The sequence below is a fragment of the Crotalus tigris genome, unplaced genomic scaffold (assembly GCF_016545835.1).
Source record: "Crotalus tigris isolate CLP2741 ecotype Arizona unplaced genomic scaffold, ASM1654583v1 scf7180000024167.7108832, whole genome shotgun sequence".
Lineage (NCBI taxonomy): Eukaryota > Metazoa > Chordata > Lepidosauria > Squamata > Viperidae > Crotalus > Crotalus tigris.
The window spans coordinates 3,251,490-3,395,668 of record NW_024100417.1 but is presented as its reverse complement, the minus strand read 5'-3'; the positions used below and the strand labels follow the sequence as shown (position 1 = coordinate 3,395,668).

The window sequence follows — 144,179 nt, the reverse complement described above, 5'->3', positions numbered from 1 at the left end:
ACCAGAAGTTCACCAGCAGATCGGAATGCAAAGATCCATATTGGTGATTAAACACAGTAAACAAATGTGGAAAAGAACTGAAAAGAACAGGAAGAAATATTGTTTAATACAAGTCTTTAAAATGTTTTCTCTAGAGAACTGACAGAGATGATCATCCAAGAGCAATATGTTATTTGTTTATGATGGCAATAGATTGATTGGCAAATAAAGTTAAATTCACATGCCATGATGCTCATTGGATCATGACAGTGACATTTCTTCAGGTTTAGATTATGAGTCACTTAATGGCATCATTTTCATTCTACCCCACTTTTCATATATGTTCTAGTGTGGCAGCAGTGGTTTGGCTTTGGCTTTAAGAGGTGTAGAAGAAGGGAGGGAGGGAGGGAGGAATTGGAAATTATAAATTCTAATTATTTGATTACCAATATATTTGTCTTTGAGGGGATCCTTGAGGGAACTAGCACTGATGCTGTTACCTAGTTTGGGTAATGAAACACTTCAGGAAAACAACCAAGCCCAGAGAGCATGAAAGACCCCTCATTTCAACCCTGAGCTACACATATGCCCCTTTATTGGTACAGTCGCCTTTGTCTTTCAAAGGTATTGGGATTTCAATATCTCAAATTCATGGTTCATGTCACTTAGTCTCAGCCAAAAGGCAGAGATGGCAACACATCTGGAAGAGGCTAAGTTGGAGAAACATCTCCTAGCCAGGGTTTCCTTTTTGTTGCAATGTATTGGCTCTTATTTCTTGCCCTTGCAATTTATATTTTCAGTTCAACTTTTGACTGATTATATATCATCACTTGTGTCAACACAGAGAGAGAGACACTTTCTTGTCACAGTGTGACTGATGGTACTTTTTTGGCCGAGGGTGAGTGGGTGACTTTAGTAGAACAATTCCTTCAAAGAGACCAAGACTATGGAAGCTTTTTTATTTCTTTAATATGTGCAAGTATATTCACAGGTATCCATCAGTGTGTCCAAACTTTGTAGTAGAAAGTCTCTCCTTCACTCCTGTTACACTCAAGGCACTAACTTTCTCTATCTCTCTCCCAGAGCTACTTGCTAGCAACCACCCACTCTGTTTTTTAACTACAATTTCTGCCCCCCTCACACACCTTCTCCTTCTTCCTTCCTGCTCCCCAGATTTTCATTAAGAGATAAGAATGGAATTGGCTGAATTATTTTGAAGAAATTTTAAAGCCTTTCATTGTGCATCTTTTTTTGGACCTTGTCAGTCTTCTTTCTGAGTAGACATTTGAAGATGCACTTCAGTCTGGGGCTTCTGTTCAGCCTCTCCATGTCTGGGGCTTCCCCAAGGTTTGCAGGTGCCTCTCTGCAGGCAGTCAGTTCTCCATCTGCCTTGGGTTTGGGGTGAATCACATCACATCCCTCTGCTTGCTTCTCTTCATCCAGGAAGCCTCCAGGCAGTCTTTAGACCTCTTCTCCCTCTAGAGCCAGGAAACAGCGACTGCTCTCTCTAGTGGCCCAACAATTCACAGTAAGTCTCTTTCTTGCACAGTCATTTCAAAACACTTCCTGCCTCGATGCCTCAAAGCAGCACGGCTCAAAACTTGGCAACATGTCTCTCTGTCTTTCTTTTCTCTCCCTCAAATCCCCAGCATTTCCCACAGCAGCTGAGGAGGTGAGTTTCCCCCCAGGACTGTAAAATCCCAAGACTTGTCTATTACATTTGGCCAATGAGAATCTTGCCTCCATCTGCCCCACAACAGTCCTGGCAAAAAGCCAGGGCAGCTCATCTGTTCTAACAGCACAGCTGCCCTCCAAGGTCACACCTGAGCTGCCTCTCTTTGTTTTGCTTCATTTTTTCCCCCTCTCCTGGCTTCCGCCAGCAAAGCAACAGCCAATCTGGTCACAAAGCCGTATGCCACACTTCTCCAGGATGTCTGTCTCTTCTCTGGTCTGTCAGGTTTCCCAAATTGCACCCATCACCACTGTAATCAAATCCAGTCACCTTGTTGCTGATTATTTTCATCTTTTTCATCCTTCCCAGTCTTATGGACTTCTCTAAAGCAGTGTTTCCCAAACTTGACAATTTTAAGGCATGTGGACTTCAACTCCCAGAATTCCACAGCCAGCAATGCTGGCTGGGGAATTCTGGGAGTTGAAGTCCACATGCCTTAAAATTGTCAAGTTTGGGAAACACTGTTCTAAAGTTATCCAAAGGGCAGACTTTGCATAATATACCCAAAAGGAGTTTGGTTGTTGTTTGTGCCTTGAGTGAGGAATCTGGATTAATTTGTTCTATGATATGTCTTGGCAATCTATGATTTTCTCAAGAGTCTTCTCCAAGACCCTAACATTCAAAAGTGTCAATGCATTTTCTATTCCGCTTCTTCAAAGTTGTATTTTTTTGCTTCCATACAGCATCACAGGGAAAACCACTGCTTGCATAATTCTGATCTTATAGGTATCAACATATCATTGCATCTCAATATCTTTTTCAAGGCCTTCATGGTTTCTGGGCCAAGTGCTAGTATGCAGCATATTTCTTGACTGTTGGTTCCTTTATTGGTTGATGTTGATCTTGAAAGGCAAAAGGTCTTCGCTACTTCAATATCTTTATTGTCACTTTTAAGACTGGTTGTTTTACTTGTGGTCATCAATTTGGCCTTCTTTAGATTTAACTGTAGCCCCCTTTATTTGATTGTGCCCCTTGAGCAAGTTATTGATGTTTCTTCCTTCAATTTTAAAACTATATTCATTTTCTTTCAACCCAGCCTCTCTCAATATATACAGTATTTATCATACAGCTTAAAGAAATAATGAGAAAGTATGCAGCCTTATTTCTGCTCTTTATTAGACGATATACAATATCAGAGATTCACAACAGATGCAGATTTTTTTTTTTTTAACAACGATTGAAATTTTTTCTCTCTCTGTTTCTGCACAATATGGAAAAGGACAGAAAAGGACCAGCTCTTGTGTTAAGGAGAATGGGCATTTTGTCTTCTGTTCAACAGAACTGCCACTAGAGGTCACTACACATCCAGCTAATTGAAGTAATTTAATTTAAACTAGTGTTTCTCAATCTCGGGAATTTTAAGATGTATGGACTTCAAGTCCCAGAATTCCTCAACCAGCATGAAATCTACGCATCTTAAAGTTCCCGAGGTTGAGAAACACTGACTAAGTATTAGCATAAAATAATTTGAGAGGATTCAGAGCTCATAGTAACTTCCTATATTTCTGAAACTGATTGGCTTTTTAAATTAAAATATGCATCGTTAAAAAGCATCCTAATTAGGTCTTCAATCCCTAACTCCTGAGATAATGGCAACAGCATAAAATGTATAGTCCTACAGTGTGGATAAAGGCATACGCCGCCAGGCTTTAGTTCATTTGCTGTGATTGTTCTTGGCACTGTGTGGCCGTTACCCATATTTATGTGACTATCTGTTGTGTTCAGTGTGGATAGAGCTGCTTGGACTTTCCAGCCCATGGGATACTTCAAGAGATTATAGGTATACATTGGCTGGGAATTCTGGGAATTGCCTGTCCAGGATGAAAGGGTGGAGAAGACTGTCTTCTACGCCTATATGGTCATCCCCCAAAGATGCTGGAGAAGACAATGATATTTCACTTAGTGGCAGGGCTACTGTAGAAAGGGTTTGCTCCAACAACAACAACAACAACAACAATAATAAAGAAGTTGGAAGGGACCTTGGAAACCCTATACCATTGCAGACAAATGGCTGTCCAGTCTCGTCTTAAAAAATTCCAGTGTTGGAGCATTCACCGCTTCTGGAGGCAGGTTGTTCCACTGATTAATTGTTCCGTCAGGAAATTTCTCCTTCGTTCTAGGTCGCTTCTCTCCTTGACTAGTTTCCATCCGTTGCTTGTTGTCCTGCCTTCAGGCACTTTGGAGAATGGCTTGACTCCCTCTTCTTTGTGGCAACCCCTGAGATATTGGAATAATACTATGATGTCATGCCTAGTCCTTCTTTTCATTAAACTAGATATACCCAATTCCAACAACCGTTCCTTATATGTTTTAGCCTCAAGTCCCCTAATCATCTTTGTTGCTCTTCTCTGTACTCTTTCTAGAGTCTCAATATCTTTTTTATATCGTGGTGACCAAAACTGGATGCAGTATTCCAAGTGTGGCCTTACCAAGGCATTGTAAAATGGTATTAATACTTCACATGATCTTGATTCTATCCCTGTGTTGGCTTTTTTGGTAGCTGCAGCACACTGCTGGTTCATATTTAAATGATTGTCCACTAGGACTCCAAGATCCTCTCACAGTTACTACTATTGAGCAAGGTACCACCTATACTATACCTATACATTTGGTTTTTCTTGCCTAAATGTAGAACCTTGCTTTTTTCACCATTGAGTTTCATGTTAGATACGCCCATTGTTCAAGTCTGTCTAGATCAGTGGTTCTCAACCTTTCTAATGCCACGACCCCATAATACAGTTCCCCATGTTGTGGTGACTCCCAACCACTTATACATCACCGGGTGCCAGGGGGATGGCCAAAGAAAAGGGGGGGAAATGGTGGACAGCCTTGTTTGGTGACCCCCGTGAAATGGTCATTCGACCCCAAATGGGGTCCCGATCCACAGGTTGAGAACCACTGGTCTAGATCCTCCTGTATCTTAAGCCTGTCTTCTGGAGTGTTGGCTATTCCTGCCATCTTGGTGTCATCTGCAAATTTGATGAGTTCCCCATCTTTCCCCTCGTCCAAATCATTGATGAAGATGTTGAAGATCATTGGGCCCAGCTCAGAGCCCTGGGTCCCCCCACTACACACTTCCCTCCATGTAGATGCAGTTCCATTGAGGACCACACAGTGAGTATGGCCAGTCAGCCAGCTACGAATCCATCTGGTGGTGATGCTGTCTAACCCACATTTATATATCTCATCAAATAGTAAGTTGTGATCTACTTTATGGAATGCTTTACTGAAGTCCAAGAAAATTATATCCACAGCATTCCTCTGGTCCACTAATTTTGTCACTTGGTCAAAGAATGCAATAAGATTTGTCTGGCATGTCTGTTTTTGACAAACCCATGTTGGCTTTTAGTAATGACTTTGTTTGTCTCTAGGTGTTCGCTGATTCGTTGTTTGATTATCAGCAGAACTTCTTGGTGCAATGTGTCTGTTGTTACAGGCTTGTAAGATGAGTGGAAGTTTGTCTAATTTTTATTAACGCTTTTTATTAACGTTTTCAAGGCATTACATTTCTTTGACACCTGCAGGGAGAGCTAGACAAGTTGGCCACAAACCATAGGCTGACCACAAACGTCTCTTACAACTGACAGGATGCGGCTTTTAGCATTTGGCTAAGATAGATTGCAAGCCCTTTACTGGAATGAAGGAGGGTGATGTAATCTTTAGCTTAAGCAGTGGTTGAGGTGTCTGGACAAGGGTCTGGAGGTGAACAAAGTTTATCATTAGCACAGTAAAAACATGTCTGGGGTAGTCAATGTATATGACCATGAAGTGGTATTAAAGTATCAAAACAAACAAAGGGATGGCTTTGTTTTATGCACATGTGTGACTGTCACATAATTTTGTAACCAATCAGCAATTCCTTACTTTTGTTTCATGTAAGTAAATTGTACAAAAATAACTGTGTCTAGTTTTCAGGGCACCCCTTAGGTGTGAAACTCAGAGGACTCCTCTTCTGCCTCTGCACAGAAATAAAAGAGTTTTGTCTTTCCTTGACCCTGTGTGGAAATTGGCCTCTTCACAGGTTCCTGTACAGTACATAGCCATCCTTATGGCTTACAGCAGTGTTTCCCAAACTTGACAATTTTAAGGCATGTGGACTTCAACTCCCAGAATTCCACAGCCAGCATTGCTGGCTGTGGAATTCTGGGAGTTGAAGTCCTCATGCCTTAAAATTGTCAAGTTTGGGAAACACTGGCTTACAGGCTTGTCTATGGTTTAATGGTCCTTACTGCTCCTTAAAGTTCCTTCTTCTGTTGTTTCCCCTGGTAGATCCAAACTGTCTTCTTGCTATTTTGTCATATTAGTTAACTTTGACTGATCTCAGAGCCTAACAGGTCAGACCTGGTTAGTATTTGGATGGGAGACCACCAGGAAATGCCAGGACTGGACTATATTAAATCCCCCCCCATCATCCTGGAAGAAGGCAATGGCAAAGAAAACTAGATTGCACACTTATGAAGTCACTCAGAGTTGAGCTTAACTTATGGGAAACTTTCTCTCACCCATAAATCATTCTTCTTTATCAGGCCAGCCACTACTGTAGGGTCAAATCAGGAAAAAAAACCTGATATCCTAACAGCTACACCAAATTGGCTCTGTCTATTTTGCATGTATCAATAACTATCCTATGGTTATATTTAAATAGAAATATAATTCATCAGGCTCTAATGAAGAAGTATTCAATTTAAATGAGAAGGATTGAAATGTTGGTGTTATAAACTGCTTGGATAATTTTAGCCATACTTTAAATACTTATATTTGAAATGAGATAGGGTACAGCCAACCAATAACACATTTCCAACATTTTATTAATCTACTCATTTATCTCTAAAATACTAAAACAAATATGTAAATATATCAGAGAGGGCTAAATGCAGTTTCTAAAAATCAAACCAGTAGTACATGTTGAATGTCTTCATTTGATCTTTTTGTGAATTAGGTTATTTAGTGACAACATAAGATCCATTTTTTTCCTTTCCTTAATAAAGGTGTTTCCTCAGTACATTGCAGCTTTAAAATGTGATGTATTTTTTTTTCAATCATAGTTTTGTACTCTCTGTGAACTTTATGCAGAGCAGTGCTGGCCCAAATCAACCTTGATTATTTAATAAAATATTTAAACAGCTGACCTTAGACATCCCTTCAACTGAACTGATTGTATTAGAATGGCAATTACTTTTCTAAACTGCTGCATTGTAGCTTGGTTGACTTCATTTATGACACCAGTTAAACAAGCACCAAATGTTAACGTTATTTCTTCACTCTTTATGAATTAGAATGAAGCTCAGATAATATTCATTGTCAGAGAACTGCAAAAGTTAAGAAGGTGGGCACATCTGTTTTCCCAGAATCACTTCTGCAAATGTGTATAAAGTGAAACTGAATTGAATTTAGAATGCATTTTACAATATAGGGGGTTGCCTTTGAAGTTAGGGTAACTTTACTGCAGTGGCCAGGATGCTGACACTATGCCAACCATGTGACAAGTCTTCTCTGCCTGCTGACTGGCTCCCTTCTAAAATTTGGTCTTGGCATTTAAAGCCAATGTAATGTTGGCCAGGACAAGGGAGATCCAGATGCAAGTTTGTCATGGAGCAAATTAAGTAAGTTTGAGTCAGTTAATATCTCTCTGTCTATTGTGAAGATCAATTAAAAAGTGACAGCCTTATGTGCTGCATAGCACTTCTATCCAGATAATAAAAGGAAGGATGGCTGTTTGAGTCCATGCATATAACAAGCCAAATTGCCCAGGTTTTAAGATTTGCTACAGAGTGCTTACTGTTTTGATCCTTTCCAACAGAAATTGGAAGGCAAGAATGCCAGCAGGCCCCTTTTGGGCAATAGGCTCAGGTTGTCCAATATCTTTTCCTGAGGGACACATGTCTCCTTGTTATCATTTAAGCAGAGTCTCCTGAATGGTTGTGTTTTTAGGCTGACTATGGTCCAAGTAAGTTTTTTGTGCGTGTTCAAATCTTTTTTTCCTAAAATCTGTCTGGCATTGAATTTGCTTTGATTTCTTAATTATTCATGATGATGGCTGCTCTTAATATTTTATGCTACTTTGGATAGTGGTGTTTGTTTCTATATTTTATTCTATATTTTCTACTTTATCGTGTAAACCTTTTTAGGAAAAAATATTTTGAAACGCAGCCTGAATCTTAGATAGTTGAGAAAATAATATTACTCCTCCTCCATTTTGGCAAAGATTACGACTGACAGTAATATTTAAACATCTGGCTGACTGAAGAATCATAAAAATAAAAATCCTATAAATAAGGCTTTCTCATTATTAATACCAAAAATCTTAACAACAACCAGGCATCTCTGTACCACAATCTTACTGCATTGGAAACTGGAATGATGTAATAAGGTTATGATGGCCCTTCAGGAAGAGCAGTGAAATTATTAATGGCACCATGTCAATTTGAGGAGAGATGGTTTCCCTTCAGGGTCACAGCTGAGTTTGGTATTAATTACTATATTTTGAAATGAAGAGGACAAGGAGAAGAGGAGAGGAGGTTTTGTTTCCCTGGTGATATTAAGCTGGGAGGATAGCATGGCAGATCTTGTTGACTGAGAATTAAGACTGAAATGAAGCTTCTAAGAGAGGCCTAGTAAGTAGGTCCAGCTCTAGATATTTTGACACTCTAGGCCAGGGGTGTCAAACGGGCCAGATGCGTCATGCCAAAACAACGCCCACCCCATTGCCGGCAATGGAAAAAAGTCACGACACATCACGTGACATTGCGAGTTTGACACCCCTGATCTAGGCAAATTATAATCTGGTTCCCATTATACATATGGCAACAATTATATTTATTTATACTTATAAATAAATTATGTTTCACCCTCAAGCCAGTGAGTTGGTCCCCACAATGCACCATTATCACTTTTCAAGGGTTCTCTTGATCAGCTTGTTTAGTTTCTGTATTGGGTTGGTATTTACTGGGAAGTAGGTTTCTTTTTCTTCCATAATTCTTTGGCTTTTTGTATATATTGTAATCTGTCCATGATAACATGGTTTGGCCTTTGTCTGCTGGGATGATGATTTGGTCCTTATTTGTTTAAAATATAATTTATTTAATTATAAATATAATTGTTGTTACATGCTTAGGGAAAACTTGCCTTGGGTGCCAAAATGTCTAGAGTGATTTCTGTAAGCATTTTTTCCTATATCTGACCAATTCTTTCTTCCTTCTTCTGACAAGGCAGAGAGATTGAAGAGGAAGGGATTACAAGAGAATAAACAGGTACACAATGAAGAATACACATTGAAAGGGACATATTTGGGACTGCTGATGGCTATCATATTCTTTTTGACATGTATTCCCCATTGTCTGCCTTTTTGCTCTGTTATAATATCTTCTTCTCCAGTGACTATAAATACAAACATGAATTCCCTTCTTGCTTATTATCCCCGTGCTGGGGTGAACATTCCAAAGTGTGGGGGAGTGGGGTAAATGAAAGCAGCCACAGGCATGTGATTTCTCATTTAGCAACTGTTTCACTTAACAACAGAGGTACTGATCCTAATTGTGATTGATAAATGAGGATTACCTGTATACTCTGGGAAAAAAATATATTTAATTATTGGGTGCAAACCAGAGCCCTTAAAATCCATGTTTATCACAAATTAGAAGGCCCAGTTTTTTAAAAAATGCTCTCCTTTCTTTTGCATCAGGTACAGACACAAACTGGAAGACACATATTGATTTCATAATAAAACAGTCTTGAATGCCAGGGCATTCCAACTATAATCATGCTTTATTTTAGAAAATAAATTTATCCCTTGCTCGTTTTATTTTCAAAGCACTTGGACCAGTGAAATATAAAACAATAAAACCTGATCATAATATGTGTGCAGAGCATGTTCTGACCTTTCAGCCTTTCTTGATTTCTTTGCATTCTTCAGAGGTTCAAGGGTTTCAAAGCTGGTTCTGAGGCAAGCTCAGGCTCCAGTTAGCTCCTCTTCCCTGACAGAAGAAAACACTTAGTTAAATGAAGACTGAAAACCAATCTGCTCGCCAATGAAGGGGTTTGACCTCTCCTGACCACTCTTCAGCCATGATCAGTTTGCACTGTTAACCTCAACCTATGGTCAAACTGATACTTGTTTCCGGTGCTGATAAGATGATGGACAATGATACCAGTGAGAAGAAAATACAGTTTGATGGATGTGCCTTGCAGTTTTTGCATGCTAGATGGGCAAGCAAAAGGCAAAACCAAGTTTCTTTTTCAGGTAACATCTACCCTAGACCATCCTCTCCCCCCCCCTCTCTCTGTGTTTGTATGTACATGAATTTAGAATGAATGTAAGTAATTTGCCTTAAGATTAAATAATAGAATAGAATAGAATAGAATAGAATAGAATAGAATAGAATAGAATAGAATAGAATAGAATAGAGCTGGAAGGGACCTTGGAGATTTTCTAATCCAGAAGAACCCATACCATTTCAGACAGGTGAATGTCTAGTCTCTTCTTAAAAACCTCCAGTGACGGAGTGCCCATGATTTCTGAAGGCAAACTGTTACACTGGTTAATTGTCCTCACTGTCAGGAAATTTCCCCTTAGTTCCAGGTTGCTTTGCTCTTTGATCAGTTTCCAACCATTTTTTCTTGTCCTGACCTTTGGTGCTTTGGAGAATAATTTGACCTCCTTTTCTATTTTCTATGATGTTGTGTCTAATTCCAGCACCACAATTCCATGGCTGGGGATTGTACATAGCCTAGAGTTCTTGTGTTATGCACCGTTACCCCTGGAAATTAATTGTGAATGGCATTAATTCCATTTGGGTTTTACAGAACTGAAATGTGGTATCTCTCATATGTTTTGCCCATCGGCTGCCACTCTTATTTTGTGCTGCTTCTGAAGGATGCAAAACTGCCCTCCTACCCTAATGGGATAAGTTAAAGCAATGAAAGAAGTTCATTTTTTAAAATACAGTCTGGTGAAAAAAGCGTAGCCTCTGAGCCAAAATATGGCAACATAGCTGCCTCCTGTTCGTGACCGAGGCACAAAGTCCTAAATTCTTTTCTACTAGAGACTTGATTCCTGAAGTTACACTCTAGTTGAGAAGCACAATGCCAGGCTACTGGCATCCACTTCTTAGCAGAATCTACAGCTGTTCTTGTCACCAGATGGTAGGCAGGATATGTCACAGATAGTAAGTAGAGAGAACTTCATTATACAAAGCTTTTATGCCCATTTAAAGGCTCTGTTTTAACTTCTTGTTTGCATGGAGATTTCCTCCTCCCCTTTTCCGATGCTGAGTGTTATTATGACATTTTAGGAGGCAAACTCTGCTGCAGATAAACACAGGTCTTAGACAGCAGATGTCTTAAGCACCTGTGCAAAGGATACTGATTATTCTTATCAGTAGTTTATTTTCTGATAGTCAAAATTTGAGTTCTTTTTTTTTACTATTGCTGCAAACCAACTTTATATTCTGCTTATATTCCTAAAAAGACTTCTTTAATCCACAATAGGCAATAGTAAATTAAGAAGATAAAGAATCCATTTCTTGATGACCCCATAATGACTTTTCTCTTTTTACTAGTTATATGGTCATAAACAAATAATAAGGCATGATTACATTTGGCAAATTAAAACAGTATCCCATCAAGATTTCACTGTAGGAAGGGTACACCAAACTGAAGAGGCAGCAACATAGGTTTCTGAAACAGTATCATGATGGCAATCATGTAAGTCAGTGGTTCTCAACCTGTGGGTCGGGACCCCATTTGGGGTCGAACGACCATTTCACGGGGGTCGCCAAACAAGGCTGTCCGCCATTTCTTTTCCCCTTTTCTTTGGCCACGCCCCTGGCACCCAGTGATGTATAAGTGGTTGGGGGTCACCACAACATGGGGAACTGTATTATGGGGTCGCGGCATTAGAAAGGTTGAGAACCACTGATGTAAGTGATGCTTGTGATGTCATCTTGTCTCCCTTTGGCAGTGATCAAACTTTCTTAAAGCCAAGACAATTTGGAGTAATTTTCTGTTGGCTCTCTTTCAATCTGACATCCTTTGAAGAGAACAGAACTAGGTGATCTACCTCTGGGAAATATATTTCTCAATTTTACAAATATGCCTGACTGATATAACCTGGCTATTTTTAGGGAAAGAATGGAAAAAAAGCAAATGACATCATGTGTGCCAATACACCATCATGCAAATTATTCAAATTATATTATTTGTTTATATTATATTATTACTTGCATAATAACAAGACTTACATGACATGAGGTTTCTTATGAAGCCTGGGCTGGGATGCAAAGTGATAAGAGACCATTTAAGTACAAACATCCAACTATTTTTAAAAGGATAGGCAGGTCAGTCTGGATCACTAAAAACAGAATATATTCTTATGGCTCAGATGCATAAATAAAACTTAAACCATTACAGAGTTGATAGCATTTGAAGTGGGTATGGGATTGCAGCTTACCAGAAACATAGGTACCTTTAGAGGGAATGTTCTTAAGGATGTTTTTTTTTTTAAAGCAGCACTTGTATTGTAAGCTGCAGGAGGATCTCCAAATAACCAGATTACCTGTGTTTCAGGACATACATTATTTTGTCCCTAGTGTAACTCCCTGTACCATTCAGATTGTGAAAAAGATTGATGCCAGAAATATTGCTTTTTATGTTCTCTCCTATATTTCCCAGCTAATGTTGTCGGTCATATGCAAAAAGCATCACCATGCATGGAATGTCATCATGGCTTGTACTGGATGCCTCTGCTTCTCTCAGATTTCTGAAGCTGAAATTTACTAGCACTTACCTAGCACCCTGTTTCCCAAAGCTGTCTCCCACTAAAAATAAAAAGCACAATAATATCCTATTCTCAATGTGCTTCTGATGACGTTAACCAACAAAAGAGAGCCAGTTCAGTATAGTGGTTAAGGTGCTGGCCTAGAAACCAGGAAATTGTGAGTTCAGGTAAAATAGCACCAATAGTAATAGGCCCCTTGGGTACTGTTGAGTACATTTAGGTGTGCTCCACGCCTCACGCATGCGCGCGAAGCCAGCACCAGCCAGTCTGGTCCCGGGCAGCTTGCAACTGCCCGGGACCATTGCAATGTCCCAAGCCTGCCTTTGCAGGCTCAGGACACAACAGGTACAATCCCAAAACAACTGGAACATTACTTGATGGGTTGACCAATTCATCATCAGTCAACTGCAAAAGGCAGCTCTACTCAGAACACTTACATCCTGCAACAATACCTCTAACAGCATCAATATCTGCCTGTCCCAGGTTCTTGGAAAGGACTTGATCAATAGTTAAAAATGTCAAATCCAATCTGAATATCCATCTGACCATGGGATGAACCATAAAAAACCAAGTGTCTGTAGAGATAGTGACATATAGCATCATCCAGCTATTGTGCTAAAATAACAGAAAGGCTTTATATCATTTCAGCAGGTTTAGATATGCTCTAAAGGCAGGCCAATGGCCTAAGATTTAGAGAGAGGTTAGACTAGAATAGAATAGAGCTGGAAGGGACTTTGAAGGTCTTCTAGTCCAGCCCCTTGCTCGAGCAGGAAAACCTATACTATTTCAGACAAGTGATTGTCTAGTCTCTTCTTAAAAGCTTACAGTGATGGAGTGCCCATGATTTCTGAAGGCAAGCTATTCTACTGGTTAATTGTCCTCACTGTTAGGAAGTTTCTCCTTAATTCCAGGTTGCTTCTCTCTTTGATCAATTTCCAGCCATTGGAATTGGAAAGGGAACTTGACTTCCCTTACTAAGGATTGTGTACCAGAAATTTGGAGGGCTCTAAGAAGGCAACCAAAGATGTCTTTGGCATCTTTTTGCTGCCATTTGGATTTTTGCAGCTCAGATGTAGAAGTCCTAATCTTTCTTGTGTTTCTAACTGGGAATTAATTAGTATTGCTCAATCATTTATTTTATTTCAGAACAGACAAAAAAAAAAGATGTCTTTTAAAGGATAATTGCTCCACCTGCAAATATAAAAATTCTCAGCTACTGTGTGAATTTAAGGAATGGTAGATCTCATTTATGAAGTGACGACTAGTTTAGGAAAAGCTGCCCTATCTACCTTTCAGTTGTATTATTTGTTTTCCAATCTGGGTAGAATCCAGAAGTGATTGTTTTCCTATTGCATTTATATAGGTTTAGCTCATTTGACTTCTAGAGGATTAACTTCAGTACAATTATGCAGGGTTAAGTACTTTGGGGATCAAATTGCCTGTCACTTAAGCACCCAAGAAGACCCAGTCTCTGTTTGAGGGTGACTACGTTTTGAGAATGCTTTCTTTTAAAGCCAAGGACAACAAGAGGATAAGATTTCACCTCTGTATTGGATTTCCGAAACTGATTCTTAGCCAAAGCAAACTCTTTCTAATGCTTATCATTGTAACAGAGAAAACAAGTAGAAACCTGTCACATCTGGAACAATTGGAAATCTCCCAGCGTTTTCCCCCATGCATTTTACTGCCTTTCGGATGAGCTGTTGAACAATATTTGAGGTGAGTTGCAGAATATTTTTATTGCATTTTTTTTTAAAAAAGAGTTTATTTGGAAATTTGAAGTAGCAGAAATATAATAAAGATTGTAACAGACAAGAAACTATAGGATTAGTAAAATAATCCCTCATGAGATAATACAGTTACTTTAAACTGAATTTTAACTGTGGATGCTTTTAATCTCCGTCTAAGTTTGACTTTTCTAGATTGACAATGCCTACACTTGTAGACATCAAAATTCTATACCCCATTTAGAATAATCCATCTGGCATAGAAATTTAAATAACTTTTATTTTTTCTTCTTGATTACCTTGCAGAATTTTTAGTAATTTTCATTCTCTTGGCATTTATTAAATGATTGCAACCAATGCTTGATGAGGAAAATAAGGAAACAGATGGAATAGTTTTTATTATCCTGTGACACAAATTGATCTGGAATAAACAATATAATTAAAATATTCTACTAATATGAAGATTAATGCTTGCATCCCAGTGTTTCTATTAAGAATGCAAAAACCACCTTTGCAGTCTTCAATGCCATTTTCTTATCTTTGATGTGTTCTACTGGATGGTCAAATGTTATACTGTTCATCAGTTACAAATGAATTAGGATCACTTAAATTTAAGAGCTTAACTGGACTGTTACGCACAAAAGAGAAGCAGACAACATACCAACTCATCTAAATTTGGGAAATAATTTACTTATGGGTGTTACTGTGAATAATGCCTTCACCGTGAGTACCATTCAAAGGACACTTCCTGCATTTTCTTGCATCCTAGTCAGGAATATTTGAAACACTAGTGAGGAATATAGAGGATTTTTAGCGACAATAAAGGAGGGTATCATGGAAAAGAGAAATTAGGATAGAAATTAGCCTTTTCCTCTCCCTGCTTTCAGCTGGGAAAACTGTGGGCTGCATTTAACAGAGCTCCAGTGTTCCAGAGGGAGCAGGACTAAGATATTTTATTTTCATACCAAATTACTGAATAAAAGAAAAACAGTTTTAAGTATGTGACTTCAAAATTAGGAAGTATAATAAAAAGGGAGAAAAGGAGAGAGAAAAGCCTGGGCAATTGCTATATAAAAAATGTTCATAAAATATGACCATATTGTTCCAAAGTTGATTTTTAAGAGGGTTTTTTTTTGTAGAAAAAAATCTGATTCAAATGTGACGAAAAACAGACACTGTATCAACAATCCATTGCTGCAAATGGTGTGCTGGTTTGTCGTTTCAGTGATGTTCTTGTTCATATCCTCATGTTTGACAAATCAATAGATATTAATATCTGATGATTTCCCCTATTGGGAATAAATTCAAGAAAAAAAATGTTAACACATGGTAGTTGACCAAAAACCATATCAGCAATTTTAATTATGTTAGCTTAGATTAGATTTTTACAGGGGTTCTCAACCTTGGCAAATTTGCTGGCTGAGGAATTCTGGGAGTTGAAGTCCACAAGTCTTAAAGTTGCCAAGGTTGAGAACCCCTGGATTAGAACAAGACCCAACTATATGAGTTAATGTTCCAACACTCCTCAGTTGCATCTCCATCAGGAAGGGAATAGTGATTCATTAACATACAATAGAAACAAAAGGTGATCACATGATCCCAGATCACAGCAACTGTCATAAATACATGCCAGTTGCCAATCCACGGGGATGCTGAAATAGTTGTAAGTAGGAAAAAAAAGGTCATGTCACTTTTTTCAGTGCTGTTGTAACTTCAAGCAGTCACTAAACAAATGGCTGTAAGTCAAGGAGCACCTGTAAAAGGATGCTAGCATAAAGTTGTTTCTTCAGAATGGGAGAATCAATCCAATAGAAATGCAAGGCCTTGCTATGAATACCAAGGTTAAAGAAGGCCAAAGGGAGAAAGGCAAGGCAAGGGAGGCTGAACTCTGCAAGGTGCATCTCAATTGCTGCTCTCAGCCAGGAATATATATAGTACATGCAAAACAAGACACTACTTTCCAAGAGCTCAAATAATTCTATCTGGACCGCTACTATTTTCTTGGGGATTGAGGCTTTGTTTACCTGACTTTGTACCAGCTCTGAAAAGCTACTTTGCTTCTTCCATGAGAGAGCAGCTATAACAAAACAATTCAACTTTGGAAACCCAAAATTAATGATCTTTATATTGAGAAGAAACTAAAGATCACTTCCTGGGAAGAAATGATAAACTGAAGATGGATCCATTTGATCACTGTGGAACAAAGAGTCAAATACCAGCTAGACAAGGTGTAGATCTGAGATGATGAGATGATTCTACTTTATTGTAAGCCTACATTAACAGAATATTGCAAGTCTGAAAGTAAAAATCTTTCCCTGCTACTTTTATCTGCCTGATCAATTAGGGTGGGTCCTTCCTAAGTTTCTTCCTCTGGGGGTTCCCCTTTCTTTTGTCTGATTATTTCCTAGGCAGCATCTCTTCTCTTTATCCCTCAATGAAATTTTCACTTACTATTACAGAACATATGGATTGACATATTTTACAGTACCCGCTGAGCTTCCTTCAATCCATAGCAAAAGAAGTTTAAAATGCAAGTAGCAAAACTTTGGTTTTAAAAAGTTGCAAATGGACTAAGAATCCAGATAAATTTGAAAAAAGATTTTGGAATTAATTATAAGATTCCTTATCATGAAAACATACTTTCATTTTGAATTTTTTTAATGATAGGTTGGGACTTTGAAAATTGGACACTAGAGGGAACTAGAAGGAACTACTAGACAATTAAGAAACACTTAAATTTGACTTATTAATACAGAATGGAGCAAAATATTTTAACATCGTACTAACTGAAGGATATTTTTGAACAATATCCCCAGGAGTGAATTTTGACAGGAGTGTTTGCCTCTATAAACAGATTGTATTTAAAGGATGTTTTGGAAGAGGAACAAGATTTTCCAGACAAGATAGACTGATCTGAAAGTGGATTTAAAAAGGACAAGCTGCAAGAATAATATGAAAAAAGATGTTATACCATATGTACGAAAGAAACAGACTGATATCTTAATTGAAAGGGATACAAATAACAAATCACAAAAGTGACCTGGATAACTTTCTTATATTGGATTCACAAAAGAGGCTTCTTAAAGCTTTAAGAATTTTGTGATACGGGATGAAGAAAAATGAAAAGAAAGTTTTAGGACATTATTTGAAGGAACTAAAGAGCAAAATTATTAAACAACAGGAATATAAAGTTGGTTTATCTGAATATAAAGTTGACTTATCTTCCCAATTCTTCCCTTTCCCTTTCCTAGTTTAGCCTTCTGATCCAGCCTTTCCTGGCAAAAAATATTAATGGTAGGAATTTGCTTCTGTTGAAATACAGTTGGGAAATGGTCAGTCTCTTTCAGCTTCACAGGATTAGCTACAGCACAATCTATTTCCTTTTACTTGGGTAGTTCTCTTTCTTTCTCTCCCTAATCTAATTATATGTGTCTAAGTTACAATCTGTTTGGCCCTGCGCATTTAATCTTTTTAACTATAGACCTATTTAAACTGTTTATGTTAAAATCCTATACAGATAGTCCTTGACTTTCAACAGTTCATTTAGTGACCGTTTGAAATTACAACAACACTGAAAAAAGTGACCGCTTTTCACACTTACGATCTGCAGCATCCCCATAGTCACGTGACCAAAATTCAGACCCTCATCAACTGACTGGATACTTATGACGGTTGCAGTGTCCTGAAGTCATGTGATCCCCTTTTGCAGCCTTCTGACAAGCAAAGTCAATGAGAAAGCCAGACTCACTTAAGAACCATGTTACTAATTTAACAACTGCAGTAATTCACTTAATAGCGATGGCAAGAAAGGTCATAAAATGTGACAAAATTCACTGAACAACTGTCTCGCTTAGCTCGCTGGGCTCAGTTGTGATCGTAAGTCAAGGACATATTCGCATTAAGAACCAGTTCCTCCAAACTGCATCCATTTATAGCATCTGCTGTTTCTTTAGCCTGCGGTAATCAAAGCAGAACCTTCTCCATACATAAACTTCTCAAAAAACCTCTCCATGGACTTCTCAAAACAGAGAAGTGGAAAATAAGCACAACTGCTGTTTTTGCCCCTGGTCTGGATTCCAGACAGTGATGCTTCCCAAAGGCTTGTGTGTGGAGAGGTCTGAACTCATATGAATGAAGAACAAAGGGTTTTGGCTGCTGAGCCCAGCCTGAGTCTTGAATTTAGGTCCTAGCAATGTCTTCCAGAACATAGGAGAGTTTCTGTGTTATAGCATTGGCTACAGTTGCCATGGTGGTGCAGTGGTTAGAATGGAGTATTACAGGCTAATTCTGCCCACTGCCAAGGATTCGATCCTGATCAGCTCAAGATAGACTCAGCCTTTCATCCTTCCGAGATCAATAAAATGAGGGCCCAGATTGTTGGGGGGCAATATGCTGACTCTGTAAACTGCTTAGAAAGGACTGTAAAGCACTGTGAAACAGTATATAAGATCAGTGTTATGGCTATGGCTACAGTTCCCATTCAACATTAATCATGACACATTCTTCTCTATTTTTGCCCTGGTGTCTCCTTCTCTACATCTAATTATATCTGTTTGGCCCTGCTCATTTACTTTAAATACAATAAACACATATTTATGGCTCAAATTGATCTTCCCATATGTTTCTTCATCATCATGTCAAATTATTTTTAAGTTGCGAGACATATAAATGGGATGTAGGGAGGAGGGACAGGCAGCAGTCTCAGAGAAGCAGCAAATACAAAAGTTTCAAAAATGCTCTGATTTGTTTTGTCTGCTGGCTGGTGATGCACCAAGTGGGAGATGGCAGAAGCACAAAGCAAAAGAGTGTATTTGTCATAAATGCCACACCTAGACATTATTTGACTGGAAGTCACAACAGCATTAAGAAATGCAAAACAGTAGCTAATCTTATACTGGTATTTTTTCATGCCAACGCATCTGTTGGTAGGAATGCCTTTTTAAATCAGTAGTGAGAAAACAGCCAAAGATACTGAGATACCCAGTATATTGCTTGGGCTTTAGGTTTCTCTACCTAAATCCAATAAGGCAGTGAGCTAAAAACCTCCTGTTTGTTTTCTTTTCTCAAAGAAGAAAATGATCTGGATGCCCCTTTATGCCATCTCTTCTTCAGTATTTTAAGCTCACTTTAGATACAAAGTTAAGGTGTAAAGTATAAATTGCCTTGTTTATCACAAGGAAATAAGGCAAAATTCTTCATAAAGGAATAAGTGTCCCCTTGATTCACCTGTTTTTTCCTTCTCTATTCCCTTTCTCTCATTTCCCCCCCCCCCAGTCCTTAAGACAACTAAGGGAGAAAAATTCTGCCCCATTTGTCAGATCATGAAATTGTGTGCCCCCCCCCACTGCCAATCTGTAATAATGAAGCTGATGAACCTGTTGTCCTTAATTATCTATGGTAGGTAGCAAAAGAACTAGCAGATTCCCTTGGCACCATTTCCATTTCACCAAGCATCACCTGCCAGCAGGAAAACAACTATTAATTAAAACTAACTAATTTGAGGTGAAGCGGGGTTGAGTAAATTTAGCTGAACACTTAGTAAGGCAGCTTTCGCTGCTTGTCAGGTTGTTTGATTAACAGGTCATAGGCACGAAGGGGATCTTGCAAGGTGAAACGGGAGGGAAATATTTCAGTTCTCTCTTCCAATCCTTGCACTGATAGCCCTCGACTTACAATCACAATTGAGTCTAAAATTTCTGTTGCTATTGTAAGTGAAAAATTTGTTAAGTGAGTTTTGCCCCATTGTACGTCTTTTCTTGCCACATTTGTTAACTGAATCACTGCAGTTTTTAAATAAGTAACACGATTGTTAAGTGAATCTGGATTCCCCGTTGACTTTGCTTGGCAGAAAGTCTCAAAGGATGATCAATTGACCCTGGGATACTGCAACGGTCATATGAACCATTTTTGGAAAACAGCAAACACCAAAACTTTAATTTCTGTAGCATTAAAACAACTACAAAATACTTCTGATAGAGGTGGATCAAAGGCAGAGCTTAAAATGCTTATATGAACTTCACAATTTCTATACAAGTCAACATCTGAAAGAATAAATGAAAATTCCTGTGTAGAGTAATCCTTCCAGTTTCTAAAATCCACCATTCTTCTTTATTCCAGCACTAAATAGGCTACTTGAATTCTTTCCCAAATGTATTTAAATTAATTTAGTACTGCAAAGTTTCCATAACTGAGAAGTTTGTTAAATACTGGTATCACTGAATTATTAAACCTATTATTATACTGTAGGCCTATGAAAGTTACTTGGAAATTATTTGTGTTAAGAATGCAATACGTATTAATGTTAAGAACCAGTGTTCATAACTTCATCAGTTTGTAGCATCTGCAAACTGTAGCATTTCTTTAGCCTATGGTGACCAAAGGAGAACCTTCACAGACATACTTCTCAAAACTCATCATGTAAAAATTTTGACTTTTGCTTGTGGTTAAGATAAGTGTTTCCCATAAGCGAGCAATCCATTCATTCCCCGCTTACTTAAAATAAAAAAGATGCATGCATATGCAAATGTCTGAACTATAAACTGGTAATGGAGGGTAAGCTTCCATTGCTTACCCCAACCTATCCTGTGATATTCTTTGAATATAAGTAGTAAAAAATATCTGTGAGGCAGAATTTAAAATACAATATACAGTAAAAAGCCCTTTATTGCAGTAAACTCACTTTGAATTTGCCATTTAAAAGAAGTGTCCACAGTTCTCATAGATTAATAAAGATATTACAGTTCATGGATTTCTGGTATCCATTCAAGAACTGTCTTTGTAAAACTTTATAACCTTGGATATTGTAAATTATGCTGGAAGAACTATAGCTATAACAAAATATGGATTCCAAATATCTACAAGAATCCTCTTTTAGAAAAAAATATTCTGTTTGTTTAAAGAAGAATTATCCTCAACCCAGATTTATTTCATTTTTTGCAAGCAAAGCATGCATACACGCACACACATAAATCCTTTCTTCCTCTCCATTTGCAGATAGCATGGGAAAGACACTGCTTATTGGTATCTAACCTGGGCATTTAGGCTGCTCACCTGATTGCTCCCATGTGATGGATGTGTCCACTTGGAAAGAAATGGAGGTGGCATTAGTTAATTTTGACAACACTGATGAAATAATGGAAGAGCCTTGTTTTTCAAGTGACCTCAGTGCTGCTGAGCAACTGCACAAAGAGCATTCCAGCTGTGCCAGCCTTCTGTCCAACTGGAGAATACTCATCAACAATGAGAACACCAACAATGAGACCATATTCTCCAAATTGTCTGCTGAGTTCTGCGACCACCTGGGGGCAGAGAATGGGGCCATGGATGAGGGTCACCAGAGGGTAATAATCAACATCGCTGGATTAAAATTTGAGACACAACTCAAGACACTTCATCAGTTTCCAGAGACCCTACTTGGAGACCCTGAGAAAAGAATACATTATTTTGATTCCATGAGAAATGAGTACTTCTTTGACAGGAATAGGCCTAGTTTTGATGGGATACTGTACTATTATCAGTCTGGGGGTAAAATTCGAAGACCAGCTAATGTCCCTATAGATGTCTTTGCTGATGAAATCACTTTCTATGAACTGGGTGAAGAAGCGATGGATCAGTTCAGAGAAGATGAAGGCTACATTAAGGACCCTATCACTCTGTTGCCATCCAATGACTTTCATAGACAGTTCTGGTTGCTCTTTGAGTACCCTGAAAGCTCAAGTGCAGCCAGGGGTGTGGCTTTGGTGTCAGTTTTGGTCATTGTCATTTCTATTATTATTTTCTGTGTAGAGACCTTACCTGAATTCAGAGATGAGAAGGAGCTAAAGCATGAAAGTAATAATGTAACCAAAGCTGTTATGGTATCTAATACTTTCACAGATCCTTTCTTCATGATAGAAACTGCTTGCATCATTTGGTTCTCCTTTGAACTACTTGTCAGATTTATCGTTTGCCCCAGCAAAACTGAGTTCTTCAAAAATATTATGAATATCATTGACATTGTATCCATCATTCCATATTTTGTGACTCTTACTACTGAGCTGATTCAACATAGTGAACTGAATGGCCAGCAAAATATGTCTTTGGCCATCCTCAGGATTATCCGCCTGGTCAGGGTATTCCGCATCTTCAAGCTTTCTCGGCATTCCAAGGGGCTACAAATCTTGGGACAGACCCTCAAGGCCAGCATGAGGGAACTTGGCTTGCTCGTCTTCTTTCTTTTCATTGGAGTCATATTGTTTTCTAGTGCCATCTACTTTGCAGAGGTGGATGAACCACAGTCACATTTCTCCAGCATACCTGATGGTTTCTGGTGGGCTGTGGTCACCATGACGACTGTTGGCTATGGAGACATGTGCCCTACCACCCCGGGGGGAAAGATAGTGGGGACTCTGTGTGCTATAGCAGGGGTGCTCACCATCGCACTCCCTGTACCAGTCATTGTGTCCAATTTTAATTATTTCTACCACAGGGAGACAGAAAATGAAGAAAGACAAGTCCTGCCTAGAGAGATAGAAAAAATACTAACTAATGCAGTCATGGGGAATGGGAGTATAGATTCCCTGAATATTACAGATGAAAACTTTTCTCAAGAAAAGAAAAAAAAGTATTGAATATTCAACACCTTGAGAGAATTAAGGGGCACTGACTGATTGATTGACTGACTGACTGCTCTATCATGCCTACACTGTGTAACTCTGCTCCCCTCTCTTTAAATAACATAATTTTGGTCTTCAAGGTGTTTATTTTTACTTTCTGATTTCTTGTGACATTCTTAAATAAATAGATTTCCTGTTTCTGTCACCTAACATTCTGGTTCTTTTTTGTAATCTATCATTCTAAAGCTGTTCTCTTCCTTGTTTGCTTTGATATCAGTGGTTTCCTAATATAAGAATCTGTGAATTGTGTATAATTTCTTTTTAAAAAAACACACTACCTTGTAATGCTGCCTGAATCTCACACATTCAGGAGGACCATTCTTTTAATAACTCTTAGTCCAGATCTAGCAGAGGGAAAGGTCTGGAAGAGTTACTTCAGTGCCAAAGTTGTTTTAATAGAGGCAACTGCTTGAAACAGCAAGTACCTTTTCAATGAACTGTTTCCTGTTGTTTCTTGTTAGTCTTTGAGTGCTACTGATCCAATCCATACTGCAAGTGTTTTTACTATGAATAAAGAAATGTTTTTCATAGTCTTATATATTCTTTATATATATTCTTAAAAGTTCTCATTAAAATCAGTGAAACTGGTTAATTATCTTAATTATTTCAACGAGCCTTTTCAAAGCATTAATCCAGCCTAATATATAATGTTTTACAATGTAAAATGTAAAATTGGGGTGGGGCTTTGATCACATTGGTGAGGTCACCATCCTGGCTTTTTTGACCTCCTGCCTGTTGGAAAACCAGGTAGAAGAAAGATGAAGAAATTTAGCCTACAGTACATAGCTTGACTATGAACTTTCTGAGTGTTGCTTCTGAATAGACATGTAGAGAATGACCTTGTAACTCAGAGAAATAGAGGAAAACTTATAGTATCAAATCTGAGCATTGCCTATAAACATATAATCTCATATATTCTGCTCTCTTCAGTTAGCCATACCCTTTATGGGATTCGAACCTGGGCAGTTTACATACTAGGCCATCTTAGTCTCCCAATTTAATTCTTTAATTCTTTGTCAGAAAAAGAAATTTGGATTTATAATGTTTCGCAGTTGCGACTTGAGCCTGCTTAACGCCCCTAGTTGGGGCTGCAAGGCAAAAGAGATTGTAAAAAGTAAAACTGCAGTATAGCAGTTAAAAAATGTCAAGGTGTAATCAATTAGACATCTGTCTGAAAAACTTCCTGCATATACTCCCTTGACTCAGCTGGCAAAGAGGGAGGAGAGCCTGTGGCTTGGTAGTTAAATCACTGCCTAGTATGTAAACTGCCCAGGTTTGAATCCCATAAAGGGTGTGGCTAACTGAAGAGAGCAGAATGAGCTCGAAATGGCCATCTTAGTCTCCCAATTTAATTCTTTAATTCTTTGTCAGAAAAAGAAATTTGTGTATATATATATATACATACATACATACATACATACATACATACATACATACATATATATATATATATATATATATATATATATATATATATATATATCATATTATGGATTTATATCCATAACAATGCAGTTCTAAAAAAGAATGAATTGCTAAGCTGTGATTAGATCTAGTTTTCTTGTGCATTATGTTTTCAGAATGTGATGTATCTGTTTCTGTCCTTTTGTTTAACACTGCACTCATTCCAATCTGCTTTTGTCAGTCCTTCCACAGTATCTACTCCTGTCCTTGTTTCTGCTCAATTATTTGCGTCATCTGGCCATTCCTTCTCAGGTTACAATTTTATACATTTTTATCTATGGGGTTAATTGAGTAGACATGTATACAGTCATGCTGTCAATCAATTATAGACCTCTTCTTTCATGCAGTATACATACCAGTATGTATGTGTATTTCCCTTTCCTCTTTGGAGGAAAATATCATATTTTCCGGCGTATAAGACGACTTTCTAAAGCGTGGAAATCGGCACCGAAGTTGTCTTATATGCCGAGTCATCTTATACACCAGAAATAACGGTAGTTTCCGGCGTATAAGATGAGTTTCTAGCCATGGAAATCGGCGCCGAAGTCGGAGGTTGTCTTATATGCCTAGTCACCTTACATGCCAGAAAATACGGTACATGTAAGTCCCATAAACATGAAGTCTTCAAACAATTAAAAGCATTGAACATTTGCATGTGGCTAAACAGAATTAATATTAACAGAAAAATAAAAAAGTTGTTTGAGTCATGCACATTTATCATTGAAATAGAGAACCACATTTGTCATTTCATGACAGCACATATCATGCACATTTAAATCAGAGGAAGACATCAAAAAATTAGTATGGAACTAATCTGTGCTAGTCAGAAATCTGTGCTAATCAGAAATAAAATAAATTCGGAAGAGGCTGCATGAAAAGCCTTTGTAGAAAGAAAGAACATTTCCGAAATCCAAGAAGTTTCCACATTTCTTTTTAGTCCCCTAACCTATTTATTTTAGTTTACCATCATCATTTATTTGACTTCAGTGAATACTTACTGTGTTTTAATGCTGTTTATTCTTACTTGTATCCAATTTAAATAACCACACTGTTTGATAGATTCTTCAAAGTTCTGATTGTTCCTAGCCCACAGAGAACTGTGAAGATGGTAAAATAGAGCTATGTGCATACCACTGCAAGTACTTTTATAAGCCATACAAGGTCTCCTTCTGTAGAAGGCAAACATAAATAAATTTGATAATTATGGTGGCTGCAGTTGATCAGAAGTTGATAGGCAGCCAGTCTGTTGGTGATAGATTTTCAGATGATCATTACATGCCCAGTAACCATCTGAACTATCTTTAGGAAATGAATTAAGATGGAAGGAAGAGAATAATATATTTCTCTTTAAAGGAATATTTCTAATCCAGGTGTGCACTGAAAAAAAAGCAAAAATCTGAAATAAATACCTCTAGAAATAAATAGCCATGGGTACTAAAACTGTCTCCTAAGAAAGAATGCACTGGAATTTGTGGTTTGCTTCTGTAGTGTCTTCTTTCACTGCTGATTACAATTATAAAGGCTCTCCTTTTTATATCACCTCATTTTTATTTCAATTTTCTGGAAATCCTTCCCATATAAGATGGTAGAACTATGGGAGAATTAACTAGAGAATTAACAGATGTGTATTTAGAATTTAGATTTAACTGATTAGCAGTCTGGCATTATTCGTTGATAGATAGACAATAGATAGATAGACACAGATACATTTTTCTTAACATGTCCAGTTGCAATAATAATTATATACTTCAATTTTGTTTAGAAATATGCAATGCTATGTCATGCATTCAACTTATTTAACTCACGTCTAAATTACAAAAATGTGTAACTGACTTTAAAAATAATAACAACAATAAAATCAACGCCTGGCTGGATGTCAAGTATATACTGAAAGCAAATACACAAAGGTCAGTCTAACACCAAAACCTCAATGAATATTGTTAAAAGTAGGAAATGGCAAATATATTGTCCTCCTTACTACTGCATTATGTTTGAATTTAAGCTGTTTTGCTGATTATAGAATTGTAGAAGTAGACAAAGCGTGATCACATCCAGCTCAGCTGTGAAAAAAATATATACTTAGGATAGTGACATCCAAACTTCAACTTTGTTATACTGATCCAGAGAAGTGTCTTATCTATAGAGACTTCCTCTCAAAAGGTCAATAGAAATATTTATTATCCAGATAAATCCACCTACCCATCTGCCACAGGATGCTTCCTTTACCCAAAACATCATAAATAAATCTGCAAGGCAGATATATCTAGAAATGGTGGCAACATAGCCATCTGTTCTTCTGATTTTCTGGGATTTTCTAATCCATAGCCTACCAATAGAAAAGAAGAGAAAAATAACCTGACCTCTAAATTACAAAAATGCAAAACTTGAGTCTTTCTAAAAGTAACAATATAATTGTATAACTAAGAAATCACTTTGGACAATCACCATGAACAACCAAACAGTGCTGAATTTCATATATAGAGCAGCATTAAGAGGACCATTATTAAGTAACCTCTTGAAGCAAAGAAACATAGTAGGATGATGGAGAGGCAAATAAACGAATCACACACACACACACACACACACACACACACACACACACACACCAAAGAGGGATGGAATCAAACTGAGGTCTCACATAATCTTTCAGCTCTGGGCTTGTCAACATGCTTTCCAGACGGCAGTAGTGATGGTGGCTGCAGCCTTAGTTTAGAGAAAAGTTTTGAAAATCAAATCAGAGGGATCAATGCTCATGTGGATCAACTGACCATCATCCACCTACTTGCTATTTTTGTAATTTCTCCTTCAGGCAAGGAAAGATGTATGCTTTTGTTCAGTGACTGTCAGGGCCTCAAGACATATGTCAGAAATATGGTGGTTTCCTGGGCTACATACATCAATCAGAACTGGGGATTCCAATGGAGAAAGTAAGAGAGAACAACCAGGTATGGAATATTGGCAGGATGCTAAATGTTGGCCATGTTTCATTTTTTAATTTTGTTTTCACCAGTGCTATAGCTGCTGAGGCTAATTTCTCTACTACACTTGACCTTTCTTTACAACTTCAGCTATTGAGATAATGTGGATCCATAAAGCTATGGTTAACTACTGTTGCAGTGATACTAAGATACTATGGTTTTATGGATAGTTAAGTACCTTATTTGTGGTACAATGCCTTAATTGTGTAGCAGAAAAGCAACTCTAGACAACAATATAAGACATCTGCCTTCACAGTGAGCTGAGGTTGAGAGGAAGGCTGCATCTTGGGGACCAATCTTAAAAAATGGTTACTCCTACCATCATCGCTGGAATGTGTAGATAAGCCTTCTGATCAGTTAGCCATGAGCCTGATACAATCAGTTATCAGATGCTAAATATTGATAGGCAGTTTCAAAGCTTTATTCTTTGTGCTTTATTCTTATGAGGTTTTTTTTTTAAAACTTCAAACTAGTTTTTAACTGTAGACCTTCCAAGCAGCGGACTACCCTTTATAGATCTTCCATTATAAGAATAAACTTTGTAAGCACAAAAGCACAAGTCTCATCTGGAAAGTCCTTTTATTATTCTGAGGATTTGACAGAATTTTAGGATAAGTTTACATAAGTAGTAGGACAATATCAACTTATTTTTTAAAGCACCAGAAGGTGAGACAACCAGAAGGTAAGAAAAGAAACAATGGATGGAAACTAATAAAAGAGAGAAACAACCTGGAATTAAGGAGAAGCTTCCTAACAGTGAGAACAATTAACCAATGGAACAGCTTGCTTTCAGAAGTTATGGGAGGGGAATTCAGAAAACATATTGTAAAATGATATTGTTTAAATCTTAAGACCAGATGAAGGAAATGGTCCCAATGCCAGCATAAAATTAGGCCTGCATTGCCTTTTATTGCCAATACATTGAACAAATGAAAATCTCAAATTCATCCATCTTAACTCATTCCTGGGTGGAGAAGGGTGGGATTTAACATAAATTCAGCCAATTTATTCCAAGCAGCTGAATCCCAAATAACTTGGCTAAGTTATTATTGTATTTTTGCCATCAAATCAGTTTTCTTGGCAATATTTTTGGAAGTGATTTTTTTTATTTGCCTTTTTTTCATATAAAACTCAAGGCTGAAGACATACAATACTTCCTCCTCCTATTTCCCCACAATAACCCTATGAGGTAAATTGGACTGACTGGCTAAAGTCTCCATCTGGCTTTTCATGCCTAAAGTGGGACTAGAGGTCACAACCTCCTGGTTTATGGATCAAAATCTTAACCACTACATCAAGCTTTACCATTGCCTTCTTCCTAGTGCCAACAGTGGGAGACTGACCCAAAATCAGTCAGCAGGCTACCATACTAAAGGCAGGATTGAAACTCACAGTTTCCAGCAACTCTAACCATTACACCAAATGTTATAACCTTACAGAAAATAGCAATATACAGCAGATCCATGTGTTTACTCCCACACTGGTTCACATGTTATGCTAACCTACAATATAGTTTGTTGTATTGGAATACCATATTGTCTGAATGCAGCCATGTGATTAGTAAACTATGATTTATGATTAACATATAGAATAGAATAGAATAGAATAGAATAGAATAGAATAGAATGGAATGGAATGGAATGGAATGGAGTGGAGTGGAGTGGAGTGGAGTGGAGTGGAGTGGAGTGGAGTGGAATGGAATGGAATGGAATGGAATAGAATAACAGAGTTGGAAGGGACCTGTAGGTCATATAGTCCAGAGGTCCCCAACCTTTTGGGCACCAGGGACTGGTTCCATGGAGAGAGGTTTTTACGTGGACTGGAAGGAGCATGGTTTTGTGGCTGCCTGCATCCTGTGGATGGGGCTTTGCTTGTTTGCCCAGTTGCTGGCATGCTGTGACCTGGTACTGGTATCTATGGACCGGGGGTTGGGGACCCCTGATCTAGTCCAACTCCCCGCCCAAGCAGGAGACCCTACACCATTTCTGACAGATGACAGTCCAGTCTCTTTATGAAAGTTTCCAGTGGTGAAGCTCCCACAATTTCTGAAAGCAATCTGTTCCATTGTTCTCACTGTCAGAAAATTTATCTTATTTCTAGATCGACTCTCTCCTTGATCAATTTCCATTTGTTATTTCTTGTCTGATGTTCAGGTGCTTTGGAAAATAGGTTGGTCCCCCCTCTTTGTGACAGCTCTTCAGATATTGGAACAGTGCTATCATGTATCCCTGGTCCTTTTCTTCACTAGACTAGCCATGCCCAATAATATGAATTATGCTTTCTTCAGAAAACTATGGTTTAATACAGTGTGAGAATTCCAACTTATACAGGTTCAGTAAAGTAAAAGAGTTTTGCCAAAGGCCCATAGGTAGCTATTAATTTTTAGTTTTCTAGTTTCATAAAAAGCAGAATCAGATGATCCATTTAGTAAGTCGGTTTCTTAATATGGTGCTAATAAAAAGGGGAGTACATTGTTTATGTTATATAAATGGCTATGCTATTCACATTATAATGCTTAATTTCTATATTAATTGACAATCTGTTAAAGCCTTTTGGAAAGTTTCTCATTTGCAAGGCGTTCAATGTATAAATCAGTTATGAGATCCTTTTTCTAATCCCAACTATTTCTTCAATTAAATATGTCTTCAGATATGGTCTACTGTTTATTGATGGAAAATTAAATACTTCCTAGTAATCCTGCTGATCTGTTACTATAATTATAATCAAATTTTCCAGATTTCTTCAGGGAACAATGTTATGTCACTTAGACAGTGCCCTTCAGTTTGTTACAGACTTATTAATGAGCTACAGCTCATTAATTCATTGACTGTTTTGCAATGAAAGAAACAGCCATTCAACTGAGTCAGTGTTTATCCTGCTTTTGGATAGTTTCTGCAACATGGAGAGAGTATGCTGTAAAACCAAATATAGCTGGGGTTGAAACTCTTCTGCCTCAGGTAACTGAGAGAATGGTAAAATGATACTCCTATTGATTTTTTTTTTTAAAAAGCATTTGGAAAACAAGTTAGCCTAGGACAAAATATGATTAATAACAACTATTATGCAGGTTTTAATTGACAACTTTCTATATTAATCCAAAAGGACTAAAACCAAGGATTTTTTAATTTTTATTTTAAAGGTGATGTTTGTTCTTGCCTACATTTGTGTTTTCATGCGATATGCACATAACTGTGTTCATTAAATAGGTTTTTTTAATGAACCACAGGTGACATGTCATGTAAACCTTGTCCCCACCTCATCCAAAAATAAATAGCATAATAGCAGACAGTGCTAATTGCAGCTGAAGTAGTATTTATCATTGTTGGAATAATCTTCCCATAAACCTAAGCCAAGAAATATGCATAAACAATAAGGGATAACTTGGACATAGTCCATAGTCTTATAAACGTAACTCTTAAGAATCTTTTTTCCTTGCTTGCAAGGTTCTCTAAGTAGCAATTATGCTCTATAGATTATTCAGTACAGTTATAGTTCTGCATAGCTCTCTATATAACTGTATTTACTGAACTGTATTCTGCATACATTATAGTTGATTTTTTCTACAGAGGTTCTTGGAGAGTAGTATTTTAAAAGAAGACTATGCTAAAAATGATTTCACAGAAAACTCTATGGGATAGAGGTAACCTATATTTACAAAAATGAAAAATGCTGGATACTTTGGTTGCTATGAAGCTATATCTTACTGTGTTTCCCGAAAATAAGACCTACTCTTATATTAGGGTCATTCCATGTCAAGTGGTCTGGGGGTCCCTGCTTGACCATCACGGATTTTGAGGAAATTTTGTGTGAACATGCACACGTGTCCCCAATGAACATTGGTAAAGTGTTACATTTACTGATGCAATACATGTGGAGATATAGACATTTGTTTGACCCCATACCGCAGCCTTCTACAGTATGATTCTGAGATTCCAGCAACTTTGAGACATAATATCTCCAGCAATATTTTGTTGAGAGAAACAAAACTTGGCCATCTTGTACAACTTTTTGTGCTCTATTAAACAAAATAATAAACACATTCTCATGAGCAATCTCCATCTAGATAGTTTGGAGCAAAGTTGGCCAAAAATATTGCAGCTCAAAAAAAAGTTTAAAGTTTGGCTTTTTATATCTCTGGAAGGAAAGGTATGATAAACATGAAACTTTGCACGTAATAACTTAGCAACACAAGGTTTTCAAATATAAAATTTCATTCTCCTACTGCTTTCCAATAGTTTACAAATTGAGTGTAAAGTTGACATTTTTTGTAAAAACACCAAAATAGGGTATTTTCAGTCTGCTTTTACAAAAAAAAAACCCTTCTGGGAACTCTGTTAAATCATTCTCATTAGAAAGAGCATGTTTCAACCCCCTAAAAAAGTAGGGTTGGTTTTTCATCGCTGACATATAAAGCCCTAAAAATAGGGACAAAGTTGAGGACATTGCTATGGCACATGTATTCTATTATTTTTTTGTCTTATTTGTTTTATATAGACATCATTACTACTATTATATTGCATTGGTCCATGGTGACATTGTCACTACCAGTTCAGGCACTTGAACCAGCAACCCCATCGCCATAGGGGGCATGCCCAATAGCGGTGCAACACCAGCCATGGGTGGGTTTCTTGATTCAGGATCCCAAGCCTGTAGTTTGGTTTCTTCCTCGAGGTTCCAAAGCCTTGTGTGGGTATCTGTCCGGTTCCCAAGATGACTATTGGGCAGCTTATCCTCAGTTCCCAAGCCTAAAATGGGTATCTTATATGGCTCCCAAGCCAAAGTCCGTTCGTATGAATTGCCACTTTTCTGAAATCAGACCACTTGACATGGAATGACCCATTATTATTTTTTGCCTCCAAAAGAGGCAGTAGGTCTTATTTTGGGGGGATGTCTTATTTTTTTCCTGATATCTGCCTTACCTCACGGTGGTGGCACCAACAGCCCCATCCAGCAGGAGCCTGCGCTGCCACTGGCCCACTTCTGTAGACGCTTGTGGATGCTCGCAGTAGGAGGCTGAGTTGTGCCACCACTATGAAGTGAAGCAGGTGGGAGAGGGGATGGAGTTGCCCCAAGCACTCTATAGGCACCCAAACACTTTTCACCCAGAGGGAGAGTGGAAGCTTTGTCTGCTTGCAAATGGGGCGCTTGAAGATGGAGCGAATCGCTCAATTTTTAAGTGCCCCATTCGCAAGCAGATGAAGCTTCCAGTCTCCCTCTGGGTGAAAAGTGCATGGCGCATCCAGATCGCCTGCCTCCCCTGCCTCTACCTCCACGCTCAGACTTACTTGCCCTGCACCAAGGAGCCAGTGGCCCCTGCTCACTTGCTGCCACTTGGGCTAGCCTCGCCCACCCCTCAGGCTTATTTTTGGGGGTAGGGCTTATATTAGGCCCACCCCAAAAGATCAAGCTAGGGCTTATTTTCAGGGTGGGTCTTATTTTTGGAGAAACATAGTATAGGCTAAAGAAAGAAGGGAATTATAGTGTGAATCTTAGAGAAGATTGAATAGAATTGTATGTATAACTGCTAAGAGGAAAATAGGAAGCCATTTCTTCATTTTTTAATGTTTTCTGTTCTGTTTTTTATTCTTCTTCCTTTTGTAAGATATTCTGCTAGGCCACAAGGGAAATCATTCGAAACATACTGGTGTATTTTCTTTTTTTAAAAAAAATATTTGAGTGACACTCATACACAGCATAGACAATTCTGGATTAGTTAGAGCTATATAATTTCAAATGTCTGTGGACAGGACTCTTTCAATGTCTGTGGATAGGACTCTAACACATTCTGTTGAATAAGAAAGCTACTTCCTTTGGTCAATGGTACTCCTCCTCCTCTCATTTTAGGAAGTACACATTATCAAAATATTGTGTTCCTAGAATTTGTAGTTCCCTTACGCTTTAATTCTGGTGAATGACATAAAATAAGTCATTTGTTCACACATTCAAGCAGATGATGAGGAGCATTTTCAGTTTCCTTATTCTTGGTGAGTAGAAAATTCCCTGGTTAACAAACCTAAGGACAGTGAGAAACAATAGCTTGGTGTTAGAAAAGATATATCACAGGTAGAAAATCCCAGCCTCTATCTAGTTAAAAGGCACAAATGGCAGAATGATTTTCTGTCTCAGATCTTTGAAAATTGCTACCAAAGTAGGTAAGATGTCTTAGAAAGGCAGATAGACCATGATCATAAGGCTTCTGTTGGCTAACAGTCAAATGGCTCCTACGAAATGTATTCTCTTTGTTAGAGAACATAGAAGAAAGGATAAAGAGGGAAATGGAGCAACAAAAAGTATAGGGAGACAGAAAGGAGAAACATATTATCTTTAAAGTTCCCAAATAAAATTCTGATACTCTGTTGTGTTGGTCACATTTGATGTATAAAATATGATAGTCTAGCTTTATGTTTGAGAATCAGATGCAGAATAACGGGTGAGTCAGTTATTTTTACATTATGTAAGTTTAGAATATCTGCAGTTCTGCCTAGAATTGATTCTTAAACTCTTATATGAAAATTCAGGCTCTGTCAACATTCAGTTTTGGAATGTAGCCAAAGGGTGCATTCAGGTCTCAGCAATTAATGTGTTTTAGAAGTATTTTGCAAGAGCCCTAGAAATACAATGAATTGTATGGCAAGCAGGAGAATTCTGTCACATTCTCTCGTGTCTATTATTTGAAACCTTCTAATTCTTAAAGGAGAATTTACTATATATATAAGAAATCAGTATGTTTTATTACTGATATGATTTGGGGTGTACAATCAGAGTCTTTTTATTCTGACACAATGATTTACTCCATAAATCAGTTTGCCTAAGATTATAACAATCCTATTTCCAGTGGAAATAGTAGATATTTCTCTGGTGTAGCAATGACAATTAATGCTTGAATTAAGTCATGAAAAAGATGGAATTGCAAATCAAGTTTATGAAAAAGCCATCTGGTATAAATACAAGAAATCTAGAGATCCTACCTTATATTTTGAAGATATCCTATTTATTATAAATTTAATATTTCATTTCTTCTAGGTATCAGATTGGCAATAGTCTGTGTAGATGAAAAAGGTAGAACTTATATTATTTGAGGGGGGGGGGAAATAGAATAATGAGGTACTATTAAACACTGGCTGAGCTGTGTTTTGAAGGTCCACTAATCTTTGTCTTTTTTGCAATGAAGTTCAGTTCCATTGTGGTGTTTACCTATAAGACTTAACTGGATAGCGTAATTTCCTAATTCTTAAGGTCATCACAGAAATTCTGATGGAACTTCCATACATTTCTCAACTAGAATCAGGCAACACTGAAGTCCTTTGACAAAGAAAGTTCCTTTCCATTTCTTTCCTGCCTTTGTCCCCTATGGTTGTGTAAAGTGCAGATCACTAATGCTGGTATTACTCCTAAATGTGTAAGGAAAGGCCAATGATTTTGATTGAATGTACTCAAATTACTAGGAATTGTTTTCTATAGAAGCAGATTATGAGGATCAGACATGGAGACAAAAAAAAATCTATAGGAAATTTCAAGGTGTATTTTATATCATTTCAGCATCATTAGCATTTGTAATCCATAGCTACATAAAATGAACAGATGAATAACCACAGTGCATGTTGCACAAGTAATGCAGGCACGAATATTTAACTCAGTATTTGAGGATTTCATTGTCTACTGAGTCTTCACAAAAATCAGCATCTTCTTCAAAATGCGGACAAAGCCAGAGTAAAGTTGGCATAGTACCCTGTAAATCTATGTTCCCCCATCCCCAGTTCTCTATCTTGCATATCTAAAATACAGTCTGAATTTAAACATCTTGCTAAGTCACAAGTGGGCAGCTTGTAAGTCACATCTGTCTTCCATTTCTGAATCCAAGTCATTTGGCATAGATCAGGGGTGTCAAACTGCCGGCCCACGGGCCAGATGCATCATAGTGAAACCACGCCACCCCATTGCCGGCAATGGCAAAAAAGTTGCAATATGTCGCAACATGTCACTTGACGTTGCGAGTTTGACATCCCTGGCATAGATCATTCTTTGAGGATAGACCAAGCAGCATTTTGGACATATGGCTGCAGACTGGTTCCTATTTCCTAGTTCTGATTTTACTTCCTCTTCCACCCAATGCTACCCTTCGATCCAATGCTACCAATGCCTGATTATATACTGGTTGTCCTCTCATTTAATGGTCAGTAATGATGGTCACTTGCTTCCTTTGCTACACCTGACTGGCATAGATGTTCTTATCAAATGATGCAACATGAGATAACATGTGATGTCATCATGATGCAAGCTTCACCCTTTTGTACCTGATGCCAGTATGCAAGGGACAAAGCTGGCATTGCAATATTGCAATACACATTTTGTCACTTTTCTCTTTTCTTGCCCTGCAGACACTTTGAGGATAGTGTGTTTGGTACCACATGATGATGTTATCCATTAAATTGAGACCAACTCTCAGACTATGGGCCAGGTCTCTCTACATCAGGGGTGTCAAACTGCCGGCCCCCAGGCCAGACACGTCATGAGGAAACCATGCCCACCCCATTGCCGGCAATGGGGAAAAAGTTCTGAAACGTCATGCGATGTCATGTGACATCACGAGTTTGACGTGTGCTCTACATCTTCCAATCTTTGAATTTTTTTAATGCTCTGGCTGGTGTCAACTTTGATAGAGTCCAGCCACCATGTTCTTTGTACCACAATGATACAGCAAATCAATGAGTATAAGATGTTTTTCTTCTTTCTCCATGTATATTTCTAAAATCCTTGGCACGAGGTAAGTTTGATACTGAATGGTTCTGGTGGAAAGAGGGACAGAGACAATAATGTTTGAATTGAATTTTTCTCATTGAAAACATCCTGTTAATGTTTTTAGAATACAGTGGAGATGATTGCAGTTCTGGCAGCGGTGATGAAGATGCTTGTTTTACTCCTTCACCTGATTCTCCCATATCAAATGTCACTATTAATGAGAGTAAGTATTATTATTCTTCATCTCATTTCAACTGAATGTTAATTGAATGCAAAGAAAAGAACTGTGATTTTTCAACCATCTCCAATGTCTTGATCGTTGACAATATTCCTTTATGAGCTGTTCAGCATTTTGTTTCTTGCAAAGGCCAACTAGATACCTCTGATAGTGCTTGATAAACTTCTGATGGCTACTACTACCCAAAGTAGTATTAATTATTCTCATATGAGTGTCTCAACAACTACAAAATGCCTGTTCCTCCCTGAACCCTGAAATACATGTTTACAATTCCATTTTAAAACCGTAGTAAAACAGCTTTGATTAAATCAGATGTATAAGTTAATAGTGACAAACTGAATTCTCATTGTTTTCATGGGTAACATTTTAATGGCCAAGAACCACATGAAATATGGGGATGGGGTGGGATTTGCAATGTGTTGTGCATTGAAGACAAGCAACAAAACTGACTGATACCCAAGAACATAGAACACAGAATAACATAGAACATGAAAGGAACCTTGAGATCTTCTAGTCCAGCCCCCTGCTCAAGCAGGAGACCAAATACCATTTCAGATAAATGATACTTTTTGAAAGTATCCAGTGATGGAACACCCACAGCTTCTGAAGACAAGCAGACAAAGCGTGATCACATCCAGCTCAGCTGTGAAAAAAATATATACTTAGGATAGTGACATCCAAACTTCAACTTTGTTATACTGATCCAGAGAAGTGTCTTATCTATAGAAACTTCGTCTCAAAAGGTCAATAGAAATATTTATTATCCAGATAAATCCACCTACCCATCTGCCACAGGATGCTTCCTTTACCCAAAACATCATAAATAAATCTGCAAGGCAGATATATCTAGAAATGGTGGCAACATAGCCATCTGTTCTTCTGATTTTCTGGGATTTTCTAATCCATAGCCTACCAATAGAAAAGAAGAGAAAAATAACCTGACCTCTAAATTACAAAAATGCAAAACTTGAGTCTTTCTAAAAGTAACAATATAATTGTATAACTAAGAAATCACTTTGGACAATCACCATGAACAACCAAACAGTGCTGAATTTCATATATAGAGCAGCATTAAGAGGACCATTATTAAGTAACCTCTTGAAGCAAAGAAACATAGTAGGATGATGGAGAGGCAAATAAATAAATCACACACACACACACACACACACACACACACACACACCAAAGAGGGATGGAATCAAACTGAGGTCTCACATAATCTTTCAGCTCTGGGCTTGTCGACATGCTTTCCAGACAGCAGTAGTGATGGTGGCTGCAGCCTTAGTCTAGAGGAAAGTTTTGAAAATCAAATCAGAGGGATCAATGCTCATGTGGATCAACTGACCATCATCCACCTACTTGCTATTTTTGTAATTTCTCCTTCAGGCAAGGAAAGATGTATGCTTTTGTTCAGTGACTGTCAGGGCCTCAAGACATATGTCAGAAATATGGTGGTTTCCTGGGCTACATACATCAATCAGAACTGGGGATTCCAATGGAGAAAGTAAGAGAGAACAACCAGGTATGGAATATTGGCAGGATGCTAAATGTTGGCCATGTTTCATTTTTTAATTTTGTTTTCACCAGTGCTATAGCTGCTGAGGCTAATTTCTCTACTACACTTGACCTTTCTTTACAACTTCAGCTATTGAGATAATGTGGATCCATAAAGCTATGGTTAACACCCACAGCTTCTGAAGACAAGCTGTTCCATTGGATGATTGCTCTCACTGTTAGGAAATTTCTAGGTTGCTTCTTTCCTTGGTTAGTTTCCATCTATTGTTTCTCATCTTGTCTTTTGATGTTTTGGAAAATAATTTGAACCCCTTGTCTTTGTAGGAGCCCCTCAGATATCGGAACAGTGCCAACATGTCTCCCCTAGTCCTTCTTTTCATTAGACTAGACATATTCAATTCCTGTAACTGTTCTTCATATGTTTTAGCCTCAAGCCCCCTAATCATTCTTGTTGCTCTTCTCTGGACTCTTTCCAGAGTCTCAACATTTTTTTTTATATTGTGGTGATCAGAACTGGATGCAGCATTCCAAGTGTGGTCTTACTGTACTTTGTAAACTGGTACTACAACTTCCCGTGATCTTGATTCTATAACTCTATTAATGCAGCTTAGGATTGCATTGGCTTTTTTGACTGCTGCCACACACTGTTGGCTCATATTTAAGTGATTGTCCATTGGGACTCCAAGATCCCTTTCACAATTACTGGCATTAAGCTACATTTCACCTAGCCTGTACCTATACATTTGGTTTTTCTTGCCTAAGTGTAAAGTCTTACTTTTTATTTACATTGGATTTCATTTTGTTAGATAGGGCCCAGTGTTCAAGTCTATCAACATATTTTTGGATCTTGAGCTGCAAATTTGATGAGTTCTTCTATTCCCTCATGTAGATTGTTTATGAAGATATTGAAGAACCTAGGGACACCCCACTGCTTACTTCCCTCCAGGTGGATGTAGTTCTGTTGAGGACTACATGTTGAGTATGATTTGTCAGCCAATTTTTTAGCTTGGCAAGAAGTAGTCAACAATGTGTTGGAAGATTCAACACATTGAAAAGGTGTTTTTCTTTTTCCTAGATTTGATGTGGAGAATTAACAGTCTATTAATAAGTCTATTTTAGGGCTTGTGCTACAAATGCCAAAACCTAATCCATTACTTAGAAATAATGAATGCCAAATTCAACATCTTTCAGTTTTGATCCAATTACTATTATTATTCAACCCAATATCCCTGCATCCTTATCTGCCATCAAAATATTTTATAATTTTTAAGTGGACAATTTTACTTGCAATTTTCTGTTTTCTTTCACAGAAGTTCCCTTTTACTGCCAACAAGATTTAATGTGGGAAAATAACAGTTTAACAATGTGTGAAAATAAACGGAAACAAGTAAGGAAACTAGTATGGCTTAAATTGGTATAATTTGTAAATGAAATTTATAGTACAGGGAACACAGAACGAAGGACTGGAAGTAGCTGAAGTAATATGTGAAAGGGAGCATTGTATTATTTTATATTTTATCTGGTCTTTGTTATTAATTTGCTAATTGTTATTATTTGAAATCTTGAGAATACCTAGAAAGAAGCTTTTTTCTTAGGAAGCAATGAAACTGAGTTTTGATTTTTATGATATAAAGGCTTATTGGATGGTTTTCTTAATCTTCCAGGAGAGGGTAAAGACTAAGCCTTGGGAATTTTATTGACTGTCTGTCTGTCTGTTTGTCTAAGTTAGGTACCGCCCATCTCAGCCTCAGAGTGATTCTACATGAAATTTATATGGTATGGAATGTATCTGAGTTGTAATTTGTGATTCGGCTGGGAAGTTTATTTTCAAAAACAAGATAAAGTACTTTGTGAACTGAATTATGGAAACAAGAGAAACTGAAATTGAGGAAGAAAAAAAAAGAGCTAAATTATTTGTGGAGTTGTCAGGTTATGAGCTAAATATATGATTAAAAAGGCCAAAATCCCAGAGTTAAGCATATTCTGAGAAACAATTTATGAATTCTAATTGGGTTTGACAAGTGAATCAGGTTAATTTTTTTTTCCTTCACCATGATCTTCAGCTTTACAAAGACTGAATAGAAGGTGGAGATAGTAGCACTGATCTCTTTGAATTCATTCCAAGAATGAATGGGCATTCATTGGTATATAATCCTCATTGTGGCTATGAAGCTTCTCCAGATCATGTTTCCAGCTTATGACAGCATGACTGCCCATTTAAAAAAGAGCAGGGGTGGGGCTTTGTCCTCTTGCCAGCTGAGCTTTGAAAAGAACGCATACTTTTCTTTTCTTTTCTTTTAGGAAAATGATGCATATTGCTCGGTGATGGGGCTTGCCTTCAAACACCTGAGATCTCTCTGTGCAAATGACACACCTACTGAAACTTCATTGAAAGTGAGATTTATTAAGTACTGAAGAATTCACAGTTGAGCACAGTTTTTTTTTCCTGGGGGTTCCTATTGTATATATTAAGGAAAAGCGGGTGGGTAGACAAATAAGTATTTAAATAAGCTTCTCAAATGATGCTTCAGAATAATTTGTAGCAATGATATCTGAAAATCTTTATAAACATAAGAGAACGAAAGGGAAAATAATTCTAAAGGAGATATTTTTCAATATGTGGAGGAAATCAAATAAGAAAACTAGATTCTGCATCCTATTCTATGTTTTTTAAATTTTGTAAGCAAATATTATTTAATCTTGGTAAATAGAATGAAGTTTAATACAGAGTTTTATAACTAGAATTGGATAATTAATTATCCAACATCAGTGACTACATTTGTATTGGGGATCCATGTTAGTTTTTGCATCAACACCAAGAAAGACTTACATCGTCTTTAATATTAAGAGATGGTCTATAGCAGGCATGTCAAACTCGCGTCGTCATGTGACGTCATGTGACGTATCGCAACTTTTCTCCCATTGCTGGCAATGGGGTAGACGCGGTTTCAGTATGATGCATCCAGCCTGCAGGCTGGCAGTTTGACATGCCTGGTCTATAGCATAAGGTTTTGTAATAATTTCTGATAAAATGTTTATTAATTTTATTTGTCCTAAAGATGTCACAGGCTATTTTTTGTTTAGAATTAGAAGAAATAGTACAACAAAAATTCATAAAGAAAATTCATAAGAAATCAGCCATAATTTTTTTAAAAAATATATAGAGAAGAGATTGAGGCAGCATTCCAATATAGACAAGTGTTAAAAATACAGAGAAAGAGTATAAAATGAAGTTAAGAGTTTTCTTTTTAAAACCAACTATTAAGATGTGATGATTGTGTTATTTTTTTCATTTTAAAAAAATGAACAGGTGAGAAATTTGTATCACTAAACATAAAAACAGGCTCGGTTCCAAGGTTTGTTTTGACTTTGATTTTTGGAATAAGCCATAAATGTTGCAGTCATTCAAACCACCTTTTGACTATGAATAATGTATGAACTCAGCCTTATGGCCCTATAATAGCATAAGATACAACTTGACGTCTTTTGTATGTTTTCTACAATATGCTGAGAGGAGTTTGGGTAAAACTTTTAAAGCTCTAAATGGCATGGGACCAGGTTCTAAATGGCATGGGACCTGGCTCTTCCTCATATGCTGGAATAGGGTGAGATTGGCATGAGAAGAGTATGTTGTGGGTTGCATTGAAATATTTCGCTGTGATACCAGGTTTTTTTTTTATTTAAATATTTTTATTTGGTTGTATTATTTTACTTAGAGGTTGTGAGCCAGTCACAGTTTAATTAAGATGAGCAGTTATATAAATGTTTAGGTAAAATAATTAAGTGAGATTTGCATGGTTTAGAAATCTATTTGCTTCTTGTAATACCACAGAGCTTGGTCAATTCCTTTGAAGACATCACTAACAGCTCTTCCCTCTGGGGTATTGAAGGAAAGAAACAAATTTTAACAACTTTCTCCTTGTTAACGGAAGGAATAAGCTCAGCTGTCCTATCATTAACTCTTGCAAACGGAGAACCACAGAATGTGGATCAAGATTCCATGGGTAAGAACCCCACCGCTTGGATAATACTACAGTTTGAAGGGGAAAAAAAGAAAGGGTTAGGTTTATGTTTTACTGATATAAGTGAAATTCTTCGTTCTGAGTCTCCTTTCATTCATCAGCTGTTTAGCATGTCTTCCTATTGTGCTTTATATAGCAAACTATAACTGTGACTCCATTAGCCTAGATATTAGGCTAATGATAGATGTTAATGATAATGGTAGATATTAATCAGGGCTATTTTTAATTTATTCATTTTATTTATTAAATTTACCTCCATCTTTCTATGAAACATTGAAAGTTTTTACTTTCAGGAAAGGTATGTTAGAAAACATAAATCAGTCAATACAGTTAATAAGAATGCTTTTTCACAAACTAACCATTAAATGAGAAAAGGTCAGACTCCCATGACTTATGCATCAGCATGGGATCCAGAAAAATAACGTGTTGGAAGGCTGATGATGAATTATTTTGGTATTTATAGCTCTTTAGAGAAATTATTCCTTGCTATTAATACCTTATGGATCTTAGAAGAAAAAAAAATCTTGTTAAGTGGCCCCATACATGCTTTTTTCTGGGATACAACATCTTCTGTCCAGGGGCTAAGCAACTGAGTAGAAGAACAGAAGTAATAGAGGAATCAGTAATATAAAAATAAAATTCAAATAAAGATATGAAAAACTCATTCTGTCAACTACAAAGTTGTGTAACTATTTAAGACAGTGGTTCTTAACCTGTGGGTCAGGACCCCATTTGGGGTCGAACGACTATTTCACGGGGGTCGCCAAACAACGCAGTCCACCATTTTTTCCCCCCTTTTCCTTAGCTGTGCTACTCCCTTTTATTCTATTGGCTTTTGAAAGCCAATAGAATAGACTCTCTTGAATAGAGTCTAATTCTATTGGCTTTCAAATGCCAATAGGAATTGTCCAGGCTGTCTCTGCCCTGCTGAGCCCACCAAAAGTCCCATTCTGCAAATGGTACTGCACCAGTTGAGTAGTCCTCGACTTACGACTGGTTGAGTAGTCCTCGACTTACGACCGGTTAGGGGTTGAGGCATTAAAAAGGTTGAGAACCACTGATTTAAGAGGTAGTTTGCAAACTGAATTACGTATAACCAGTGCAAAGTCGCAACTGACTTCAAGTCCATCCTAGTTTTTATATATGGATCCATTTTAGGTATTCAAATCTTATAATAAATACAGATAGATGCAGTATTTTGTTAAATTCATAAGGAAAAGATTTTCCTGCTTCAGTGGAAAGCCTTAACTGAGAAAGCTTAAATCAGTTTCATTATTTCAATCTTAGTATTATTTCTTGATGACAGAAAAGCAAACTAAATGATTGCACAAGTAGTGCATATAATAACAACAACAACAACAACAACAATAATAATAATAATAATAATAATAATAATAATAATAATAATAATAATATAGAGAAAGTCATAGAAAATGATAAAATTAAACTGCTCTGGGACTTCAGAATTCAAACAGACAAGCACCTGCAACATAACACCCCAGACTTAACAATTGTCGATAAGAAAGACAAAAAAGTCTGGATAGTGGACGTGGCAGTGCCTGGAGATAGCAGAATAGAAGAGAAAGAACTGGAGAAGATAACAAAATACAAAGACCTACAAATAGAAATAGAAAGACTGTGCAAAAGCAAGCAAGGGTAGTACCAATAGTCATAGGCTCCTTGGGTGCAATCCCAAAACAACTGGAGCACCACTTGAACACCATTGGCATTGACAAATTCGCTATTAGTCAATTGCAAAAGGCGGCCTTATTAGGAACTGCTTCCATCCTGCGACGATATCTGTAATACCATCAAACATCCACATCTGCCTATCCCAGGTCCTGGGTAAGGACTCAATAGGTAGACAAAATGCCAAATCCAGTCTGAACATCTGGCTGACTGTGCGATGATCGATAATAATAATAATTTGGAAGGGACCTTGGAGGTCATCGAGCCCAGGCAGGAACCTTACACCATTTCAAACAAATGGCTGTTCAGTCTCTTCTTAAAAACTTCCAGTGTTGGAGCATTCACCGCTTCTGGAGGCAGGTTGTTCCATTGGTTAATTGTTCTAACTGTCAGGAAGTTTCTCCTTAGTTCTAAGTTGCTTCTCTCCTTGATCAGTTTCCATCCGTTGCTTCTCGTCCTGCCTTCAGGCGCCTTGGAGAATAGCTTGACTCCCTTTTCTTTCTGGCAGCCCCTGAGATATTGGAACACTGCTAAAATGTCTCCCCTTGTCCTTCTCTTCGTTAAACTAGACATATCCAATTCCAGCAACCATTCCTTATATGTTTTAGCCTCCAGTCCCCTAATCATCTTTGTTGCTCTTCTCTGTACTCTTTCTAAAGTCTCAACATCTTTTTTACATCATGGTGACCAAAACTGGATGCAGTATTCCAAGTGTGGCCTTACCAAGGCATTGTAAAGTGGTATTAATACTTCACGTGATCTTGATTCTATCCCTCTGTTAATGCAGCCTAGCACTGTGTTGGCTTTTTTGGCAGCTGCAGCACACTGCTGGCTCATATTTAAATGATTGTCCACTAGGACTCCGAGATCCCTCTCACAGTTATTACTATTGAGCAAGGTACCCCCTATACTATACCTGTACATTTGGTTTTTCTTGCCTAAATGTAGAACCTTACTTTTTTCACCATTGAATTTCATTTTGTTAGATAGCGCCCAGTGTTCAAGTCTGTCCAGATCCTCCTGTATCTTAAGCCTGTCTTCTGGAGTGTTGGCTATTCCTGCCAGCTTGGTGTCGTCTGCAAATTTGATGAGTTCCCCATCTATCCCCTCGTCCAAATCATTGATGAAGATGTTGAAGAGCACTAGGCCTAGAATAGAGCCCTGGGGCAGCCCACTACACACTTCCCTCCACGAAGAGAAAATAATGTTTTTTGTGAATAGAACATCTATTCAGAGAAAGCATTATTATTAAGAATTTTGTTCCACTCTATTAAGACATCTGGTTCTTATTTGATATCAGTTTTTGGTTAAAAAAAAATGACTTGCATTCATTAGATTCATTCAGGTACTTAGCATTTCTTTGTCATTCCAGAGATCCAAACAAAACTCATCAGTCCAGAATCTTTTAAAAAGAATGAAGCACTCAAGTTAAAAGCTAAAGGAGATCAAATGGCCATCCACCCAAGAGCAGTGACTGCCATGATCACAGGTATTTTTCATACTTTACTTGGTTTTTCTACAGAGTAGATCCAAAGCTACTTTTACAATCTGCTTTATTGTTCCCTCCCTGTAAGCTGCAACCCTAAGATTTTTGAACTTGCAGAGAGTTTTATCACTCTGGTTTGGATTAGGGAAGTTGCAATCCAACACATCTGTAAAACACTAAATTGAGAAAGATGGACCTAAAGAAAGAAAGTAGTTGGTAGCATCTATTTTACCAGGAAGTAAATATATGGTTATACATTGATCCTTTCATTATCAAGATTTTGCCAGTTTGGGAAAATGCATATACTTTATTTGATGTTATCTTTCTCTCTGATCTTCCTTCTGCCACTTGCAGATCTAATTGCTGTGGCTTTTATATCATATGGTGGGCTTGAATCACTCCTAGGAGAGACTTTACTGTGGAATGGAACATTCCTGAACTTTAGGTTGGTAAGCGTTTCTGCCATGAGCAAGATACGAAATATTTCTACTCCGGTCAATCTCACTTTTCAGCATCTCAAGGTATGTAACTGAAGTCTACCTCGGAAACCAAGCTTCTTTTTCTATCCATCTTATGAACATATACTAAGAAAGCAAGTAGATCTTATTTTCATTTGAGCTCTATAATCAGAAGTCTGATAGCACCTTTTATAAAAAGCATATGATTCTGTGGGCTGCAGCTCATGAAAGCTTATGTCTTTTAATAGTATTTGTTATTGGAAAAAGGGCTACCAGTATCTTTTTGATTTTTTGCCACCATAGACTAACATGAGTCACTATTACAATGTCTGCTTGCCTGTAAGGTCTATGATGTATGTATATGTTATTCCTTTTGCTTGTCTTACACTTGCTTCCTTATTAATATTCAGTAACTCTGAAGTAAAGTGTAAAGTAAATATGTAGACTTTCTCGTTACATCCCATCAACGTTACTTCTCTCTTGCAGAATAAAGTTGCCCAGGAAAAGGTTCTCTGTGTCCACTTGAACTCCGGTGCTTTGTCCGATCGTGGTTGCCAACAGCTCTTTTCTAACATCACCCATACAGAATGTAGCTGTCAACATTTCTCCAGTTTTGCTGTACTGATGGCCACAGTTCATAAACAAGTATGTAACTTTTGAAAACATCTCAGAATTTTATTGTGGAAAACAGCACATATTTTTTCCTACTTATTTAAATGTCTGTTGTATTAATGTGGAATAATGAACAATCACTAGAATAATGATGTGTCTGCATAATTACTGGAATAATGCTGTGTTAGTAGCATGTGACTAATCTAATGCGCATTGCACTTGGATACAATGTATGTAGCAAACTCTCTCCATTGTATACCCGTGAGAAACGAACTTAATGTACCGTATATTCTGGCGTATAAGACGACTTTTGAGAGCGTTGAAACAGGCGCCGAACTCGGGGGTCGTCTTATACACCGAGTCATCTTATACGCCGGAAATAAGATAGTTTCTGGCATATAAGACGACTTTCTAGGCATGCAACTCGGCGTCGATCGTCTTATACACTGGAAATAACATAGTTTCCTGCGTATAAGATGACTTTCTAGGCATGCGACTAGGTGTCGATCGTCTTACACGCCGGAAATACTGGTAGTTTCCAGCGTATAAGGCGACTTTCTAGGCATGCGACTCGGTGTTGATCATCTTGCGATTCGGGGGTCGTCTTATACGCTGGGTCGCCCTATACACCGGAATATACGGTATTACAATGTGTATTTCAATGTGTATTCCTTTGTTCCTGAGAAAAGGGAAGTATAAAACTGAAGTCTGAACCCGCCCTCGGGGTTCAGAATTGCTAGTTGCTATTGCTTCTGAACCTGTGCAATAAATATCTCTGCTAAAACCCTCTGGAATTCGTAAGAGTCCTTTCGTTTTCCACAAGAGTATCCTGCTCTTATCAAGGAAGATAATAATTTTTATCATCGATGCTGGGATAGAATAGCATTTCTCTACTCAACATGCTGCAGAGTTTTCCATAATTATTCATAGCCATTCATATAGAGAAAAATAAACTAAGAATTGCTCGTAATCCTCAAGATTTAAAGATCCTGACGCTTCATATCCAATCATAATACAACAAAAGCAGTCAGGTAATAGAATAGCTGTTATATGTAAGCCTGATCTATGGTCTAGATGAAGTGTAAAGAAAAGTTTCTTGTCAAAAGGTGGCTCGTATAATGTTGAGAACTTCTCTTTCCAGGGAGATCTGATCCTCACCCTTATTAGCTACCTTGGGTTGTCCATCTCAGTCATCTGCCTCTTCCTGTGTATTGTCACATTCCTCTTCTGCCGCTCCAGCCACAACAACAGCACCTTTATCCACCTACAATTGAGCTTCTGTCTGTTTTTTGCAGACCTCCTCTTCATAATTGGAATAGATAAAACAGGCAACAAGGTATTTTAGAAGAATATGTGATGTTTTGCTCAGTGGAGAGTGAACCCCATCTAAGCATGCTTCCTACTCAGTTTCAATTAAAATCTTTTTTCGTTAGATCAAGTGCTTTGAATCAGTTTTCTTTGCAAGCCCAATTATTTTAACTTTTTTATTAGTTTTTAAATATTTCCATATCAAAGGAAAAGAAAGGTTACTTTGCACAGATTTTTTCTATAGTTCTATTCTGCAAACACAAGTGTCAGAGAGATATAATTTGTTCCATTACTCTCTTTTTCATAGCCCTTCTTTATTTTTTTCCAAAACCAACAATTCAAGAATCAGATGCTGATAAAGGAATGGCATTTTGTTTTTGATTCAGATCCTGTGTTCGGTCATAGCTGGAATGCTGAAGTATCTTTTTTTGGCCTGCTTTGTCTGGATGTTCTTGGAAGGTGTCAATCTCTACCTCATTGTCAGAAACTTGAAAGTTGCAAATTACAGCGGGGCCAGCAAGTATATGAAGATATGCATGTCCCTCATTGGTTATGGGTTTCCTGTCCTGATCGTAGCTATTTCTGCAGCAATTAACCCTGGAGCCTTTGGGACACTTTATAGGTAGGTCTCGGCATATGGTTAAAAGCTGCTTCCTTCAGCCTGGTGCCACCAAGATGTAAGTTGCACAGTGGTGGGATTCAGCTGGTTCGCACCACTTTGGCAGAACCAGTAGCTAATTTTTTCTTGCCGAGGCCCAGAATGGACTTCCGGAAGTGGCATCCACACAGAGAACCGATTGTTCACTTATTTGAATCCCTCCACTGAAGTTTCAGAAACGCAATTGCTAATATTACTTAGAGAAAGCAATTTTGTGTAATATATTGAAGTGTTTGCATTTCTGTCTAAATTTCTCCTGACGATTTTTCTTTTTCTTTAGCTGCTGGCTTAACCCAGATTTTATCTGGAGCTTTACAGGACCGGTCTGTGTGATAATTGTGGTGAGTAAACATTGCCTCTCTTTTTTTAACAGTAGAGAAATGAGAGTCCTTTCAGTTCATTTCATAACATTTCTTCTAAGATGAGAAAAAAAAGAAGAACCTGATATCAATGTAACTAAAACAGATACATCATCTTTCTCTCTTTTTTGTAATATTTTTTTTTAATTTTCTAATTTTACATTTATATATTTAATAAGCAACATGGTGGCTGGGTTAATCAATAATTCAGTAACATACAATTTTTTTAGTTCAAATCTCAAACTACAACCTCAAATATTTCCTCTCTTTTACCCTTAATATCTACTATCTCATATTTAAGCTAATACAGTTCTTATTATATCAACTAAATAAAAACATCATTATTACATTTATCAATAATTTTTTAGCTTATACATATCTTAATTACTTTTGCATTCAATCAATGTCCTGTTATTAGTTTTTCCCAATTTTTAGTTTCTCATCAATATTCAAATTTAACATTTGATATTTATAATTTCCAGGTTTTAGGTAACCAAAGTTTCCTTTATCTCATTTCATAACAGAATCTAATATTCAAACTACATATCTTATCTATTTGAGTATAATCTTGTTCTATTTCCTAAAAGTTATCTATTTCCCCCATCTTACACCAACTAATTAATAATACAGTATCCCCTTTAATAAATCAAAGCCCATTATATATATTGTCTGAGTTAATCAATAAACATATTCATAATATTTTTTTCTTTTAGGTCTAATTGTTAAGTATTTAATATTAAACAAATAGCATCCTTATTTTTGAATAATTTCCAAATATTTTAAATTTAATGATCAAAATTTCCCTTACCTCCACTTCTCCCTTTGGTCCTCTAATTAATAGTATGAAATCCCCTCTAATAAATCAAAGCCCCAATTTTCTTCAGCCTTTTTCTGATTTTCTTTCTTTGCCAACTAGCCTTCTGTGTCAATGCTTTTAAATCATTAAATAGATCTCCCTCTATTATTATACATATTGTTTGGAATAAAAGAGACCATTTAGTTGCCATTTTTTGGAAGAGATAACCCATTTTTATTCCTTAAATCGTCTCCCTATTATTCCAAATCCCCACAATTGTCCTGGTATGTTTATCTTCCATTCAGCCAGATTGCTATGTCCAGTCTTTTCTCAGCCGGTTGGAGGGTTGCCCCAGATCAAGCGGAAGGGCTGCCACCCTCCTACTATCAAGCGGGGGTCTCCTCCTTGTTCATCGCCCCTATAGGGTGATTTTCGACTCTTTCCAAGGTCTCTCAGCGGAGAGAAACCAAACACGGAAGATGGAGTTTGCCTTCCAGCAGCTTCAGCAGCTGCAATGGCAAACCAGAAATCAGATACATCATCTTTCTTTGATTTTGTGTCTTAACAAGATGCTAGGAGATCAAAGTTTAAAATAATGTAGGAAAATCTGTTGCACAAAGGGAATTCATGAATTTCAATATTTTGCCAATGGCTGGAATTTTATATTTTAGGAAGAACTTTTGGGGGGAGGGAAAGAAAGAATGAACTGGGAGGAAAAACATTTGGAATCAAGATGCAAACTTTTGTTTCTTCTCACCTGGAATTAAAATAGAAGTGAACATCTACTTACTTAAAAGAATCAATTAGCAAAGTATAGGAACTCAAACTAACTTTAGTTTTCTTTTCTTCAGCTTATCTAGCCTTAGGGCATAATCTATATCTTCTTGTTATTGTTGTTACCATATTTATCTGAGAAGACTTATTCCCCCCCACCAAAAAAAGGTCAACCTGGTGTTTTTCTGTCTTATTCTGAAGACTTTGCATGAAAAACTGGTCTCTCCAAATTCACAGACATCTACAGTCAGAAATACCAGGTAAGATCAATCATAAAATATGAAAATAGGAGTTGATCCTGGCAATTTGACAAAAATATTTTTCAAAATCTTTTTACATAGTATTCTAGACCATATAAAGTTTGTCACAGTATAAGACTGTTAACCTCTTGATGTTGTTGTAGATCACTGATGTTTAAGGCTATAGCCCATGTGTTCATCCTGGGTGTGACTTGGTGTTTTGGCCTCTTTCAATATGGCTCTTTGAAAGATGTTATGGCATACATATTCACCATCTTCAACAGTGCACAGGGAATCTTCATCTTCCTGGTACACTGCTTACTCAACCAAAAGGTGATGTATAGAAGAACAGAGGTCTGCACTTTGAACAAACTGCACAATTTGGAAAGTTAGATTACAACAGAAAGTCTTATGGTCCATATTTTCAAGACTGGCTTCTGGATTTTGTGAGTTGCTGGTACAAAAGTGGTCCATGTCCTCATCTACCAGTTTCTCTGTCACTGAAGAAAAAAAAAGGGTGTGTGTGTGGGGGGGGAATGTAATGATTAGGAGGTGAATGTCATCTCCCTACAGATAGCCCTCGATTTATGACCATTTGTTTAAGGATGGTTTGAAGTTACAACAATGTAGGAAAAATTGAGTTAGGAACTATCCTGAATTTATACCTGTTGCACCATCCCTGCAGACACACGATTGCAAATTGGCAACCAGCTCACATTTTCAATCATTGCAGCATCTTGCAGTGATATGTTCACCTTCTCAGCCAGCTTCCCATATGCAAAGTCAATTGGGGAAGCCAGATTTGCTTAATGATCATGCTGATTTGCTTAACAACTGTGTGATTGCTTCATGACCATGGTAAAAATGTTCATAAAATTGGGTCCAGTCATGAGATGACTTGCATAATTGCCACATTGTTTAAGGACTAAAATTCAGGTCCCAGTTATGGTTGTAAGTTGGGCTAAAATAGATTAAATAGGAGAAAGATGAATTTTAAGAAAAAGCAATATCAATATAGTTATTGAAATATTCAGTAATAAATAAGAACACATTTACTTAAATGTGTTAAATGTTAAGCCACCTTTCATACTTACAATCAATCCCCAAAGCAGATGCAATTGCATTGAAGATTATTCTTCTGAGTGTCTTTGTATTTTGGATCTTCAGGTGAGAGAAGCTTACTGGCATTGGATTTATTGCAAGAAAGACATCAGACCCCCTGTTTCTGAGATAACTATGACCTCTGTTCCCATCAGCAACCCTTTGGTAAGACAGATGTGAGACTGGTAGATTTAACCAAACTTACCGTGCTAGGGTTAACCTGCCTCTGGTGGCCAATACAGGCAGGTTCTATATGTCCAGGACATCAGTAGAGTCATTTTTCCAACCCAGTTCATTCTCACAATGTAAACACCATCTATTCACAAACAGCAGGCAGTGGAAGAAAGCTGGATTGTCTTGGACTGACTACATGAATTCCTGAAATACTACTTCTAGGTCTTCTCTTCCTCTTTTGGTGCTGTGCCAGAGAAATTCGGAAATACAGGCAGTCATTGTTTAGCAACCACAATTTATACTGGCAACTCAGTTGTTAAGTGATGTGGTCACTAAGTGAAACTGCAACTGTGTTTACAATCTTATTTCAGCCTTTTGTTGCTTTACAGACCTGCAAAGGTTATCAATATAAGGATTTGTTGCAAAGTTACTTTTTCATCACCATCGTAACTGCAAGCAGTTGCTAAAGGAGACAGTCATTAAATGAGGGCAGAACTAATCCATTAGCTAAAATAATATTTTCCGCCTATCCTCAAATATTCTGTCATTTCACTTAAAAGACAAAAGCATCTGAGCAAATTTTTAAAAGTGGAGATTGTTGCTAGAAGATTATGATAAAAAACTGAAGGTTCCCCTCCTCTATGGCTGAATTCCCACAACCTTAATACTCCTTTTTTTTTTTAGTATACTATATCATGTAGGGATAGGATTTGTGTTTTCTTTAGTTTAGCTAAAGTAAATAAAGATTGTAGCCCAGTCTTTGCTTCCTAGTGTATATTGTTTTCACAATTTGCTCATTATAAAGCAAACCTTTACAGGTTTTTTTCTCCCCCAGGCAAATGTACCATTTGCAGCGCATAACCAGAAGATGGAATGGGAAGAACCATAGCACACTGTCTCTCCTTTGGACTCTGTTCAGTTTGAATGAAATTGAAGAAAATTGGGATATAATCGGCCTTTTTTAATTCTCTTTCCTTGCTGATCTCTGGAGCTACAATGTCTCCAAAATATAGTGGAGAACTTTTTTTTTCAAGCCGTTCCCTATTTTAACGCACTTAACCATAAATAGGGTGATTAGAAAGTATAGAAAATATAGAAGGGGCAGCTCATTTGCTTCCACTAACTATAATATGTCTACTTGAACATATCTATTGGATATGTTATTAACTAAATTAACACCAAAGAGCTTTCAATTACTCTATAATGAAGGATATATTTAAATAAATCTCTTTTTTCATATATCTATATTATCAGATTTTTTTCTAATGGATTGCCTTCTTTTATATTAATATCTTTGTAGATAGAGCATTGGATAAAATGTTTTTATTTCTCAGATAGAGATGATGTTCTACAAATTATTTAAAGAGGCAATTTCACTTGTGACAACACTGTAAGCCAAGTGTCATTCTTTGAATTACCTCTTTCTCAAGATATGACTCTTTCCTATGTTACTGGAATGCACATAACACTCTTCTGCAATAATTTTGCTGGTTTTTAAGGAACAATATATTGCTAAGACAATGAAGTTGAATGATTTATACTCCACATAAGTAAACTTTAATGTTTTGCTTTATAATAAGAATAATACAATAAGTAGTTGAATTTATAATTTCACTGGCTGACATTTAATATATTTATTATTTATTTCCCCTCCCCTTTAGGGCTTTTATAAATGTACGGTTATATACTTTACATTTGTGTGTTTGCTTTGTATTTTCTCAGTGGTTAAGTCAAGAAAGGTCCAAAGCTCATCAATATCATAATGCATCATACACATCAGTTTTGGTATTTTAAATATTAGTCATATTTAAATACATTACTGAGTATTTTTGGTTACCTTTATTAGCTGCAGCTATTTTTCCATTTTAATGTTAAGTCATTTGTAGAACTGCCTCAAATTATAATGCCAGCTGTAGGATAATTAGAATGATTGTGATGCCTAAAGTAATATGAATTAATAAGGTGACCAACTTTTTTACAACGAAAAGGAGGACACAAATAAATTGAAGAAAAAAATATTGTAAATAAAAGAAACATTTTATTCATTGCAAAATGACACAGACAACTTGCATGTGCAAAGTTTGTCGGCCGGATGTTTTGGCACGCTGAGCAGCAATTCCTATTGGCTTTTGAAAGCCAATAGCAGAAGTAGCACAGCTCATACAAAAATTGAAGAAAAAACCATCAAAAAAAAGGTGCCGGAACGCAGCCCTGCAGATTAGTCTTCAAATATCAAAAAGGAGGACATGTAGGAGGACACTTTTCGAGGGAGGACAGAACTTACAAAAGGAGGACTGTCCTCCCTAAAGGAGGACGGTTGGTCACCTTAGAATTAATTGATTGATCGATTCTAATATAAACCCCATTGGCTGCCAATTAGCTAGGGAGCCAGATTGAGGTTCTAGTTCGATATACCAAACAATTGGGGGGGGCACATAGAAGTCTGGGAACACCGGGGGAGACTTTGGGAGGGCCAGCGAAATCTACATGTGGGTCTGGGGAGACCTTGGGAGGCCTGGTAGAGGCTGTTCACAGGCAGGAGTACTACCAGCAGGAGAAAACCTTGCAGAAGCAATTGACCAAGGCAATTTGCAACCTTTGCTTGTGGGAAGCTGGCACAGAAGGTCACAAAAGGCAGTCATGTGACTGCAACTGACTACAACATCATAATCATGAGCTAGGCACTCAAGCACCTGGATCATAATTTTGTGACAATATGGGTGTTGTGACACCCGGATCTTTGAGGACTTGTAGTATGTCCATTTTTTCAGCACTGCCATAATTCTGAACAGTCACTGAAGGAATGGACATAAGCAAGAGAGCTACTTGTATATACCCCTAAAGACTTCTATAGGTCTTTATGTATAAAAATCATAATGTTTGATTCTTATACTAAAATATGCATTAAACCCATTGGCTAGATTTTGATTTGTAGTGTGCTTTCCTTCGGTTTATGAGTTTGCTATTAGATTTAATTTTTTTTCTCAAACATTTCTTCATTTAAATACATCTGCAGATATACAACCACTAAAGGCCAATATAATCTTAGTAAATACAGTATTGCTGATAAAAAAAATCAATTACTATACTTACAAAGGGAGCATTTAGAAAAAAAACTAGAATTCCTTAAAATAATGACCAAACTTTCAAATTCCCTAGATTGTTTCTTCAGAAGAGAAGTTACAATAGAAATTAGGAAGCAAAACAATAGGCAGATGGAATGTCCATTTTTCATGATCAAAAGTGCCAAAATCTGGACATCAACTAAAAGTATAATTGCATACAAAGTTAATCATATTAAACTTAACTAGGTGCAAATGAAGATTTACAGTTATGTCAGCAAAAATAGCAAGTTTTGCTTGCTGTTGGGACAAGCAAAAATGGAAATGAATAATAGTTCAGTCACCTCCTTTACTGATTCAAGACATATCTGTAAAAGAAATGGAGAAGTACAGATAGTAATTTTTTTAATTAGAAAATCTCAGAATTAATTTACTTGCTAAAGAAGCAAATAAATTAATTTACTTGCTAAAGAAGCAATAAAAAACAAATGTTAAACTTCACCCCCTTCCTCAAATAAATTATAGGTCATTTCCTCCAGTCATAGAAGCTCAGCGATGTTCAGCTATCCTTTCTTCTCAAATTTGCAAATTGATGATATTAAATTTTGTAAGAGAGGAAAGTTTAGAGTGTTCCTATAACATGGATGAAAGAAGACATGCCATGGTAGACATGACCAATCACAAACCCATTTTCCCAGAAAATAAACTGAAAGGGCAAAGGTAAAGCAACTTGTCCAAAAAGGTAATAAAATGGAAATGTGAGCTTCAGAGTTAAAAAACAAAAGCACATTTTTCTAAAGTAGCGATCACATGTGTCTGACCACATAAGCTACCATAAATGTATTGTCCCACCCATTGTTCAGAAGGCAAATGGTGATGCTCAGAGAACTTACACAAGATACAAGCCTTCAGGCAAAACATGCACTTATCTCATGTACAATCCCATGCAAAATGCAGAAATTACTCATTACAACCAAAAAACAAAACAAAGGTCACCCACATATAGACACAATGCAATGCACACAAACACACACAATACCAAATATCCATACCAATCACAATAAGATCATTCTAAAGCAAGATCTAACATATATACACATTAAAATAAAACCAGGAGAACACACCTCAGAGATAGCTTTATAGGGTTACATTGTTGACATTTTCCTTATTAAGTTTGCCTTAGTTATAAGGGGTTGAATCTCTATCAAGTCAATTTCATTCTGCCTTTGTTAAACCAAGTAGTTTTACTTTCTTTCTGGTAAGACTTTGTTCTGGAAAGGCAACAGTTTCCCTAGATATATTGTGACTGGTCTCTGTCATGCCCACAAGGATAGAAGGAGATATCCTAAAAATAAATCCTCTTTTTTTTTCTAACCATAACACCATAAATGGATAAATACTACAAAGCCAATTATGGGACTGCAGCAGTGTTTCCATTTTGGGAGCCATTATCCCCTAAACCCAAACCAAGAAATATGCCTAAACAATATTGGGTAACTTATCCCTCATCAGCAAACTCAACTATAAACAAACTTTTTTTAACTGCAAATTTCTATACTATTACATATATATAGTATGTAGCAAATTTTGCTTTATGGATTATTCAGTACAGCTCAATTTCTTGAATATACATATTGGTGAAGAATACCATTACTACAGAAAGATTGTTCTTTTACTTGGCATACAATCTGGCTACAATATATTCTGCTTCTGAGTTCCCTAAGGAGCTTCCAATCTCTATCATCATTATCATTATATCATTATCATCATCATGTCATCACCACCACCATCATCATCATCATTGTCATGTTCAAAATGCCTTTAGAGAAAGCACGACTGTAATACCTATTTGAGAGCCAGCTCATTGTAGGAGTTAAAGCATCAGGCTAGAAACTGGGAGACTGTGAGTTCTAGTTCCTCTTTGGATATAAAGCCATCTGGGTGACCTTGGGCCAGTCGCTTTCTCTCAGCCCTAGGAAGGAGGCAATTGCAAGCCATTTCTGAAAAACCCCGCCAAGCAAAATGTAGGAATCTGTCCAGGCAGTCTCTGAGAATTTAACATGATTGAAAGGAAGGGGAAAAAAAAAACCTAGGAAAACAAGACAGTGCTGGTTACTTCAGTTATCCAGTACCTGTATCTTAGCATTGGGATAAATTCCAGGGATAAATTCCTACTATTCTTAAGGCATAGGATATTCAGATTAATGAAGGTCTGACACTGCATGAATGCTACGTGAAGATAATTATCTAATATCAGGTAACATTAGAAAAGAATCTGCTGCCCTCAGTCCTTGCTTACTGGTTGGGAATATTTGCTTTATATACAACAAGATAGTTTTAAAAGTTTTCTTTTTCAACATGGAACCTGTTAGTTTCAGATGACCCACTAAGTTCCACTTTCTTAATCAGTTACAATGCAGTCTTCAACTTCTTCTTTATATTATTCCTGTCATATCTCAGGGTCTGCCATTTTGTCTTTCACCTGCCACTTTGTCCGGTCTGCAGCATCAATGGGGCATACACCTACAGTTTTCATGTCTTCATGCAGGCAGTCCATCCATCGCTTTTTGGGGCATCCTTGGAGCCACTGGCCATCTGGGCTGAGTGCAAGTGCCCATTTTGCAATGGATTACACATCAGCTCTGATCACATATCTGCACCTCCACAATCTCAATTGTCTCATTTTGTCTGGAATTGGTGCAACTTTGAAGGCCTTCCAGATGTCTGTTTGTAAAATGATCCAGCTTCGTGACCCCCAATGACCATCTGATCATTCACATTTCCATTGTGTGCAAAACTATTAACAGGCATTGGTTTCACTTCTGAAGATCTTCCTTCAGAAGATAAGACAGCCACATTATCTTTGTTCTAAAGTAGGAAGACCAATTTAATATAATACATTTGGATCATAAATTTCTTATGCTGAAGCAATATTTTCTGTGTGTAGAAAGACAGCAAACAATTTATACGCTGTTCCCTTGAATTCATTTGCTTGTTTTTGTTCCCAAATCTCAAACAACTTCTTAGTTCCTCCCATTTTTGGGAAATGTGGTGTAATAGGCTCATTAATATCATGTGAAATATGGAACAGCTTTTAAAGCCACCTGAAATATTAAGAATTTTCTCTTACGGATAGATGCTTAACCATCTGGAATGTAACATATTCCAGATATTTCTGATTAGAGTATTATATATATATATTCTTAAACAAATTCTTACGTTTTGGGTACTTTTTTTAGAATGATATCAGAGATCCAACATAAATTATAAGAATCAAAACAAAGTTGTTCTTATCTTTCACACAAAATGTACAACCAACATTATTTTTCCCACCATTAACTTCTTTTGTGGAAGCATCAGCATTTCATTATGCTTGCCAATATTTATGGAGAAATTATCTGAGGCAAAATTTCACAATTCTTTAGGTTGAATCCTGAATCACAAAACATTTTTTTCAGGGAATTTGCAATGTTGACAAGTTCTGCTTGGTTTCTGTAGGCCTAATCATAAACTGAGTCCTACTGAAATGTGAGAATCTCTAAAAGTGGTTGAAAATAATTGTCAAGTTTTTCAGGACTTCCATATATACTTGATGAAAATATATTTTGTTTTAACCATCAAAAATTTGTGAACATACTTCCCCCCTATACACACATACACATACACATACACACATACACATACACACACACACACACACACACAGAGAGAGAGAGAGAGAGAGAGAGAGAGAGAGAGAGAGAGAGAGAGAGAGAGAGAGAGAGAGAGAGAGAACTGGCTTCTCTGCCTTCACATACAATACATATAGCAATAGCACTTAGACTTAGATATCACTTCCTAGTGCTTTACAGCACTTTCTGAGCAGCTTACCAATGTCAGCATATTGCCTCCAACAATCTGGATCCTTATTTTACTGACCTCAAAACAATGGAAGGCTGAGTCAGACTTGAGCTGGTCAGGATCGAACTTCTGGCAGTGAGCAGTGAGTTAGCCTGCAATACTGCATTCTAATCTTGTACACCACCACTATTCTCAACTATTTCACTGGAAAGATTCTGACTACCTGTTTACTGAAAGTGTCACTGTAGAAAATAACAAACTGTGCTGAGAGAGAAATATAGTAATCTTGGAAGTTCCACATTTACTGTCTGTTGCTTGGTTTTAGGACCCAATCAAGACATCACTAGAGGATATTAAACACTTTTGATTGTCTGCACTGTCTGTATACTGACAATAAACCCTCTTATATTATAATACCCACCATGAGGCACTGAAGAACCATGAGCATCAATTTCACAAAAAGAAAAAGAAGAAAATATGAGGAACCAAATGCTGTTTCAACTGGAGCATATTTCCGTTGGTCATGGTTCAGTAAGATTTTCTTTTGAACAAAAACTTGAAAAATATAAAGAGAGCTTTATTTTCAAGCATGCATGTCTTTGCTTAAATAGGTAGTGAAGTTTTGAATAAGAAAAAAAAAACATCTCCTTAACAAGTGTTCAAATTATGATTATTCAGAAGGGCTCTTTTATCTATTATTTAAAATTAAAGAGTACTTCCATTGTCTTCAGTCACTCTCAGGCTTTCCCTAAAATTATTTTGCTAATAAAGAGCTATCTGAATCTCAGACTGCCCAGAATCTTTCAATATCTCATAATCAGCAGCTTCTCCTGTGTTCCCTAATTCTGAAAACTCTCTCTTCCTCTTTATTTACAGTGTGTCCAATCTTCCGTTGGCCAGGGAGTCTTCTCTTGCATACTTTCTCCATTTCCCAAATAGGCAGCCCCAAGTATGTTTAAGACAGAATTCAGTCCTGTGCACCAGCCTGGTTCAGGTAAACTGGAGTTTCACTGTGGCTGTGTAGAATTCCTCTCTACTTGTTTTCTCACACTGGGGGCTAAATAAACAGAATAATGGCATTGGAAGGGACCTGGAAGGCTTCCTAGACCAGCCCCCTGCTCAAGAAGGAAACCCTATATATTTTCAGACAAATGGTTGTTTGACAATTTGACATTTCCCAGTGTGAGTTTTGTTAGCAGGATAATCCCCCAAACCATGATTTTCCAATCAATCTAAGAAGATTGGCAGATACATTTCCAATTACTGTATCTCTCAACATTTATTCTGAGAATATTATTAATGCTCTTCTGGGTTAATAAGAATATGCTACAGGCATGTTTATTTCTCAAAATGCTGTTAATGCCCCTTAGGGGATCCAGTGTATTTCTTGAAAATCACAGTGACACTGTACTTGACTTTATAAAATATTATCCCCATTTTTTTCCTTTCTATGTATTGATTTCTTTTAAAGAAGGAGGTCCAGGGATCCTGTTAGGCTACAAAGAAAATATCTTGAAACACACTAGTATCCTTCTCATATAAAGCACAAGTTCAGTACACCTATTAAATTTCACAGAGTCCCTCTGTAGGGAGATAGGCGTTTCTTAATTTAATATGTAGACAAACAAACAGATATTCACATACCCAGTATACATAGGGCAGATACCCTGTCTAGTTTCTGTATTTAAAGAGCATTAAGCGGGACTATTAAAAACAACTCGGTGTTTTTTTGCTTTAGAAAATCACTGCTTCCATATGCAAAATAGAATATTCTGGGTAACAATGATCAGTTTGACTCATTTATTTTTGAGCAGGACATGAAGACTTATGTACTTCCAAGATTTAGGGATGAAGTTCAGTCATCAGAAATGTTGTTTCATGGGAAATTCTCAAGGAATTTTTTTTTAAAGCAGATATTGGATTTTGTTTTCTTGAGTTGTAAGACATTTGAGGGCACAATATTAAATTCACAAGATTTGGTCATGTTCCTTTGTGGTTTATTTTTTGTTTCAAATAATTATATATGTTAATGTAAATTTGGTGGACATTTTAATTATTAAAGAGATGAAGAGGATACTGAATGTGGAATTTGACTTTTCATGAAGAATTTTAGCTCTATTGAAGTGTGGGATTGACTAAGCAAATGATTTTTAGTGGGTTTTTTAAGTGAATGTTAATAAACTTTAGGAAATGTATATTAATACAATGCAATGTTTATAGCACTTTTTAGTTCCTTTATTCTTTAAATCTGTCAGAGCTGTAATCAGTTATTTATTCTCTCCCACAAACTGTAGACAGAGGGAGAAAAGGAGGAAGAAAGAAATGTTTTTTATTACCACTCTGACCAAATCAAACTGTCATATTGTATCTTTTTTGTTAGTTTAAGTATGTTTTAAGGACAATTACAATATACAGTATACTATTATAATTCCATTTCATTTATTCTAGGTATTAATTGTCAATAAAAAAGATAGAACTTATTTATCCTCTCATATAAATGCTGATTGAGCTAGATTTTGCATGCCAGTTAAGTTCATTTTTGATCCATGAAATTGTACATCTTCTCCACGTCTACTAAAGTTAGATGTATGACCCAGGGATCTGTACATAACAGGTGGTACTTGAAAAGTCAGAATGGAAAGAGAACTCAGGAAGACAGAATATGTACTTCTATGCACACATACTCAGGTGATGTATTACCTTTTCTATGAATAGGAGCCTTGTGTACATATTCATGTTTAGGAAATAATCTCTAATAAATGTAGATAATTGGGGATGCTAGATAGACAGACAGACAGACAGATAGAAATAGATGATAGATAAATATGATAGAGATATAGATGTAGACATAGACATAGCTATGGAGATGGAGATAGTGATAGAAATAGAATGAAAAATAGAGAGAGATACAGATATAGATACTGAATGGATATATAGTGCTGCAAATTTCTAATGCTCCATGGATGTACATCTCTTCCATAACTTTTCCTAATCCATGAATTTTATTAAATCTTCTCTTTCTAGTTGATATGACATACTGATATGCACAATATGTACAATAAACACTTTTTATTGTACTTTTTATTGTACATATGTACAATTTGTACAATAAACACTTTTTTGAAACATAGCTACTCATAGTGGATTCTGATGGTAGATGATAGAAATGGGGGAGGTGAATATACTTTAGTATATTCAGATCAAAGTCCATATGTTACTGATCTAACTAGTCAATCTGATGAAGCAGGAGGGAGCCTTTTTGCAAGCTGGGGATATGTTGGTAATTGGGACAAGGCTTCCCTATGGGAGTGGTAGCCTCTCTGTACCTATTGATATGGTGGCTACAATCTCCTCCCCCTCCTCAGAAAAACAGGCAACCGTAATACCTGAGAGAAACTTCCTTTTTGTCAGTTTCCCTTTTTTACTTACTGGCAATTCTGAAGAATAAATGCATGTAAGTTAACCACTGCACTGAAAATAATCATTACGTGTATCAGTGTTTCTTAATTTTAGCCACTTTAAGATGTTTGAACTTCAAATTTCAGAAATTCCCAGTCAGTCTGGATATAATGATAAAAATAACTCATAGGCTTATAAGCGTGACTTTAAGACTATAAGTCAGTAACATTTTTGGTGATGTTTAATATTCCTCTGCCCGCCCTTTCCTTATAGGAAATACGTATTAATGCACGGGGTTATTCATAGCACTTTTTAGTTCCTTTATGCTTTACCTCTGAAGAGACAAGGTTAAAATCATTCATTAATTCACTCTCTCACACAGGAAGGTAATGAAGAATCTTCTCACTTGCATCATTCTAGGTGAGTACACAATTCCTGGTTCAAGAAATTCAAGATAAATGACAGAAAATAGCTCACTGGTACAGCAGCTATATTCCTGGTGGAAGGTCCCATATAATGGCAAAGATTTGTACTGAGACAAGAGATACCAATTGGATGGCATTGCTGCTTTAAGGCACCTCAGCCTTAAAGCAATTGGTGAAAATGGAGGAGTGAGCATTCACACTTTGGCTCTCTACCAGATATCCTTGAGTACAATATATTACAGCTAAAGTATTTCTACCCAGTTGTGTTGTATCATGTTCTGCAAGCCAAAATGGTCATTATCAGAAACTTTAGGCCGGTATTTAGTAAATCCACTCCTAAAAGAAGTTGTAAGGTTATAGAAGACTTGGGAGCTTCCTTCAAAAAGTCTAATAAAGGCAGAATTTTTAGGAAATTTTAGGGGGGGGAAGTGTGGAGAGTGGAAATGGAAGGTGGGGGTGGAGGGTTAAACAGAGGCAGTTTCACTGATTTTGAAGATTCAAAACAGTTTGATTTCAGCAATTTCCAACTAATCCCTAAAATTGTATCCATAACTATTTAAAATATTTAAGAAGAATCAATATTGATATAATATTGGCAGTTTTACAATCTTCATTTTTCCACTCAATCATATTGTTATTTTCATTCAGGCAAGGACAGGCAAAGCCTGGGGGCAGAGTAAAGAGAGGAATCAGCCTGGAGTCATTACATTGCTACACTAAGTCCAACCCTTTTAAAATTCCATTAACTCTAGTGCCAATTTAGTGCTGACTGTTAGTTGATTAAATTCTTATGTATTGTTGTTAGTTGCAAAGTCATATCCGACCCATTGCAACCCCATGGATAATGTTCCTCCAGGTCTTCCTGTCCTCTACCATTTTCTGGACTCCATTTAAACTCATACCTACTGCTTCAGTGACTCCAGCCACCTCATTCTCTGTTGTCCCCTTCTTCTATTGCCCTCAATCTTTTCCAGCATTAGGCTCTTCTCCAGTGAGTCCTTCCTTCTCATTAAGTGGCCAAAGTATTTGAGTTTCAACTTCAGGATCTGGCCTTCTAAAGAGCCGTCAGGGTTGATCTCCTCTACAACTGACCGGTTTGATTGCCTTGCAGTCCAGGGGACTCACAGGAGTCTTCTCTAGCACCATAGTTCAAAGGCCTTAATTCTTTTGCACTCAGCCTTTCTTATGTCCAACTTTCACAGCCATACATTGCAACTGGGAAAACCATGACCTTGACTATACATACTTCTGTTGGCAGGCTGATGTCTCTGCTTTTTAGTATGCTGTCAGGATGACTTATGTATAGGCATGAACAATAAATCATCTTAATTGGAATTTAACATCCGGTCCTGATTCTTCTCACCTGACAATGTCTTAATGAACCCATGACTGAAATTATTACTAAAAGCTCCTTCCCAAAGATCTAGGTTAGCTAAAAGATACTGTCATAATTGTACACTCTTCTCCAAGGAATACAACATGTTATAATTGATGAGCTGAAATATTGTCCATTCCTATTGTGTTTCAGTATTTTCCAGATTGTCTGATACAACGTCAAGCCTACCAACCACTACTGGCAATATTACTACTTTATTTTATTACTTTATTTTGAATATCGTTATATTTTCTTACCTTTTCTAGTTCTTCCTCATTGATGTTTTTCTCTTCAGCTACTTCATGACAATTATACTTATTTCTTGGTAGCTACAATCATATCTCGCTTATTGTAGACTAAATGTTTGCCAGCTGGTAATTGGAAGACCAACAGAAGCTTAATATCTTTGTTCCTTATTGTGATTCGACCAATTCTTTGTTGCTGGAAAGTTGTAATTCCTATCATTCCTACCAAGATTCTGATGAATAAATGTGATATATTTATTACTGTTTTCTAGTACTCAATCTACAAAGTCTTTGGCCATCAACATATGAAGTATTCAAAATCTTGTCCTATTCTTTGCACAACCAACATTTATTATCATACTAAGTTTTCTCAATTTTGGTTTTTATTACATCATGAGTATTATTGAGCCACTAAAATGTTTCCTTCTTTATTGTGCCTTTTTAACCATTCACCATCATCATCATCATTCTTAGATGTTATTAAAGTGTTGGCCATATGATGGCTTTTTGCCCTCATATCACTTGCTGCTCGTTCTTATATATATGCTTGGTTTCATTCCTTTTCCTTTATTAGGTAATTTAATGTATCTGCTTGATACCCATTCAACCAGAGCTCTTTTTAGCTTTTCAGCTGTTTGCAGCAATTGCAGCTATTGTAGCGTTCCATGTCAGCCTTCTCTTTGGGCGAATATAGACTATCAATGCTACACTGTAGGTATAGTGGACAATTAAGGGTCATGATTTTCTAGACTTTTCAGTCTAATCCTTCTAGCTCAGTTTGTGTCTAATTCCTGCACACAACTGAAGATATGGACTAGCCCATTTGTGGATGGATTTAGTAATATTTCCATCATTTAACTTGGATTTCAGGACTTTTCTTACCCTTCTTATACATTTCTTGGTTACAATGGCTTTGACTTCCATGAATAATATTATTTGCTTGGAGGATTTATTAAATGCAAGATTTCGCAAGTTGTTTCTACCTGGCATTTCAATTCCATCACTTTTAATCAACTTTCCCTTGTTTACTGATAATGATACCTATGTAACCCCAAATCCATGAGAATGTTGTTGCTATAAATTTATAAACTACAAGAATTAGTGACTCAATTTGCAATTGTGACTTACTGTATAGTTTCAGATTATACATATAGAGGAAATGGAAAAGCTTAGCTGATCTGATGTCTGATAACCATGGCATATTTTATTCAAAATCATTAACAGTGGAATGAACAATGTTATGAATAGTAATGCTGAGAGGGGATCTTCCTGAAACGTTCATCTTTTAAGGTTAACTTGATCAGTTTGATCAACATTCGTTATCAGCTGTGTTTCCCCACATGCTTATCATATTTTGAGCATGTTTATGAAGTTATCACTTACGCTTGTCATTTCCAAGCAGAATAAAATTCAGTTGTGTGACAATGAGCTAAATGCCTTTTTATAACCAAGCCAATCGACATGCAGATTTATCTCTCCTTTTTTTCAAATTTTCCAAAATCATATATCGATTAGAAGTTGATTTATTTTTATTTTTATCTAATTCCTTTCTGTTTTGCTGGTGACAGATCGCTATTTTCTAAATGATCTGATATGGCATCTGTTATTACACTAGTTTTTTGGAAGGCAAGTTATCAGCCTGTAGTGGCTTGGTGCTGTATATTTTTCATACTCTTTTGTAAGGAGGTAAGTCTTAATGAGGGCTTTATCAGCAAAGATATTAGATTTGAGAGGGTCAGTTTTACTTCTAGATAGATAAGTAGATAGATACCTTCAATATCAACATGTTTTTAATTCTATATAGACTTCCTGCTACAGGAGCCTCTCATTGTTTTTCTCATAATTTTAGTTCATGTCTTGGTCATCATAATACACCACCTTCTGATATCAGCAAGCAACAGTCACGTTAAGAGTGCTTTACAAGATCTCTAGAAATTCATATGAATTTTCATCTATTATTTGAAACACTTCCCATAATTCTTAAGGAAAAAGTGTTCATACATTTCAGCATGATTTTTAATATAGTGCTCAAAATCAATCAGAATGTTCTTATTTTGACACAATGAATAATTTTAACAATTTTATAATCCTTTTTCCAATGGATGGTAAGTTTTTATATATTGTAATGATGCAATGATGATAACAATTTTAAATAAATCATGATACAATTGGAATTACAAATCCAAGTTTTATGCCAAAGCAACTGGAATTTAATAGGTCAAAGTTATTTCCATTAAAAAAGAAGGGGGACTATCTTGCATTTTAAAGACAATTATGTTATACTTACAATATTATAATTGCATTTTATTTATTTTAGGTCTTGGATTGGCAATTTCTTGTGCAGATGGAAAAGGTAAAACTTATTTACCTTCTCAGGAATAATATAAGAAAGTGATTCTAAACATATATTGTATTTGTCCTTCAAATGTCAGCATATATATATATATATATATATATATATATATATATATATATATATATATATATTCGCGTTTAAGAAAATTAAAAACGTGAACCCTGGGAGTGTTCATGATAGGAAATAAAATGATCACCAGGGTAATAAAACTATAAAATTTATTAAAAAGCGCCTAGCTTTCGCCGTCTATATCTTTCCTTAATGCATTAAGGAAGATATAGATACTCGAAATGTGGTGACCAATACTAAGGAAGACATCGCGGTTGGAGGAGGGGGGAGACCCTTAGATATGGCAATCCACCTGCATATGGGAGGAAATATGCCAGTCATTTCAGAAAGAAAAGAGAGAGCCCCCCGCTGGATCAAGGGGACCAAGTTAGGAGAGAGGAAACCGCAAGAAGGAGAAAGAACTCAAGAGATCAAGCCACCGTTCCCCCCGCTTGCGTATTCCGGAGAGCTTCGGAGGATTCGTATGACCACCGACGACGCAGGGAGGAGGAGACAAGTCGAGGAAAGATGCTACAAAGATCAAACAGATTGCGACTCTATCGCCACCCTCCCCTCCGGACCGATCACCCGCAGCAGGAGACGCGCCGGACAGCTGGGGGTAGCGACGAGCGGGGAGCCTCCGCCCCTCTCCACCCATGGCCGAATGGCCTGCCCTTCGGCTCCGGACTGCCGACGATCTATATCTACTTGTAGCGAGGAAGGACGCTGCAAAGACCAAACAGATCACGACTCTATTGCTAACCTTCCCCCCGGATCGATCACTCATAGCAGGAGACGCGCCGGACAGCTGGGGGTGGCGACGGGCGGGGAGCCTCCGCCCCCCTCCACCCACGACCGAGTGGCTTGCCCTTCGGCTTTGGACTGCCGACGAACTATATCTATTCGGGAGGGGCGTGTGAGATCACCTGGACGATACCTACCCCAAGAGGAAGAGCGAAGGCATGGCCCCACCGCTACCCTTTCCGGATCGCCCGAACAGGGCGTAGCGCGCACAAAGCGACTACACACAGGGACAATTGAAGAATCACTACCCCCTCCACATTTGAAAGGTCCCCCCCTCCAGCCCCAGACCGTTAATGAATTACAACTACCTCGAAAGGACCCATGTGATCACTTAAATGATACCTGTATAAGAAACAAAGATACCAAAATTCAACAACAAAAAACTTGCCATAGGAAGAACGATGGAACGAAGGAGGACTGTAAAAGAAACACGAAATGCACACTGCCACCTACCCCCGAGGGAAAAGAGCTCAAATATAGAGACTGTTGCAACCATAGAGACATTTGCCCGCCCACCTCAAGATTGAGGGAGAGAAGGATGGAGGAGGATGAACGGGCGGTTGAGATGAATAGAAAGGAACACACCAGCCGCACGCAGTTATCCTATTTAGGCCCAATGACGAGGTCGAGGAGTCGTGCGCAGACCTCACCACACCTATAAGAATGACCCTCCCACTCCCTGGCGCACTAGCCCTGAGGATGCCGGCAGGTGACGGCGAAAGCTAGGCGCTTTTTAATAAATTTTATAGTTTTATTACCCTGGTGATCATTTTATTTCCTATCATATATATATATATATATCTTTGTAATGAACTGCAGTTTCCATGTACAATAGAAGGTATATGTGTGCAAAACATGGCACAGAAAAAAGGAGAGAAAGATGGAAAATTCAGTGAAACTGAATGTGTACTTGTATGAACATAGATCCTCAAGTGAGGTTACTTTCCCTTTGCATAGTAACATCTTATGGGTACATCTTGAGAGTTATCTCCAATTAGTATAGGCAAGTATAGTCATACATCTTTTGAAATAAAAACAGTTTTAAAATGTAGATACTCATAATAAATGTTCTTTTTCTTCTGCAGAAATGAGTGCATTGTGTATGTGTGTGTGTGTGTGTGTGTGTGTGTGTGTGTGTTTCTCCAGTATCACCAGTTTTAGACAATACAGTACCTTTGCACCAAAACTGCCATGTATTATGCATGCTTATGTTTGTTTCATGATGGAATTTTTATTGACAGATTATTACTTTTCCTGCTCAAATGAATTTATAGCAGATATAAAATTTTGAACTCTATGTAGGGGATAAGGGATAGGGGTACCCTATCCAAACTATGGAATGTATTGCTATTTATCCCACTCCCACTCCTCAACAAAACAGGCAACTGTGATCACTGGGAAAAGGTTCCTTGTTGCTAGCTTTCCTTTTGATCATATAAAATGCATGCATGTAAATAAGTCACCGCACTGAAAAGATCACAGAAATATTATTATATGCTGATTGTATCTAGCTACATTTTATGGGAGGAGAATTATCAGCAAGGTTAACAAAATGAAATCTCTGACAGGTTTTGTGTTTGTTAACATTCTTTATCAGACTGAGAAATAAAACAGTACAAACTTGTTAAACTCCTAATCCAGAAATTAGATCATTTTCAGAAGATCATTTTCAGAATATCTGTACAGGTAATCCTCGACTTATGACCACAATTGAGCCCCAAAATTCTCTTGTGAAGTGAGACATTTTGTTAAGTGAATTTTGCCCCATTTTACAATCTTCCTTGCCATGGTTGTTAAGTGAATCACTGTGGATCACGTAACAACAATTGAGTAACCTGGTTGCTAAGTGAACCTGGCTTCCCTGTCAACTTGGCTTGTCAGAAGTTTGCAAAAGCTGATCACATGACCTTGGGGCACTGCAACAGTCATAAGTATGAACCAGTTGCCAAGCCTCTGAATTTTCATCACATGATCATGGGATGCTTCAAAGGTCGTAACTGTGAAAAATGGTCATAAGTTACTTTTTTCAGTGCCATTGTAACTTTCAGCGGTCACGAAATGAACTCTTGTAAGTTGAAGACTACCTGTACTAGTCCTCCCTTCTCTTCCTTTCCTTGGTACCTTTGAAACAGTCTTGGATCTGATGATTACATGAAGCATATAGTCTGTGAGAGAGAGTAAGAATGACTTTCCCAAAGGCATCCAAGTGGCTCTCTCACCCCTAGAAAGGAGCCATTGGCAAGCCTCTTCTAAAAATTATTGCCCAAAACCCATGGACCTATTTCATAACGTAGGCATTGCTTAAGTCCTTGGACAAACTTCCTTTCCCTTTCAGGTTTTCCTTTCCTTTATCCTTTCTGCTAAATATTCCACAGTGTCCATGTGACATCAGTTACATAAGCTTGATTATATCAATAAAGAAACTCTAGCACAGGGGTTCTCAACCTTGGCAACTTTAAGATGTGTGGACTTCAATTCCCAGAATTCCTCAGCCAGCAAAATTGAAGTCCACACATCTTAAAGTTGCCAAGGTTGAGAACCCCTGCTCTAGCAGTCTTACTCAGCTGGATTTGGTTTAAGATTGACAGGAATTGCTTTCTTCTGTAGGAACATTTGGTGAATCAATACGGAACTTTTTTATGTGTAAGGTCTTTACGGTGTTTGGTAAGTTTTAAACTGTGTCTGCATCTTCATCACATATGCATAAAAGTGAAGTGAAATATAATTTCTTTACACAGTTGGGGCTTCTTGTCTAGACTACTTCAAAAAGTTGACCCATATTAAACACAGGTTTGGCACAGGTTTGATGTCTTACCCTTGTGTGGACCTACGTAGTTGCTGTTTGACTCAACTGCTTCTTACAGTTAATTCCACCCTTGAATGCTTGCTGGTAAATTGGTTTAGGGCCTGCCCCCTCTTCTACTAATGGAAATTATGCATTTCCTTTGCTCCGCATCGTTGGCTGTTTCTTAATGAAAATTGTCATATGTTAAGGCAGAATCAAACCATGATAAAATGCAGAGAATTTAAGTTTGTTATATTCCTAGCATGTTATTCCTGCCTTTTTACAGTATAACAAGATGCATTAGATGCTATTATCATATACTAAATCAAGACCATATTTTTAATGCAATCCACACCTGCCAGTCATCTATATCTTCTTAAAATCTTCAGGTGAATAATGTGATTAATAATGTGATTAATTATTCAGGTGAATAATGTGATTAAAGGAAGAAACAATACCATGTCTAATCTTGCTTAAAATGAACAAGGTCACTGAAAATGCCCTTCTTATTTTTCTAGGCAGCAAATGTGAACGATATCCCCGGCCAGGATCAAATAATATTATTTCTGAGAGTAAGTTTATTCATTTCTTGACTCTTTTCAATAGCATCTTCTTGAACTTAACTGAATGGAACTAATAGAATTGTAATTTTCAACCACTACAAATGTCTTGATAAATGAAACATTCTATTTTGGGGAGATGTTGAGCAGTTTAAAATAGTTATAAACTAATAAACGTCTATGACATGATATGGATTTGAGAGCAAAGGGCTGCAAGGCCTTCACTAACTGCATTCTTTTTAAAAGATAAAAAGTTAAAACTTCTAGCAATTATTAATATTTATAATCAGCCAATGGGCTTACATTTCATCTTGAGTTTTGCATGGACAGTACATTCTCTCTAGCACAGAAATAAAATAAATAAAATTATATTAGTTGGCTTTTTGGCTTTTGCACATAATATTTCTCTTACAAATTAATACAAACAAAGAGTATTACAATGCCAAGTTCCATTTTGTCTAGCCAAACAGATGCCTGTGTAGTTTTCACAATCAGAAGATGTAATTCAAATCCAACATAATAACCTATCTTGTGAGAATTTAGGTAATCACCTCTCTAAACCATACAAGTTACTGAGTACTACCAGATTTTTGTGGTCAGTTATAAAATGTAAAAAATAAATGCATTTTCTGTTCTAACTCTCCTTTTAATCAATGTCACTGAATGACTTCAAGAACTTTTATATAATATCCATTTCCAAATTAAATAAAGAGCTGTTAACTATACAATGAGTCTTCATCATTCGCCCACGATCAAAGGACTTAACAGAACCCATAATACCCCACATTGTAGCAACCACTGTCTCAAGTTTTTTTTCACATGCAACAGCTGAAGTTGTCCAGTAAGCAAGGAGTGAAATAACTGCAGAGTTTTTCCAGTCCTCAATCAGAGGAATTTGAATTCAGGAGCCTTTCTTAAAGCATATATTTTGTTAGGATATACTTGTGACAGAACCGATGGGAAACCAAGGTAAAGGAGACTGTGCTACGAGATTTCCTCTTTGCTGACGACTGTGCCCTTAATGCAGGATCGGAGCAGGAAATGCAAGCCAGCATGGACAAATTCGCAGCCGCTTGTGACAACTTTGGTCTCTTCATCAACATGAAGAAAACTGAAGTGATGTACCAGCCAGCTCCAAAAGCCCAATATCAAGAGCTTACCATCACAGTAAAGGGACAAAAGCTGCAAGCAGTGGACCAATTTACGTATCTTGGTAGTACCCTCTCCCGTGCAGTGACAATTGACATCAAGGTCAACTGTAGAATTGCCAAGGCAAGTTCTGCATTTTGCAGATTGCGGACTAATGCCGTGGAATAAGTCTTGCTATGAAGCTTAAAGTTTACCAGGCAGCAGTGCTAACTACCCTATTGTATGCTAGTGAGACCTGGACAGTGTACAAGAGGCATGTTGGGCAACTGAACTACTTCCACATGACTTGCCTTCATAGAATTCTGAGGATCCGGTGGCAAGATAAGATACCAGACACAGATGTCCTCTCCAGAGCAGGCCTATCTTCAGTTTACATTCTGTTGATGAAAGCCCAGATGTGCTGGGCAGGCCATGTTGTAAGGATGCCAGATCATCGCATCCCTAAACAGCTCTTCTATGGTGAGCTGTCTCAAGGAAAGCGATCGCACGGGGGACAAAAGAAGCGATACAAAGACACGTTGAAAGCTTCTCTTAAGTCCCTGGATATTAACACCATCTCTTGGGAACTTCTGGCACATGATTGACCGACATGGCGCACCTTGGTGTACCAGGGTTGCCAGACATATGAACACAGAAGGACAATCTTGGCACAAGAAAAGCGAGCACTCCGCAAAGCCAGAGCTGCAAATGCTGAACTAACAGTGTCTACATTTCTTTGTTCAGTATGTGGCAGAACATTCTGTGCTAACATCGGTCTTATTAGCCACCTACAGACACATCGTTGATGGCCCATAATCCACAAGATGTCAAGGTCTTCATCGAAATCGATGGGCAAACAACAACTTGTGACCTTAACAAGCACAGAAGCATACGAGGATAGAAAAATCTCACATTTATAAATCGATCTTGAAAAGAGGGCTGCAGAAGAAAAAAAAAGAGGGAGAGGTTGTTCCTTGTTATCTTTTAAACAAAGAATCACTTAATAATCGTAGGCCTGGTGCCAAATGGACCAAGGATAACATATAAAACCTTGCCCTTATCTATCTCTCACAATTTGCTTTAATGATAAAAACATCTTACAAGTGTAAAAGAGATGATATAATCTCCAACAGTTACCCTCGCATGTGTCCAGAAGAATAACATGGTCAAGCATGTTGAATGCTGTTGAACGATCTAAGAGGACCATGAAGGGTGCACTCCATCCAGCTTCCCAAAATAAGTAATCTACCAGGACAATCAGTTCTGTCCCATTCCCAGTCCAAGCCCTGGTTGAAGATTCCAGAAAAGACGTTTCTTCTAGGATGCAAATGAAGTTCCATGGCCTTCTCCAGAATTTATTGTAAAATGGAAAGAATGGAAATGTATAATTGGTCATTATAAATTTTGTTACAATTGCTTAGATGAGATGACAACTCAAAAAGAGTTGTCTTTTTAGAAGTGGGAGTAAGATTAATTTCTGGGTAAAGCTGCATAATGTCAAATGATTGTAATACATTATTTTGTCTCTCAACAATAACAAAATGATTGTTTTGTTTCAATGAGTGTACACAAGGGATAGGGCCACGTTAAATTTGGATGAAAGGATGATATGTGCAATTATAAAAAGTAAACAAAGCTGTTTCACACACAAGGAAAGGATCAGAATGTCTCCCCCCTGAATATGAGAGATGACATCCATCAAAGTATTTTAACTTTTTAAGTGGACAGTTCACTTTGTACTTACAGTTTTATATTTTCCTTTACAGAAAGTCCCTTTGACTCCCAACTAGAAAAAGTGCAAAAAACTCTCAATTCAAATAATTGTTCAAATGAACAAAAAACAGTAAGTATAATACATTATATGTTAAATTTGTATAATTTCTTTTTAAATCAATCTGTTTATACTACCAATGCTGCAGAATTATATACTTGGAGTAGTTGATGTGAAACGTGTATTGGCTAAAGGCTTAATTTGAATAATGACAAGCTATTAACCCCAAGAAACATTTGTGTGTGGTGTTTGTGGCAGTTCACAATCAATTGTGGACCTGCTTGAGCTCATATTATCAGCTGGAAGTGGGAGGGGTAGGTGAGTCAATTTATTGCTGGGATAGTAATTGGGATAGTAACTGTGACGGTAACAAGGCCATCCTGCTTCATTGTCTAGATATGCCTCTATTCTTACTTATTTATGTCGAGAGAAATCAAAGAAAGAGCACCCTTTAGCATATATGCGCCCTCCTCATGTGTGGCTTTGAGACCTCTGCAGATCATGGTGGACAATTATTGAGTAAGATTGTTCACTTTTTAAAAAATGCTGGTTAATTAATTTTCTAAGAAACTCTGTCGTTAATTTTTTTTTAAAAAAATCACTTTAAAACAGAGTTTAAGACGGGCATTGAAAACGCTGCCACTAATTTCTACAATTTTTATTTTATCTATGGCTGCTGAGCAAAACGTTCAAAAGAAATGTATGGTAACCTCCAGCCTGACTGAAGATTTGCTAGTTCTGAAGAAACAAAGAGCCCTGGATCAGTATGTCCAGGAAAGAAATTTAAACTGATGTGGCTTTCAGGGTCTGGTGAACTGATCCTGCACAGATGGTTTCTGCAGGTCTCCAATCCTGTCCTAACCAGGGGTCTCCAATCTTGGCAGCTTTACAACTTCAAATCCCAGAATCAACCCCTGCCGAAACAACTATGCAGGGATTCTTTCTTCACTCGCCAATTGAACTGTGAGGACACATGATTCCTTTCTCTTTTTCTTTTAGGAAAAGAATTTATACTGCTCAGTGATGGGTCCTGCCTTGATCTTCTTGAATCCTGTTGGTGCTAGTGACATGCTTACTGAATCCACCCTGAAAGTGAGATTTATTGACAACTGCAGAGACAACATTTGACCACAGCTTGTCTTTCCTGAGAAGCAAGTCTGAATGGTTTCCCATTGTGTACATTGATGATGTATTATTCTAGGGTCATTATTCTTGGAACTGAATCAGTTTTTTGAATAAGACTCAACTTTAATATATGTGTTTTAATATGGGATTGATATAGGGAAGGGAAGGGAAGGGAAGGGGAGGGGAGGGGAGGGAGAGGAGGGGAGGGGAGGGAAGGGAAAGGAAAGGACTTTTTCAATGATTAGTGGAAATGAGATTGGAAAACTAAATTCTGGGGGGGGGGAGAAGGTAGAAGTAAATAAATTGGTTCCATACTTCTTAAGATCCCATTGTCTGACATTTTAATTCTGTAAATAAATTTTATTTAATTCTGGTATTCAAAATCAGGTTTTATATATACTTTTATTAATTAAAATTAATAAATAATTAAGAATCCAAGATCCATGCTTATATTTCCATTGGGGAACCATGCTAGTAGTTTCATCACCAACAAGAGACTTCAAGATGTATCCACTCTTCTAGCATAAACTTTTTTGAGTCAAAACCCATTTCTGATGAAGTGCATAATTAATCTGTTAAACATTAATATGCCACAAGACCTACTGTGGTTTTAAAATTAATAAGAAATATTTTGGAAATTTAGAAATGGGGGGAGTCTATACTGAGAACGCCACAAAAGCTAAATTGTGGAAGGTTTTTAAAATGCGGGGAAAAAAGTAAAAGGCAGTTCAGATTTATTTTTTAATGTCAGCTGTGGAACTGATGTCACAACTTTGGCTTTGGGTTTGTTGCTCAATTTGAAAAATGAGCAGGTGAGATTTTTATATCCACAGACTGGGTTCCAAGGTTTCTTTTGGCATCGATTTCTAAAATGACTTGCAATGGTTATGGTGATAAAACCATCTTTTGGCTATGCATGTTATCTGAACCCAGCCATATGACCATATAACACTGTAAGATTCAAGTTGAAGTATATTGAGGGTCTTCTACAATATCCTGGCAAGAACTTTCTTAATGAAATGCTTGAGAAACACTAAATGAGATGTGAAAAGTTTCCTTCTTGTAATGCTGCAGGACTCAGTGGATTCCTTTGAAAAGCTTTTTGATAATCAGTCTTATTGGGATAATAACGTAAAGAAGGATTTTGTCACAATTTTGCCCAAGATTATGGACTACATAAGCTTAAGTGCACTATTTACAGCTCTTGCAAATCCAGGAAATACCTCTCGAACAGTGGTTCGAAACTTCACTGGTAAGGAAAAGAAAAATGATCTTTGACTTTGAAGAAAAAAAGAAAAAGAAAGGAAAGGCATTTGTCTGTATGTGGCACAAGTCAAATTCCCTGTACTGGATCTTCTTTCATTCATCAACTAGGGGTGCATATGGCAATTCACATTTTTGACTTCGTTAGTGAAAACAGCCTATATAGGAGAGTTTACACATGTTTTCAATTTATTTATTTATCATCTAAATTTGAGTCCTACCTTTGCATGAAACATTCCAATAAGCTGTCACAGTTAATCAACCATTCATAAAAAAGGAAAACAAAAAGATTATTGATATCACCAGTAAGTAATAAGACTAGCATCATTCTAATCAATTCAGTTAATAAGGATCACTTTTTCATGATTAAACCATCAACTGAAAAGGCCCTAACTCAAAGCACCTGCATCTAATAGCACCTAAGTGCTATTAGGAATTTTGTTTCATTCTATTATGACATATGTTTCTTATTTGACATCATCTTCTGGTAAAAAAAAAATGACTAGCATTCATTAGATCCATTCAGGAACTCAACATTTCTCTGTCTTTTCAGTGATCCAAACAAATCTTATCAGTCCGGGATCCTTTGAAAAGAATGAAACACTGGAGTTAAAAGCTCAAGGAGATCAAATGGTCATCCATCCAAGAGCAGCGACTGCCACGACCACAGGTATTGTTCATAACTTGCTTGGTTTTTCTACAGAGTAGATCCAAAATTACTTTTACAATCTACTTTATTGCTCCCTCCCATTTTTGAGCTTGCAGGGTGTTTTATCACTCTGGTTTGGATTAGAGAAGTTGCAATCCAACACATCTGTAAAACACTAAATTGGGAAAGGTGAAACTGAGGGAATAGAAAGTAATTTGTAGTGCCAAGAAGTAAATATATGGATCTACGCCGATCCTTTCATTATCAAGATTTTCCCAGGTTTGGGGAAATCGTGTATACTTTATTTGGTTTTATTTTTATCTCCCTGATCTTCCTTCTGTCTCTTGCAGATACTGTTGCTGTGGCTTTTATATCGGCTGGTGGGCTGGAATCACTTTTAAAAGAGACTCTAGTGCAGAATGGAACATTCCCGGACAATGAAATGCTGACAAATGTTCATATGAACTCCAGGCTGGTAAGCGTTTCTGTCGGGAACAAGATACAGGATATTTCTACCCCGGTCAATCTCACTTTTCAGCATCTCAAGGTATGTAAATGAAGTTACTTTGGAAATCAAGCCATTTTTTTTCTTTCCATCTTATGAATATATATTAAGAAAGAAAGTAGAATATCAAGAAAAATATAAATCCATATAAATGTTCTTATGGTCATTCAAGCTTTATAAATCAGAAGTCTGATAGCACCTTTTCACACTAACAACTTTTACAAAGCTTATGCATTCTGTAGTATTTGTGTTTCCTGGTCTTTAAATTCTGTGATGTTTACATTGTTCCTTTTGCTTGTCTTACAGTTGTTTCCTTGTTAATGTTTAATAACTCTGCATCTGTGCAGTAGGGGATAAAGTAAATATGTAGATTTTCTCCCTACCTGCCATCAACATTACTTCCCTCTTGCAGAATAAAGTTGCCCAGGAAAAGGTTCTCTGTGTCCATTTGAACTTCGGTGCCTTGTCCGAACATGGCTGCCAGCAGCTCTTTTCTAACATCACCCACACAGAGTGCAGCTGTCAACATCTGTCCAGTTTTGCTGTACTGATGGCCACAACTCATAAACACGTATGTTACTTCTGAAAACATCTCAGAAATGTAATGTGGTAAACAACATGTTTTTTCTTACATGTTATACTGTATCTACTGTTGTGTCCTGCTGTTGTCTAGGAAGATAACAATTTTCATCATCGAAGCAGTATTTTTCTATTTGACATGCTGCAGAGTTCTCCATAACTATTTGTGGCCCCTTCCTTTCATATATAGAAAAGTAAACTAAGAAATATTTATAATACTCAAGATTTAAAAATCCTGATGCTTCATTTCCAATCACAATACAACAAAAACAGACAGATAATAGAATAGCTTTTACATGAAAGTCAGATCTCTGGTTTAGATCAGGGGGGTCAAACTGGCAGCCCATGGCCAGATGCATCATGCACAGGCCATACCCAACTGGCTTTGCAAAGGCAAAAAACTCGCGATACGTCACAATATGTCACATGACACGATCAAGTTTGATACCTGTAGTCTAGATTTTAGATGAAGTGTAAAGGTAACTTTCTTGTCAAAAGATGGCTCGTATAATGTTGAGAACTTCTCTTTCCAGGGAGATCTGATCCTCACCATTATTAGCTACCTTGGGTTGTCCATCTCAGTCATCTGCCTCTTCCTGTGTATTGTCACATTCCTCTTCTGCCGCTCCAGCCACAACAACAGCACCTTTATCCACCTACAATTGAGCTTCTGTCTGTTTTTTGCAGACCTCCTCTTCATAATTGGAATAGATAAAACAGGCAACAAGGTATTTCAGAAGAATATGTGATGTTCTGCTCAGTGGATAGAGAACCCCATCTGAGCATGCTTCCTACCTAAGAAATCTTCATTTTTCTTTAGATTGGCTGAATTGAGTCAGTTTTCTTTGCAAACATAATTCTTTTAGCTTTTTTATTAGCCTTATGATAGTGGCATATCTCAAATGAAAGAACGGTTACTTTGCACAATTTTTTTCCTACAGCACTGCTGGTGGAAACATGAATGTCAGATATGATTTGTCCCATTTCTCTGCTTTTTTATAGCCCATTGTTGATTTTCTTTCAAAGCCAACAATTTAATAATCAGATGCTGATAAAGGAATGGCATTTTACTTTTGATTCAGATCCTGTGTTCAATCATAGCTGGAATGCTGAAGTATCTTTTTTTGGCCTGCTTTGTCTGGATGTTCTTGGAAGGTGTCAATCTCTACCTCACTGTCAGAAACTTGAAAGTTGCAAATTACAGCGGGACCAGCAAGTATATGAAGATATGCATGTACCTCATTGGTTATGGGTTTCCTGTCCTGATCGTAGCTATTTCTGCAACAATTAACCCTGGAGCCTTTGGGACACTTTATCGGTAAGTCTTGGCATATGGTTAAAAGCTGCTTCCCTCAGCGTGGTGCCTCCAAGATATAAGCTACAAGTACATGACCATAATTGTTTGTATTACTCAGAGAAAGCAATTTTGTACAATACATTTGTTTGCATGTCTGTCTACTTTTTTCCTGATGATTTTTCTTTTTCTTTAGCTGCTGGCTTAACCCAGATTTTATCTGGAGCTTTATCGGACCTGTCTGTGCAATAATTGTGGTGAGCAAATATTGTCTCTTATTCTTTACAGTAGAGAAATTAAAGAATTTTATAACTTTTTTTCTGAGATGAGAAAGAAGAGAAAAAGAACTTGATCTCGTGTAGCTAAAATGGATACATCAACCTTGGTTGGTCTTTTTATATTTACAATTTATTGGACGATGCTCCTAAGTTTTTAAAAATGCAGGAAAATCAGTTCTTTCAGCGACACAAGGGAAATTAATTAATTCTAATATTTTGCAAAGAGCTGCAATTTTATACTATTTTATACTATTAGGGAAAGAAAGAAAAGATGAATTTGAGAATGAAAAGTTAACCCATTTTGTCCTGAAATGCAGAAATTTCTATTTTTTCTGTCAGCTATAATTAAAATAGAGGTAGATGTCCACTCATTAAAACCATCAGCTATCAAATGTATAATCTAAAACAGCGGTCCCCAACTTTTCTGGATTGGCAGCCCAGTGTATGTGCAGGAGAGGAGAAATTGGGATGGTTTTGTGTGAGGGACAGATGGCACATGTGCACATAGCTCATGCAAGAGGGGCTGCAAGCACAAGCATCCACTGCTCGCACAAGTGGGGCTGCAAGCAGATGCACTCTTCCCCACCACTTACAGGTCCCTGTTCTGAATGGGCCACAGCCCAGCAGTGGGCCATAGCCCGGGGGTTGAGAACCCCTGATCTAAAACCAACAGTTGTTCTCTTTTCTTCATCTTATTTAGACTTAGAACATTATCTATCTGCTGTTGTTATCATTATTTTATTTCTTTCTGAAGGCTTTTTTTCCTCCCAAAGGTCAATTTAGTGTTTTTTTGTCTTATTCTGAGGAATCTTCATAAAAAATTGGCTTCTCTCAATTCAGAGATATCTTCAATCAAAAATACCAGGTAAGAGCTATCACAAAGTGTGAAATGTGGAGTACAGTTCAGTATGATCTTCACAAATAAAAGCTAATGCTTCAAAATTCTTTTTCATGACAAATTGAGAGATACAAAACTTGTACAAGTTTTGGGGAGCAAATATAGAAACTCATATAGTGGAGAACGGTGTTGAGGTCTTTGTATGCATGAGGTTGGCAAAAATTGGGGGAGGGGTGAATTGATTAGAAACTATCAATAGCAAAAGAGTCCTTTTCATTTGGGGGTCACCATCTTTTGTCCCTTTGAGCTAAAAATTGTAGAATCTAGATTGTTCCTCCATTTTGCAGAAATATATGGATGCCTACTGGCTGGGAATCTGCAGAAGATAATGACTTTACTGAAGCATAGGTGCAATATGAAGTTGGATGTCTCAATGTTCATTGATTTTAAAACAAGGATTTTGTCACCAGAACATCAAACCCATGACCTTAATCTTGGGAATAAGCAGTGGATGTTATGTGAACTGTCTCAGCAAAGGGAAAACTCCAAATGATTGATAATGGCCTACTGTACTAGTTTCCCATTCTTTCTCTCCTTCTTTGACTATGGCCACAATCAACTTTAATCATTTTCCATTATTCCACATATCTCATTTATATTCTTCCTGGGAAGTGAAAGTCCTGGTTTCATTCTATCACAGATTCAGTTGAGGGGGAGATGATTACCTTAGATCAGGGCTAGGCAACTTTATGCCCTGTGTACTTCATCTCCCAGAACTCCTGAGCCAGGACTTTTAGGAGTTGAAGTCCATAGGTCGTAAAGTTACCATAGTTGCCTAACCTGCCTTAAATGGATTCAGATGCTCTCTTTTCAGAACTGTCATTTCTCTGTTGGTATCTTGCCTTTGTTGTAGGTCACTGTTATTTAAGGCCATAGCCCATGTGTTCATCCTTGGTGTGACCTGGTGTTTGGGCCTCTTTCAATATGGCCCTGTGGAAGACATTATGGCATATCTGTTCACCATCACCAACAGTGTGCAAGGAATCTTCATTTTCTTGGTGTACTGCTTACTCAACCAAAAGGTGTTGTATAGCAGTGTTTTTCAACTTTTTCTCCCTGTGGTCCCCTGTCTAGGTCACATTATTGATGAAAAATATGTTTTGATTTGTAATAAAGACAGTGTTTACAGCATAGTATCCTTTGCTTTTCTGTGGCCTCCTCAGCATATGCTGTGGCCTCCTGATATGTATTGTTCACCTTTGTGCCCCTTGAAATATCCATATGGCCCCTGGCTGAGAATCACTGGTGTAGAAAACAAGAGAGGGCTGCACAGAATGTAGGTTACCACACAAACTATGTAATATGCCAGATTATCCAGACTGGGTTCAGGATTTTGTGAGCTTCTGGTACAGGAATAGTCAGAGCCAGTGGTGGGATTCAGCCAGTTCGTACCACTTTGGCAGAACCAGTAGCTAATTTTTTTTGTTGACCAGGCCCAGAATGGACTTCTGGAAGCGGCATCCACACAGAGAACCAGTTGTTCATATATTTGAATCCCACAATTGGCTAGAGCCCTCTCTCACTCCCAGTTTCTTGTTCATGCTAGAGATAAAGAATGTGGTAGTAACAAATGTTACTTCAAATTCACTCTGCAAATGAACTGAACTTCCCTTGGCATAAATCCTTCCTGTTATAGTCAGCAGCAGCAGCACTGACTGATTGGTACAGAGTGGGATATTTGCTTCTCTTGTGGATCTGAAGCCATATTTGTAATGCCTATAGAAGAAATATGTTCATTTTTCACCGAACATTTCTGGAATGTTGCAAAGAAGGTTTTTTGGGGGGGGGAGGAGGCTCTTTGTTTTTAAATATAAAGAGTAGTTTTGCTCTCTATAACTCCATCCTTTTAGCTTGTCTTTATAGAAAGTAAAATAAACTTCTTTGTGAAGTTTACTTTACTTCACAGAGGAGTGGAGATTATAAATGGAATTTACTAAATGGCTGTCCAAAATATGTACATTCCCTTTATTTCAGTATCTTCTTAACTGAGTACCCATCATTATACAACCAGACATTACTGGAGGTTTCAGAAATGACAAAAATGTGTATAATCTTTAACATTCCTTTAGAGAAGATAAACAGACTAGGGAAGTAGAAAAGGAAATACTTCTCAACAGCCTATTTGCAGGGAGAATACTGTGGATTAATTACTTTGATTTCTAATATACACAAACAAACCCACAATCCAAAACATAGCTGATTTGAATTCTTTGCTTAGGAGTATTTCACATACAGGTAGTACTTATTTAATGACCGCCTCCTTTAACAACTGTTTGCTTTTACAAAAAGTGATGAAAATGTAACTTTGTGACCCATTCTGTCAACCTTTGCAAACCTGTAAAGCAAAGGAAAGCTGAAGTAAGGTCATAAGCACAACATAGTTTGACTTAGCCACTACTTCACTTAAAGGCCAAGTTGTCAATCCCGATTATGGTTGCTAAATGAGGATTTCCCACTTTAATAGGAGACTAGTAGATAATTTCACCTATTGACCTTGAATTTTTGGATTTTCAGGTGAGAGAAGCATACTGGCATTGGATCTGCTGCATCAATGACAGTGCACCTGATGTCTCTGAGATTATTGTGACCTCTTTTCCCATCATCAATCCTTCAGTAAGCATGATCAAAAATTTTATTACATTTTGCAATGGCACGGGTAAACAGTTTCTACAGCCCAATATTGAAAGGATAAACATGTGTAGCATATCATATTTCAGAAATCAGAATTATTTTTTCTAGGTAATTTTATTGTTATATTGTAAATACTATGTATCCATAGATGGTAGAAGGGGCAAATAGTTGATTTCGTTTGGTGTTGCTGAGATTTAGTGTTACATTATTTTCACCAAAAGGCTTAGGAAATGCTCAAAAGAGCTGAATTGGGTCACTGTCTGTCGGGGAAAAAAACCTCTTGAAGTTATTTGTGTTTGATTGAAGTGGTGTAGAGTCTAGTATTTCATAGAGGGTTCTGAGGCTATTCATTTATATGTTTGAAGATGAAAAGCCTGAGTGATTTACAATTTTTTGAAATGAACAGTAGACCTTACTGGAATATTAAAAGCATCTGATCAGTTGTTAAGAATGGAGAGGTTGCTGGAAAATATGTGTGTGGAAAACAGCAAAGCTCCCCTACCCTGGTTAGTTCCTATCCCTTGTGTCTAATGTTATGTGACTCAGGCTATCACAATAAGCCATAGTTTATTTGTTTGGACATATATTATGCAAAGATAAGCATTGCTTTTTATCAACTTTGGTTTGTTGCATAAGCCTAAGCCCAGCCTTGGTTTACTATGTTGTGTTGTTTTGTTAAGTTCATGGTCTAATAAAGGTTTTTTGTTTGTTTGTTTCAGGCAAATGTACGACGTACTCCTTCAGTGGTTAGCCAGAAAATAGAATGGGGAAACCCGACATAGCTCACTGTCTCTTTTTTGGACTCTTCCGTTCAGTTTGAACAAAACTGAAGAAAAATTGAATATATTAAACCCTTGTTGGTTCTCAGCCCTTTAATGTAACTTGAAATCCAGACCCATGTTGGAAAGATTACTTTCAACTCATATCCTATTTTCATTGCCATTTTTGCTCTGTTCTCTCTGTAGTATTTAGTGTATATAGTATATGCTATACATAGTATATATAGTATAGTATTCAGCTGTTTCACATTCAGAGTATTTCAATTTTGCAAAAGACATATTTAAAATGTTTATTCAACCCTAATACAGCACGTTTCCCTAATACAGCACATTTCTGTACGTTGCTCTTTTAGAGACTGTCATGTTTACTAAGGCTGAACATGGGTTGAAGGAACACAAAGGATGTGCCAACATAACAAGTATCTTGACAGCAACATTCCTCTGTATAATGAGTGTGTACTTTTAAACCAATCAATAGATTCTTTTTTGTGCTGCCAAAAAAGTATTTATTGCAGTCCTAAATCCTTATCTGTGGTAAAACAAACACATTGAGAACTACAGACATTGCTGCTTAGAGAAGGAAAACCCAACTGAAATAGTCCAGAGAGACAAAATGCCAGTTTGGAAATGATCCAGGACTGGTCAGTTTTCACATCAAAATTCAGCTAGGTTATCCAAGAAAGCCAAAGCACCATACAGTTAGGCTAGAAGGAGGTGGGCTATGTCTATGGATGGGCATGTGTAATGTTGATTGCTACAAAGAGCCAGTCAAGCCACACTTTCCTTTATACCAGTGGTTCTCAACCTTTCTAATGCCGTGACCCCATAATACAGTTCCCCATGTTGTGGTGACCCCCAAGTGGGTGTGGTCACCAATAAGGGAGTAGGACAGCTAGGGAAAAGGAAAAAAATGGCGGACAGCGTGGTTTGGCGACCCCATGAAATGGTCATTCAACCCCAAATGGGGTCCCGATCCACAGGTTGAGAACCACTGCTTTATACAGACCATATTTCTACAGGATAAACCAATTAGAATGGATTATTTTGAGACATACTTCTTACTTTCAAGTGGATGACTCAGCTTCCTTGTTCTTCTCTTCTCAACTTGTGGTGTCTTCCTGGGTTTGGGATTTACCTAACTTAGCTTCTGTATCAGCTGACTCAGCCTGCATTGAGCCTATACCTCCTCTCTTCAGCCAATTCCTGTGGTTGAGGCTGAGGTTCAGATTGGTCAGCCTCTTCTACTTCTGAACCAGAAGACTCAGAGTGATCCTTAACAGATTTACAGATTTAAAAATTAGAAGATTCTACAACCAAGCTGGTACAAAAATAGTACAATTAATTAGTAAGAAACAACTGGATCCTTTCAATCCTATCAATCCAGATGGATTTGAATATTTAGGAATAGTTTATAAAAGGTTGGTGTTAATTTTAAACTGCAGTCAACATCTTTCTCTGTATAATTAAAAATGGAATTTGTGTCATAGCAACTACTTTCATTATTATTGCTTGTAGGAATAAATCCTTGCTAAAATGTTATTTTTGTTTTAAGCAATTCTCATCAGTCCCATACCCCCAAAGCCCTAAATTTGTATTTTTCTTGGAACAACCATATTGCATTGCAACCTATACTGAGTTTGGAATCAACTACTGTCCCATGATCTTCTATTGTATCTTTGAGCATTCTAAAACATCATGGTTATTCTCTTTTTAAGTATGAGAATAAATTTGTTCAAGAAGTGATAAGACAGATCATTTTATTATCATTTTATCTCATTAAACATTAATTGTTGATCCAAATCCAGGTTCTGAAGGCAGCTTCCCTGACAATCTCCTTTTATTTTTATTCCAAAACAATAATGCTCTGAGATAAAATTGTCTGAGAAAAAGTCAGCTATTGAGTTTCATTGCTAAAGGTATTATTTGTCTAGAGCTGGGTGGATCTCCCTGATCTGGGTCCAATACCTTAAGCCAGAGGTCCCCAACCTTTTGGGAACCAGGGACCAGTTCCATGGAGAAAGGTTTTTCCACAGACCGGAGAGTGTGTGGTTTTGTGTGCTGCCTGCATCCTGCAGATGGAGTTTGCTTGTTTGTGCAGACCGGTTGCTGGTATGCCGTGGCCCGGTACTGGTCCACGGACCAGGAGTTGGGGACCCCTGCCTTAAGCAATACATTATTTTGGCTCTCATGCAGATCCAGCCAAATAATACCTTTAGCAATGAAACTCAATAGCTGACTTTTACTCAGACAATTTTATCTCACAGCATTATTGTCCAATACTTCAATCACTCTGGGAGGATGTTCTGAGACATGAACTCACCATTTTAATCTTTTTTCAAAATGGTTCTTAATTTATGCCCATGGTTCATTTTTCTTTTTAATCCTATTTTTTTTAAGTCTCTCTGTGTGTTTGCTTTGTTTATTTGTTCATTAATCTATTTAAAATACTTTTTTATTAAAATAAAGTATTTAAATGATTAATTAGATGAACTTAGCTAATAATTTTGCTCGCTGATGTTTTCTTTCTTTATTGTTTATTATTTCTTTATTATTGTTTACATGTTTTTGTAGAAAAATAAAGAACTATAAAGAAAAATAAAGAATTATACATGAAGTATAACCACAATCTCATACTTTGATGGTTCTTAAGTCTGAGTTTCCAGCCTATATTTTTGAAAAATAAATCAGCTGGTGGTATTGCTAAACCTGGGACCGTAGCTCTGGATCTATTTTTTTATATTTTTCTATTTTTTTTCTGAGCTCCAAATTTCCTCTGATGTCAATAAAAGTGTCTTCCTTCCTCTTCCCACCCCCCTCCCCCAGTTAATTTCTATGCAGATTAAGTTCGTGGGAGTTGAAGGTGAAAAAAGAATTTTCTCCTTTCACTTGGTGCAATCCCTCCTTTGAAAATCATCTTCTATTCTCTTTGTCCAGAAGTCAGACATTTCTGCAACTAATGTCAAAAGATGATCCCCACTAGCCTCCCCCCGCCCTCCAAAAGAAAATCAGAGCTAAACCTATTCCACAGCTTTTGGCAAGATATGTGGGAGAAAGTCTCCATCAATAGCATTAATTGACAGCCTTAAATTTTCTGAAGTTTAAGCAAACGGAAACAAGATTGCCTATATACTGTAAATGCTTTTTGGTGGCCTATCACTTCTTTCATGTGAGCTACATTTATCTCATTCAAAGAAGTTTGGGTAGGAAATGAATTGACTTTGTCTTCAATGAAATGCAATTTTTCAAGGGATTTATACACGTCCTGCTTTCTGAAATATGAAGATACCCCACATTATTTGCCAAAGGCTTTTCTCATAGTGGAGTGTTTCTCTTGTTATTAGCCTGCCGATGAGGTAGGCTAAGATAGATTTTAACAAAAAAAAAAGTGTTTTCAATCTTTTTATGGATTTTTCATGAGTCCTTCTGCATGGAGGAGAAAAAAACAAAGGTCTGCTATGATCCACTCTAGGACTATGTGCTCCATTACCATTTTTGTTTTTGCTGTCAGAAAGATGGAGACCTCACTTTATTACTATTATTTTTTTAAAAAAAATTGTCTCCATGAGACTAATCAGATACCAATTATCTTATTTTCAACTTCTGGCTCCAGATTGAAAGGCTGCAATGTAGGATGCTGAACATCCCAGATTACCCAAAATGCTACTTTCATTGACAAAAAAAAAAAAAAAAGGCTTCCCGAGGAGCTCCCTTAGAAATGCTGGAGCAGTGTTTTAACACAATATTCAGTGTCAGTGTCAGACTGCCCTCACTTAACCTCCCAAAAGAAATGATCCTTGGCTCCATTTGTTGAGAAAGGTACAGTTTAATTAGAGATCAAGTGGATTGCAGTAAGGCATAGCTAGAACTGTGATTTGTGCACCAAAATCTCAAACATTATACTTTCTACTTTCCCCTTCCTTGATTGGTTTTCATTTCCCACCCCAATTAAAGTATCCAATTAAAATCTTGCAAGCTGTTTTCCTAATGGTCAATTCAGGCATGCTCTGGTATGCCACTTCCTCCTTCTTCCAGCTGGATGAACTTGAAGCAGTTCCTTGAGAAGGCACAGCATTGTTTCAGTTTCCCAAGTATTTTCCCCTCCACTCTTCTCTTCCATATTTCATAGCAGATTGTCACCACGTATCAGTGAATCCCAAACAAGCAGCTGCCAGTCGAGTAGAGCCCTGGCTAGTTTCTAAGTTGCTGTAGGAATTGGTCCCAGAAGGCATTATACCCAGATGATTCAAGAAAGGCAAATGGATTGATGTCAGATTATAGATAGAAGACCAGCAAGTACTACTGGGTTCAAGGAATAATTGGGCAAGCAGCAGTGAAGACAGACAATGGGACTGCTGAGACAGGCAGCTGAACATGAAAATGAACACAGGAGGAAGCAGTGAAGGCTTGGAGCAGCTTAGCCTGTGCTTTCCAATACAGCGGCTTTGAAAAACACAGGCTATTTTGCCATATCAACCTTCAAATCATTCAGCAGATGGAGAGACAGCTATTCTCCTGACAAACAAAGAGACAATAAGTAAAAGTTGAGTATGAACTACCTCAAACAAACTGCAAAGAAAGGTCATATCGCCTTTCAGGTTCCCCAACCCTGGTTGGTCACACTCTCTGGAAAGTGATTGGTAATTCATTTTCCCACACATAAATATTCCTGATGGGACAGGTTGAAACATCAGAGATTTTGCCAATTGTTATCCTGAAGCTACCACAAGTTACAGTGTGTGTCAGCAACAGCTCTAACAACGTAACTTTGGAACAAGATATTTATCTATTTATTTTTTGCATTCAGTGGTGATTAGAAATACTTGAATAGTGCTATCATTTGCAAATTATCTTGTAATATATCAGTTATTGCATTTAAAAGCACAGGACTAGAGTTAATTCAATACATTGCTGGGAAGTTAAAATATAGTTGGATGTATTGATTAAACAGATACAGTATTCACTGTTGTAAAAAGCAGATTTTTTTTCTAGATTGCCTTTGCCAGCCCAACTCGATTGTTGCCTCTGTCAAAAATGCTGTAGTATTCTCTTATGAACACATCCCCTAGAATCCAGAGATCCCCAGGAGACGACTGGAAACCAGTGCTGCAATAGCCTGGTACAATCTAGAGGAAAGGAAGAAAACAAAACAAATTAAAAAACAGCCATAGGATTGAACCTGTGCATGGATTATTCAGTGAATTAATTTTAGTCAAATTGTACCAGGAAACAAACAAACACAAAAAGCTATGCAAGTGTTCCCTAGAAAAATTATAAAAGAATAAACGAAATAAAATAATGAAGTAAATGCTGGAGTATGGTATGCAAAGAGATTGTTAGTTACGATGATAACTAAATGAATAAAAATCAACTGTTCAAGTAAGAAAGCTCTTTAAAAGTTGCAGGGAGATTCCAGGCTTGCAAAATGCTTTATGTGCTGCTCCATTGAGAAAATAATTGAACTGCAATACAACTAAGGAGAAACTTCCTGACAGAACAATTAACCAGTAGAACAACCTGCCTCCAGAAGCGGTGAATGCTCCAACACTGGAGGTTTTTAAGAAGAAACTGGACAGCCATTTGTCCAAAATGGTATAGGGTTACCTGCCTGAGCAGGGGGTTGGACTTGATGACCTCCAAGGTCCTTTCCAACTGTATTATTATTATTATTATTATTATTATTATTATTATTATTATTATTATTACTGAGCTAGACAATGGGGAGGATAGTACTGAAATTCTTTCTGCTAGTACAGAAAAAAAGTCAGTGAATTTATGTGGACATTGTAATACTGCTGTTTTGTATTACTGTCCTTTTAATCCAGGAAGACGTTAATAAATAAGATATTTATGTTAAGAGTTATTAATATCAAGAGTATAAATTTTCAGGAGATAACATTGTTGAGAAATCAGTTAAAAACTTTTCAGATTGGTTAGTGTAAACTAGACAGTCACTTGTCTGAAATGGTATAAGTTCTCCTGCTTCAGCAAGGGGCTGGACTAGAAGACGTCCAAGGTCCCTTCCAGCTCCTATTCTATTCTGTTCTGTTCTGTTCTACTCTAAATATTGGCTTGATTCTTTGTAGCTTGTTGTACAAATCAGCTTATTCCATTTGTTTATTGTTTAAATAATATGTGAACTCAAAAATTGACTAATTCACTAAACACACATGTAGAAACTATAAGGAGATTCAGGATTGGAAGTGGACTCTGATTTCCACATATCCATCAAGCCCTGAAATAATATCATGGAGAAAATTCCTTGGCAGCTTATTTTTTTCACAATTGATTGATTCTGTGTTATTGTTTTGGCGTACTGATTGCATTAAAGGGACTCACTAATCAATAAACCCCAGGCATAGATAACATAGGCAGGGTTACTCACTTTGGGGGGACAATGCCTGGAATTCCCTGATAGCAGAGTTAAAATTAGGGCCCATACTATTCTAGAATTCTTAGAATTATAATCCAACATATTTGAAGAGTTGAATTTGATAAGATCTTTTAGTATATTATCAGCAGGCATCAATATTTGGTATAGAAGAAGGGGACGACAGAGAATGAGATGGCTGGATGGAGTCACTGAAGCAGTAGGTGTGAACTTAAATGGACTCCAGAAGATGGTAGAGGACAGGAAGACCTGGAGGAATATTGTCCATGGGGTCGCGATGGGTCGGACATGACTTCGCAATTAACAACAACAACGAACAACAAGGACTTCCAGTTTGACTTCCAGCGATACTGACACAGGAAGGCAGAGCTCTTCTTTCCACACCTGATTTCACCCTGCTGTTGGCCCTAAAGTCACTCCGAAGAGGCGATGAAGAAGGAGGGGTGCCTTGTTGATCATAGAGAGATGGTGTTCTTTCTGTTCGATCTGAGGAAAGCCTCCAAATCAGCAGGGGAAAGACTGGCTGCATCCCTGTGGCCAGCCTTCAGCTACTGACAACCAAAGAAACAAAGCACTAACTAGCAGATCAACGTGTTTGCAACTGGGTGACAATATTGATCCTTTATTTACTATTTTCAACTGAATTTCCTGGAAAAGGCTCCCAAGAAGCTAAAAACCTCCGAACGTGAGAAGGAAGGGGACGGAAGCAGCATTTTAATCTTTTTATGAGGGACAGAAATACATAATACTGAAGTGGAAATAATATAAAATTACAGCTTTGGTAAATTTGAGAACTGAGATAATTGTTAAGATTTTCTCTTTGAAAAAATAGTGGCGTGAAATATAAGAAATCAACCTTCTATTTTAAGAGTGGAAAATGGATATAGAGAAACTGAGAAACAGATAATAACCTAGCTTCTTGGCTGCTCAGTGACTCTTACATTAACAGAGCAGCTGAGTTAGACTGAAAAAATAGAAGATTTTATCTACTAGAGGGGACATTACATGATTAAATATTTGTTTGAATATGATTAAAAGGATAGATAACCCTTAGATGTAATTAGACTTTTATAATAAGAAAAATATGATTTATAGACTCTAGAAAGAGTACAGAGAAGAGCAACAAAGATGATTAGAGGTCTGGAGGCTAAAACATACAAGGAACGGTTGCTGGAATTGAGTATGTCTAGTTTAATGAAGAGAAAGACGAGGGGGGACATGATAGCAGTGTTCCAATATCTCGGGCTGGCGCATAGAAGAGGGAGTCAAGCTATTCTTCAAAGCGCCAGAAAGCAGGACAAGAAGCAACGGGTAGAAACTAAGCAAGGAGAGAAGCAACCTAGAACTAAGGAGAAACTTCCTGACAGAACAATTAAGCAGTGGAACAACCTGCCTCCAGAAGCAGTGAATGCTCCAACACTGGAAGTTTTTAAGAAGAAACTGGACAGCCATTTATCCGAGATGGTATAGGGTTTCCTGCCTGAGCAGGGGATTGTACTAGATGACCTCCGAAGTCCCTTCCAACGTTATTATTATTATTATTATTATTATTATTATTATTATTATTATTATTATTATTATTATTATAGCACTTTTTTGATAAGGGAAATATGAAAATACGAGGTTGGCATCTATAAATAAAACTCTTAACTACATAAATGTAACTAATCTTGAGAAAACCATAATTGACAAAGATATTTTGAATATTGATGGGGAATTAAACTTAAATAAGAACATGAAAAACAGGATATTGATTTAATAAGGAGATTTTAATTGCAAATACATTTGAAATATAAATTGGTTAGAAAAGAGGTTATAAACTGATATTATTGTTATTTGTATAACACTAGAAAATATGATGAGGATGCTTATATTCAATTTTGTATGTATTAATAGTAGCAAGAATGGCATTTGCATAGTGTTGGGGAAATGTAAACAATTTGGGAAGAAAGGAAAATCAGGGGAAAAATACTGGATTGTGCAGTATTGAATAGATTTATATTGAAGAAGTTAATGTTAAATATGTGAACCCAGACAACACATTATTTACTAAGCACTAAAGATTGCAATTGTTAAAAGTCAATAAAATATTTTTAATATATTTTTTAAAAAAAAATATTTGGTAAGTCTAGTGCAGAGATGCCAGGAATTATAGGAAATAACCAGGCTGAATCTGAGGGAGGGGTCAAATGTTTCATAAGTCATGAGTCCTTGCGAGTCTCTGCAAACCCAGAAGAGATCTAATTCTAACTCCAGCCCACCTTTAATGCCTCTTAATTCCTGCTCATTTCTTTTGACATTAGTAGCTCAGATTTTGTAGCGAGCTTAGGCTTGCAATAAATCTTTATACTCATTTGAACTGCCTGAATCTTCTAATTTCCCTAGCACTTGACAGGTATGCTGGGAAGGATCTTCCAAGCACATCAGATTTGGGCCTTTGTTTTACTGCTATTCTTGTGCTTTTCATTTTATTGTGGAAACATAACTGTGGTGTGCTAGGATAGTTGGACATAGCAGTATCTGGAATAAAAGAGAAGTAAAACTTGCCAGACTACAGCTTTATATCTCATGTATTTTCCACATAAAATAGATCATGTTCTATTTAGATCAGCGGCCCCCAATGTTTTGGGCACCAGGGACCAGTTCTGTGGAGAAAGGTTTTTCCATGAACCAGAGGGACTATGGTTTTGCGTGCTGCCTGCATCCCACGGATGGGGCTTCACTTGTTTGTACAGCCTGGTTGCTGGCATGTTGTGGACCAGTGCTGGTCCGTGGACCAGGAGTTGTGGACTCCTGATCTAGAGATTAAGAAGCACTCATCTAAATTATACACCGCTCTTTTTCCTTTAGTGTAATCCTCTGACTTCAAGTAGCTAAAATTTGAACAATGAGCAGCTTTTTTTTTCTCATTGCCATTGCAAAAACACATACTGTGGTCTTAAAAAGAAAATGCAGAAAGTGAGATTTTGCAATTTTCTATGCAAAAGGAACTGAGGGAAAAACAGCATTATTTTGTTCCACATTTTGTCTTTCCTGGAATAGCTAAACAAACACTTGCAACACCTGACATCATACTGCAACTTTTGGATCAAAAAATCTTGACAGTGATAAGCACGTAACTGGCAGGACAAAATTACCAAAAATCAAAAACCTTATTCAAGAATCAAATCTATGTTAATGTCATAGTATCTGCAGGTATGGTTGCTCTTCCAAAGAGCACTTTTATCCTTGAATTTGAGATGCACCTCAAAAGAGGATCTCCAGCCCTTGTGACCTAACTGCATTACTAATATTCTTACAAAAGATTGCTTCCAAATTTCTATTTTTATCTCTTGCCTGGGACTTCTAATCTGCATGAAATTAGGTGTAATCAGGCATTGAGTATAAATCCAAATCTACTATGTACCTGTTGAGTATAAGCTGAAGGCTTCAATGGATAGTAGATTCCATTGATCACAAAAACAACATCAGGCATGTTGGAGAGATTGCTGCAGTTGATTACAGACTATACAAAACAAGGAAGAGTATTATTGAATTATTATGAACACAACATATAATATTTTTTTTAAAAAAATCACAAAATGCAACATTTTTGCTCCACATATGAAATCTCAAGAAAGCAAAATTGCTGTCTTAAGTGGTAACTCATTATTATGTTTATTAAGTGTTATGTCTCAAAGGTTCTTTTTCAAAAGGCAATTGGACTTTCTTTGTTTTTCCTTAAAGATGTTTCACTTCTCATCCAAGAAGCTTCTTCAGTTCAGAACTGAAGAAGTTTCTTGGATGAGAAACTAAACATCTTCAAGGAAAAACAAAAAAATATCCAATTATCTTTTGAAAAAGCATCTTTGTGACAACCATGAGCTGGGTGACTGAGAATCTCCATAGACATTAAGTGTTATGGTTGAGGTAAACACCACCTTGCAAATTGAGATAATTTCCATTACTTTGATTACATGATAAACACAGGATGTGGTGTGTTTAGTTTTGTTTTTTAAAAAAACAATTTCTAGGGAGATTTAATATTTTTACTATTTATTTTTTTTTAGAGCCATAATCTATGGTCATCTCATATACTTTATGAGGAAAATACAACTTTATCCTAACAGGACTATCAAATTTATATTTGAATTTTAATGAAATATATAGGCAGAAATTTGCTGAAGTGGAAATCCACAATGCAAACTGAGCAGTAATACAAATCAGATATCTACCAATCTACATATTTCTACACCTAACCTCTCACACCCTGGTATTGTACAGACATCAGTGTGATGAGGATGAATAGAAGAGTCTTTCAAATGTAATGAATTGCAAATACAATGGCAGAGAATAAGGGGTTTAATCTTACCTGCCCCTGATTAGCTCCAATAGCATTTAGGATACTATTTATGGAGGATGGTGGACCAGCCAAGAGGGAGGTACCTGTGTCAACAATTGCTTGACAGCCACTGTTGCAGGCAATCGTCTCACCATTCACTAAAACACTAAGAAACAGAAATTGTGTGATGGTGATACTAGAAATAAAAAAGCTACCACTTATTAAAATATAAATACTGTGTTCCTTAAGAAATTAACATGAGGGTGACTAATACTTTCTATACTATATAATTAGACAAGGCTAAACCAGGATATCAGCTTGAAACTGCAGAAAGCAGTTATAATAAATGTAGCTGGGAAGCTCTTTAGAGCAGGAAACTCTGCTTTTCCAGTATGTAATATGCTATGTGTAATCAACATTTTTGTTCCAGCAGTTGTGAGCTTGACTTTTCTTTCTTTCTTTTCACTTCTTATCCCTTCTTATCCCTTATGAATCTTAAAAGTATTTGATAAAACTTTCTGGTGTCCAACAGTAATGTCCAATACAGTAGTAATAAAGAACTCAATCTATATATATAATAATATATATTTTATTCTATCTAAATAATAGTACTTATAGCAAATCCTGCTTACCTGTCCATTGAAATCTGCCAGTATGTTTGTTGACTCACTGGTATCCAGTTAATAGAACCAGTATAATGAGAATGATCTATTCCACCAAAAGTGATCACGCTCCCAGATGCTTTTCTGAAACATGAATATATGGTATGAAGTTGTCAAGCCATTTGATGCACATTAAGTGTCCCATGTCCCAAAATTAAAAAAAGATTCCTCATTCTCGCATGTAACAAAAACAACAACAAAAGGAATGGCTTGCAGTTTCCCACTCCACCCATCTGTTCAAGACTTTTCTTCACTTTGTGCATATTTGCCCATGAAAAAAAAAAGTCTGGGTGGTTAAACAGCAAAGTCATCAAACCACCATTTTCTGCAAAGAACCAGGTAGAACAGCTCAAGCCCAGGAGCCAGGATAGAAAATCTCCCTAATAAAAAATTTGTCTATTCATAAACTCTATGGAGTTCCAGGTTTTCAAAGAATTGCAAAAGGAAACATCAATTTCAGCAAAACCATAGTTGGCCAGAAACCCATTGGCTCAGCTCTCTACTACTGCTGTTAGTAGACAGCTGAGACATTGTGGAATCAGAGGGATCCCATGCTATTTTAAACTTAATGCAGAATCATCAAGAGAACTTGTCATGAGAAGTCCCAAAAGTGCTTTTCCAAAAGATAATTGGACTTTTTTGTTTTTTTTCCTTGAAAATGTTTAACTTCTCATTCAAGAAGCTTCTTCTGAACTGAAGAAATTTCTTGGATGAGAAGCAAAACATTTTCAAGGAAATAACCAAGAAAGTCCAGTTGCCTTTTGGAAAAGCACCTTTGGGGCAACTGTGACCAGGATGATTGATAATCCCCATAGACATTTTGCCGTGAGAAGATTGGCCTTTACACAAATACAAGCACAGTAGAATAACAGCTGTCTTATTCTTTGTTGTTAATTTTTTTTAGAACTACAACTCTTGGCCATCTCATACATTTTAAGACTACAGCACAGCTCTTTGTTATTCAGGTGACATAACTGAGCTGTCAAAGAAATATATTCCATTGTGCATTTTCCTTCAACCACTAACAACAACTGGTAGATAAAAATATTATTTACCGGCTGAGATAAACAGAAAACAAGTTTTGTTGCACTAAACCTTCTTTCATCAAATTATCAAAGACAGGAGTTGCTTGGTCAACTGCAATTGTGGGGTAGGCTAAGCCCAGGATTCCATCAAACTTTGCATAGGTAAAAATGGTTCCTGGCTCTACAGTGCTCAGACCAAAAGGTTGATTGGTATCAATGTAGCTGGACACCTAAAAGAGAAACAAAGTATTCCTTTATCTATTAACCTGGTGAACTGCAGAGCAGACTTTTAATACTGGTATCATGAGTGATGGCCACCCTCATGAGCCGAGGTGGTGCAGCAGTTAGAGTGCAGTACTGCAGGCCACTTTAGCTGACTGTGTTCAGCAGGTCAGCGGTTCAAATCTCACCGGCTCAAGGTTGACTCAGCCTTCCATCCTTCCGAGGTAGGTAAAATGAGGACCCAGATTGTTGGGGGCAATGTAAATATATACATACATTACTTACTGGTGTACACCGCTTAGAGAGTGCTTGCACTTAAAAGCGGTATATAAGTCTCATAAATAAATAAATAAATAAATAAATAAATTAAGCCCATGCTCATATTCTTCAGAACACAATTAAAGTAATAACTATCATGGCTTCAAGACAATAACTGAGCCAGCCAGGGCTTTTTACTAATTAATTAAAATTACTGAAGAGGCTGAATCGCCCCCAAACCAGTATAAATTCTATTTCATTATGCTCTCAGGCTCTAAGGCAAATGTGTAGCTGCTGGCATCATGCATAGAACTTAGTGTGAGCTACTCTTTGCATGTCATTTCTGTCATTTTTCTGTCCTTTGCAGAAATGAGCATAAGATTTGACCTTGTTACTGGGATATTGATGGGCTGGGTCAGTGAAGTCAAGTTGGTGCCCATAACCATGAATTTGAAACCCCACCTCTTTTTTTAAAAAGGTCAGGAGCTTTGATCACCTAGTTGTGACTGTCATCTGGATATTTTTTTTTTGAACCATTACCCACAACAACCTTGCTTTGCTATCTCTAATATGCTCAGGTACCATAATGTAACATGGGAGGTTGAACTCTAGATCAGGGGTCTTCAAACGTGGCCCTTTTATGACTTGTGGACTTCAACGCCCAGAATTCCTCAGCCAGCATGCCTGGCTGAAGAATTCTGGGAGTTGAAGTCCACAAGTCATAAAAGGGCCAAGTTTGAAGACCCCTGCTCTAGATAGTATACAACTTTTTAAAATGGTAACAAAGAGAACCAATAAGAAGCATAAACCATGCACATCCAGAGCAAACAATTCCCTGGACAAATGTAATGCTATAGGGTTAAACATCCATCCTATGCCCAGGGAACAGTCAGGGTTTCAGAGATTTCTTGAACATCATCGGGGTGAGGGTCATATAAATCTCTGGGGAAATGCTGGCCCAGAGGGCAGATGTGAGGAAAGAAAAGGTGCCCTTCCTAGACACTACCAGATATCTACCACTGGATGACCCTGTTTAATCAAAAGGACCCCATTAAATTCAATAAGCTCATTTCCATTTTTTCAAGGATTCCACGAATATTCATTGGATATGGATAAAGTTTTCCTTAATATCTCAACCCATATACACATAACATATAACATTACAAACTGTACCAAGTTTTAAATGCAATACCCACCGTGAGGATGAAAGCATCTGTTTAGGGTTTTTGGTTTTTTTTTTTAATTGCTTTCTTTATACACCCAAGATTCTATTTAATCAAGAATGAATTTTCTCAAACTGCAACATGTAGCGAGCAGAGAGAGACAGAGAGAGCAGAAAAAGTCTGTGCACAGAGTGAGTGGAGTAACTGGAGAGAAAAGTTGGAGAAAGTTCTCAGTCAGTTGAGAAAGAAGAAGAAAAAAAAAGATCCAAGAGTAGCTTTCCTGGAAGAATGGAAATGAAGACTCTGAGGGATGAGAACTCTACCCAAGACCCAAGTCAGAGAGGATGGAATAGTCAATCACTGGTAAAGCTCTGGTCTTTTTGGAAGACCTACTGCTTCCCAAGTGGAGAGGCAGTAGAGCTTCAATTGAGCAGATTCAGGAAAAAGTCAAGCAGTGCTTAACATAGTACAGGAAATTTCCATTTCATTCCCCCCCCCTCTCTCTCTCCCTCCCTGCCTCCCTCCCTCTCCCTGCCTCCCTGCCTCCCTCCTCCCTCTCTCTCTCTTTTGTCAAGCTCAGAAATGGGAGACTGAGTTGTAAATATATTGTAAACAGCCTCATTGCGAATAGTAAAAAAGCATAAAAGCTTCCACTGTTTTACTGCATCAATTGCCACCCTTACTACCAGTTCAAAAAGAATCTTCTTATACTGTTGACACTACTGTATTAAAACCTCAGGAGAAAGGAAGGAGAATTAGGAATATATTTTTTTAACTCCCAGAATTGCTATGAACCACAACATTATTAGAAATAGACTTTGTTAGCCATTTATTATCTTCTCATCTTTTAGGTACCTATAGAATGCTGGGTTTACCTTCACTGTGTCATATCCTAATATGCCTTCCATGTTTCCTGTGCCATAGGCAATGGCCATAGACTGTTGTGTGCTCTTGAAAGTAGAAGAAAGGCTTGGGTTAAATTGTTGATGTTTTCCTAAATGTAAAAAACAATGCAAAAAAAATTTAATGACACCAGTCATTAATTAATATTAAAACAGCTTTTAATCAATGGTGGGTATCAAGCTTAGTATAATATAAATTTCTTCCTGAAGAAAAACATTGCAACATTTTACACAGTGCAGAGCATTTGAAATATATTATTATTCGCCTATTAAAAGGAAATGGTTTCTGTTTATTATTAGCCTATTAAAAAGAAACGCCACATAAATGGTTAATAAAACTAGTGGATAGAATTATTTACTAGAGGAATGTCACTTAATATTAAAAAGAATGTTACTTCTGTAAAATATGATCTGTTATTCTTTGTGTCAGTCTTCAAATAAGGAAATTGATTTTAATTACTATCTTGAAACCTTTTACTGACAATTACCCTACGCTTTTACAAATTAAATTAAATTAAAATTTGCCTACACAGTCATATATCAAATCCCATAATATTCAGTGGAACATATTTCTTAGAAGATTGCTACCCAAAGGCTGTGCATGCTTATTGTTAGAAGCCAAATTCCATTGTGCTCAGTGGGCCTTATTCCTAAAATCCCACTGCCAAACTTTCCTGATTCTAATTTAAAGTTCATGGGATGCTGTCCCCTACCATTCTAAATCTTTTTGAATCTTGGATACATATGTTGTTATGGAACATTTATAGGGTTGCGAATGCCCAGCCAATCAGTATCTGCCCTTTATGGACAGCCTTGAACAGAGAAAGGCAAAGTAACCAGCACTAAGATGACCAGAAATCAACTGCTTTGGAGAGTCCTTGAGCTCTTTTAGCTTGGTTGGGGGGTTTTTTTGTTTTTTGTTTTTTGTTTTTTTTTTTGCAAATGTTTTATTCAGTGCTAGCACTGAAGATGTTGCCTCACCAAGTAAAAAAATGTCTGCAAGAAACCAAGCAAGTTTAGAGAGCACCAAGAATTCCACCGTTGAACCCTGAGCTATATATATTCCATTGGTATCAACTGCTTTATCCTGCCCACTTCTTGCCTAACCCTGTATCCTTCCACCAATCTTTTAAAAAATGAAATGAAATGAAATAAGCATATTTCTACTCCTGGGATCATCACAATAGCATGATAATGATCCTTATTTTGTTCTTTTAAGTTATTGTTTGGTCCGCTTTTCAAGCCAGCACAGTGGTAAAAAGCAGTGAGAGGAGAGAAATGAGGCAGACAAGATGTCCTCCCCACAGAAGCACAGGCCATCCTGTGTCAAATGCTTTTCCCTCTGGGCTGCAAAATGGGTTTCCTCATTTTTAAGAAAGCCAGTGCTAGCTGTGTTCTGCTACAATGGCTTCCTTCAGGACAGCTTGGTGAGATTTCAGGGAGCAAAGCATCTCATACCATTATCTGATCCGCATCCCTGTTTAGAGAATTTCTTCATTAGAGTAATGACTTCAAGCAATTTTTTTTCATCTTGCAGGATTTTCTGGCTATGATACAATGAAACTGCATCTTTGATAGCTATCACTGCTATCCAGTAAATATAATGAAATTTAGTACATCTATGAACCCATTTGATCTACTCTGATGAAGATAATTACTTACTACATGCTTGACTTTTACAGAAAACAGATGGTACCCAGAGATTTGATGATCCAGTGTCAAACACAACAGTGAATTCCTGTGGTGGTGTTCCAATGTAGATTGTTCCATAGTACTGGGACTGTTAATTTGTAAATAATAAATATATGTTGGAAGACCTGAGTACAGTAGATCTTTTTTTTCAATATTTTAATATTGATGCATTAGATAAACATGAAATAAAGCAAGAGAAAAAACATCTACAGAAGGGAATAATACAAAAAGGTAGGAATTACACAAATAGAAACCAAATGAATAAACAGAATATGTAAATCCTATCTCCGTGTGTCACCCTTTTAGCTACATAAATAAGAGTAATTGAGCTAGCATTACTTCACCTGCACTTTGACATCTATAATGGTAAAATAATTTTCAGTTTTCAAAATTGTTCAAATATCAGTTTTTATCACAGGCAATTAATAACATATATTTGGGAAAAAGTTTTTCCATATCAAAACATACTCTCTGCACACATGGCTGCAAGCTAGAGAGCACCAAGGACTCCACAGTTCAACCCTGAGCTTCATATATTCTCTTCTATTGGCAAATCAAAAGAAAACCAGCAACTCACATCTAAATAGTTCAGGAGTGGTTCATCAGCTAGCTGACCAGGATTGAAAACAACTGGAGAATGTTTGGTGTACTTAGTAGCAATGTCATAATGATGTTCCTGCAGAAGTTTTTCCAGCAAATTATTCCTTCTAAGAATATCTCTAAGTTTCTCTCCTTTCCAGATGGGAACCCTGGCATAGAAGAACAAAATGAATAGATTCTATGTTGTTATTCCTCTCCTATACATGTGTTTCTTTTAATAAAAAAAAAAAAACAGTCTGCTTCACATTGTCATCCACCCTATCTCTAAATTAAATAAAAACAGTTATGGATTTAAATCAAACATCATGGGCTTTCAACTTGACTCCAGCAGCAAAAATATCAATACAGCCTACACTCATGAACATAATAAACAATACACCCAAATGATTTGCAAAAATGTAAGAGATGATACGGCTGCCTAAAGAAAATGCTGCAAATTAATTTATTCTACCTTTAAACTTTAAAAGCATTAGCTGAAAGTTTTAACCAGTTTCTAGATATTTAGTATCTGATTTAGGTAATATTTAAGATGACTTTCACATCTTAGTAAAACCAAAAATATATAATAATGGTTTTAATATTGACTGCTTTCTTTTTGCATTGTATTGTATTAAAATAACAATGTAATTTTAAATCTGAATATACTATCCATAGTTTATCTCCCCTGTATTGCCAGAATAGAAAGTTCATGAATAAATCAATTAAACAAGCAAACAATTGCAGCTGTCAGTGATGAAAATATTAGTAATAAAATGAGGACTGACTGAACAAAACATTCAGAAAAAGCCACAAGCGTGAAGAGAATTGCTAGATGCTTCATGCTGCTCATTCCACCAAAGATGCACCAGTTGTGCTGTGCCTGCTCTACATCATGTTGCTATTTTATAGCTACTGGAGTAGTACCCACCTTCATCTGAATAACAGGTTATCATAATTCAACAATGAAACTCTAATCTCCGGTAACCAATTCACTTTGCTCTCTGTAAATATATCAAAATCTTATCAAGGTAGATATTAAGGTGACCAACTGTCCTCCTTTAGGGAGGACAGTCCTCCTTTTGTAAGTTTTGTCCTCCCTTGAAACGTGTCCTCCTACATGTCCTCTTTTTCGATATTTGAAGACTAATCTGCAGGACTTTTTTTTTTTCTCATAGAACACTCAGAACCGTGTTCCGGCACCTTTTTTTGATGGTTTTTTTTTCAGCTTTTGCATAAGCTGGGCTACTGCCCCTATTGGCTTTTGAAAGCCAATAGGAATTGCTGCTGAGTGCGCCAAAACATCCGGCTGGTAAACTTCGCTGCAGACAACATGCAAGTTGTCTGCAGCGAAGGCGAATTGACAGAAACTTTGCACCCCCCCCCCTGCTACCCAACTACACCATCTCCTAGTTAGTCCCGAAGATACCTGGAGGAGACTAACTTCCATTTAGGGATGGAAAAATCAAAAAAGAGGAAATGCCATTTCAACGATAAATTTAATAAGGAATTTCCATTCATCACATCAAAGAAGGATAACATTGTTTTCTGCAATATTTGCAGCAGAGAATTTTGTATTGCAGTTGGGGGCAGAGCAGCTATTATGAAACACTTGACCACCAAGAAACATAAGCAATCATCAGATGCATCTGCTTCCAGTTGTAAAGTAACAAGTTTTTTTAAAACTTCAAAGTATTCTGAAGATGAAAAACAGTTAGCTGCAATGGAGGGAACATTTGCATTCCATACCATACCATAATTCACAATCAAAGTTTTCGTAGTATGGATTGTACAACTAAATTATTGAAAAAGTTTCACGATGCTAAATTTTCATGCGCCAGGACAAAATGCGAGGCTATTATTAAATCAGTATTTAAAAATTACTGTAACAAAATATTTACAGAAGACTTGGAAACTGCAGCATTTGTAACTGTTTTATCTGATGCATCCAATCATAATGAAACTAAATTGTATCCAATACTAGTAAGTTATTTTAATGTTACCAAGGGCATTCAAGTAAAAAATTTAAATTTAGAATCCATTGAGGGCGAAACTGCTGAAATTTTGTCAAAACATCTATACAGAGTAATAAATGAAAACAATTTGAAAATCAAAGTTGTTGCACTAACAGCTGATAACACAAACACAAATGTTGGTGGGCGAAGACACAAAGGGGTGAATAATGTGTATGTAAAATTGCAAGATTTACTCCAAAAGAAAATACTAGGAATAGGTTGTAATGCACATATTTTGTCAAATGCAATCAACACGGCATCATGTGCCATGCCAATTGATGTAGAAGTAATAATAACTACAATTTATTTGTATTTTAGTCGTTTTACAGTTTGTGTGGCTGCTTTAAAACAATTTTGTGAAGAAGCGAATGTTCAATACAAAAAATTTTTAGGATTTCAAAAGTTAGATGGCTTGTTCTAACACCTGCTATGGAGCGTGTTCTACAATTATTTGAGCCTCTCCATTCATATTTTTTAAGTTTAGACAAATGTCCTAAAATCCTGGAATCGTTTTTCAATAATAAAATATCTGAGATATTAATGTATTTTGTACATAATCAAGCATCTATTTTTCACAAAATGATTCAAAAGATTGAAGGTGAACACATTTCAGCTACAGATGTTAGTCTTATTTTGAATGACTTTATCCTTCAATATAAAGCTGGATTTGAAGAAAAATTTCTTCCTTTAGTTATAAAAAGAAAATTGTCAGACTTAGAGGAATCAAATCCGGGCATAATGGAAAAGTTTGTCAAAGAAGTGCAGAATTTTTATCAAACATGTTTTCAATATATCGAAGAATGGTCTGAAACAAACATCATAGGAAATAAGTTTTCAATGGTGTTTTTTGACTTCATCGCAAGTATATTGGACAGATATTGAATCTTGTGTTGAGTTTTTAATCTAAAGAAATGCCAGACATTAAAATAGACGACAATTGTCTCTTTGAAGAAATTAAAAGACTGAATGTATTTTTAAATTCTGAAAAATTAATACAATGGGAAAATAAACACTTTGAAATTGATAAAAGATGGGTGGAAATATTCAGCCATTTCAAAAATGAACATATTCCATGTAAAAATTTATTTATTCTTGTTCAATTTACGTTGTGCTGCCCTGGAACTAATGCAGCAGTTGAAAGGGTTTTTTCAAGTGCTAATGATTTTTGGAAAAGTGAGAAATCGAGATTGAATGTTGATACTCTAGCTGCAGCACTTGCTGTAAAGTTCAATATGAAGGATATTGCTTGTTCAGATATTTCTAATATATTGTTAGAAGATGATACATTGACAAAAAATATTCATTCAATGTAAAAGTACTCATTTAAATAATAATTAATAGGCATGTAAGCATAGTTACAATATAAAATGTTACAAATGTTTTTATTATGCATTTATCATATATCTGTATTATTGTTGCAATGAATAAAATGTTTATTTTATTTATGATATTTTTTCTTCAATTTATTTGTGTCCTCCTTTTTATTGTAAAATAGTTGGTCACCTTATACATATCCTTTGCCGTAGTGTCTACATTGCCAATCATTCTGTTTCAGAGTAGCTTGTGACTTGATTGTATGGGTAGGATTTAGCAGCTGCATACTTATCACAATATACAGACTATTCATTTCAAATAACATTACTGGCATCCTCAACAAATTGTAGATCTGTACAAATAGAATTGTTTAAGACTGGGGTATGATTCTGTGCCTTAGATGCTATATCCTTGTCATTTCCTTTTGGAATCATTTTTGTTCTCCTTATTCCAATATTACTTTTCTTGACTAAGCATGATGCACATAAAACAGTGGTGGGATTCAGCCGGTTCATGCCACTTCAGCAGAACCAGTAGCTAATTTTTTGTTGCCCAGGCCCAGAATGGACTTCTGGAAGCGGCATCCACACAGAGAACCAGTTGTTCACATATTCGAATCCCACCACTGACATAAAACCATATTAAAAGCACAGATATAAATAAACAATTTGATGGGTTCACAACAGTTCTGAATGAAACCCAGGATGGTACCCAAAATCAGAAAATAAAAATTGGACTTGATTTGTAATCTGATGAATTGGAATATGATTTGTTGCTGCCAGACACGGTGAAGAAAAACTGATCTGTTGTAGGTTTGGCAGAAAAGATGAAAAAGGACACAAGAAATTCAGAGATAATGGAACTGATGTGTGATGGACTGGATTCTCTGGGAAGATGACTGCTGTGTTTGAACAATGGGTGCTGCAGAGATATTTACATCAAAGACTAATTGCACTAGTGAATGAGATGCAATTATTGGGAAAATCCTTAACTAATAGCATTATTACTCAGAGTAATCTAAGGAATGATTTTATTATTAAGTGTCAAATGAATATATTTGATCAGAGATGATGATTGGGGTGATTTGTGGTAGATAAGAAACTGTGGTAGACTTTCTAAGAGTTAATTACGATTACAAATTGTTAACACAGAGTTTTGAAGTTTAATTTTGTTGTTGATTAATCTGTTAACTATTTTTTCTACATCTATATGGTATAATAGATGTATCACAAGTGAATTGGTTACTAATAGATGTAGAAGTTTATAAATCTTAGACCTCTTTGTAAGGGGAGAAAGCTACTATTGCTGTAACATATTTGTCAGTGCTCAACTAGGGAGGATAACACAAGTTTTTGTTTTTTGTCTTTTAATCCACATTTTTAATGATTTAGTTTAGTTTTGTCTCATTTTTGTAATTTTTTTCTTGTTTTTTTTTCCTTTGGAGTTTGTATTTTAATTTTCTGTGAAAAAATAAATTAAAAAAGGAACATTAATCAAAAAATTGTAAATGCCAGCCCAAAATATCCAGTTGTTCTCATTCTTGGATTGTCAAACATATGATGAAGGATTTGTACACAGTGAGATAAGATCATTGTGAACATAAATGTATACAAGTAGAATTTATAAATATATTCATAATCTGGGTATAAAGAGAAAAAATATGTATTTCTGGCACATGCTTTCCAACAAATTATAGGAAATGTTCATACCTTGACAGCATTTTGTACATAGTTGATTTACTGTGTAATCTCCAACAGGACTTCACTATTATGTAAATGCAGATTTACTCTGCTTAGAACAGACATATTGAAATTAATGGAGCTTACATTAAATGAAGCCTCATTAATTTCAACTGATCTTGTGGTTAGATTTCATTCTATTGCTATATTATTGTTTACACAATAAAAAAAACCTTATATAAGCATGCCTATCTTAAGTAAATATGCCCAATATAGCTCTTTCTCACTTTAACTGGATTGAACTCTGTTCAGTGAGCATGGTAGTCTTATATTTTCATAAATGGCAAAGACTATGGAGAAAGCAAATTATCGGGGAGGGGGGAGGAAGGGCTGGAGAATGCCCCTCCTTGTGTATTACACATGACCTTGTGTATTTTTCCAGTTCTTATGGTTCCAGAGCAAATGTTCACTTTTATCTGAAGTCCTTGGCACTTATCTTTTGAGCATAACTGCTAGGAAAGTTAAGATTACATTAAGATATTGGCATTTAATGCTAATTAAATATATTTAATATTATTATTAGTTCAATGTGAGGACATACCCGAACCTCTTAACAAGCCCTGCTAGCCTGTTAACCACACATTTATTTATTTATTTATTTATGAGACTTATATACCACTTTAAGTGCAAGCACTCTCTAAGCGGTGTACACCAGTAAGCAATGTATATATATATTTACATTGCCCCCAACAATCTGGGTCCTCATTTTACCTACCCCGGAAGGATGGAAGGCTGAGTCAACCTTGAGCCGGTGAGATTTGAACCGCTGACCTGCTGAACACAGTCAGCTAAAGTGGCCTGCAGTACTGCACTCTAACTGCTGTGCCACCTCATGATGTTGGTGAAATGTGTCTGAATGTACTGTAAAAAGCTTTATGACAGCATCCTTTTTTTTGTATCAGTGACAATTAAAATTAGAGTAATAGAATCTTCAGATTTGCATGGTAGTCTCTCTCCAATAGTCTCTTCCAGTTTCTTAATATTCCTGTTGCTTGAAAACCACACATGAACTATATTGCTGTTATTTATTTGTCCCACCAATATAATCTTAATTAGATCTGCTTGTTACAATATTTTTCTTAACTATTCCATAGCCCAAGGCTCAAAGAACTGATGTATCCATGATTAGTTTTCATGTGATATATCTCTAATTCCCTGCTTCTTGTTTCTAAAATTGTCAAATATTTCTTTTTAATAATATTTTTTGGGGACAACACACTTTGCTATTGTCTCTGTGTCCTTTACTGATGTGTGTTTTTATGCATTATCTAGTTATAACCAGTTGAACAACCTAAGATGATTATTTTATTATTTCAAGTTAAATATTAATGCCAAAAAAGAGGCCAGGGGAACAGAAATCAAAAGTTGCATCCATCAACAGCATTCTGGAGCATCTTCACTGATGACTTTGCATTTTTTTTTCTTTTGGGAGTTTTTCAAATCTGGTTATGGTATAGAAAAAATACAGGAAGTCAGAACATGTCCACAATGATTTCTAAGCCCTGTACTGTATAAAATATATCAGAAGGGTGTTGTATGTGTTTTGGGGAGGCTTGTTGGAGTTTATATTTAAAAAGAAATATTGCCACCAAAATATCTGGGTTTTTTTGAGAAATGTTGTAAATTATACTTTTGTTATTCTGTCCATACTTTCTCAGACAAGAGATGCCATTGTTACATTAATTAGACAACTTGGGAGAGTGAGAAGCACCAACAAACATTTTAGCAAAGGACTATACGATGTGTGATGTATCTTGGCAGGAGGTGTGGAGGAGGCATCATTTGAAAAATATGTGAATGTATCTTTGTGGCATATGGATTTTGTAGCCTGGCCTGGCTGCTGTTTTGCTGGCGTGAGCCAGTTTTGGGAGTGGGAAAAAAAGGAGAAAAGGACAACTATGCTAGCACGAGGCCTGATGAACTGACCTAGCTGGTAGCGAGATTTTAGACAGCAGTCCATTGGGCAGCAAAGTATATAGGTGTTGGGGATTACAATCCTGGGGGGAAACCCATCTTCTCAGTTGCTATGGGACATGCTGCCTTTTAAGCAAAAAATTAGAGATAGGTTTCTAGAAAAGGAGTGGGGAAAAGGAAAGGAGAATAAATGTAGCAGGAATGAAAAGAAAAACTGGAGAAGACATTGGAGTGAAGGGCTGAAGAGAATTTGGAGACTGAAGTGAAGCATGTTGGTTCCTGTTCAGGAAACAGGAACCTGATTGGCTGCAAATGGTGACTTCACCCAAGACCCAAGAAAGGATAGTAAGAAGTAGCTGCTGTAAGAGAAGCCCTGGTCTGTGAGGAAGAACTGGGGAGAAGACTTTGAGATAGGTTCTTCCCCAATGCAAAAATGGAAAGTGTTTCAACTGAGGTGAAAAAAGTCCAGACATACTGAGCACATTTTAGTAATCCAGTTCATTTCTTTCTTTTCACTCTGTTTCTTGTCAGACCAGTAAAGGATGACAAAGTTGGAGAGAAAAGGGAAGGATGCAGGAGAGATAGAAGGGAATAATTGCTGGAAGGAGACATGAAAGGAAACCTGACATCAGGATTGTCTTTTAAAGATCTGGTGTAAATAACTATATATATATACAGCAAAAAGTAAAAAAAGCTATAGTGTGCTTTTTGTGTTACTTGCCACCTTTGCTAAGCAGTACACTTCCAGTTCAAAAGCAAACTCTGTCATACGGTGATAATCTTATATTTGAATATCTTTGACTTTGCCCTAGTAAGTCTTGGCAATCATTTAAAAATTCCACCAAAGGCTATTTGACTTGTACATAGCTTGTCATACCAGAAAAGGTCATTTGTATTTGATATTGATATATTTAAATGAGTCAAATCATATTTTTGTTAATGTTATCATCCTGATTAAAGAAAGAATTAAACAAAGCAAACAAGATTTCTTCTGCGTTGTAGGTCACCCTCCCTTTTAATGACTTTGGAAGAATATTGTCCAGTTGTCTCAAATTCACAGCAGTTTACTTGAAAAAGATTACTTTGCAAGGTCAGGACACGTGAGATTGCAAATACTATTTCTATTGCATTTGAAAAGTGCAACATTTTTTGATGCTTTAGGCATCATAGGTTGTAGTACTTTCCTTCAAGTAATAAATTTCTAGCCTTTCCACTGTTGCTCTTGGCATGCCCATAAGAATTCGTATAGATTTGCTCCATCAGAACAAAGATCCTTCCAGTCCAACATTCTGTGTCACATGGTGACCAATCAAACACATTTAGAAAGCTCACAAATACAGACTTCTTCTGCTATTGTTCCCTATCAGCTGGAGAAGACATCTTGTCTAGGATTCAATAGTAGTACATAGCCATTAAAACCAAGGCATGATGTATAAATGAATAAATTTTGTAACAACATTGAATTTATCCTGTCCTCTTTTTAAATGGTGGCCATCACCCCATCTGATGATAGTGAATTCTAAGTGTATTCATGTCCAAAAAGGGGTCCCATGGACTAAAGTACATCTTCTCCTTACTTGGCCAAGAACAAATTTAAGCTAATAAGAAAATGTAGGATGAAAAAAAAATGCTCACATCCCATAATAAAAAATACACTAATATTATATTGAACTAATGTCCAGATCCTTCCATTTTAATTCAATCAGTGTGAATTAATGTGTAGCAAAATTGGGGAAAGAAGAAAGAATTTTCATGTTTTGACACTTTGAGAATTGGTCCGCATATGTGCCAGTTTGTGTACCACCAAAGCATGGAGATGTTTTTAAGTTGAAAATAGTTTGGGAAGGAATAGCACATCTCATAGTGTTGAGGTCCCAATATGATGGTTGTCCACCAGAGTGTTTGTTCTCTTCTTGTCCCCCCACCCACATCAGTTTCAAAGGACCTGATCTTTTTGCCTCCTTGCTGTTAATTGTTCAATCTTCATTGCATACAGACACTCCCATTTTGAACCAAGGATAAAGCCTAAATCAACAACAAAAAAGCTTCTGCTGTGAAGAACAGAGGTAAGAAGATGCATCAGTGGGAAATGGTGGATATTGTGCATCTGGTTTCCTGCATGGGGTCTCTTTGTCCTCCACTCTGGAACTGAGTGTTTACTGTATAGATGTCCAAAGAAAGAAATTGGGAATGTGGGCTGACTGAAAGAAAGAGAGAGAAAAAATACCATCTTGTGAAATAGGTATTTACCTTTTGTTTTTTCGGGGAGGCAGAATGATGGCATCACATTATTTTATGTTTTGAATGTCAGGCCACACATCCACCTTGTAATCCACTTGCTCATGTCTCCATATTACCAGCTAGTTGCTGCCATGGCAGTCTAATAAATTCCAAATATGGCCAGATTTAAAAAGGGACAAAACCTGTTATAAAAGCAGTCTGAATGTTCATGCCATGAGATACAGTCTCATTTATTCCTCTTCAAATGCTCTTCAGACCAATCTATTAGCCTTACAGTGCTGAGCAAAAATCACTTCCTTACCTTGAGCTGCAGGGAGACAAATTGAGGCAGCAATGGGGAAATGGATAAATAAAAACAAAATGGTTGGAGTAGGGTGTCATCAAAAATAACTGAATAGAAATTAAAAAATAGAAACTTTACAGAGCTGCACCTTATTAAAAAAAATACTGAGCCAGAAACAAATCAGCTCCTCTGCCAAACATTTGCCAATATTTTGGAATCAGAGGTCCAGAACTGCTCTCAAACTGATGGAAGGTTTTTTTGTGCGTGTGTATTTGTGTAAAAGTATCATTTTCTAAAAGTGGTTAAAAAGTATGCATTTTCTTTCTCTGGCCAAAGTATTCTAACAGTAATTATATGACTTGCATTACATGATATGACAGAGACCCAGTATTTATATAATTTATATACACTACAGGTATATACTTCATTTTATAATATAGCACTCATAACAATAATGGAAGTATATCTGCACATTACAAGGGGGAAAATAATCTTATCAAGTGTGGTACATATCCAGGCCCTATAATTTTTGGCTTCTATCCACATTCAAAACAATATTCTTGAGACAGCATTATGGAAGAGAGTTCTTGTGAGGTGAATATTTTATAGCTCTACACTTAAACCAATTTAGGCAGAAATACAATCTTTCAAACTCTGTCAGAAGAAATTTTGTTCCTGTTTCCAGAAAAAGAAATGGCAAGGTTAATACTGATTAGGTGTCTTTTGTGACAGGTCTGTCTTCCTCCCTTCTTTCCATTATTAATTATTTCTACCCCATCCTATTGAGCAGATCTCAGAGAAAAATGTGATCGGTAAACAACCCAACACAACTCTCCCACCCCCTAAAATAACAATTATATACATTTAATTTCACATAAACATATTATATATGTATGTATGTATGAAATGTTTTCAGGCAGTGGTCTGTTTGTTTAAAGCATGCTGACTGGGGAATTGTGAGAGTAGGTCTATACATCATCAAGTTACTGAGGTTGAGAAATACTTGTTTAAAGGACTGACTGTGCTGTAAGGTATCTACTGTAATAATCATTAAAGATGCTTGCCAAGGTTCAGGAAAGGAATGGAATTCCCCATCAGGAAAATTCAGATCCAAAATTCCTAATTTATTTGTCCAAGAAGCACCAGTCTTGTTTCTTCCCTTGCCTAACAGCCATTCAGGTTAATTATGGCTAGTCAAAATAGGAATCGTATAAAAACTTTAATCACATTCAAGAGTGGATGGGAAATCAATCTGATCAAGACCACATTAAGGAAAACATCGATATGTTTTTCTTCCTCAGTACCCATGGCAACAGGAAAGAAAGGTTCATTAGGGAAATGGAAGACAAGAGGTATTCCTTCCTTTGTATTACCAACTTGATTGCTTTGCTTTCCTGAAACCTTCTGTGGCAATTTAACTTTTTAATCAAACCACAGGAAATTGATGATGCTAAGTTTTGTCTACTTTCATCAGGGACTTCTTAACTTTCCACAATGTCACCAAATTATGAGAGCTAAGCATTTTCTCATTTCTGCCTGGAAACACACATAGTTTCATAGGGAATCTGCCACTGATTGTACTAGCGAGGGTCAGAGCTACATGAAAAAAGTTAACTTTCCACAACACAGTGGAAAGTGTACAATCTTTCCGTGAGTGACTTTGCACATTGAGATTAAACGGTGAGTAGGAAAGATAAGAAGAACACAAATATCTATTATCTATCTATATCTGTTTGTCTGACTGTCTGCCTAGCTATCTAGCCAGCTGTCTAGCTGTCTAGTTACCTAATCTATATCTATCATCTTTCCAGACACAATAATATTAACTACTTAGTTTTTTTAAAAAAGATATTCTGGAATAAATAAAGGTGTTTCCAGAACTACAAAATATGCCCAGCTCATATTAGTCATTCTGCAAGTTTATATTTTTAATTTCAGTTCTAGAATCTTTTCATTTGTTTTACAGGAACAATATCTGCACGTCCAGAAATTACTAATTACTGACAGCCCATTTAAGTCATTTGTATAAACTGACAATTATCTTCAACATTTTTTAACATGCTGTAGATATAAAGGTATGAAGGTCACAAAACACTTTTCATTAAAAATCCATGTTCTTGAAGTCTATTGAGCATCGGTATCGACCATCAGTGAATTTAGAACATATGAGGTTTGGCAAACAAGGACAGGTGTGATGTTGCCGTTTTCCGAAGAAAGGGACCTTTTAAAGAAAATAGAAAATATAAATAATGTTAACAATAAACTTTGCATTCAAGTAAGGTAAACAACTAAATGCACAAAAAAGCTATAAAACACTTTATCCTTAAGAAAAACAAAATGAAACTACTTGGGATTTATATGGCCTAATCTTCAAACGCAGCAACTTTAAGATGGAATTCTGGGAATGGTGGCTGGGAGCATTCTGGGAGTTGAAGTCCATCCATCTTAAAGTTGCCAAGTTTTAAAAAACCTTGACCTAAATTCTGCAATGTAATTTGGAACGGACCCAGATCTTCATCTTTCTAGAAATTTCTGAACTAACGAGGAATGAAGCCCTATACAACTTGGGGAAATGTGTGAAGTCATTTCATGAGAGAGAAATAAAAGGCCACACTTTTTCATACAAAGCTAATGTTATGTCGATACCTGCTTTCTTAAAAAACTTCTTTCCTTGTAAGAGTGAATTATGTGAAGCAATTTAACTTCAGTTAAGAAATCTGAGGTTTTACCTTCCTCCCAATGCAGTTGATAGTTAGGCAGCAGATAATGTTACTGTTGCTTTGTTTCTATAATTCAGCTCAACAAAATCAAACAATGATCAGGCTGTAGAAAATGGAATTCTCAACTAATACATAAATGCATTTTACTTTGGGACCCTGCAAATGCAAACTGAAATGTAAATATTTTAATAAACAAGTGATAAATAAAGTGAAGCCTGTAGAAAATGTCATGTGTTCCAGCAGCTGATGTACATATATATCAGCAGATCAATACAAAGATATACGTTGACATGAAAGACGATTAGTATTTCATATTGTGAACTAGTTGAGGCCACTTACAAATACCTTATGGCTAATAGGGTGGCATTCATCTCCCTCACGCCCCAATGGAGTGCACATACGAAGCCCACGAAGCCACAAGCTGATAGCACAACATGTCCCACTTCCACACTGCAGATCTCTTTCACAGGCCTGCAAACAAACAAAAAAAACATCACAGAAATGGTAGTGTGAAGAGAAACTTTTCTTTATCATTATAATTTCATTGCAGATGTAAAGGTCTGTGGGAATTTTAGAGAAGCAGTCTTCTAATAAAGAACATTTTACAAATAATTAAAAACATCAAGACCTGGGGAAACAGTCATGTTACTGGTAGGTCCCAGGGATAGCTGAATAACTGATTTTATATCTGATGCTAAATATACATTTTGTCAGAGAGCTAACCAAATAGGAGACTAAATTTAACATAAACTTTAGGGTAATTTCCACATGACCACATTGTAGTCTCTGCTGAGTGGCACATTCTAAGAATCATCCAATAACTCTTTAATGCAATTGTTTGTTCAAGATTGGGAACTGATTTAATGGATCACACAAGTACAGAAAACATAAGCTTTTTCAAATGATTAATTTAGGCTAGATTTACTATACCTCGACTGTAAAAATGCCAGTGACCACTTGATGGCAGCAAAAAGCTGGAGCTTTCTAAGAGGTTAAGAAGAACTATACAAGAAAGATCCCTGATAACCACGATGGAGTGATTGCCACTATCCTGGAGTAAGAAGACAAGTGGGCCTTAGGAAGCATTGCCAACAACAAAGCTAGTGGAGGTGACGGTATTGCAGCTGAGCTATTTAAAATCCTAAAAGGTGAAGCTGTTAAAATGCTGTTAAATGCCAGCAAATTTGAAAAAAGTCAACAGCGACCACAGGATTGACAAAGGTCAGTTTATGTTCCAATCCCAAAGAAGGGCAATGTTTAAACTACAGTACAATTGCGCTCATTTCACATGCTAGCAAGGTTACGATCAAAATCCTACAAGCTAGGCTTCAACAGTATGTGAACTGAGAACAGCCAGAAGTACATGGTGGGTTTCAAGGAGGCAGAAGAACTAGAGATCAAATTGCCAATATTCCCTGGATTATGGAGAAAAACATCTATTTCTGCTTCATTGACTACACTAAAGCTTTGATTGTGTGGATCATAACAAACTGTGGCACGTTTTTAAAGATATGGGAATACCAGACCATCTTATCCAGGGGTGTCAAACTGCCAGCCCATGGGCCAGATACATCATAGCAAAACCGCACCCATCCCATTGCCGGCAATGGGCAAAAAAGTCACGATATGTCACAACACATCACGTAACATTACGAGTTTGACACCCCTGATCTTATCTGTCTCCTGAGAAACTTATATACAGTTCAAGAAATAACAGTTAAAACTGAACATGAAATAACTTATTGGTTCAAAATAGGGAAAGTAACACAAGGCTGTATATAATGCTACCCTGCTTATTTAACTTATATGCAGAGTATATCGTGCAAAATGACAGGCTAGCTGAATCACTAGCCAGAATTAAGATTGTCAGAAGAAATGTCTAAAACGTCAGATATGCAGACAGTACCACTCTAATGGCAGAAAGTGAAGAGAAACTAAAGAACCTATTGGTAAGAGTAGTGCAAAAGGTGGCTTGAAACTCAGCATTTAAAAAAACCCAGTTCAATCACTTCCTGAAAGAAATGGAAGCAGTGACAGATTTTATTTTCTTGGGCTCTAAGATCACTGCAGAGAGAGTTGAAGAAGTGGAATAATTTTACTGCTTATTATTTCTTCCCCTAAAAACCAGTATATTTATTGTTATTTTGACAAGCAAAGTCAAGGGGGAAGCTTTAACAACTGTGTTACTAACTTAACAACTGTAGTGATTCATTTAACAGTTGTGGCAAGAAAGGTTATAAAATGGGGCAAAATTCACTTAACAAATGTCTCACTTAGCAACAGAATTGTTGAGCTCAATTATGGTTGTAAATCAAGAACTACCTGTAGTAATGTATGGCTGTGAGAGTTGTACCATAAGGAAGGCTGAACACTGAAGAGTTGATGCTTTTAAATTGTTGGTATTGGACTCTTAAGAGTCTCTTGTACTGCAAGGAAATCAAATCAGACAACCCTAAAGGAAATCAACCCTGATTGTTCTTTGGAAGGACAGATACATCTGAAGCTGAAGCTGAGGAATAAAATACCTTGATGTTGGGAAAGATTGAAGGCAAAAGGAGAAGGGGACGGCAGAGGATGGGATGGCTAGATAGTGTGATCAACATAATGAATATGAATTTGGGCAAACTCCAGGAGACAGTAGAGGACAGAGGAGCCTGGTTTGCTATGGTCAATGGGATCGTGAAGAGTTGGACACAATTTAGCGACTGAACAACAAAATAGCTCATAGAAGAGAATATGTGTGTTTTCTATACTGGCATCTAATTTAATTCTCTTATGGAATTAAATGGCTTTAATAATACAGTAAAGCAGTCTTTTTACTACTGGGTGAGAAGAAAGAACGAGGAAAACAAACAATCAGATCTTCCAATAGTCAATAGTTCAGCGTGAGCATCAACCCAAGCCTATTGCCAATCCACTATAAACTGAACCAGAATTTCTTAAATTATCTTAAGAAAAGTTGGCTACAGTTAAGGAGAGAAGCAACTTAGATTGCAGTGTGGAATTGCCCTTAGACTGAGCAGAGAACTATGTGCTGATATGAATTGCCATTCCATAGAAGTATCAAAAGAGTTGCTGTTATGTCCCGAGCCTTGCAAACGGCTCGGGCGTTTGCAGGCAGTCCCGGGCAGGTGCAAAGCTGCCCGGGACCAGACAGGCTGTCGCCAGCGCCGTGCGCATGCGCGGGTGCTGGCGCGGGAAAAGTAACCCATTTACCCGGGAGTTGCCTATATAAGAGGCTGCGAGGCGTTTGGGCGAGGCTGAAGCCATCTTCCTGTAAGCTGAACGCTGAATAAAATGAAACTGAGAACTCCAGCTGCTTCTCGTGTCTGTTTTCCCGCCACGGACTCAACACTGGCGATGAAGGTGGGATGCCTTGCACTACCTGGAAAGGAAGAAGTGTAAGCTTACCCAAGGAGTCCTGAGCGGCGAAAGAGGAACGGCGTCGACTCGGCAGCTGCCCGCCAATCCGGTGCGCATTCGGGGGTAGGCTGGCTGATAGACCCGTCTCCTGAAGATCCGAAGATGGCGAAAATCGGAAGGCTTTCGGAATTCGACGTCTCACATCCAGAGCGGTGGGAGTCCTACGTATCCAGAATGGAGAACTACTTCAAGGCAAACCAAGTGAGGGAAGATAGCTTGAAGGCGGCCACCCTGCTTTGCGTTTGCGGCCAAGACGCCTTCGAAATCGCAGAAAACCTTGCAGCACCTGTCCCAGTAGAGTCTGTAAGCTACGCAGACCTGAAGAAGCTGCTGAAGGAGCACTTCCACCCCAAGGTGTCCGTTATCTCATGGCGCCACACCTTCGAACAAAGGGATCAACGGTCCGGTGAGTCAGCCAAGGAATACATCGCCGCGTTACGGAAGGCCGCCAAGCCCTGCGAGTTCAAGGACCTCGAGGAACGACTGAGGGACCGATTCGTGTGCGGGTTAAGGCATCGCGAGCTACAACAGAGACTTTTCGCAAAGGAAGAATTATCCTTCCAAGACGCCTTAAGGGAAGTCACCGCAGAAGAAGCAGCAGGCGGCGCCGTCAAAAACATGCGGCCGATCAGAAACAGTGCAGAGGGTGCGTCCGTGCACCAGGAAGACGTCCGACGAAACTCCGAGGAGGATCCGGACGAGGAAGTCGACCGTCTACACCCCGCGAAGGAAGAGAACCAGAAGGGAAGCTCTTCGGCTCCTGCTCAAGTGCATCGGCTGTGGAGGTCGCCACAGGAGAACCGACTGCAAGTTCCGCTCCGCTACCTGCCGGGCATGCGGCAAACAAGGGCATATTGCAGCTGTGTGTCTGAGCCGACGAAAGGCACAACCCCAAGAAGAACGCCTGAAAGGTACCAGATTCCCCAGCCAGAATAGGGTAGGGTTTTGCGCTTCGCGAAGAAGCATCTGTAGAACAGGCACACACAAGCCCATGAAGAAAAAGCTGTCACTCAACGTGAAGCTACAAGGGGTTCCATTATCTATGGAACTAGACACAGGGTCGCCCTGTCCATCATTTCATTGCATACATTTAGGAAGATTTGTTCCAGAAGTGGGTCTAAGGCCAAGTTAAGGCCTTCTGATATTGTATTAACAGATTTTCAGAACTCAAGAGTGTGTGTTAAGGGGGAGGCCACCCTTAACGTGCAATACAAGAGTTTTGAAGGTCCACTAGACTTATTAGTAGTAGGGGGTGAACGAACGAGTCTCATAGGACTCGATTGGTTTGAGGCCCTGGGGATACACGTCACAGGACTCAACAGCTTACAAACACTCGACCTACAGGAAGTCTGCAAAGAATTTGCAGATGTTTTCAGCCCCAGCTGGGCACATTCAAAGGACCACCTGTGTCCTTAAAGCTAGACCCCACTGTCACTCCCATTAGGATTAAAGCAAGAAGGGTCCCTTTTGCTTTAAAAAAGTAAGATTGACACTGAATTAGACAAACTAATCCAACAGGGAATCCTAGAACCTGTTGATTCCAGCCCGTGGGAGACCCCCATTGTCACGCCTCTAAAGGCAAATGGGGACATTCGCATTTGTGCTGATTACAAATGCACACTCAAAAAGGCATTGCAGCAACATGCCTATCCTGTTCCTGTGGTCAGTCACATCCTGGCCTCTCTCAAGGGGGGGGCGTGTTTTTGCAAAGCTTGACCTAGCTCAAGCATATCAACAGCTGCCTGTTGATGATGATGCTGCCATAGCTCAGACCATTGTGACCCACAGGGGAGCCTTTAAAGTAAAAAGGCTACAGTTTGGAGTAAATGTCGCTCCTGGGATTTTCCAAAGAGTAATGGAAAACACACTACGAGGTATACCAGGGGTCTGCCCCTACTTTGACGATGTCTTGATTGCAGGAGACTCCACACACATTCTAGATGAAAGGCTTAGGGCTGTCCTGTTAAGATTCAGGAAATCAGGCCTCAAGCTCAGAAAAGACAAAGGCCAGATTGGGGTACCTTCTACTGAATTTCTGGGATTCAAAATTGATGCTGCTGGGATTCATCCTGCTGAATCCAAACTAACTGCTATTTTAGATGCACCCAGGCCAAAGTCTAAGGCCGAACTTAAGGCCTTCCTAGGCCTCCTGAATTTCTACAATTCTTTTCTTCCACATAAAGCTAGTGTAGCTGAGCCTCTTCACAGGCTACTAGACAAACAGGCTGTGTGGCTGTGGTCACAAGCGCATGAGGCGTGCTTTAAAGAAGTCAAGGCCTTGCTCACTTCTAACAGTGTTCTTGCACATTTCAACGAGTCTCTTCCTGTGTGCATCGCTTGTGATGCATCCCCCTACAGGGTTGGAGCTGTCCTGAGTCACCTCAGGTCTGATGGAACTCAGGTTCCTATTGCATACTACTCCAGAACACTGTCTTCTGCCGAGCGCAACTACGCTCAGATAGACAGGGAGGTTCTGGCTGTTGTTGCTGGAATTAAAAAATTTCACGATTTTCTATATGGCAGGCATTTCACGGTCTTCACTGACATAAGCCTATGCTGGACTGTTTTACCACATGTAAGCAGGGACTCCCAACATATTTCCCCTAGAATGCTTAGGTGGTCTAATTTTCTTGGTCTGCATCTGATTTTTCATTACTCCACAAGCCTGGGAAAAGAAATGGGCCATGCGTGATGGCCTCAGTAGATTGCCTCTGCCAGTTAGTAGAAGCTGACCCCCACGCCAGGCTGTCAACATTCTATCAATCCAAGCCTTGCCCGAGCTACCTCTTAGTGCCAGGGATGTTGCCGCTGAAACAGGTACAGATCACACACTTTCACGTGTCCGTTCCTGGGTTTTGTCTGGTTGGTCTGAGCACTGCCCTAGTCCTGAGTTTCAGAGTTTCTGGTCCAAAAGGAACGAGCTGTCCCTTTCTCAGGGTTGTCTGATTTGGGGAAACAGAGTTGTCATTCCCACCTCAATGAGGACCAGGGTCTTAGAATCCCTCCACGAGGGTCATCCTGACAGTGTTCATATGAAGGCTCTTGCACGCAGCCACTTGTGGTGGCCTGCCGTAGATAAGTATGTAGGCTATAAGGTACAGCATGCCACTGTGCAACGATCTCGCCAAGAGATAGCATGCCCAAGCTCTGGCATAGATGGGAGGAAACACAGCCCCATGGTCTTAGGGTTGCCATGACTAACGCTGGGCCCTTTCAGGGCCAGTTCTCTTGGTCCATGGTTGACAGCCATTCAAAATGGCTTCGAGGTTTGTGCCTGTCTCATCCACCACCACGCAAAGACTATTCAGGTACTGAGGGGGATTTTCTGCTGCACACGGGCTGCCAGAGTCATTTTGGCCGACCACGGCCCTCAATTCACCTCCTCCGAATTCCACGCTTTCTTACAGGCACACCTGATTCGTCATGCCACGTCTGCGCCTTTTCACCCGTCCACCAACGGTATGGCTGAACGCATGGTGCGCATCGCAAAGGACGCCTTGAAGAGACTCACCTACGGGGACTGGCATCACAGTTTGGCTGACTTTCTCCTTTCTTATCGCACCACACCGTCCACTTCTACAGGGAGAAGTCCAGCTGAACTTCGTTGGGGGCGCCAACTTACTACGAGACTTGACCGGTTGCATCCGGACAGACTGCCTTCATCTACCTCACATCCTAGGGCCCCTAGACAACTACTTGTGGGTGCCCCGGTTTGGGCTCGCACTTACGGGCCTGGTCATACATGGGTCCCCGCTCTTTATGGTCCAGGATCACAGGCCTCTCTCCGAGAGGTTGCCCTGGACAACGGTGTGTCCTGGTCGGCACATTCGACCAACTTCGCTCTAGGCGAGTACTTTTCTGCTGGATCCTGGGTCTTTTCCAGGGGGGGAGGGACCTTTGGAGGCAAAGGGAAAGGCAAGAGCTACTGCCCATCTCCACTGAGGGAGCCACAAACGGCTCGTCCCAAGGTTCTGCAATTGACTCCCCCCCGAAAAAGGAAAGTCATGGAGCTTACCCACACAACAGGACTCATGCCTACTCCAGCCAGGGAGTCACCCCGAGGGCAGACTCACTCTCCACACACATCACACAGCACTCAGTAACGGAGGATACCCGGGGGCATCCCAACAAATCATTCCCCGCAAGAGAGCTGGCACAAAATTCCCAAGGTTGGCCTGACCTTACCCCAAATCCTACAGGGGGTCAAACATACACAGAGCTAGTCGAGGAGCCAAGTCCCGACTACAAAACCCCTAGCACAAATCAGGGAACACCTGAGTTTTGGGAAAGTACAGAAACCCACACGAGCCCGAGCACAGAATGGGGTTCAGGGAATGGACAGCCTCGACAGGTCTTGACTGGGACCTAGGAGTTCTACAGGAGACGCCCAGCAGCGGTAGCACTTCAAGGGGGCCTGAGGGTCTACAGCAGGTAGGTCAACCAGGGTCACAAAAGTAACAGAAGCCCTGGCCTGACGGAGCACGGCTGGGCAAGCAAGCAGGCAAGGCCTCCGGGGGGCACAGCCTTGGAAGGACACCAGGGCACAATAGAGAGAACAGGCTCACGCTCCTCCCGTCGGGGACTTATGCCAGTAACCCAGAGCTAAGAAGGTCACAGAGAGCAAAGAAATCTCCTAAGTATCTAGAAGATTACATAACATTGCTGGCAAGGCAAAAGCCAGTAATCAGTGGGAGCACTGGGGAGCAAAATGTCATATAAAATAAATGTTGTATGTTGGTAGTAGTTTTAGCCCGGGGGCAAGGGGTGTTATGTCCCGAGCCTTGCAAACGGCTCGGGCGTTTGCAGGCAGTCCCGGGCAGGGGCAAAGCTGCCCGGGACCAGACAGGCTGTCGCCAGCGCCGTGCGCATGCGCGGGTGCTGGCGCGGGAAAAGTAACCCATTTACCCGGGAGTTGCCTATATAAGAGGCTGCGAGGCGTTTGGGCGAGGCTGAAGCCATCTTCCTGTAAGCTGAACGCTGAATAAATGAAACTGAGAACTCCAGCTGCTTCTCGTGTCTGTTTTCCCGCCACGGACTCAACAGTTGCACTGATATTCAAATCTGCAAAATGTCTAGTTAAGGAAAGCTTCTTTAGGAAGCTTTGTAGATTTTGTGATAGGTGAACCTGTCTTCACCATACAGGCTCGTAAGGAGCTTGTTGGACATTAAATCCTGCAGATATTATGAAGATATACATAGAATTAAGCCCATGTTAATTTTAAATAATTCATTAAATCTATGTCAGTTGTGGAGCCCTAGCAAAAACATGGATATTGAACTGCTAATAGAGAGTCCATGCCATTTGGCTTCAGACAAGATTTTTGAGTACCTTCCCTGCAACCACTGCCATATAAATTAGTCTAGAATTTGTTTGCCATTAGACTCTTGATCGACCCAGCACACTGGCAAAGTTGCTTCCTCCATGAAGCACGTTAATCAAAAAGAAGATCTGTATAACAGGGCTGCATTTAGAAGAAGAAAGAGATGTCAGGCAAATAAAACATGACTGCTTATAACTAATCTCATCATTTATTACAAGGGGGAGTAAAATTGCAAGCATCACAACAAAATGAAATGACATTTATATGGCATTCTTTTTGAAATATGAGGATGCATTAACAGTGCATCTCAAAAGAACAATAAATATACTAGTTTTCACGGGAAGAAATAATAAGTAGTAAAATTATTCCACTTCTTCAACTCTCTCTTATTTAAGAAACTTTGTAATTTGCAGTGGACATCTAATTCTCATTATGCCATAATTCTGTTGGTAAGAAATAAATAATAGTTTTGCTTTTCAGAAAAGAATGAGGCAATCTGTAAGACTCTCATTCAGCAGGAATAATATTCTGTTAAACAAATTCCAAATATTTGCAAAGGCTGTAATAAAGAAATAATTATTTCCATTGTGACTTAACTTCTAAACATTTAGCAGTAGAGTTAATTTTGCAATCTGAATAAAATAGTCAGAAAATCAAGACGCATATTATCTTCAAAAGTGAAACCCAATCTGCAACATTTGCAACTAGAACAATGAGAATATTGGTGAAGGAGGAAGAAAACGTCACTAGAAGACACTGTCTAGCCTGCATTATTTGCCTGAATTCCACAACAATGTTGGATGGGTAGATATTTACCCTGGGGAAATAACTGAGAACAGCCACTAAGCCAGAAAAGAGTTCAAAAGATCTTCCAGTGCTGTATAAAACAGCCTTCTCCAATCTGGAATATTCCAGGATGCTGATTACCAGTGGCAATTACCAAATTACCAGCCATCATTTTGGCTGACAATTTGGCAGTCACAGGAGCAAGTCAGCATCTTAATTTTAATTTGTAATCTGCCCAGAATCATTTAGGTGAGGTTCAGTGTAGTAATTTGATAGATAGATCAATAAAAAGGTTAAAGTTTTATAGCACTCTGAAGTACACTTGAGAGTTGTATACAAAACTCAGATAGAGGACCATATTTTGTCAAATAAGACTTATGGAGATTATAGTTTTAAATCAGAACTTTTTAAGCTGTACTGCTTGCAAAATAAATGTGATGAACTGAGTACATTAAAAGAGTATAAGTAATACAGGTACTCCTCGACTTCTGACCATAACTGAGCCCAAAATTTCTGCTGCTAAGCAAGATAGTTGTTAAGTGGGATTTGCCCCATTTTATGACCTTTCTTGCCACAGTTGTTAAGTGAATCACTTCATTTGTTAATTAGTCTCACGGTTGTTAAGTGAATCTGGCTTCCCCATTGACTTTGCTTGTCAGGAGGTCACAAAAGGTGATCACATGACCCTGGGACCCAGCAACCGTCATAAATATGAGTCAGTTGCCAAGCATCTGAATTTTCATCACATGACCACAGGGATGCTGCAACAGTCATAAATGTAAAAAACGATCATAAGTCACTTTTTTTTAGTGCCACTGTAACTTTGATCTGTCACTAAATGAACTGTTGTAAGTGGAGGACTACCTGTATAACATGTGATAAAATCAGTGAATTATTTATTTATTATCTTGTATAGCTACCCATCTTAAAATTAGAACTTCAGGTGGCTCACAACCGTAATATAAAAACAACATTATACAAAAAAATAAAATAAAGCAAAAGGCAATAGAAACAGAAACAGCAAGAAAACCTGGCACCACAACCAATCTCTCCTGATGGCAACCTACAACAAGCTCCAACTTCACCTTAAGCCAATGCTTTTCAGGAGAAGCCAGTTCCGAAAGGTTAAAAGTGTTGGGGGCCTACAGGGTTTCAAGGGGAAGGGTCTTTCATAAGGAAGGGGCTGCTGCAGAAAATGTATTCCAAACACCAGTGCTTTTGTTTGATTTCCCTGAGAGTGTAGAGGGGATTTGGGGAAGAAGATAAACATCTGGACTGGTTGACCAATAGAAATGCAACCCCATTGGAGGAGATATTTCAGCAATGCCTGGCCCCCAGCTCTATCCTGTTTACAGAAAGAAACAGAGCAACCTGGATCCTCTACAGAATATAGATTCTCTCACCCTATTATCCTTCCTGCTGGTAATCATTCAAAGACCTGTGAAGAACAGGGCAGAAGTTTGTTTTTCTGTCTAATATCTAAAATAGAAAATTAATGGGAACTTGAGACTAAGAGTGAACTAAGCTAATTCTGGCTCCAAATCCTGGCAAACAAAATAATTTGGGGGGGGGGAGATACACTAAGCAGCATGGAATCCATAAATTTCTGGTATTGGAGAGCTTGCAGGCACAATAAGAAGCAACCACAGTGATCCTGAGAGACTAGAGAGAAGATATAAAGGGTATTATCAATCTTTTCTGTCTATGTATTGTGAAAGCTGTTTCAGACTAGGAGTGTAAATCTATCAACCGAATTAAACAACACCCTACCTCTTTTCCTTTTAGTGGTGCCGTCACCAAGTACATATGCAGGTAGCCCTCAACTTACAGCCATTCATTCAGCACTGAAAAACATGACTTATGTCTGGTTTTCACGCTTACGACCACTACAGCATCCCCGTGGTCGCATGATTAAAATTTGGGTGCTTGGCCTCTGGCATGTATTTATGACTGTTGCATTGTCCCATGGTCATGTGATCACCGTTTGTAACCTTCCCAGCCGGCTTCCGACAAGCAAAGTTAATTGGAAGAAGTCAGATTCTCTTAACGAACACATGATTCGTTCACTTAACAATTACAGTGATTTGCTTAACAATTGTGGCAAAAGAAGGTTGTAAAATGAGGTGCAACTCACTTAACAACTGCTTTGCTTAGCAATGGAAATTTTGGGATCAATTGTGGTCATAAATCAAGGACTACCAGTAACTGAGTCTCAGATTCCCCGTGCTTTATCGCAGGGGGTCTTCAAACTTGGCAACTTTAAGACTTGTGGACTTCAACTCCCAGAATTCCTCAGTCAGCCGGGCTGGCTGAGGAATTCTGGGAGTTGAAGTCCACAAGTCTTAAAGTTGCCAAGTTTGAAGACCCCTGCTTTATTGCCATGGTTTGAAAAGCTAAAGGAGCCCACCAGCTCATCCTTGGCAAAATAATAGTCTTTTGCTAGAGAAAAAGAATATCCCCCTCCCCCGCCCCGTGCTGTTAAGTACAGCAAATTTCCTCTAGCAACTTCAGCCAATCTTTCTTATAAGATAAAATATAAGATAAGATAACTTTTATTGTCATATTGTCAAATACGCCATTATTGCAACATGTAGCTATGCTGTAGGCCCCAAACTCAGGACTCCGAAAAAGGGGTGATGCCCAATGGCTTACTTACACTTTACGGTCTTGAGTTGCTACTTGCTTACCATGAAAACTGTTTATGGTTAATCAAAATGGAGCAAGCTCATATATGTCTCCTACAGCCCAGGAGTTACCCTGGATATGGAAAACAGGCTCAAGATAAAATCTTCATAAACCAGATGCTAATTCCTGCGTTAACATTTATTTATTTATTATTAAACTTTAACTTCTGCTTCTCAAGCGTATCTGGTACACGCCTCATTCAATTCCTGGTTGTAAAGTGTGATGGCTATTGAATTGATACTTCTTGGCACCTATGGAAGCAAAGCATGTGTTTAAGTATGTGGTTGTGTGTGAGAGAGAGTGTGTGTGTATGAGCAAAAAGTTTGATGAAATGCCATAAATTCTTTCCTAGCCATTTTTACCATAATTATTTTTTTTCTGTTCATGCTGATGGTTGTAGCACCAAAGTGAGCTGCTCTTTTAAAAAATATCTACTTCCACTGTCATCTAAAATATTATCTGAGTCACTTACACGCCACAGCTGTGACAATTTAAATAGATAAATGTCAGGACAAATACGTAATAATGCAATTTCCTGCATCTGTTAAAATTCAAATAGCTTAAATTAAGTAAAGATGAGGAAATAAATATCAGTTTTATTCAAAGAAACACTACACAAACACAAATCAAATTCTGCCAGGCTCTGAATTGTCATGCTGAGGTCATCAGAACTATTTAAGGAAAGGGAAGTAACTCATCAAGAATATGAGCATCCAGTTATTACAATACTTTTGAGAAAGTCCAACTCTTTATTTGGCTTGATTATAACTCAGATCCCTTTAGGTACGCTGAGAGGATTGTTCAGACACTTCCCCCCCCCCTATTTTGATTTACTCTGAATTCTGCTTCTATTTCAAATCTGTATGAAATATCTGCATAACACATTAGAAACAACAACACAAGAAGAATAGTCTAATTTTAAACAATTTCAGTTCCTGAGATTTTGCCATGAAATAGATTGTGTCGTTTTGTTTTGTTTCATTTTCAACATATTGTATATCTCTCATATACAGAGTTCAGTGGTAGGAAGAAGGCAATGCTAGGAACAATCAGTACTTTTTTTGTAAAAAAAAGAAAAAAAAAGGTGCCGGAACTCACACACGTCATACAACCCGCCTTGCCTACCCTACAAGGTTCCATCCCAAAAAGATGCCTTAACTCCGTTATGGGCATTCTATGACAAAAAAAAAAAAAAAAAAAGCCCTGGGAACAATTAAGGTAATGTGCATAACCCTCAAATTCCCAGGCCTCTGGTAAAGGACCTGAGATTGAGGACTGACATATACAGCACATCGGGGTGAGAAAGGTTTTTCTTTATATACTGTATATAACTATTTCCAAAGTAACACACAGATAGAGCTGGCCGATAAGGACACAGTTGACATTGTAGTCCTATTCAATGGATCCAATCAATTGCTTATTTGAAAAGTATCTTTAGTTATGAAATTAAAGGCAGGGTTCTTTAATAAAGTTATCAGTAATATTGATAGGAATAAATAGAAAAATAAATTGCAATTTTAAACACATTTTCAGAGAGGTTTCCCCAAGTAGTGTCCTCCCAGAACAACTAGTTTGCATTCTGAGATTGTATGAAGGCATTGGGGTTGGTGGCAGGGGAGGTGATAAGAAGTCAAAATGATTGCTCTGATCACATGACCCATCGTCCCTGAAGATGCCTTTACTGTTGTAAGCCCAATAAATTTGATGGACATTGGATTTGAGTAGATTTTATTAGGAGAAAAGCTGACGACACCCAATTGTATATCTCTACCCCTAGCAAATTAAGTGATACGATGAACATCTTATCTAATGAGACAGCCTGGAGCTGGGGGGATCTGGATGAGAAACAGCAGGTTTCAGCCAAACCCTGGAATGGCTTTGGTTTGGGGGGCCAACTGATTAGAGGACTACGCAATTTTTGATGCTGGATGGGGTTGCACAACCCTAGAGAGACCCAACATACAATTTGGATTCCTTCTCGAGGAGTAGGTGGCAGTGTTGCTAGAAGGCCTTTTCCACAGTTCCTGGATCAGCAGGTCTTGCTAACAGTCACTTTTGCATAGTCACCTCCAGATTGGGCTACTACAATGTGTTCTACATGAAATTGCCCTTGAAGAACAACTGGAAGCTTCAGCTGGTACAAAATGCAGCAGCAGATGCAGTTATGTGCACTCCTAGGACAATGCATATTAGACCTCTGCTTCATGGGCTGCATTAGTTGCTAGTCTGCTTCTAAATCCAATTCAAGGTGCTGCTTTTAATATTTAAAGCCCTTCATGGCTTGGGACCAAGCTATTTGAGGGATTGCCCTTCTCCATTTACATCAGCCAGCCCCATCAGATCTTGCAGAGAAGGCATGCTGTAGGTACCTTTGGCTAAGAATTTATATTTGGTGAGTCCCAGGAGATGTGCCTTCTATGCTGTAGGTGGAATATTCTTTCTCCCAGAATTAGATTGGCCTGATTGATCTTTTTTGATATTTCATAAGGCCATTAAGACCTGCTTATGTGACCAGACCTGTGGATCCCATAGAACTGAAGACCTACTGTATCTAGATGGCTCCATTGTTGAAGGGGCTATTTTTATTTCCTTCAACTATGAAATTCCCAGTTTTTTAGTATATTTATTCTTATGATTCTTTATATTTATTTTTTGCTTTTTTTACATTCTTGCTTTTTATCTATTATTATACACTTCCTAGAATTGCTTGAATGAGGTGGGTTACAAATTTGACAAATAAATAAACTGCAACTAAATAGAATGTGTGTATTTTTGTTACAATAATAAGATTTCTATAGGGGGGAGGAGAACTGTTATTTTTTTCTTCTTATTTAAATTCTTGTATTTGTATAAAAAAAGAATCCCATCTAGTTAAAATAAAATACAGCACATTTTCTCTGTATAAGTAGTCCTTGATTTACAACCACAATTGAGCCCCAGATGTTAAGTGAATTTTGCCCCATTTTACAACCTTTCTTGTCACAGCTAAGTGAATCACTGCAGCTGATAAGTTAGTAACACAGTTGTTAAGTGAATCTGGCTTCCCCATTGACTTTGCTTGTCAGGGGGTCACAAAAGTTGATCACATGATCCTGGGACACTGCAACCATCATAAATAAGAGTCCGTTACCAAGCATCCAAATTTTGATCAAGTGACTATGGGGATGATGCAGCTGTTATAAGTGTAAAAAAAACAGTCATAAGTCACTTTTTTCAGTAAATGAACTGTTGTAAAGTATTACTTGTATTACCAATTTCAGTGTAAAAGGGGACAAACTTCAACATTTATAATAAGAGCAACAAAGATGATTAGAGGACTGCAGGCTAAAGCATATAAGGAATGGCTGCTGGAATTGGGTATGTCTAGTTTAATGAAGAGAAGGATGAGTGGGGGCATGATAGTAGTGTTCCAATATCTCAGGGGCTGCCACAAAGAAGAGGGAGTCAACCTATTTTCCAGGGCGCCTGAAGGCAGGACAAGAAGCAACGGGTGGAAACTAAGCAAGGAGAGAAACAACCTAGAACTAAGGAGAAACTTCCTGACAGTTAGAACAATTAACCAGTGGAACAACCTGCCTCCAGAAGCAGTAAATGCTCCAACACTGGAAGTTTTTAAGAAGAGACTGGACAGCCATTTGTCCGAAATGGTATAGGGTTTCCTGCCTGAGCAGGGGGTTGGACTAGATGACCTCAAAGGTCCCTTCCAATTTATTATTATTATCATTATCATTATTAGTTGGAAGAGGAATTTTTCAACCCATACAAAAACTGAATATCAAAGGGGTGTCTGTCTGTCTGCCTGTCTGTGTGTCTATATGTCCACATGTGTGTCTGTGTGGGTTTAACCTTCAATTTCCAACGATGAGGGGTGAGTTCCTTCATGTGGATTTTTAGAATCAAGAGGTTCTAAACTACATCCACTAATTCCGACTGAGCCATTGTAAACTTCCTTGACAAGAAATAGGGAAAACTGTAACCTCTCATAAATGTGTATTGAGTCTAATGTGCCAGATTAGCTGGTGTGCATAAGGTTACAAAATGCTCTTATCCATATTGGAAAGAAGCTTCAGTGAGGTTGACTGACAGTATGTTGCTGTCCTTTAACAGAATCTGCAATCTGTCATCCAAGAAAGTTAATCTACTTTGTTTCATGGCTGGACCAAGAATTGATTCCTCTTGGTTTTTGGCCATCTCCATGTATCAAACAGGATTTTTGGAACAAGTGTGTCTTTAACAAGTATCTCTATAAGTAATCTTCACTTCTAGGAGAATACTGCTCTCAATCTTAGTAAACGAAAGATTTCAATTTACTTGATACAGATAATACTATATCAGTTAGCTGATATATGCAAATAATAGTCACACAAGCAATCTTTTACTTGAATAGGATGATCTAGAATTTAAGGAATTATCTGAAGCTTTTGTCATTAGAAAATCTACAAAATTGTTTTTTCTTTTTACAAATTATAGAACCAGTTGCTGAAATCTTTAAAAACTTCCCTTGTCAAGTACTGATCAATATATTGATGTGGGAATAAACATGGGTAATATATAAAATATAGTATCTGTATCAATTTGGAGCTTGTGAATAGACAGTTTTGTGTAAACGATTTTCAGATGGGATTAAGAAACATAAATCCATAACTTAGGATTTTATATAGCTAATGTTCAAAATATGTTGTTTTGAAAAATACATTAAAACCATTAAAGAAATTCAAACCTGCCTTGTTATATTCATGAATGCTATAATGAACATTAAGCACATAATTATATATCTTAAATCATCAATATTCACTCAGAGAAAGATTTGAAAATAAAAATACCATTTTTAAACTTTTAAATCTTTATATAAATCTTTATATAAACATACAGTCCAATTCTATGCATCTTTTTTCAGGAATAAGTCCCATTTTTAGGTTGGTGTGTATACTATATTACCATTCCAGACTCTGTTCCAAGCCTATGAATATTTTAAAAAGCCTTTGGGATCAGTGAAACAGTTTTTCCTCCCTCCACTTGTGAAAATGCAATAGTTACAATTAGTTAATAATCAGTTCTCCTTATTTTTATTTTACTATGCTATGTTTTGCATATTTTCAAGCATAACTTAAAATCTCAGTGTTAGAGATTTTAGTGTTAGTGTTAGCCATACCATTTAAATTAAGAATATTAGAAAACATTCTGTCCCACATCGTCAAAATTCACACTCCATGTTCAAAGCAAGTGGACCCTAAATTTACAACCAGTGTGGTCACACAACGTCTTCAACAATTACAATAGTCCATAAGCAAAAATGAAAAGAGACAGAGAAAACTTACCCCAGTGATCACTGCACATTTGTACAAGGTTAGCAAAAGAAAGAAGCACAAGATTTGCATACATATTTTCATGGTGCTTGAGAGGGGGGAAAGCTTATTTTTCCTTCTTCTTACACTCTCTTACATGTCACAGCCTCTCAACAAGGTTGCAAGTTTGTGTCTTCCTTCCTGCCTGCCTCTGTGAGAACTGATCACATCCTCCTATCTTGGTTCTCTATTTAACATCTTCTCAGCCCCTTTCAATTTGTTTGCTGATGTGATAGTATGATGATCCAAGAACACAAAGATGAGATGTGAGCCTATAATACTGTTATAACACTACAATCATTTTCAGTCTTTCAAAGTCTTAAATTCAGACAGGCACACTTGTTAAGAGTTTTCATTTTTAATTTACAACTCAGAAACTTACAAATCAACTCTTGAGTTGGAGTCACCTTTTTTAAAAAAAATTATCAGAATTGATAATGGATAATTGGTGAAGTAAGTTTGGGGGAGTTGGAGATTTTTTTAAAAAAATATTTAATAAAAATTCTGATTCTCTTCCCATCCTATCCTGGTCAGATTTCTCTCACAGACTGATAGTAGATGAGGTAGCACAAGCAGTGAATTTCACTGTCATGTTTAGAGAGGCAAACCATGTATCTGGCATTGACTGAGGCACTTCGTTCTAACTCAGGCATTGTTATATTTTATTTTTATATCTAGTGGTGGACAGTGCAGAATTGAAAAGGCACATTCTGGAGTGATGGAATTACAGCCCAATGCTCCTGAAGAACACCAGGCTGGGTAAGATGGCTGTTTTTAGTTGGACAGATCTTAATTCTTCTGGCATTATGTAAGCATCGAAGAATAAAAAGCTGTAGGCAAAAGAAGAAATGGGCAGAGAATGGGCAACCACTTTACCCACTTAAAATAAAAGCTAAACCAGATATTGCCTTTGCATTTAAAGCGCGGTAAATGCAGTAGTTGCTCCTTAAAAATGCAGTAGTTGCTCCTTAGGGCAGGGGCTGATAATTAACAGGACTGCAGCTCTTTGGAAAAGAATATTTCATTCCTCACCTGCTATGGTTGCAGGAATATAGCCCCCCCCCCAATGCTGGTATCTACGTTGAAGTAATATGCAATGTGGCATTACCTCTTGTTGCATTATCAGCTTCTTTCTCCCTTTCAGTTGAGGAAAGTGTTAAAGAAGACAATCTCTCCCTGCCTGTATCACCCCAGAAGTTATCAACCTTTTCCCCCATTCTCAATGAATGCCATTTGCATTTTTCAACATGCACTTTACCTTCAAAACTATTCAATTACTCTAGATGTGAGGGGCAATAATATCCTTGGAGAGCATGTGATTTCATGGGGAGAACATGGTAAAGCCTGAGCTGCTGTGATCATCACCTTGAGAGAAAGTGTCTTTCCTGGGTCTTGATCTTGTGAAGATTAATCAAGCACTGGTGGAAGCTATCTACCATCCAACAATGGAGAAAAAACAAAAAGCAGAAACCAAACTGTGCTCATAGCACCATGAACCTTCCCAATGTGCATTGAAGGGTGGCAGGTAAGCAAAATGACACCTTCTTTTCACAGCAAACACGGGCCAAGAGCAGATGTTCCTTCTCTTATTACTCAACTGCCTGCCACAAGAAGTTCATCTCAGGCAAGAAGCCTGAGATTTCTTTTGGGATCATAGAGCACACTTATGCCATGTGCAATTTGTGCAAGAGCATCCAAAATTCATTTAACCATGCAAAGAAATGTTTCCTTCCAGTATTATAAATCATTTGCAAGTAACCACCTATCTGTTTCAGTGAGACTGTACAATAAATAAATAACCAGGAATTAGAATTGGATACTAGATCCACTCTGTTTATCTTCTTAGCATTTGCCTTACCAGGGTCTTTTATTCTTGATGTATGACACACTTGCTTTTTCCAAGCAGCAAAATCTTTAAAGCTGATCCTGGATTTATAGGTATTGAAATAGCTGTTTGATTACTATTCTCCCCAGACCCACCGTGGCACCTTCACTGCACAGTAACTCTATTACTTTTAAATTAGCCTTCTGTCCAACGGGCTGTCCACACTGTCATGCTGCCTCAGGACTTGGAGAGTCATGACCCCAATAAAATGTGGACGGCACCTGGTTAGAAAAGAGTGTTTCAGGTTGACATGAACTAGAGCAGTGGTTCTCAACCTGTGGGTCGGGACCCCATTTGGGGTCGAATGACCATTTCACGGGGGTCACCAAACAAGGCTGTCCGCCATTTTTCCCCCTTTTCTTTGGCCACGTCCCTGGCACCCAGTGATGTATAAGTTGTTGGGGGTCACCACAACATGGGGAACTGTATTATGGGGTCACAGCATTAGAAAGGTTGAGAACCACTGAACTAGAGGCTTCTCCAAGTCCCAGACTGTAGCATTCTAAAAGTTACTTGATTACAGTTTGTAATGGTGTGTGAAAATAATTTTGAGAAAGAAAATAAAAGCAACAATCAAGGCAATGATCAGATAAGAGAAGTCCTATCCCAAAGCATAAATATAATTTAGAAAGCATCTCAGGCTGGACCCTTCCTCATTCTCTTTAGGATCGAGTCAGAGAGAGGGGAAGTAGTAGTAAGATTCTGTTATGGTAATATGTAGTCTGGTTGTCTTACAGGTTTGAAGAAGACACACTGTTCTGCAGTTCATCTGTGAATACTGAGCTGGTTCTGTGGTCTCAGTCTGGAAGCAAAGAGTCTAGCACAATGGGAGCACTGGAAGTCCATTGTTTCAATAACTTTAGATGTTAATTTGTGATGGCACTCATAATTTTCCACAGGTTTTTAACCGGCTTTGTTGTCTTCAAAGCTGATATAGGCTTCAAAGTAAAGGGATTGCCAGTGAGTCCTCTCTACAGCTGCACATTTAGTTCCCTTGGTTGGATGTTACAATGGTATATGGTTTCCTTCCTAGTGACTTTGTAGCACTTGGGTGGACAATCTAAGTTCTCTTTCTAGTCTCTAGTTCACCATAAAGCAACTGGTGAGCCATACAATGGTCTCCATTGTAATGACATGTCCCACTTATTGCATCTGGGTAATCAGGGATTCAATGCTGGTGGGCTCCATGTGATCAAAGACACAGTCTTGCCAATGAATACCAAGGATGGAGTGGAGGGTCTGCATGTGAAATTTCTCTAGTTGTTTGATAAGACCTTAGAAGACTCACATCCATATAGGGGATAAACACAACTCTAGCTTTTTGGCTTTGTGGAGATAGAAATGTTGTGTTGATTAACACTGCCCTGCTGATCAGTGAGAGTGAGTGAATTTATCTTCTGTCTGTCTGTCTGTCTGTCTATCATCTATCTATCTATCTATCTATCTATCTATCTATCTATCTATCTATCTATCTATCTATCTATTTTTGTGTGCCAGGAGTATATTTTTAATAACTTTGTCTTGCTTATGCCTATACCATTTTGCTTATCCATGGACCTTTTCAGCTTTTCCCAAGGCATCAAGGAAACTCCTTTTAAGTTCACCTTGTATCTCTCCTCCATCCCTTGGCTTGTGAACTGAACTATTTTTGAAATCAGGTTTAGTGCTCTTCCAAAACACCAACACTCTTCTGCTCAGAAATAACCCTACTCACAGATCTTGGGTATTGAGCTCCTCCATCCCTGTGGCTGGTTACTCAAGCAACCTGAAAGGGGCTAACCTCTTTATCCCATACACATTTGCCACACAGCAGCACTCAGGTTTTGAACATGGCCTTACTAATCTCCAACCCAGCATCCTAAGCATGGGAGCCCACCAGGCTCCTCCTGCCTTCACATTCCTTCCTTCCATTCCATATTAGTTGAAGGAGTAGTGAAAAGCATATTTACATAGACAGCAGGCTGTTCCCTAAGAAAATACTAGTAGATGCAAGACTGCAGAAAACTTTATAAGACATATAATATGTTACTCAGTTTATGACTGATGGCTTGTTGTTCTCAAATAATTAGAAAAATCTAATAGATTAGAGAAATCCTGGCTGATTGCTGTCTCCAGAACAGATATATAGCTTCCACTGCAAGAAGTAGATGCTTTCTGATGGACTCAGAATAATCCTTTAAACGTAAGTCAGATGAAAAGGATTTGGTGTAATGCTTTTATGTAATATTTATTGAATTTCTAAAGCATAAGCTCTAAGAAAATATATCTCACTGAAACAGATTACAATCTAATATAGTCATAAAAAAGCAGCATTCAGCTAGAGTTTCACCACCTAGTAACTTAACTGAGAAGGGAAAAGATTCATGGTTGTCCTTTGATTAGTTTGTTCTATTTCTTAGCTAATGTCTGTAAAGGGCAAGGGATGATCTACAATCCTTTATCTCAGTAATGAACTGAGACCATGCAATAGGATCTATGGTTTGGGGAACGGTGTTTAAGATACTGCAGGTGCTCCTTTGTGGCTAGGAATCTGGAGAACAGCCACAAGTATCTTGAAGACCCAAAAAGAAATAAAGGCACCTTTCAACCCCCGTCACAGGACAACATATATCAGGTTACAGGTGTAACAGTACATCTCTTCTTAAACCTCACCTGAAATAATTATCAGGGTTCTTTGCGGGCAAACAAATACTATTAATTATAAAAATGGGAGCAAATGGGATTTGTTCCTACTTGCTTCATTATATGGAATAGTTAATCCTAAACTTAGAAATAATAACTAGAGAAAGATTCAAACGCTATTTTTTAATGGGACTGTGTAGAAGAAAATGGGGATTATTTATAGGATTGTATTTGATGCAGCTAGTGCTTTCAGATTATTCTTTATCTACTAAAAAAGATCTGGAGGAAATTCTGGGTAGAATTACACATAACTGATTGCCATTTTTTTAAATTAAGGAGATGAAGAACCAGTTGTTGGTATGAAAGGTTTTATATTTTATTATTAAGTTACAATTTCAATATGTTCTGAGTAATGTGTCCCATTTTACTGTATTTCTGAATAAATAGTAATGATGCTTGGCTAAGAATTAAACATTTGGAAGAGCCAAGGTGGCGCAGCAGTTAAGAGTACAGTACTGCAGGCCACTTTAGCTGACTGTGTTCAGCAGGTCAGCGGTTCAAATCTCACCGGCTCAAGGTTGACTCAGCCTTCCATCCTTCCGGGGTAGGTAAAATGAGGACCCAGATTGTTGGGGGCAATGTAAATATATATATACATTGCTTACTGGTGTACACCACTTAGAGAGTGCTTGCACTTAAAGCGGTATATAAGTCTCATAAATAAATAAATAAATTTGTTTGCCAAGAAAGACATCTACCACATCACATTCCTTGGCAAGTTCAGCTTGTCAATATTCCCTTTGAAGTGATTGGCATAACAGTGAAGAAAAGTCCTATTTTAGTGCAGCATCAATATATTTGGAAGCACTGGTGATAATTTAACCCAGTGAATTACTAGAAATAGTCTTAGTCTATCTCTAGCTACAGCAGTGATCTTCTGCACAGGGATAAGACAAGGGAAGACAGGATGAAAGGGCCAATTTGCCCAATTTATATAAATGAAAGTGTTTTGTAAAATGGACAGATTCCATCTATGTGAATGCAGGCCTATACTGATCATGTAGGTGCTAGATTTTAGGAAAAGCTACAGGGCTCATAACAGTTGCTGAATCAAATCAACCAATTAATCTTAATTCCTTGTTATCTTTTGACCCAAACTTCCCAACAATTCCAAACACTATCATTATAAGATGGTGCCATGAAAAACTATTTTGATTTGAACTGTGGTAGCCCCAAATAAAGACGTGTTTTAAAATTATTATGCATTATTATTATTATTAATTTATTTTGCAACAGAGTTATCTCTCTGATAGCAAAACAAAACCTGTGATTGTTCAGGTAATTTCCTGAACTTTTTTCTGTGATTCTCATTCAAGTCTCTTTCTGATCAGGCATTGCTCATCTGCAATTAATATAATTTTAAAAGACCAATATAAAACTAAACACATCTCCAAATATATTGAAACATTAATTCTTAAAAGAATTTTTAAACCATATTTTGTAATATTTAAATCCTCCACTGAAACATTAGGCACAGTTACAAAATAATCCCACTAGCATTTAGAAGCATAGTTTCATGTGTGATCCCTCTAGGGAAATTAAGCCATTGTGACAACTATTGTATGTTCTAAAAATGTGAATGGCCTACTTGCATTTGTTGTTCATCATGCAAACCCTATTGTCTCTCTCATAAAACATAGATTGAAAATTGCTGCTCTTTTCTAGGAAGAAGTCAGAGAGAAATTCCACCTAACTACTGTGATCAATTTGAACAGGACTTTGTCAACAAGAGTCTCCATTCAAGGACAGAATCTTTGAAGGTGAATAGAGTATATTGTTGCCATATTATTTAGGATTCCTCCTGGCCTGTGAAGTCTTGATGAATAGATAGAGCACTAAATGGTTCTTGGTGCTCTCTGGGCTTGCTTGATTTTTTGCAGACTTTCATTATCCAAACTAGGTAACATCATTAGTGCTAGTAAGGAGTGTTATGTAGTTTGTCTTCTGTTTGTCTGTAGTTTGGACCTCTGGCAATTATGAGGCATGTGGAGAGTAATTACTACACCTGGATCTGTGACTGTTAATATCTCACTGCATCCTTTTCTGAAGAGGCCATAAAGTGGTCTCCACCCTACCCTTCTGGGGCAAAGTTGTTGAGAGAACAGTGGCAGATCCCTATGTGGCACCCTAGAAGAAACAGATTATTGCATCTTTTTTCCATCATGGGAATGAGTTGCTTTGGTCTCTCTCCTGGATTAGCTTTGTTGGGACTGAATGGAGGTTATGCACCTCTCCTAGTCCTTTTAAACCTTCAAGTCCTCTTAAACCTCTCTGCCACTTTTAATATCATCACTCACAGTAGGTTGTATGAGGTTGGAAACTGGAAGTAGTGTTGTTCCAGTCTGTCTTCAGTAGATGGTTCTAGTCCAATGCGGTAGTGATATGAGGTTGGAATTAATTATCATCTGTATGCTGATGATTCACAATTCATACATCACGCTCCAATCTCTGTGTCAAGAGATTGTAAGGATCTTCAGGGTCTCTCCACTGATACCAGTGGTATCTCTAGATAAGTAAGTACTAATTATGAAGCAGCAGGTTCGCAATTTGGAAGACATTCTGGATTTATAACCCCTGTTTAAACAGTAGATGGAACCATGGCTGAAAGAATTTTTATCCAGTTTTAGCTGCTGCAGCCTTAACTAGGGTAAAGAGGACCTAACTGGTACCCTGATTACAGTGCTACCTGGATAAACTATACTTTAAAAGGGGCTGCCTTAAAAGACTATTCTCAAATTTCAGTAGTTTTAGATTAGGCTAAAACACATTAGCTAGTTTGTGAATACGTGTATTGTGTGAACACAGCTATTCAGTAATTTCAGGTTTCAAAATCACAGAAGTTATTCAATTAATTTAAGAAGAATTAATAAGATGGCATCGAAGAAAATAAAGCAAATAGCTTCTAGCTACACTTATAAGAATTCCTAAGCTAATGTTTGTATTTCACATAAAATATACACCATCTGGGGTAAAGAGAGATAAATGACGCCCATTCAGAGATGGAAATGAACAAGTAGAGTATTTCAGAGCAAATGAAGATAAAAGCTGTATTAGGCAATGTCCTAGGCAAATGTCCTCATTTAGGTTGTGTTCCAGAGAAGCACTGAGTCAGGAGGAAGTGGGAAGTCATCTAGTTAAGATATATTAATGTATTTGTGAGAAGTTTGATGTAAGTTGAGCATTCTAGGAGATGAATTAGGATTATGTGGGAAAGAGAAGAGCCATGGAGAACTATGAATCTAGGTGCAATGCTAAATGCTTCCTCACTATAATTCATCTCTCTGTCTCTGTCTCTCTGTGTGTGTGTCTCTCTCTCCCTCTCTCCCCCCCCTCTCTCTTTCTCTCCATGCACTACTGAAGTCTCTGTGGGACAATTGACTGTGTTAAGTATTCCTGGACTAGAAATAATGAACTCACAAAATTATGATTTTATTATGTGGGAAGGCCAACTAAGGCCAAGTGGAAATGGACATGGAGTAAGAGTAGCAGTCCACAGATCTGGCCCTCTTCAACATGAGTAGGAATACCACAAAGCCAAAGAATAAACTGGTAGGTCTATGATGTTGACATTGGATTGCTTGGAAATGTGACATCTTGAAATGTATGGAATTCTTACTTTTATAGCAATGTAATGAAAATTAGATAACACTATAATTGACTAGGATGATGGGAATAGTGCCCTAAGGAGGCAATTCTGCAAGCCTGAGAAACCAGAGTTACGGATTTCTAAGAAAAAGAAGAGCTGAATAATAGTTCAACTCTCTTTTTTTCTGCCCTACAGTCTATGTATATTTCACAAAAGTCAATAAAGCACAGAAATCACCCCTTGCTGAATCAAACCCTCAACTCATTTAGCTCAGTGTTACCCATGCTAAGTTTCTAGAAATGATGCCTTTCAGTTCCTCTTGACATTCCCTATTCTAACAGCAAACCTTCCATTGCATTAACAATTGATTGGTTGAACTGCAGGCAAGCAACAGGGAAATAATGGAAGAATTGTCACTGCAATGCAGAAGGGCTAGGAGAAATAATGAGACAGCATTTCTGAAGATAACTGCAGAAAAGAAAAAAGGTACAGTAGACTGAAAAGCTGAGCTGACTGGCTAATTCATGGCCACCCCAGACCCCATTCCAACATTGACCCTGCAGGGTAAAAGGCTGCCAAGAGAACAAACAATAAAGGGGACAGCTTAAATTCTGTCATCAAGGCAAGAGGTTGAATCAAAAAATATAATGATAAATGGGAATGATCTTGGGACACAAGGATGAGCCGTAGAGTGGACAACTGGCATGTAAAAAATGTCTCTATCCACAAAAAAGGAGGAGTAGGTATGGGAAGTATTTCAGACGAGATCTTCCCTAATTTTCCAGAAAGTAAAAAAAATCAAGTATCCCACCTTCGTAGAAGAGATTGGTACTCCCCATTCCAGGAGAAGACTCCACCTCTCAAGAACTGCACCATCTGTCTGCCAGACATTGTTGTCATAGCTAAGGAACAGATTGAAATCTAGATTGCAGCTGCAGGCACAAGACTGAAGATCTAAGTACAAATGTGCTTTGAGAGTGGTCCTCTGAACTTTCCGGAAAGAGTATTATACTTTTACCTGGAGATCCTGAGAAGATTGAATCTGAACTGTGATCCTTCCCTTTTAGGTCAATAATAAGGAGATGTCCCAACCCCCGTCACTGAACTTCTGGATTTTGGAGATCATTGTCCAAAAATATTTAGTGTATTATTTACACTTAATATTATTAGAAATATTTTAGTGTGCCTCCAATAATTAGAAAATGATAGTGAAAACAACACAATGACTTAATTCACCCAGGATATGGTTTCTTTGCTCATTTAAAGGCAGCCTAGGTAATATTGAAAGTCAGGGTTTTTCTTTACCATCTTTTTTTATCTTCCATTTTTCTCCTACAGCTTATTTCTTTGAACATTTACCTGGAAGTCACAGTGAGTGATGTCAAGATTTGCAGCCAAAAAGCTCACTGACACTTTCACTGTCACCGCTGAGGGTGTTAAAGAAAGGATTAAAATAGCATTAAGAGAATAATGAATATTTCATGAATGTGTAATCTGTTTACATTTTAAATTGAATCCAGGTTCACTATTTGTTTGTAGAAGCTTGTTTAGTCAGCTGGAAATAATTGTTTGTTTATGTATACATGTTCGTGTATATTAGAGGCCAACAGTTTTATCTTTGTTTCTTATAGATTAAATATTGTCTGTAATTTGAAATGCACCATGTTCTGAAAACTTAAATGCAAATGAACTGCATAGTGTCACTGCAGTTGCCAGGCAATTAAAAGTGGCCTTTGCAGTGGAAAAGTCAATTATCAATAAATGTTGGTATAATGCTCCAGATGTGATAATAAATTGTTTGATTTTTCACATGAAGGAAACATTCCTGTATGGTTGCTTTGTCTCTGAATCTTTTCACACATTATTTTTTGAATGCATTGGTGCCTTTGATCAAGACAATGTTATCTTTATGAAGTTTTATTTTTCAATGGCACTTGATTGGCTATTTTGAAGTTTAAAATATAGTACTGGAGTACATGAGTTTTATTATGGAATAAAAATGTTGGTAATTCCAGCACGATTAAAGAAAAATCTTTTAGGAATCATTTCTTGTGAACTGATTCTACTATTCTGAATTATCTCTAACTTTACCAGTTTTAAAAATATATTCCATCATTATCCTGCCCACTGTGTAAAATAGCTATAATGCAAATGCTAAATATTGCAAGTATCCATAATGTAATCTGTAAAAAACTGGTGATTATATTAATATCCATTTTCAGATGCACTAAAGAAATACTTAATCAGAATCATTTGTGAATCATTTATGTGAGAGAATTATTCTTGGGACAGTTTAATGTTGGCTCTCTATATTTTATACTGAAGCAGTTGTCATGCTGATAAGAGTCCTCCATCCCTGACAATGGATGCTTCTTCAGTGCTTGAAAAGGTGAATTTTTACTCTGTCATGCAGAAACATTCCCTTTCATCTCATCTATCAAGTTTCATTCAATTCAATGAAAAAGAATTTGCTTCTCTTTCCCCCTCTCCCTCCCTCTAGTATCAGTGAAATTATTATGGCTGTAATATGGGGGGGTGCATTTGCATGACAGCCAAAGTTTATGTGTGAACGTGTTTAATTCCCAAGAAAGACATAATTTAATCTCCTAATGGACTTTAGTCTGGGCCTTCAAGGGAAGTGCTAGGGTGATAGGACTATGGGACAAAGCATTTCACTATTTTGAAAGAAATTCTTAAACACTTTTTCTTTTCTACCTAAGATAAGGCAGAAAATGGAAGAAAGAAAATGGGGAAGAAAATATTTGAGAAATTCCAAAGCAAATTTCAGTTCAGCATTAGTTTTATCATCCCATGTCCTAGGATACAAAATAAAAATGTCCTGCCTGCTGGAACAACTGAATGATTCTATTTTCTACATTACAGACTTTCAGATCCTACTGGAAAAATTGAATAATTTTATTTTATATGTTACAGACTTTTAGATATTTGAAGATGGCTATCATACTTCTATTTCTCTTCTCTAGGCTAAATATACACAATACCTCTAATGATCCCTTGTATTTATTTCTTCCTTCCAGGCCCTTAGCATATTGGCTGCTATCTTCTGGATACATACCAATCCATCTATGTTCTTCCTAAAATATGGTAACAGAAATGGACGCAGTAATCTAGTGGTAGCGTGACCAGCACAGCATAGAAAAGAATTACAGTAGTCCGCCTACAACCACAACTGAGTCCCAAATTTCTGTTGCTAAATAAGACATTTGTTGAGTTTTGCCACATTTTATGACCTTTCTTGCCACAGTTGTTAAGTGAATCATTGCAGTTGTTAAGTTAGTAACACGGTTGCTAAGTAAATCTGGCTTTCCCCATTGACTTTGCTTGTCAGGAGGTCACAAAAGTTAATCATATGACGCCAGGACACTGCAATTATCATAAATATGAGCCAGTTGCTAAGCATCTGAAATTTGATCACCTGACCATGGGGATGCTGCCACAGGGATGTGAAAAATAATCATGTCACTTTTTTCAGTACCATTGTAATTTTTAACAGTCACTAAACAAACTGTTGTAAGTTGAGGACTACCTGTATTATTTCTCTTGATTTACATCCAATAAGCAGCTTAGCCACTTCAAAAAGTTCTAGGATCATATTTTAATATTTCTTCAGTTACACCATCTGAACCTGTAGCTTTACCATTTTTTCAATACCGGTCACAGCATTCATGACTCTCTTTCTATCAGATTTTAAATAATTATTTCAACTTCCATTCTTTGATATATTACAATGCCATACAAGTTCTAAAATATTCCTTCTAGCATTTCCTTGCTTGACATAACCGGGAACAGTTAAATAAAAAAGGCAGACAAAATCGTTAAGCAAATTAAAAAAATGTTTTGGCAACAAAGGAAAAGTATTATACAAGGAGCCTCAGTCAGAGGCTGGAAGCTGTGCTGGATAAAATGATAATGAAATGATTTAAGGTGAAACTAAAGCAAGAAAATGCTAGAAGGAATATTTTAGAACTTGTATGGCATTGTAATATGTCAAAGAATGGAAGTTGAAATAATTATTTGAAATCTGATAGAGAGAAAGTCATGAATGCTGTGACCGGTATTGAAAAAATGGTAAAGCTACAAGTGCAGATGGTGTAACTGAAGAAATATTAAAATATGATCCTAGAACTTTTTGAAGTGGCTAAGCTGCTTTTTGGATGTAAATGACTGCACCTATGACTGACAATTGAAAGAACACCATTACTATTCCCATTTACAAAGGGAAAGAAGGGGGAATGAAAAAAAGTACAGAAATAATAGTTCGTTATATGCCTGGCAAGGCAGAGTTCTGATCAAAGCACTTTCAGTAATTACCATTACTCCAAGATCTCTCAGTCATTGTTAGCTCTAATCCCATCAGTTTGGATGAGTAGTTAGGATTTTTGACAAGTGAAAATGGTTGTGCATTGTATGGTTCTGCCTATTCTGTAATTTGTGAGAGCTGGGTCAGGAAAAACTTAAAAAGTACATTGAATGGTAAAATAAGAGATAAGAGTTGAAGTTAAAGAACAACAGGCAATATATGAAGTGATGTGTGGACATGATAGAACCAAGAATACATTGCAAAGATACAAAGATGTAGAGAAGCATAGGAAATGATATTAGTGTAAAGTAGACTAAATTCTATTTTTGCCTTTTCTCTTATGCTTTTAAATTTGTTTACTCATTCTTCCTTCCTCCTTTTCTGAACTGAGCATTATGCAGTTTAATGCTCAGTATAATTTGGCAGGATAGTAGAAGCTTGAATATGTTCATGATAGCTTTGGTACTATAAATTACTGTATACCGATGTCCATGTGTGCATCTATCATTAAGGGCTTTTTAACTCATTTCAAAAAACTTGGAGTTGTTTTGATGGAAGCAGGTAGTTGTTGCTTGCTGCTTGTGATATGCTGCTATGATTTTACATTGTTTATGCATGTTTTGCGCTTCTTAAGTTTTTCAATAAGTTTTTTTTAATCTGTACCACATGGGACTATGGCTCTAAACATATAAAGAAATGCCTTTGCTCTGTTTGACAAAGATATACTATATCTATGAAGCACTAGTTAATATTAAACGTAAATAGTAATAGTATATGAAGATTGGATGCAAAATAAATGGGTATATGTAACCATAGATACAGCTTTGTTTTGCATTCCTGATTCCTACTCGCCTAAATGACAAAAATTTCTCTCCTGATCATAATTCCATGTCCAGAGAATGATAAACTTTTATTTTCCCCAAATAACTCAGAGAGTCTCTTACTCAAGCTCTATATTGTTGTGACCGATGGGATGGCGCAGATCTCACATTTCTGTTGGTGATTGGAAGTGGCAAAGGAAACATCACTCTTCTTGCTTCTGACTATTTCATCAGGGGAAAGTGCTGATGCCCTAGGATTAATGTGGCATTTGATTTAGGAAGCAACATTTCTAATGATTAAATACAGCTCTGGGAGTCAATCAGGTTGAACATTTAGAGGTAAACATTTCAGCCTAATTTTTGTAAAAAAATCTAAAATCAATTTCAATGGGAGGCATCTGTCTTTGGTTGAAGATAAAATAGAAACTTAGCTTTCAAATACAAGTACATGCTCAGTACAAAATAAAAAATATGAACAAATTGGACAATCAAGGTTTAAAATTGTTGTTTTTATAATTTCCCAATAATAAATATTGACTAATGGAATATGAGAAATACATGTTATCACATTACACGCTGTTGAATTCAAAAATATATATTTGAGTAGTGTAAAA

General features: G+C 37.5%; 5 protein-coding genes across 7 annotated transcripts; 3 read left to right on the top strand and 2 right to left on the bottom strand.

The window, feature by feature from the left end:
- The first annotated feature begins 14,102 nt into the window (after positions 1-14,102).
- On the top strand, positions 14,103-22,894 carry KCNA10 (potassium voltage-gated channel subfamily A member 10). The gene is made up of 2 exons (XM_039323272.1): positions 14,103-14,204; positions 21,206-22,894. The coding sequence occupies exon 2, from the start codon at positions 21,280-21,282 to the stop codon at positions 22,819-22,821; it is 1,542 nt and encodes a 513-aa protein (XP_039179206.1). The 5' UTR covers positions 14,103-14,204; positions 21,206-21,279; the 3' UTR covers positions 22,822-22,894.
- Positions 22,895-33,489: 10,595 nt separating this feature from the next.
- On the top strand, positions 33,490-51,996 carry LOC120299031 (adhesion G protein-coupled receptor E3-like). The gene is made up of 15 exons (XM_039323414.1): positions 33,490-33,598; positions 34,332-34,367; positions 36,172-36,270; positions 39,111-39,187; positions 40,102-40,194; positions 41,633-41,804; positions 44,884-45,000; positions 45,352-45,518; positions 45,942-46,100; positions 47,209-47,403; positions 47,762-47,997; positions 48,314-48,374; positions 50,131-50,222; positions 50,366-50,534; positions 51,369-51,996. The coding sequence occupies exons 1-15, from the start codon at positions 33,490-33,492 to the stop codon at positions 51,480-51,482; spliced, it is 1,896 nt and encodes a 631-aa protein (XP_039179348.1). The 3' UTR covers positions 51,483-51,996.
- Positions 51,997-62,098: 10,102 nt separating this feature from the next.
- LOC120299013 (adhesion G protein-coupled receptor E3-like) lies at positions 62,099-84,814 on the top strand. Of its 3 annotated transcripts, XM_039323359.1 has the most exons (17): positions 62,099-62,197; positions 66,140-66,175; positions 69,638-69,694; positions 70,334-70,387; positions 73,270-73,346; positions 74,274-74,366; positions 75,474-75,651; positions 76,216-76,332; positions 76,662-76,858; positions 77,229-77,387; positions 77,929-78,123; positions 78,478-78,713; positions 78,886-78,946; positions 79,741-79,832; positions 80,719-80,887; positions 82,380-82,478; positions 83,216-84,814. In XM_039323359.1, exons 1-17 carry the CDS (start codon positions 62,167-62,169, stop codon positions 83,276-83,278), a joined length of 1,914 nt encoding a protein of 637 aa, XP_039179293.1. In that variant the 5' UTR covers positions 62,099-62,166; the 3' UTR covers positions 83,279-84,814. The 3 variants fall into 3 exon arrangements, with proteins under 3 accessions (XP_039179293.1, XP_039179295.1, XP_039179294.1); XM_039323360.1 differs by lacking the exon at positions 69,638-69,694 and having other exon boundaries at positions 62,103-62,197; XM_039323361.1 differs by lacking the exons at positions 82,380-82,478; positions 83,216-84,814 and having other exon boundaries at positions 79,773-79,832; positions 80,719-80,767.
- Positions 84,815-87,078: 2,264 nt separating this feature from the next.
- Positions 87,079-101,420, bottom strand: LOC120299016 (embryonic pepsinogen-like). The gene is made up of 9 exons (XM_039323369.1): positions 101,273-101,420; positions 100,486-100,657; positions 99,879-99,996; positions 98,190-98,308; positions 95,702-95,901; positions 94,617-94,730; positions 94,015-94,150; positions 93,070-93,168; positions 87,079-88,398 (listed from the first exon to the last, which is right to left on the bottom strand). The coding sequence occupies exons 1-9, from the start codon at positions 101,335-101,337 to the stop codon at positions 88,261-88,263; spliced, it is 1,161 nt and encodes a 386-aa protein (XP_039179303.1). The 5' UTR covers positions 101,338-101,420; the 3' UTR covers positions 87,079-88,260.
- Positions 101,421-110,434: 9,014 nt separating this feature from the next.
- Positions 110,435-130,474, bottom strand: PROK1 (prokineticin 1). Its single transcript, XM_039323275.1, has 3 exons — positions 130,244-130,474; positions 113,056-113,181; positions 110,435-112,211 (listed from the first exon to the last, which is right to left on the bottom strand). Exons 1-3 carry the CDS (start codon positions 130,313-130,315, stop codon positions 112,092-112,094), a joined length of 318 nt encoding a protein of 105 aa, XP_039179209.1. The 5' UTR covers positions 130,316-130,474; the 3' UTR covers positions 110,435-112,091.
- Between the last annotated feature and the right edge of the window lie 13,705 nt (positions 130,475-144,179).

What these genes read in the sequence shown, in the direction of transcription:
- KCNA10 (XM_039323272.1), top strand. Translation starts at nt 21,280, where the DNA reads ATGGATGTGTCCACTTGGAAAGAAATGGAGGTGGCATTAGTTAATTTT.
- LOC120299031 (XM_039323414.1), top strand. Translation starts at nt 33,490, where the DNA reads ATGATCATAAGGCTTCTGTTGGCTAACAGTCAAATGGCTCCTACGAAA. An exon ending in GGGAAATGGAGCAACAAAAA is followed by an intron (nt 33,599 to 34,331) that starts GTATAGGGAGAC and finishes CATTTCTTCTAG; the next exon opens with GTATCAGATTGGCAATAGTC. An exon ending in TCTACAGTCAGAAATACCAG is followed by an intron (nt 50,223 to 50,365) that starts GTAAGATCAATC and finishes ATGTTGTTGTAG; the next exon opens with ATCACTGATGTTTAAGGCTA.
- LOC120299013 (XM_039323359.1), top strand. Translation starts at nt 62,167, where the DNA reads ATGAAGAATCTTCTCACTTGCATCATTCTAG. An exon ending in TAAGGTCTTTACGGTGTTTG is followed by an intron (nt 69,695 to 70,333) that starts GTAAGTTTTAAA and finishes TTATTTTTCTAG; the next exon opens with GCAGCAAATGTGAACGATAT. An exon ending in TGGCCACAACTCATAAACAC is followed by an intron (nt 77,388 to 77,928) that starts GTATGTTACTTC and finishes TTCTCTTTCCAG; the next exon opens with GGAGATCTGATCCTCACCAT.
- LOC120299016 (XM_039323369.1), bottom strand. Translation starts at nt 101,337, where the DNA reads ATGAGCAGCATGAAGCATCTAGCAATTCTCTTCACGCTTGTGGCTTTT. An exon ending in CACTCCTGAACTATTTAGAT is followed by an intron (nt 99,997 to 100,485) that starts GTGAGTTGCTGG and finishes ACAAATTAACAG; the next exon opens with TCCCAGTACTATGGAACAAT. An exon ending in TAGGATATGACACAGTGAAG is followed by an intron (nt 95,902 to 98,189) that starts GTAAACCCAGCA and finishes TTTCTCTTTTAG; the next exon opens with GTGTCCAGCTACATTGATAC.
- PROK1 (XM_039323275.1), bottom strand. Translation starts at nt 130,315, where the DNA reads ATGAAAATATGTATGCAAATCTTGTGCTTCTTTCTTTTGCTAACCTTG. An exon ending in AATGTGCAGTGATCACTGGG is followed by an intron (nt 113,182 to 130,243) that starts GTAAGTTTTCTC and finishes GTTTGTTTGCAG; the next exon opens with GCCTGTGAAAGAGATCTGCA. An exon ending in GCCACCCTATTAGCCATAAG is followed by an intron (nt 112,212 to 113,055) that starts GTATTTGTAAGT and finishes TTTCTTTAAAAG; the next exon opens with GTCCCTTTCTTCGGAAAACG.